The 119,714-nt window shown below is 42.0% G+C and overlaps 4 protein-coding genes and 1 pseudogene across 6 annotated transcripts; 2 read left to right on the top strand and 3 right to left on the bottom strand.

Annotated features, from left to right (window-relative positions):
* Window positions 1–18,697: 18,697 nt before the first annotated feature.
* LOC115142824 (serine incorporator 1-like) lies at window positions 18,698–44,662 on the top strand. The gene is made up of 10 exons (XM_029682591.2): window positions 18,698–19,133; window positions 23,685–23,846; window positions 24,371–24,549; window positions 28,095–28,174; window positions 28,972–29,109; window positions 29,587–29,756; window positions 38,646–38,736; window positions 39,110–39,311; window positions 39,695–39,940; window positions 41,586–44,662. The coding sequence occupies exons 1-10, from the start codon at window positions 19,095–19,097 to the stop codon at window positions 41,722–41,724; spliced, it is 1,446 nt and encodes a 481-aa protein (XP_029538451.1). The 5' UTR covers window positions 18,698–19,094; the 3' UTR covers window positions 41,725–44,662.
* A 4,261-nt stretch (window positions 44,663–48,923) lies between these two features.
* LOC115143741 (EKC/KEOPS complex subunit TP53RK-like) lies at window positions 48,924–51,561 on the bottom strand (annotated as a pseudogene).
* LOC115142823 (solute carrier family 2, facilitated glucose transporter member 10) lies at window positions 50,751–60,783 on the top strand. 3 transcript variants are annotated; one of them, XM_029682589.2, is made up of 7 exons: window positions 50,751–50,868; window positions 51,892–51,974; window positions 52,832–54,088; window positions 54,260–54,382; window positions 55,728–55,863; window positions 55,974–56,073; window positions 56,379–60,783. In XM_029682589.2, exons 2-6 carry the CDS (start codon window positions 51,971–51,973, stop codon window positions 56,071–56,073), a joined length of 1,620 nt encoding a protein of 539 aa, XP_029538449.1. In that variant the 5' UTR covers window positions 50,751–50,868; window positions 51,892–51,970; the 3' UTR covers window positions 56,379–60,783. The 3 variants fall into 3 exon arrangements, with proteins under 3 accessions (XP_029538449.1, XP_029538447.1, XP_029538448.1); XM_029682587.2 differs by having other exon boundaries at window positions 56,337–60,783; XM_029682588.2 differs by having other exon boundaries at window positions 50,754–50,857; window positions 55,974–60,783.
* LOC115142822 (casein kinase II subunit alpha-like) lies at window positions 59,842–73,657 on the bottom strand. Its single transcript, XM_029682586.2, has 13 exons — window positions 73,520–73,657; window positions 70,860–71,134; window positions 70,557–70,668; window positions 70,316–70,417; window positions 70,173–70,223; window positions 69,262–69,321; window positions 68,855–68,938; window positions 68,481–68,591; window positions 68,172–68,273; window positions 67,799–67,899; window positions 66,027–66,175; window positions 64,674–64,763; window positions 59,842–62,877 (listed from the first exon to the last, which is right to left on the bottom strand). Exons 1-13 carry the CDS (start codon window positions 73,652–73,654, stop codon window positions 62,759–62,761), a joined length of 1,491 nt encoding a protein of 496 aa, XP_029538446.1. The 5' UTR covers window positions 73,655–73,657; the 3' UTR covers window positions 59,842–62,758.
* Window positions 73,658–89,864: 16,207 nt separating this feature from the next.
* Window positions 89,865–93,670, bottom strand: LOC115142821 (transcription factor 15-like). Its single transcript, XM_029682584.2, has 2 exons — window positions 92,682–93,670; window positions 89,865–90,228 (listed from the first exon to the last, which is right to left on the bottom strand). The coding sequence occupies exons 1-2, from the start codon at window positions 93,177–93,179 to the stop codon at window positions 90,163–90,165; spliced, it is 564 nt and encodes a 187-aa protein (XP_029538444.1). The 5' UTR covers window positions 93,180–93,670; the 3' UTR covers window positions 89,865–90,162.
* Window positions 93,671–119,714: the final 26,044 nt, after the last annotated feature.

The following is a 119,714-nucleotide window of genomic DNA, read 5'->3' as shown; positions in this document are numbered from 1 at the left end:
CCTCTGCCTGTTCCTCACCGTCTCTGGTCTCACATATCCCTGGGGTCTCCCCCCGCCATCCTGACAGTAGTGGACCAGTTTTGGACTCCCAGTGGACATGGTATCCGACCAGGGTCCTCAGTTCTCGACCTGGTTCTGGAAGGCTTTCTGCACACTCATTGGGTTGTCGGGCAGCCTGTACTCCATGTTACAGCCCAGTCCAACGGCCAGTTGGAGCGAGCCAACCAAGACCTGGAGACGACTCTTTGCTGCCTTGTCTCCGCCAACCCCACCACCTGGAGCCAGCAACTAGTGTGGGTTGAATATGCAGGCAAAACACCCTTCCTTGCTCTTCCATGGGTCTCTCACCCTTTGAGTCTTCCCTGAGTTATCAGCCCCTGCTCTTCCCGGAGCAAGAGGAAGAGGTCAGATGTTTGTCTGCCGCTGTCGTCATACCTGGAAGAGAGCCCGGTCGGCTCTTAAGACCACCTCCGGGTATCGACGACAAGCGGACCGCCACCGGACCCCGGCTCCCTGGTATTGTCTTGGGCAGAGGGTATGGCTGTCCACCCAAGATCTGCCCCTCCGGGTGGAGTCCAGCAAACTTCCCCCCCGGTTCATCAGCCCTTTCCCCGTCTCTTGGATCATTAGCCTCTCTGCTCTTTGTCTTCTTTTGCTCCACACCCTCCATATACTTTTCATGTGTCTAGGCTCAAACCCATGTCTCATAGACATTTGTCTCCTGACCCCGAGACTCCCTGCCGTTCTGTACCTTATGCACTCTGATCTAGATTACTGACCTCTGCCTGTCGTTTTGCCTGCCCCCTGTTCTAGTAATACTTTGTTACTTCGACACTGTCTGCATCTGGGTCTCCTGAAACATGATACATAACATGATGCTTCCACCACAATACTTGCCGAAATATGGTACTGCATAAATCCCCTTGTGACCGGGGGAATGGAAGCTTGTTGTGTGCAACAGGGAGTAGCAATAGAATGCAAGCTTCACAAAAAATATATAATTTGTAAAAATGGTCTATCCTGTCTATTTATGGGTTACATGGTTGATGTATTATGCTCGACACACTCCGTTTTCCACTACAAAACACCAGAACCAGCTCACCTACTTTTACTAAATTATTTGACCATCTTTCTTTGGAAAAAATATTAGAAAATAAATTGTTTCACCATTTAAACGAGAGTTCAGTTAACGTAACAGTATTGACTTTAAGATGAGGGACAGGGGTAAATTAATCTCTAATCACATGAAATAAATAACAATCTTCAGAAATGACTTTGTCAACAAAATAACTAGGGCTTTACAATAATAGTGAATATTGGAGAAGTGTAGGGAATAAATGGGTTAAATCTTCCTAGAAGTGACACGGGGTTGGAGGGACATATCAAAATTCTGAATTTTGGCACTTTAGCAAGCTTTTATTCACAATAACAATCTGATTTATTGAATTATCCATGTGGTCTATATTAAAGGGCAATTCACTTAATATAACAGGTGTTTAAAATGTAATATTGGTGCACAATTTCTACATTAAATACAAAAGGCACAAAAAGGCACTCATTTTGTGGAAAGGCCCATATGTTGCCTTAAGAGTTATGCAAGGTTAATAGAATCATTAAAAAAAATATTCACAACTAAAATCGCTGCTGAAGGTGATTCCACCAAGTATTAACTCTGGGGTGTGAAGACATACGCAATCAATACATCCTCGTTTCATTAATTTGGAATATTCTAGAAAATTACAGACAAGCAGACAAGCAAAATACAGACAAGCACACCATATGAGGTAGATAGCTTTATAAATGTCTACAGTATATATCTGTGCAAAAACAGATCTATTTCACTGTAACTGTTTTGCTTTTTAATGCTAAATATATATATTTTTTAATGAATAATGACAGAACATTGATACAATACAACATATTTTTAATTTGAAAAATGTTAAATAAATAAAGTCATGTTTTGTAACAATTATTGTTGGCCTTTGTGTTTCACCGATTGCACGATCTCACTAGCAGCAAGTAGATGGTTGTCTTTGTTCAATAGAGCCATTGGACTTGTCTCATTGATGTTCCTTTCTGCCATGGCATTGTAGAATACCTAGGTAGACTCATTTTCCCTTTGCTTTGTAAAGACTACAGCCAGACGGGAGCCCCACTTCCTTGTCCAATTGTGTTCCCACCCTTGAAGGCAGGCTTTCCAAAATTGGGGGCGGTAGCAGTACTAGTTTCTACAGGTTCACGGGAGCTATGTTACAATGCACTGTTTATCTGAGATAGCTAGCTAAATAATTACAATGGCTACTTCTGAAGATTCCTCTTTCGAAGAACAGCTGGACGACAAAACAGTTTTTTATGTTCTTTTACATACTAACATAGGAATATACACCCTTATTAATTTGAGCCGGAATACACTGAAGAGGAGTTGAGACGGCGAGAACAAGAAATGCGATACCAGCAAATAACGAAGGGGAGCTACGGTCAGACTCCGACGGGTGGTGTCTATGCAGGGTGCTGTCCAGCCATGCCAACAGAAGAGGAATGTCTGTGATGCAACAAACCTGAGCTTCCTGACAGGCCATCCCCAGGTAGTGAGGGTAGGCAACAACACATCTGCCATGCTGACCCTCAACACGGGGGCCCCTCAGGGGTGCATGCTTAGTCCCCTCCTGTACTCACTGTATACCCACGCCTGCGTGGCCACGCACGATTCCAACACCATCATTACATTTGACAACAATACGACGGTGGTAAGCCTGATCACCGATGACAATGAGATATAGGGAGGAGGTCAGAGACCTGGTAGTGTGGTGCCAGGACAAAAACCTCTCCCTCAACGTCAGCAAGACAAAGGAGTTTATCGTGGACTACATCGACAGGGTTGTACTGGAGTTCCTCAGTGTCCACATCACTAAGAGCCTATCGTGGTCCAAACAAAACCAACCTAGTTGTGAAGAGGGCACAACAACGCCTCTTCCCCCTCAGGAGGATGAAAAGATTCAGCATGGGCCCTGAGATTCTCAAAAGTTCTACAGCTGCACCATTGAGAGCATCTTGACTGGCTGCATCACTGCTTAGTATGGCAACTGCTTGGCATTCGACGATAAGGCGCTACAGAGGGTAGTGCGTACAGCCCAGAGGGTAGTGCATATATCCAGGACCTCTATACCAGGTGGTGTCAGAAGAAGGCCCAAAAAATTGTCAAAGACTCCAGCTACCCAAGTCATAGACTGTTCTCTCTGCTACCGCACGGGAAGTGGTACTGGAGCGCCAAGTCTGGGACCAAAAAGGCTCCTTAACAGCTTCTACCCCCAAGCCTTCTACCCCCGGTACTTCTTAACAGTTAATCAAATGGCTATCCAGATTATTTGCACTGACCCCTTTTTTTGTACTGACTCTCTTGCACTGGCTCTATGCACACTCACTGGACTCTACCCACACACTCACAAATACTACACTGACACTCCAATACGCACACACAATACATACGCTCACACAAAACACACACACATGCATATTGACGCCACAAACACACATAGACATGTGACAGGTTAAAGGAAATATTCATAGCCTGTTATACATTAAAAAGTATTAGTAAGTTCATAGTATGTGAGGATCATAAAACATCTAAGGTTAAAAAGATGCATTCAGTATTAGTTGATAGAGATTGATAACATTCATATAATTGTGTTAAAGTTCAAATCCGTCAAGTGTACAAAGGGTACGAATTGTGAGAGTAATGTGTAAACATTATATTGATTACTTTATTTTGTGGTGCCTAAAAGTGTTAATCTGTGATCTATGAAATGCTCTTAATCTATGAGCCGGAGATCGATTGCTCTGGTCTCCACCCATATTCCTGGGGAAATCGCGGTCTTTTCTCATTGAACTAAAAGTTGAATTGAGAAAACCACACCGTATCACTCTCGTGATTATTTCTCCCCTGTTTTCAGGTACTTTATTGATGATAAAAAAGAGTAATTTAAATGTTATAACTCGCTAACATGTCAAGAGTGTTTAAGGTGTGTCTTAGTAACATCTTGAGGAAGTTAGAGTTAAGTTTGAAGAGAGTAATATGAGCCCTGCTCGGTTGTAGCGAAGAATAGCATCGTACTGAGAGTAGCTGCCATTTTATGTCGATTGTGAATGAACATGTGCGTTGTTAATACGGTATTTGTTTATTATTAGCCCTGTTTATTATTTATCCTGATTTCCTAGTCTCTTTTACTCCTACCTGCATGTACATATTACCCCGGTTACCTCAACTACCTCGGACCCCTGCACATTGACTCGGTACTGGTACTGCTTGTATATCGCCTCGTTATTGTTGTTTTATTGTGTTACTATTTCCTTTTTTATTTAGCAAATTTGTCTTACTTTTGAACTCTGCATTGTTGGGAAAGGATTTCACTGTAAAGTCTAAAAACTGTTGCATTCGGCGCATGTGACAAATACAATTTGATTTGATTTCAATATAGCTAAGCTCTCTTTTCACACAAGGCAGTGTTGTTCAGTAGGCCTGCAGTATAATTTTGTGATCGATTTGGCCATAATGGGGCTTGCTAGTAGCCTACCACTACACACCAAGCTAGCCAAGTTGAGCTAGCTAGCGTTGTTTGCTAGAGGGTGGTAGTGCTGCCGGAGCGCTAGGGAGCAACGCTCCCTCACCTTTTACAATTTGAGAATAAACGGAGCTGGTAAAACTATTTCGTTTTTCTGATAAATTCAAAATAAATTATATTTAATTTCCACTGAAATTCCACGAAAAACGATAGAATGATAAACCATGTTCTCTATGTGTGTGCACTGTGAAGGCCAATCGAAGGCTTGACCACTTTTTGCCAATCAAAAAAAATCCAACTTCACTGTGTGTCTGCCTTGATGTTCCTAAAACTCCACGGACCCCCTCGTGTGCAGTGGAACCTAGAACGATATGTGACCACTTGGCTTAGGGCCACACCGTTCTGTCGAAGACACCCAAACCAGAGTGGTCACCGCAAAGCTCAAGGAGCCTGACCCTCTCTGGAAGTTGCTATAGTCCTGCTTGGGACATTTAGCCCATATTGTCTATTGGTTGAGCCTGTTCTTGATGTCAGGGGGCGGGAAATTGGAATCGTGAATTGGACCAAGTTGAAGGTAATAATGCATATAGGTTATAGTTTATTGAGATGCGTGAATACACCACACCAAAAGCTTGATTTTATGACTGTTTAAATGAAAAAATCCTGCAATTCTATGTAGTAATGATTTATGTTCACGACTTTGTTGATTTGATAGCACGTTTAATCGATGCAAATGCATTCTATGAATTAGTAGCTTACCTCTCTTTTTTATTTGATTATGTAATAGGGTATATTGTAACCATGTGTTCAAGCCAATCAAATCAACGTGTATTTATGATACATGGTAGTGTAAGCTTCAAAATGCAATGATATGCCTACTCTCCTAAGCTCTCCTCCCAAACAGTGCAATGATATTAAGCTATATGTATCTGTATTTACATTAATCAAATCAAATCAAATTTATTTATATAGCCCTTCATACATCAGCTGATATCTCAAAGTGCTGTACAGAAACCCAGCCTAAAACCCCAAACAGCAAGCAATGCAGGTGTTGAAGCACGTTGGCTAGGAAAAACTCCCAAGAAAGGCCAAAACCTAGGAAGAAACCTAGAGAGGAACCAGGCTATGAGGGGTGGCCAGTCCTCTTCTGGCTTTGCCGGGTGGAGATTATAACAGAACATGACCAAGATGTTCAAATGTTCATAAATGACCAGCATGGTCAAATAGTAGGTCTGGGACACGTAGCACGTCCGGTGAACAGGTCAGGATTCCATTGCCGCAGGCAGAACAGTTGAAACTGGAGCAGCAGCACGGCCAAGTGGACTGGGGACAGCAAGGAGTCATCATACCAGGTAGTCCTGAGGTATGGTCCTAGGGTTCAGGTCCTCCGAGAGAGAGAAAGAAAGAGAGAAAGAGAGAATTAGAGAGAGAGCATACTTAAATTCACACAGGACACCGGATAAGACAGGAGAAGTACTCCAGATATAACAAACTGATCCTAGCCCCCCGATACATAAACTACTGCAGCATAAATACTGGAGGCTGAGACAGGAGGGGTCAAGAGACACTGTGGCCCTATCCGATGATACCCCCGGACAGGGCCAAACAGGAAGGATATAACCCCACCCACTTTGCCAAAGCACAGCCCCCACACCACTAGAGGGATATCTTCAACCACCAACTTACTATCCTGAGACAAGGCCGAGTATAGCCCACAAAGATCTCCGCCACGGCACAACCCAAGGGGGGGTGCCAACCCAGACAGGAAGATCACATCAGTGACTCAACATCAGGTGACCTACCCCTCCTAGGGATGGTAAGAAAGAGCACCAGTAAGCCAGTGACTCAACCCCTGTAATAGGGTTAGAGGCAGAGAATCCCAGTGGAAAGAGGGGAACTGGCCAGGCAGAGACAGCAAGGGTGGTTCGTTGCTCCAGATCCTTTCCGTTCACCTTCACACTCCTGGGCCAGACTACACTCAATCATATGACCCACTGAAGAGATGAGTCTTCAGTAAAGACTTAAAGGTTGAGACCGAGTTTACGTCTCTCACATGGGTAGGCAGACCATTTCATAAAAATGGAGCTCTATAGGAGAAAGCCCTGCCTCCAGCTGTTTGCTTAGAAATTCTAGGGATAATTAGGAGGCCTGCGTCTTGTGACCGTAGCGTACGTGTAGGTATGTACGGCAGGACCAAATCAGAGAGACAGGTAGGAGCAAGCCCATGTAATGCTTTGTAGGTTAGCAGTAAAACCTTGAAATCAGCCCTTGCCTTGACAGGAAGCCATTGTATGGAGGCTAGCACTGGAGTAATATGATCAAATTTTTTGGTCTAGTCAGGATTCTAGCAGCCGTATTTAGCACTAACTGAAGTTTATTTAGTGCTTTATCCGGGTAGCCAGAAAGTAGAGCATTGCAGTAGTCTAACCTAGAAGTAACAAAAGCATGGATTAATTAATTAATCATTTTTGGACAGAAAGTTTCTGATTTTTGCAATGTTACGTAGATGGAGAAAAGCTGTCCTTGAAACAGTCTTGATATGTTCGTCAAAAGAGAGATCAGGGTCCAGAGTAACGCCGAGGTCCTTCACAGTTTTATTTGAGAAGACTGTACAACCATTAAGATTAATTGTCAGATTCAACAGAAGATCTCTTTGTTTCTTGGGACCTAGAACATCTCTGTATTGTCCGAGTTTAAAAGTAGAAAGTTTGCAGCCATCCACTTCCTTATGTCTGAAACACAGGCTTCTAGCGAGGGCAATTTTGGGGCTTCACCATGTTTCATTGAAATGTACAGCTGTGTGTCATCCGCATAGCAGTGAAAGTTAACATTATGTTTTTGAATGACATCCCCAAGAGGTAAAATATATAGTGAAAACAATAGTGGTCCTTAAACGGAACCTTGAGGAACACCGAAATTTACAGTTGATTTGTCAGAGGACAAACCATTCACAGAGACAAACTTTCTGACAGATAAGATCTAAACGAGGCCAGAACTTGTCCGTGTAGACCAATTTGGGTTTCCAATCTCTCCAAAAGAATGTGGTACTAAGCAGCACTAAGGTTTAGGAGCACGAGGACAGATGCAGAGCCTCGGTCTGATGCCATTAAATAGGTAATTTACCACCTTCAAAAGTGCAGTCTCGGTGCTATGATGGGGTCTAAAACCAGACTGAAGCATTTCGTAAACATTGTTTGTCTTCAGGAAGGCAGTGAGTTGCTGGCAACAGCCTTTTCTAAAAATGAGAGGAATGGAAGATTCGATATAGGCTGATCATTTTTTATATTTTCTGGGTCAAGGTTTGGCTTTTTCAAGAGAGGCTTTATTACTGCCACTTTTAGTGAGTTTGGTACACATCCGGTGGATAGAGAGCCGTTTATTATGTTCAACATAGGAGGGCCAAGCACAGGAAGCAGCTCTTTCAGTAGTTTAGTTGGAATAGGGTCCAGTATGCAGCTTGAAGGTTTAGAGGCCATGATTATTTTCATCATTGTGTCAAGAGATATAGTATTAAAACACTTGAGTTTCTCTCTTGATCCTAGGTTCTGGTAGAGTTGTGCAGACTCAGGACAACTGAGCTTTGAAGGAATACGCAGATTTAAAGAGGAGTCCGTAATTTGCTTTCTAATAATCATGATCTTTTCCTCAAAGAAGTTCATGAATTTATTACTGCTGAAGTGAAAGCCATCCTCACTTGGGGAATGCTGCTTTTTAGTTAGCTTTGCGACAGTATCAAAAATACATTTCGGATTGTTCTTATTTTCCTCAATTAAGTTGGAAAAATAGGATGATCGAGCAGCAGTAAGGGCTCTTCGATACTGCACGGTACTGTCTTTCCAGTTTGGTGTGGAGCCATTTCCGTTCCATTTTTCTGGAAGCTTGCTTCAGAGCTCAGGTATTTTCTGTATTCCAGGGAGCTAGATTCTTATGAGAAATGTTTTTAGGGGTGCAACTGCATCTAGGGTATTGCGCAAGGTTAAAGTATCCCTCTCACCCCCCCTCCCCCTGAAAAGATTTAGATGCACTACTGTTCCACTGGAGGTCATAAGGTGAATGCACCAATTTGTAAGTCGCTCTGGATAAGAGCGTCTGCTAAATGACTTAAATGTAAATGTAAAGGTTAAATTGAGTTCCTCAGTTAGGTGGTTAACTGATTTTTGTCCTCTGACGTCCTTGGGTAAGCAGAGGGAGTCTGGAAGGGCATCAAGGAATCTTTGAGTTGTCTGTGAAATTATAGCACGACTTTTGATGCTCCTTGGTTGGTGTCTGAACAGATTATTTGTTGTAATTGCAAACGTAATAAAATGGTGGTCCGATAGTCCAGGATTATGAGGAAAAACATTTAGATCCACAACATTTATTCCATGGGGCAAAACTAGGTCCAGAGTATGACTATGACAGTGAGTAGGTCCAGAGACATGTTGGACAAAACCCACTGAGTCGATGATGGCTCCGAAAGCCTTTTGGAGTGGGTCTGTGGACTTTTCCATGTGAATATTAAAGTCACCAAAAATGTGAATATTATCTGCTTTGACTACAAGGTCCGATAGGAATTCAGGGAACTCAATGAGGAACGCTGTATATGGCCCAGGTGTCACGTTCTGACCTTTATTTCCTGTGTTTTGTCTTCATTTAGTATGGTCAGGGCGTGAGTTAGGGTGGGCAGTCAATGTGTGTTTTTCTATGTTGGGGTTTTGAGTTCAGCCTGGTATGGTTCTCAATCAGAGGCAGGTGTCGTTAGTTGTCTCTGATTGAGAATCATACTTAGGTAGCCTGGGTTTCACTTTTGAGTTGTGGGTGTTTGTTTCCGTGTTAGTGTTTGTTGCCACACGGTACTGTTTTGGTTTTTGTTCATGTTCACGTTTATTGTTTTGTATTTCATAGTGTTCAGTTAATGTCTTAAAATAAACGTTATGGACACTTACCATGCTGCGCATTGGTCTTCCGATCCTTCTCGCTACTCCTCCTCAGAAGAGGAGGAAGAATGCCGTTACAGAAACACCCACCAACCAAAGACCAAGCAGCGTGGTAACAGGCAGCAGCAGCAGGAGAGGCAGCGATACCTGGAGAGATGGACTTGGGAGGAGATTCTGGACGGCAAAGGACCCTGGAGCAGAGAGGTGCCGGTATGAGGAGGCAGCACGGCAGCGTGGCTGGAAGCCCGAGAGGCAGCCCCAAAAATGTATTGGGGGGGGCAAACGGGGAGTGTGGCGAGTTCAGGTAGGAGACCTGCGCCAACTTTCCGTGTTTACCGGAGAGCGAGAGGGACCGGGCAGGCATGCGGTGGAGCACACGGTGTCCCCGGTGCGTGTGCATAGCCCGGGCGGTACATTCCAGCTCCTCGTATCGGCCGGGCTAGAGTGGGTATCGAGCCAGGTGCCATGAAGCATCTGGTCTTCAGTGCGCATGCACGGTCCGGTCTATCCGGTGCCACCTCCATGCACCAGCCCTCTGGTGGCAGCCCCCCGCACCAGGCTGTCTCTCCGTCTTCTCCCTACAGGTGCTCCCGCCTGTCCAGCGCTGCCAGAGCCTTCCTCCTGCCCAGAGCTGTGAGAGTCTCCCGTCTGTCCTAAGCCGCCAGAGTCTCCCGTCTGTCCTGAGCCGCCATAGTCTCCCGTCTGTCCTGAGCCGCCAGAGTCTCCCGTCTGTCCTGAGCCGTCAGCCAGCCAGGAGCTGCCAGAGCCGTCAGCCAGCCAGGAGCTGCCAGAGCCGTCAGCCAGCCAGGAGCTTCCAGAGCCGTCAGCCAGCCAGGAGCTGCCAGAGCCGTCAGCCAGACAGGAGCTGCCAGAGCCGTCCTTCACTCCGGAGCTATCGGAGTCTCCCGCCTGTCCGGCGCTGCCGGAGTCTCCCGTCCATTCGGGACCCATTTCTAGGGTCCCCAGTCCGAGGTCGGCGGCGAGGGTCGGCGTGTTTAAGAGGCCACGGAGGCGGACAATGAGGTGGAGAAAAACTGTGGTGAAGTGGGGTCCACGTCCCGCGCCAGAGCCTCCACCGCGGACAGGCGCTCACCCAGGGTACTGTCACGTTCTGACCTTTATTTCCTTTGTTTTGTCTTTATTTAGTATGGTCAGGGCGTGAGCTGGGGTGGGCAGTCTATGTGTGTTTTTCTATGTTGGGGTTTTGAGTTCAGCCTAGTATGGTTCTCAAGCAGAGGCAGGTGTTGTTAGTTGGTCCTCCGATCCTTCTCGCTACTCCTCCTCAGAAGAGGAGGAAGAATGCCGTTACACCAGGAGGCCTGTAAACAGTAGCTATTAAAAGTGATTGAGTAGGCTGCATAGATTTCATGACTAGAAGCTCAAAAGACGAAAACGTAATTTTTTTGGTAAACTTAAATTTACTATCGTAAATGTTAGCAACACCTCCGACCTTTGCGGGATGCACGGGGGATATGGTCACTAGTGTAACAAGGAGGTGAGACCTCATTTAACACAGTAAATTTATCAGGCTTAAGTCATGTTTCAGTCAGGCCAATCACATCAAGATTATGATCAGTGATTAGTTCATTGACTATAATTGCCTTTGAAGTAAGGGATCTAACATTAAGTAGCCCTATTTTGAGATGTGAGGTATCACGAACTCTTTCAACAATGACAGGAATAGAGGAGGTCTTTATCCTAGTGAGATTGCTAAGGCGAACACCGCCATGTTTAGTTTTGCCCAACCCAGGTCGAGGCACAGACATGGTCTCAATGGGGATAGCTGAGCTGACTACACCGACTGTGCTAGTGGCAGACTCCACTAAGCTGGCAGGCTGGCTAACAGCCTGCTGCCTAGCCTGCACCCTATTTCATTGTGGAGCTAGAGGAGTTAGTGCCCTATCTATGTTGATAGATAAGATGAGAGCACCCCTCCAGCTAGGATGGAGTCCGTCACTCCTCAGCAGGCCAGGCTTGGTCCTGTTTGTGGGTGAGTCCCAGAAAGAGGGCCAATTATCTACAAATTCTATCTTTTGGGAGGGGCAGAAAACAGTTTTCAACCAGCGATTGAGTTGTGAGACTGCTGTAGAGCTCATCACTCCCCCTAACTGGGAGGGGAGCTAATGTCAGAGCTAATGGTGGGAAGCTTCGGCGTCTCAGACCCCGTAACGGGAGGAGTAGACACAAGAGAAGGCTTTGGACTCCGACTCACTGCTTAATGGGAAAAACCGGTTCCTACATCATTTCCCTCCAGAAACCATGAGAAAGTTGTCCGGCTGCGGGGACCGTGCGAGGGGATTTATACTAACGTTACTATCTGTACTTACTGGTGGCACAGACGCTGTTTCATTCTTTCCTACACTGAAATTACCCTTGCCTAACGATTGCGTCTGAAGTTGGGCTTGCAACACAGCTATCTTCGCCGTAAGGCGATCGTTCTCCTGTATATGAGTACAGTGACTGCAATTAGAAGGCATCATGTTAATGTTACTACTTAGCTTTGGCTGATGGAGGTCTTGACGAACCACGTCCAGATAAAGCGTCTGGAGCGAAAAAGTTGAATGGAAAAAACAGAAATATAAACGGTAATTAAAAAGTAAAAACCGTAAAGTTGTCAGGTAGCAAAGTAAGGTTGGCAACAAAACGCACAGAAACACGTAAACAAGTCTGCAATTTGTGACCGGAAATGGCGTCAGCAATGCAACAATCAAAAATGCTTAGGCCAGCCTGCAAATTGGTATACCACGTAGTTGTATACTATTGTTTGTTTCTGAACTGGCCAAATGGCAGAACTATCATTCAGCTGTCCTTCAGCACCACAAGTTGGTTCATGTTCTTTAACATTATTGCGTGATCCTGGCGCTGTCATTTCAGTACCACGAAGGGCTCCCATCGTTTAAAATAACACTCATCAAGATCTGTTGCCTACGCCTAATAGTCCTCCTCATCACTTATTATTGTTATTGCCAGTGGAAGAGTATCACTTCTCACAATGGTGGTTGTTTGGCAAAGTTAGATCAAAGCTGAGTCAATGCTTGATTCAATGCTTGCAAGATCACATAATCATTCATTAGTATTTTACGTAAGAGAACCAAATATAATAGTATAGGATAGTAGGGCCTATAACGTTACTGTTACACCAAAAAACACCTCCTAATTTCTAACGAGATTTTAGGATGGTTAGCAGTTAGCCGAAGCTGAATAGTCTCAATTTTCTTCTCATGCGCCAAAACTCAGCACAGCATATGGTCTTTCATTAAAACAAAATACAAGAAGACTAAAAGTTTGTTAACACCATCTGCTCTAATTCGCTCACAAAGCAGTAATTCAAGATCTAAATGCATATTCCCATGAAACTGATTGAGATCAATCAAATGATTGGCATGCCGATGCAGTTTCACCAGTAAAACGTGAAGAATTATCGTTCAGGATTGACAACTATATATACAGAAGTATGTGGACACCCTTTCAAATTAGCTTCCCCGGTCAACTGTAAGTGCTGTTATTGTGAAGTGGAAACGTCTAGGAGCAACAGCAGCTCAGCCGCCGCAAGCTCACTGAACAGGACCGCCTAGTGCTGAAGCGTGTATCCTCGGTTGCAACATTCACTACAGAGTTCCAAACTGCCTCTGGAAGCAACATCATCACAATAACTGTTTGTCGGGAGCTTCATGGAATGTGTTTCCATGGCCGAGCAGCCGCACACTAGCGTGAGATCACCATGCGCAATGTCAAGCGTCGGCTGTAGTGGTGTAAAGCTCACCGCCATTGGACTCTGGAGCTCTAGAAACGCGTTCTCTGGAGTGATGAATCCCGCTTCACCATCTGGCAGCCCGATGGATACCAGAAGAACGCTACCTGCCCCAATGCTTAGTGCCAACTTTAAAGGTTGGTGGAGGAGGAATAATGGCCTGGAGCTGTTTTTCATGGTTCGTGCTATGCCCCTTAGTTTCAGTGAAGAGAAATCTTAACGCTACAGCATACAATTACATTCTAGATGATTCTGTGCTTCCAACTTTGTGGCAACAGTTTGGGGAAGGCCCTTTCCTGATTCAGCATGACAATGCCCCCGTCCATACAGAAATAGTTGGTCGAGATTGGTGTGGAAGAAGTTGACTGGCCTGAAGATTGGAGGCTGTTATAGCAGCAAAGGGGGGGCCATATTAATGCCCATGATTTTGGAAAGAGATGTTTGGCGAGCAGGTGTCCACATTTTTGTTATGTTGGGATCACCAGTTTTATCTTGTGATCTCGACAAAACAACTTTTGTTATATAGTGATCATGAGATAAATCAGTCGTGATCTCAACATAATGAGGAAACCATTTTTTAAATTAATATATGTCCTCTATGGACTTTTAATGCATTTTCTGAAATAAATTATCTAAGGTACATTTTTGTAAATGTATCAATCATTGCCTTTGAATTATATATACAGTAACAGTCAAAAGTTTGGACACATATGCTCATTCAAGGGTTTTCTTTATTTTTTTTACTATTTTCTACATTGTAGAATAATTGTAGAATAATAGAGAAGACATCAAAACTATTAAATAACAACCAAAAAAGTGTTAAACAAATCAAAATATATTTGAGATTCTTCAAAGTAGCCACTCTTTGCCTTGATGACAGCTTTACATGCTCTTGGCATTCTCTCAACCAGGTTCATGAGGTAGTCACCTGGAATGCATTTCAATTAACAGGTGTGCTTTGTTAAAAGTTATTTGTGGAATTTCTTTCCTTCTTCATGCATTTGAGCCAATCAGTTGCGTTGTGATAAAATAGGGGTGGTATACAGAAGATAGCACTATTTGGTAAATGACTGTCACATATACTCCCTCTCCGGCCCCTAGGACATCAAGCTGCTGATTATCCCGCACACCTGTCACCATCGTCAAGAGCACCAGTGCCTCATGACACTCACCTGGACTCCATCATATCCTTGGTTATCTTCCCTATATCTGTCACTCCACTTGGACTCTATGTCTACTCCACTATGTTCTATGTCGGTGTGTTGTTTGTGTTTCATGTTTATTGTTTTGTTTTGTTTATTCATTAAAACACTCACTCCCTGTACTTGCTTCCCGACTCTCAGCGCACTCGTTACAAAGACGAAGTCCACACATTTGCAAGAACAGCTCAAATAAGCAAAGACAGTCCATCATTACTTTAAAAGACATGAAGGTTAGTCAATCCAGAAAATGTCAAGAACTTTGAAAGTTTCTACAAGTGCTGTCGCAAAAACCATCAAGCACTATGATGAAACTGGCTCTCGTGGGGACCGCCACAGGAAAGGAAGACCTAGAGTTACCTCTGCTGCAGAGGATAAGTTCATTAGAGTTATCTGCACCTCAGAAATTGCATCACAAATAAATGCTTCACGGAGTTCAAGTAACAGACACATCTCAACATCAACTGTTCAGCGGAGATTGCATGAATCAGGCACACTTAACCAGCATGGCTACCACCGCATTCTGCAGTTTCATGACCTTGTGCTACACTTGTTCTTAGAGCTTACTTTCTTACAACAACAAAATAAATTACAAAAAATGTATGGATGTAATATGTGGCACAAATTATAATCAAATTAACTCCCGCTGTTCGTTAGTGGAGAATCCTGAATTATCAAATAAAAACATCATAACCTTGAAGATGAGTTTATTTATCAAATCTTTTCCATTTTAGAACTGGTCAATAACACTATGTTATATCCCCTCTAGATTGCACAATTGTAACACTTTTAATCAAGTTTCTCCTGATGTTCCTTTGGAATTTATTAAAATTATTTTATATAGGCATATTCAATTTCTAAAACAAAACATAAACAAATCATATTCAAAACAGTTAAAAAAAGAACTACAACCAAAACTCGCCTACAATGACAAGACAGCCTACGGGGAGGAAGTCAGGGCCCTGGGAGAGTGGTGCAGGAAAATAACCTCTCACTCAACGTCAACAAAACAAAGGAACTGATTGTGGACTTCAGGAAACAGCAGAGGGAGCACGCCCCTATCCACATCAACGGGACCGCAGTGGAGAAGGTGGGAAGCTTCAAGCTCCTTGGCTTACACATCACTGACAATCTGAAATGGTCCACCCACACAGACAGTTTGGTGAAGATGGTGAAACAGCGTCTCTTCAACCTCAGGAGGCTGAAGAAATTTGTCTTGGCCCCTAAAACTTTTACAGATGTTAAGCTCCTCGTTTGGAGAATGACCGGACCAAGGTGCAGCGTGGTAGGCGTACATTACCTTTATTAATATTCCACCAAAAACCAATAAACAACACAACGAACGTAAAACTTAGTAGTGCTAAACCTGCAACAAACAAATACAAAAAACGAACGCGCACAGTTCTGTAAGGCTAAGAAACTATACAGAAAACAAGATCCCACAAAACCCAAAAGGAAAATGACAACTTATATGTGATCCCCAATCAGAGACAACGATAGACAGCTGCCTCTGATTGGGAAACACACACATGGCCAAAAACAAAGAAATAGAAAACATACTTTCCCACCCGAGTCACACCCTGATCTAACCAAACATAGAAAATAATAAGGAACTCTAAGGTCAGGGCGTGACAACAGATGCACAATTGAGAGCATCCTGTCGGGCTGTATCACCGCCTAGTACTGCAACTGCACCGCCTGCAACCGCAGGGTTCTCCAGAGGGTGGTGCGGTCTGTCCAACGCATCACCGGGGACAAACTACCTGCCCTCCAGGACACCTACAGCATCCAATGTCACAGGAAGGCCAAAAAGATCATCAAGGACATCAACTACCCGAGCCAAACATGTTCACCCCGCTATCATCCAGAAGGCGAGGTCAGTACAGGTGCATCAAAGCTGAGACCGAGAGACTGAAAAACAGCTTCTATCTTAAGGCCATCAGACTGTTAAATAGCCATCACTAGGCGGACTCCACCTGGTTATGCAACCCTGCACTTTAGAGGCTGCTGCCCTATTATACCTAAACTTGGAATCACTGGCTACTTTAATAATGGAACACTAGTCACTTTAATAATGTTTAAATAATGTTTCCATACTGCTTTAATCATCTCATATGTATATACTGTATTTTAGTCAATTCCACACCGACATTGCTCAATCTAATATTTATATATTTCTTAATTTCTTATACTTTTAGATTTGTGTGTATTGTTGTGAATCGTTTTTAGATACTACTGCACTGTTGGAGCTAGGAACACAAGGATTTCGCTACACCCACAATAACATCTGCTGACAATGTGTATGTGACAAATACAATTTGATCTGATTTGGTAAGGACTCACTCCATGGTGCTGAAAAGAAAGCTCTGCTGTTGGGACAGCTTTATGTAAGCCCTAGCAGTTTGTGGGCACCATTTGTCACAATATTAGTGCTATTAATGTATTGTTTAGAGTTGTGTAGTGGCTTTGCTGGCATGCATCTAAAAAAAAATTAGGGGAGTTTGCCCCATCAAGATGTACATGCTAAAATTGCCACTGGACCAATGTAATGGTTGCCGACATTACTTTTCTTTTAGTAAAGGTGGCCGTTTTGGTAGGATGAGAAATAGGATGAGAAGTATCTGTTTTGTTAATGACTCTTCTCTCTTTAGGTTTTCAAGGATTGTGGTGCTCGACTGGTCAAAGGTGTTGTGAATGTGGTCACACTAGGGAGCTGTTGACCAGGAGACTGAGCTGTCTGGCCCTATTACAGAGGCATCGCTGTTGATTCTGCAAAGGGGTAGAACCAGAACCAAAACCAAGCCATGAGGTTGAATGAACTGTAGAGCTCCGAGACAGGATTGTGTCGAGGCACAGATCTGGGGAAGGCTACCAAAACATTTCTGCAGCATTGAAGGTCCCCAAGAACACAGGGGCCTCATTCATTCTTAAATGGAAGAAGTTTGGTAACACTAGACTAGTCAGGATTGAGGGAAAGATGAATGGAGCAAAGTACAGAGAGATCATTGATGAAAACCTGATCCAGAGTGCTCAGGACCTCAGACTGGGATGAAGGTTCACCTTCCAACAGGACAATGACCCTAAGCACACAGCAAAGACAATGGCAGGAGTGGCTTCGGGACAAGTCTATGAATGTTCTTGAATGGCCCAGCCAGAGCCCGGACTTGAAGCCGATCAAACATCTCTGGAGAGACCTGGAAATAGCTGTGCAGCGACGCTCCCCGTCGAACCTGACATAGTTTGAGAGGATCTTCAGAGAAGAATAGGAGAAACTCCCCAAATACAGGTGTGCCCAGCTTGTAGCGTCATACCCAAGAAGTCTCGTGGCTGTAATCGCTGCGAAATGTGCTACAACAAAGTACTGAGTAAAGGGTCTGAATAGTTAATATGCAAATTGGGTTATTTCTATTTTTATTTATACATTTGCAAAAATTTCTAAAAAACTGTTTTTGCTTTGTCATTATGGGGAATTTGATGTAGATTGATGAGGGGGGAAAACGATTTAATCAATTTTAGAATAAGGCTGTAACGTAACAAAATGTGTAAAAAGTCAAGGGGTCTGAATAGTTTCCGAATGCACTGTAGCTTTTTATGAACTTAACATCATAACAGTGTCATAATATTGGCATAAAATTACTTAAGTGGGTAAGTAGTATTGTTTGGTCAACTTATGTAATTACTCCTGTTATAAGGATTACAAAATGACACAGCCTTGTCACATAAGATGTCATGACAGGTTTTGACATTTGTTATGTCATGTTTATGACCATGTTATGACGTACAGTTCAAATGAACTGTTACCAATGTATGGTTCGGGTTCATGAAGGCTAACATGTCATCCTAAAGTTGACAACATATGTTTTTTTTAATGTTGTTTTCTCATGGGATGTTGAATGGAAGCTTTATTAGGTCTACAATATATTTAATCAAGATCGTGTAAATTACATCTGACAATTAGCCTCCACAGAGGAAATCATTCATATTTACATTTTATTAATGACAGATTTGTGTTTGTGTAGGTTACTAAATAAAATGTCAACTGTAGCTTAAACTGTATGTTGAGGTTGGAATTCAAACGTTTGATTTTACACCAATATCAGACAGCATTACGAGATGATTCCGATTGCAACAAGGTTCTCTCTAAAGTAAAATGACATTCGAATTCACAGCCACCGCAACATCGACGTTGCATCGACTGTACTGATGTTAACGTAATGACATCATCCTGTGTTACGCATAGTAAAAAATAATTCACCGCAAAGAAAGCACGCACCTTGCTATGTGGTATCCTTTAGAGGTCCATACTCTGACGTCCCCACACTGAAGTTGACATCTATAACGGTTAAAGTAAAGGTTAAGGTTTGGGTTAGGTAAGGGTTGTTGTTCAGGTTAGGGTTAGGATAATGGTTAAGGTTAGGATTTAGGGTGTGGACGTCCCAAGTATCCCTGTTTGCAGTAACCAAGAAAGCATAGACGATTGCGCGAGTTGAAGAAGTAGGGCTCGCCTGTACGACACGACAACAAAATCGTTTAATTCAAATATTTACAATTTTCAAAAGTTGGTACTCTAATTGTATCTACATTTACAATTCAACCTGGAGGGACAGAAACGTAACGGGTGCCGTTACTGGAAGAAAAACGCTATAGATTTAGCCGAAACTGGAATATTATGGGAGCTGTTTTGGCGGCCTTTTCTGTCGCAAGCTGGGTACGTTTCTTCTCATATGATATCACGAACATATTTGTGCACAAGAACCAGGTTGACATATGTGACAAACATAAAGAATGGCATAGTATCAATCTTCGACTGAACTCATACAAGGTTGTCAGGATGATGTGACGTAAGCAACAGGTCAGAATCATGAGGAGGCGCAAGCGCCTGCCACTCATCTTGAAACGAATTACCTGAACTAGCGGACTCGAATGGTGGTAGCCTATGTGATTGACTAGGAGTTGGTTATGTATCTGCTTGTGTGAAAAACAAGGTTTTGATTTGCCTCTGCTTTTGCTCTGGCTTGCTCTGGTCTCCACAAATGTCAGGTCTCAATATGTGTTCACAGTTATAGACTAGAATATACATTTTCATAGGGAAAAGGGAAACAAACTATTTTCCTCTCCCAAGTAGCCCACAATACACACATATTATGGGGCTACTGTAAGTCCTAAAGGGTTAATCATACTACTACTGGTCATCTGCTCTACTCATGATTAATTGGATTAACAGTGCTTGCTGCCTTGTCCTAGTCCAAAAACAAAGACCATGGCATGCTTAAACTGTTGCCATAATATGTATGTGGAGCAATCTACATGTAATAACGTACATATAATAGTCTACATGGAATAACATACATACAATAGTCTATATGTAATAATGTACATAATTGTCTACATGTAATAACGGACATATAATAGTCTACATGGAATAACTTCCCTATAATAGTCTACGTGGAATAACGTACATATAATAGTCTACATGGAATAACGAACATATAATAGTCTACATGTAATAACAGACATATAATAGTCTACATGGAATAACGTACATATAATAGTCTACATGTAATAGTCTACATGGAATAACAAACATATAATAGTCTACATGTAATAACAAACATATAATAGTCTACATGGAATAACTTACATATAATAGTCTACATGGAATAAAATACATATAATAGTCTACATGGAATAACGTACATATAATAGTCTACATGGAATAACGTACATATAATAGTCTACATGGAATAACGTACATATAATAGTATACATGGAATAGCGTACATATAATAGTCTACATGTAATAACGGACATATAATAGTCTACATGGAATAACGTACATATAATAGTCTACATGTAATAACAAACATATAGTCTACATGGAATAACAGACATATAATAGTCTATGTAATAATGTACATATAATAGTCTACATGGAATAACAGACATATAATAGTCTACATGTAATAACGTACATGTAATAGTCTACATGTAATAACATACATAATAGTCTACATGGAATAACGTACATAAAATAGTCTACATGTAATAACAAACATATAATAGTCTACATGTAATAACAAACATATAATAGTCTACATGGAATAATTTCCATATAATAGTCTACATGGAATAGCGTACATATAATAGTCTACATGTAATAAGGGACATATAATAGCCTACATGGAATAACGTACATATAATAGTCTACATGTAATAACAAACATATAGTCTACATGGAATAACAGACATATACTAGTCTATGTAATAACGTACATATAATAGTCTACATGGAATAACAGACATATAATAGTCTACATGTAATAACGTACATATAATAGTCTACATGTAATAACATACATAATAGTCTACATGGAATAACATCCATATAATAGTCTACATGTAATAACAAACATATAGTCTACATGGAATAACAGACATATACTAGTCTATGTAATAACGTACATATAATAGTCTACATGGAATAACATACATACAATAGTCTATATGTAATAATGTACATAATTGTCTACATGTAATAACGGACATATAATAGTCTACATGGAATAACTTCCCTATAATAGTCTACGTGGAATAACGTACATATAATAGTCTACATGGAATAACGAACATATAATAGTCTACATGTAATAACAGACATATAATAGTCTACATGGAATAACGTACATATAATAGTCTACATGTAATAGTCTACATGGAATAACAAACATATAATAGTCTACATGTAATAACAAACATATAATAGTCTACATGGAATAACTTACATATAATAGTCTACATGGAATAAAATACATATAATAGTCTACATGGAATAACGTACATATAATAGTCTACATGGAATAACGTACATATAATAGTCTACATGGAATAACGTACATATAATAGTATACATGGAATAGCGTACATATAATAGTCTACATGTAATAACGGACATATAATAGTCTACATGGAATAACGTACATATAATAGTCTACATGTAATAACAAACATATAGTCTACATGGAATAACAGACATATAATAGTCTATGTAATAATGTACATATAATAGTCTACATGGAATAACAGACATATAATAGTCTACATGTAATAACGTACATGTAATAGTCTACATGTAATAACATACATAATAGTCTACATGGAATAACGTACATAAAATAGTCTACATGTAATAACAAACATATAATAGTCTACATGTAATAACAAACATATAATAGTCTACATGGAATAATTTCCATATAATAGTCTACATGGAATAGCGTACATATAATAGTCTACATGTAATAAGGGACATATAATAGCCTACATGGAATAACGTACATATAATAGTCTACATGTAATAACAAACATATAGTCTACATGGAATAACAGACATATACTAGTCTATGTAATAACGTACATATAATAGTCTACATGGAATAACAGACATATAATAGTCTACATGTAATAACGTACATATAATAGTCTACATGTAATAACATACAGAATAGTCTACATGGAATAACATCCATATAATAGTCTACATGGAATAACAGACATATAATAGTCTACATGTAATAAAGAACATATAATAGTCTACATGTAATAACGTACATATAATAGTCTACATGGAATAACGTACATATAATAGTCTACATGGAATAACATACATATAATAGTCTACATGGAATAAAGTACATATAATAGTCTATATGGAATAACGTACATATAATAGTCTACATGGAATAACGTACATATAATAGTCTACATGTAATACATGTATCTCTGTCAATCTCATACAGTGTTATCGTCATATTATAGCCTAGACTAGAGACGTCATATTATAGCCTAGACTAGAGACTAGAGCAAAATATGTTATGATGTAACAACAAGAGGACAAAGGGGCATTTGTCCTGCATTGGGCGCAGCTCAGAGATAAGTTATACAGTCGTACTTTATCTCAGACCCAACTAATAAGTGTCGGCCAAGCAACCAAATACACATCCACCACACAACGTTGCCATGAATAGTTTCAAAAACATTAGTAGGCCAGGACGTTCAGTAGCTACTCTAGTACATGCCGCTAGACATATGAATTTAGGCTTTGCTGGGGAGTAGTACTGGGATTGAGACAAACGCATACAACAACAAGCCTAATCCAATGCCTTCCGACCTCCATTTTAACTGTCTAGCTATTAGACAGTCCAGTTGTGATTCCTGGTTCTTCTCCACATTGACCCAGCTAAAGCAGGTCAAGATTATGTTAACCACAGGAAGGCCTCATCAAATCCAATCAAATTTATTTATATAGCCCTTCTTACATCAGCTGATATCTCAAAGTGCTGTACAGAAACCCAGCCTAAAACCCAAACAGCAAGCAATGCAGGTGTAGAAGCACGGTGGCTAGGAAAAACTCCCTAGAAAGGCCAAAACCTAGGAAGAAACCTAGAGAGGAACCAGGCTATGAGGGGTGGCCAGTCCTCTTCTGGCTGTGCCGGGTGGAGATTATAACAGAACATGGCCAAGATGTTCAAATGTTCATAAATGACCAGCATGGTCAAATAATAATAATCACAGTAGTTGTCGAGGGGGCAGCAAGTCAGCACCTCAGGAGTAAATGTCAGTTGGCTTTTCATAGCCGATCATTGAGAGTATCTCTACTGCTCCTGCTGTCTCTAGAGAGTTGAAAACAGCAGGTCTGGGACAGGTAGCACATCCGGTGAACAGGTAAGGGTTCTCATCAGTCATGTGTAAAAGATTTGTCTTGCCGGCTTGCCCATATTCTGGCTACCCATGGCTAAGCTGACCTTGTGTCTGTCTGCCTGGGGTATTACGTTGTTTACAAGCTAGTAGGCTACTTAGGGCTGACTGAGTCAGGTGTCTTAAAGGTACAATGCCGTGATGCCTTTGTAATGGTTACTGTAACACTGTTGTATCACTGTTGTGGTGGATTAGACATGTTTTTTGTTTCTCTGTCTTGGTTGAATAAGTACACTTGATTTTACCCCCACGGTCAAAAAGACAGTTGTTGACTTGTTTTTATTGCGTTTGGATTAGGTTCAGGCCTACCACCACATTGCTGCAGTATGTAGTGTTTCAAGTGCCAAGACGAAGGTTAATCAGTCCATTCAGTGTCTGCACTGACTCTGGCTTGTCCCTAGCTGACCTACAATGTTAGGGGAACGTTTCGCAATGATTTCCCCCCTGTATCTACAACCGCACAGGAATGTTTGACAATGGTTTTCCCTCCTCTATTTCCCTCTAGGTGCCGTGTCTGTGTAGCAGTGCGACATGCTTGTTGTGCAGATGTTGTCCCCAGAGCAAGAACTCCACGGTAACGCGAGTCATCTACGCCTTCATCCTGTTGCTAGGGACCATTATAGCCTGTATCATGCTGTCACCAGGAGTGGACGAGCAGCTAAAAAAGGTAGGAGACGGGCCAATCAATTGAATTCATACACACACTTCCTGAGTGAGACATGAAGTGTGTGTGTGTGTGGAGGTGTTATGGAGACGATGAATCATGCTGTGTCAGTAGATGTTTGTGTATATGGTGAATGATCATTTGTTACTTTAATAATGCTTGAAAACATGGGGAGGCTATTGGTGAAAAGAGTCAAGTCACACATACCTAAAACGGTGGGGGCCTACACACAGAGTTGCAACTTCCAATGCAACCTTACTGTATGTTAAGGTTGCATTAACATTGCAACTCTGTCTAAATTGAAACATTGACATATATTCATTCCAAATGGGAATGTTGAATGACTATGGTTGGTTACTTATAAATTGTGACAGTTTTGTGGTACAGTACTGATAGTAGCCAACTTGTTGATTTACAGTACCAAAGCAAAAATGTAATGTTGCAGACTCGCACAGCCAGACTATGGAAATGGACAGTAGATAAGACTTACCTGAATGGTTTGTGCCTATGTCCGTCTGTGCCTGTAGATTCCTGGGTTCTGTGAAGACGGAGCAGGCATCAATGGAAACATCAACTGTACGATCTTAGTGGGCTATAAAGCCGTGTACCGGGTGTGCTTCGGAATGAGCATGTGTTTCCTGGCGTTCGCTCTGATCATGATCAACGTGAAGAACAGTCGTGACCCGCGCTCCGCCATCCACAACGGGTAACCACCTCATAACGCAACGCACCCATCAGAAAAATAAAAAGGGCCCACATGCTACTTATTACTACATGTAATTAAACTTAAATGCCAACTTTGACTTTAAAGTCAGTATTTCGTTGAATACCTTTTATTAGTAACCTTTTACACATGTGGGAATTGGTCTATATGGGTAGGGCTGAATTGACATGTTTCTTACAGAAGAAATATGGAAAGCCTATGCATAACCATGGTAGCAGTGGAAAGGGAACAGTTTGAGATTATGGTAAAATGATTAGACCAAAGGTGAGGACACAACAGTTCACCTGACACAAGACTGAATCCAAACATTACACTGTTGATTTTATGTTAAGTTGACATTTACTGTACTTTTCACCAGTAACATGTTAAGAATATTCCTGTAAAATGTGTGGTAGGTGCAACATAAGACAAAAAACATGACAAGAGTTAGAGTGAGAGGACTAACCCGGTGTCTCCAAGTAGCCACACACCTCTCCAAAGTGTGCACAGTTCCTAAGTCATTTCATGGCACTTTTATGACTCAAAGAAGAATCTTCAACTATGCGTTTTTGTTGTTGTTTTGCTTTCTCCTCCTCCTGCCGTTGAGGAACCAGAGCAAGCGCACTTGTAGTTGTTTTGTTTGTAACACAACCGTGCGTCTCCGCTCTCACACAATTACTGATGTTGTTTATACAATCCAAAAAAACGGTCCATTATGAATCGCAATCTGGTTCAGATGGGCATCATTCGAAAGCGTGGTCTATTGCCAACGTGAGTAGCTAAGTTATAAAATATCCGAAATTACACCTTTAGGCTTTCACAGTGTAATTAATGGAAACAGATCTTCATTTTGGTGCCCATAGAAAGGTGTGTGTGCCAAGACAACAAAAAAAAAATCACAATAGGCTCATTCTGTTCAGAACAACCAATGGTATAACACCATGTCATCTTGTAACTGTACATCGAGCAAAGTGATCATAAATGTTGACACTACAGTATATGACATGAGTTTCATGATACAGTGGGGCAAAAAAGTATTTAGTCAGCCACCAATTGTGCAAGTTCTCCCACTTAAAAAGATGAGAGAGGCCTGTAATTTTCATCATAGGTACACTTCAACTATGACAGACAAAATTAGAGAAAACAATTCCAGAAAATCACATTGTAGGGTTTTTAATGAATTTATTTGCAAATTATGGTGGAAAATAAGTATTTGGTCAATAACAAAAGTTTATCTCAATACTGGTGTTCTTTGGATGCAACTCAGCATTCTTTGTCCTCCAAACACAGCGAGTTGAGTTTTTACCAAAAAGTTATATTTTGGTTTGATCTGACCATATGACATTCTCCCAATCTTCTTCTGGATCATCCAAATGCTCTCTAGCAAACTTCAGACGGGTCTGGACATGTACTGGCTTAAGCAGGGGGACACGTCTGGCACTGCAGGATTTGAGTCCCTGGCGGCGTAGTGTGTTACAGATGGTAGGCTTTGTTACTTTGGTCCCAGCTCTCTGCAGGTCATTCACTAGGTCCCCCCGTGTGGTTCTGGGATTTTTGCTCACCGTTCTTGTTATCATTTTGACCCCACGGGGTGAGATCTTGCGTGGAGCCGCAGATCGAGGGAGATTATCAGTGGTCTTGTATGTCTTCCATTTCCTAATAATTGCTCCCACAGTTGATTTCTTCAAACCAAGCTGCTTACCTATTGCAGATTCAGTCTTGCCAGCCTGGTGCAGGTCTACAATTTTGTTTCTGGTGTCCTTTTGACAGCTCTTTGGTCTTGGCCATAGTGGAGTTTGGAGTGTGACTGTTTGAGGTTGTGGACAGGTGTCTTTTATACTGATAACAAGTTCAAACAGGTGCCATTAATACAGGTAACAAGTGGAGGACAGAGGAGCCTCTTAAAGAAGAAGTTACAGGTCTGTGAGAGCCAGAAATGTTGCTTGTTTGTAGGTGACCAAATACTTATTTTCCACCATAATTTGCAAAAATCCTACAATGTGATTTTCTGGATTTTTTCCCCTCATTTTGTCTGTCATAGTTTAAGTGTACCTATGACGAAAATTACAGGCCTCTCTCATCTTTTTAAGTGGGAGAACTTGCACAATTGGTGGCTGACTAAATACTTTTTTGCCCCACTGTATGTAAATGTGAAGTGCACATTTGGACTCACGGCTGTTTGGCTTGCTTTTATGACATCAAAGCGGTATTTATTATAATCCTCAACGTCTCATCTTTCAAAATACATTGTCCTCCTTAATTTACAGAATTTCCCAGCATTTACAGACAATAAAGTATGTGCAAGTTTGCCAAACTAGCAGGAGGGATGGGGGCAACTTCTTGTCGCGTGAGATGCTCAAGTTCAAAACGTCTGTCAGTCAAAACCCACACAGCGCTGTGAAGCGCAGAGCCAGGGCTCTTACGTCATGTATAGCATGTTACTGTACAGCCACTGTATTCCAATTAAGGTGTTTATGGGGCGGCTAGGTAGCCTAGTGGTTAGAGCATTGGCCTAGTAACTGAGAGGTTGCAAGATCAAATCCCCGAGCTGACAAGGTAAAAATCTGTCGTTCTGCCCCTGAACAAGGCAGTAAACCCACTGTTCCTAGACAGTCATTGAAAATAAGAATTTGTTCTTAACTGACTTGCCTAGTTAAATAAACGTTAAAACTTCTTAGGGGTCAAATCCTTTTAGCGGGAAGGAATTTCCTAATCCAACTTTAGGTATCCTAAAACGTAAATAATCGATAAAATTTAAGACGGAATATACTGTGTTCAATAGCGGATAAAATCAACGTGGAGCGCGTGCCACCAAACTAAAGTACACTTGTCTTGACACTCAGTCTGAACAGCCGTACTTCTTCATTTCTCAAAGGAAAAACATCAACCAATTTCTAAAGACTGTTGACATCTCGTGGAAGCCAAAATAACTGCAACCACAGGTGCCTCATAAATCTAGTTTCCCATAGAAAACCAATAGAAAACACAGTCACCTCAACAACAACAAGATTTGTCCTCTGGGTTTCGCCAGCCAAATAAGTTCTGTTATACTCACATACATTATTTTAACAGTTTTAGACACTTTAGAGTGTTTTCTATCCAAATCTACCAATGTGTATCCTAGCTTCTGGGCCTGAGTAGCAGGCAGTTTACTTTGGGCACGCTTTTCATCCGGACGTCAAAATAACGCCCCCTATCCCAAAGAAGTTTAAAATAGTGCCCAAATCTGCCATTTTCAACCCATATACAGGTACGATTGTAATGTGCTACCTCAAAAAAGCATGTACACTGCTTGTAACTTAACAATTCTCATAATGGGGGACTGGTAAGACACTGACAACTTTCACTCATATGATTATCACACTGCCGCAACCAAGGGCAATATTAGTGAAATAATCTCATACACAACGGGTCACTCGGCTAACGTGCTTCAGGCCACCGTGCCGAGGAACCCGAGGAGAATAACTGAACTAGAGTTTTCCGTAGCAGCTAGACATAAGCCTATTCACGTATATTTACTAGTTGATAAATTACCTCTCCCCCCACAGGTTTTGGTTCTTTAAGGTGGCTGGCATGGTTGCCGTGACAGTCGGTGCCTTTTACATTCCTGAAGGGCCTTTTACTCGCAGTAAGAATGACACAATTTAAATCCTTTCTGTCATAGATTATTTTGTGATAGTTGATATTTGTATATTATTATGATTTATCAATGCAGCCTTTAACCATGCATACCATGCACAATCAGTATACATGAGTGATATACAATTAGTCTTTGATATTAAAATGTAGTGTAATATTAACACTATTAATTATTGATATACACAATGATAATCATGTAATAGTAATATTTTTTGAAACTGCTTGTTGATACGTGTAATATAATGATGAGGGCCTCCCGATTGGTATCACTACAGACCCGGGTTCTTTCCCAGGCTTTGTCACAACCGGCCGTGACCGGGAGTCCCATAGGGCGGCGAACAATTGGCCCAGCGTTGTCCGGGTTAGGGGAGGGTTTGGCCGTGGGGGTTTTACTTGACTCATGGCGCTCTAGCGACTCCTTCTGGCGGGCCAGGCGCCTGCAGGCTGACTTCGGTCATCAGTTGAGCGGTGTTTCCCCCGAAACATTGGAGCGGCTGGATTCCGGTGGGTGTTAAGAAGCGTGGATTGGTGGGTCATGTTTCGGAGGACGCATGACTCGACCTTCGCCTCTCCTGAGCCCGTTGGGGAGCTGCAGCAATGAGACAAGATCGCATTTGGATTGCAATTGGATATCGCTAAATTGGGGAGAAAAGGTGGTAAAAAAAGTATAATTAATTTCTTTATTTTTAAGTGTCATGTGATGATGGTCTCTGTGTGTGTGTGTGTGTGTGTGTGTGTGTGTGTGTGTGTGTGTGTGTGTGTGTGTGTGTGTGTGTGTGTGTGTAGCGTGGTTTGTGGTGGGTACCTGTGGGGCGTTCTGCTTCATCCTGATCCAGCTGGTTCTGCTGGTGGACTTTGCCCACTCCTGGAATGAATCCTGGGTGGACAACATGGAGAGAGGGAACTCCAGGGGCTGGTACGCAGGTGAGTCTTCCTGGCAAATCAAATCCACTTTTAAATCCACTTACGATCGCAACACACTTAGTAAACAGTAAAGCAATAAAATGAAAGCGGGGGTGAAAAGAACATAAACACACACACACTCAAACAGTCAGACTGATTAGCCAAATGAATGATGTTTTGGTGATTAGGAATGCTGATGGGAGGTTTAGTTTGATGTTTTAGCAAGTATTCACCTTTTTTTTAAGTAAGTGATATCAATTCACCACAATTGGTAACTACCTGGTACCAAATAGCACATAACAGTAATTATTTGAATGATTCCAAAAGAGTAATTACTGTATTAAGTAAATACCAGCTAAATAAATGGTAACCGTAACATACAGTAAGTGCAGATGTCAATAGTGCTCACACTCTGTATAATGCTCTTAGACAGAATATGTTCTGCTTCATAATAACAACGCAACTTGAATCTGATTCGGTCTATCCTCTCGTCTCTAGCCTTGCTCGCTGTAACTGGACTCAACTACGTCATGGCCTTTATCGTTATCATCCTGATGTACATGTTCTACACTCGGTCAGAGGGCTGTCTACTCAACAAGTTCTTCATCAGCTTCAACTTGCTCCTCTGTGCCGTAGCCTCTGTTGTGTCTATCATGCCCAGAGTACAGGTGAGCCCTCATTCAACAGATAGGACTCTTAGAGTGTAAAATAGGGACCTTGTAGCAGTCGCAAGGACAAAAAAAATCAGCACGAGGTAGAGGTGGAAATTAATGTTGTATTTATTTAGACAGCGCTGGTGATGACGGTGATCAATTCACAAGTATATATATTTACAAATATCTGACTTCAAAATGTCAGTATTGAAAAAGAAAAAAGCCTCCTATCAGACATAACCTGTCCTAAGCATAAAGAAACAGGTGGGGTCTACTACACTCAGTTGCATCCTACCCAAACGAATTGTCAAACAGAACTGACCAGAACATACCCAAGCGGGCACTTTACAGTGCCTTCAGAAAGTATTCACGCCCCTTGACTTTTCCCACATTTTGTTGTGTTACAGCCTGAATTTAAAATGTATTAAATGTAGATTATTTTGTCACTGGCCTATACACAATACATCATAATGTAATTTGTACAAAAATGGAAAGCTGAAATAACTTGAGTCAAGTATTCAACCCATTGTTGTGGAAAGCCTAAATAAGTTCAAGAGTAAACATGTGCTTAATAAGTTGCATGGACTCACTCTTTGTGCAATAATAGTGTTATATACCCTGATGAAGACAGCTTGTCTGTCGAAACGTTGGTTATTCAATTATTGCATCTGAGCTCCTAGAGTGTGCAGCTCTCCTTTAATTTTTCAATAATAGTGTTTACCATGATTTTTGAATGACTACCTCATCCCTGTAACCCACACAAATAATTATATGTAAGGTCCCTCAGTCGAGCAGTGAATTTCAAATACAGATTCAACCACAAAGACCAGGGAGGTTTTCCAATGCCTCGCAAAGAAGGGTACCTATTGGAAGAAAATAAGTGAATATTGAGTGGGATATCCCTTTAAGCATGGGGAAGATATTAATTACACTTTGGATGGTGTATAAATACACCTAGTCACTACAAAGGCACATATCAGGCATGAAGGTAAGACCCAGATGCAGACCACTTCGAATAACCAATAGTTTAATATTCCAACAGGGGGAGGCAATAGACAGGTCAAGGCAGGCAGGGGTCAGTGAACCAGAGGTGGGGCAATGGTACCGGACGGCAGGCAGGCTCAGGGTAAGACAGAGGTCGGTAATCGAGAGGGGGGCAAAGGTGCAGGTCGGCAGGCAGGCAGGGTCAGGGGCAAGCAGAGGGGTCAGGCAGGCGGGCTCGGAGTCAGGACATACAAGGGTCAAAAACCAGGAGGGTGAGAAAAGAGAGACTGGAAAAAACAGGAGCTGAGACACAAAACACTGGTTGACTTGAACAAACTAGACGAACTGGCAACAGACAAACAGAGAATGGGAGAAAAAGGGCTGAAAGGTGTGCTGTATACAAAGGGTACGAGCTGCACCCTGGACGTAGGCTGAAACCAACCCACCACCGCTTTCACCTTCTCGGGATCCATCGTTAACACTCCCAGCAGAGATGATGTAGCCCAGAAAGGGAATGGTGGAGCGATGGAGCTCGCACTTTTCCGCCTTAACAAACAACTGGTTCTCCAGAAGGCGCGGGAGAAGACGATGTCATCAATGTAGACGAAGGCGAACTGGTTCAGCATGTCGCGGAGAACGTCATTCATCAGAGCCTGGAACACGGCAGGGGCGTTGGTGAGGCCAAAGGGCATGACCAGATATTCGTAGTGGCCGCTGGCTGTGTTAAAGGCGGTCTTCCACTCATCCCACTCTCGTATCCACACCACGTGGTAGCCGTTACGTAGATCCAGCTTGGAGAACTCATTGGCCCCCTGGAGCAGCTCGAAGGCAGAGGAAAAGAGTGGTAGGGGATAACGGTTCTTTACAGTGATGTCACTGAGCCCCGGTAGTCAATGCACGGACGCAGGGTTCTTCTTCGTGGAGATGAAGGACAAGACAGCGGGAGAGGAAGAGGGATGGATAATTCCAGTAGCTAGGGAGTGCCCAATGTAGTCCTCCATAGCCTTGGAGGCGAGTACAGATGCCCCTGGGGCGGCGTGGTGATATGGAGAAGGTCAATCCCGAAGTCATAGGGGCGGCGCGGCGGAAGGGAAATGGCCCGGGACTTGCTGAACACCTCCCGGAGATCCTGGTACTCCGCGGGAATGGCGGAGAGATCTGGAACCACCTCAGAGGGCCCAGGAAGACATCCCGGGGCTGGTTGCGCCGACTTCAATTGAACTATTTAACCTTTATTTAACCAGGTAGGCCAGTTGAGAACATTTTCTCATTTACAACTTCGACCTGGCCAAGATAAAGAAAAGCAGTGCAACACAAACAACAACACAGAGATACACATAAACAAAAGTACAGTCAATAAAACAATAGAAAAAATCTTTATACAGTGTGTGCAAATGAGGTAAAATCAGGGAGGTAAGGAAATAAATAAGCTGTAGTGGCGAAGTAATTACAATTTAGCAATTAATCACTGGAGTGATAGATGTGCAGAAGATTAATGTGCAAGTAGAGATACTGGGGTGCAAAGGAGCAAAACAAATAAATAACAATATGGGGATGAGGTAGTTGGATGGGCTATTTACAGATGAGCTATGTACAAGTGCAATATCTGTGAGCTGCTCTGACAGCTGATGCTTCAGTGATTTTTGCAATTCGTTCCAGTCATTGGCAGCAGAGAACTGGAAGGAAAGGCAACCAAAGGAGGAATTGGCTTTGGGTGTGACCAGTGAAATATATCTGCTGGAGCGTGTGCTATGGGTGGGTGCTGTTATGGTGACCAGTGAGCTTAGATAAGGCGGGGCTTTACCTAGCAAAGACTTATAGATGACCTGGAGCCAGTGGGTTTGGCGACGAATATGAAGTGAGGGCCAGCCAATGAGAGCATACAGGTCATTGTCACGGCTCTCATCGTAATGAGGATCGGACAAAAACGCATATGGTAAGTAGGGTAGCCTAGTGGTTAGAGCGTTGGTTAGAGCATTGGACTAGTAACCGGAAGGTTGCAAGTTCAAATACCCGAGCTGACAAGGTACAAATCTGTCGTTCTGCCCCTGAACAGGCAGTTAACCCACTGTTCCTAGGCCGTCATTGAAAATAAGAATTTGTTCTTAACTGACTTGCCTAGTTCAATAAAGGATCAAATAAAAAATAAAATAAAAATGAACCAAAACACTTGAACAAAATAACAAAGTGAAAAAACCTAAACAGTTCTGTAAGGTGCATAAACTATACAGAAAACAACTACCCACAAAACACATGAGTGAAAAAGGCTGCCTAAGTATGATTCCCAATCAGAGAACACGATTGACAGCTGTCTCTGATTGGGAATCCTACTTAGGCAGCCTTTTTTCCTTTTGTATTTGTGGGTTGTCTTCGTTTGATGCAGGTATAGCCTCACAGAGCTTCATGTTCGTTATTGTTAATTATTGTCGGCGACATTTAAAGAAATAAAGAAAATGTACACTCACAACGCTGCACCTTGGTCCGGTCATTTTCAAGACAGCGATCGTGACAGTCGCAGTGGTGGGTAGTATATGGGGCTTTGGTGACAAAACGGATGTCACTGTGATAGACTGCATCCAGTTTGCTGAGTAGAGTGTTGGAGGCTATTTTGTAAATGACATCACCGAAGTCAAGGATCGGTAGGATAGTCACTTTTACGAGGGTATGTTTGGCAGCATGAGTGAAGGATGCTTTGTTTTGCGAAATAGGAAGCCGATTGTAGATTTAATTTTGGATTGGAGATGCTTAATGTGAGTCTGGAAGGAGAGTTTACAGTCTAACCAGACACTTAGGTATTTGTAGTTGTCCACATATTGTAAGTCAGAACCGTCTAGAGTAGTGATGCTGGACAGGCGGGTAGGTGCGGGCAGCGATAGGTTGAAGAGCATGTATTTAGTTTCACTTTCAATTAAGAGCAGATGGAGGCCACGGAAGGAGAGTTGTATGGCATTGAAGCTCGTCTGGAGGTTAGTTAACACAGTGTCCAAAGAAGGCCAGAAGTATACAGAATGGTGTTGTCTGCGTAGAGGTGGATCAGAGGATCACCAGCAGCAAAAGCGACATCATTGATGTATACAGAGAAAAGAGTTGGCCCGAGATTTTAACCCTGTGGCACCCCCATAGAGAATGCCAGAGGTCCGTACAACAGGCCCTCCGATTTGACACACTGAACTCTGTCTGAGAAGTAGTTGGTGAGCCAGGAGAGGCAGTCATTTGAGAAAACAAGGCTGTTGAGTCTGACGATAAGAATGTGGTTATTGACAGAGTCGAAAGCCTTGGCCAGGTCAATGAATACGGCTGCACAGTATTGTCTTTTATCGTTGGCGGTTATGATATCGTTTAGGACCTTGAGCGTGGCTGAGGTGCACCCATGACCAGCTCGGAAACCAGATTGCATCGCGGAGAAGGTAATGTGGGATTCGAAATGGTCGGTGATCTGTTTGTTCACTTGGCTTTTGAAGACCTTAGAAAGGCAGGATAGGATATATATAGGTCTGTAACAGCTTGGGTCTAGAGTGTCTCCCCCTTTGAAGAGGGGGATGACCGTGGCAGCTTTCCAGTCTTTGAGGATCTTAGATGATACAAAAGAGAGGTTGAACAGGCTAGTAATAGGGGTTGTAACAATTGCGGCAGATAATTTTAGAAAGAGAGGATCCAGATTGTCTAGCCCCGCTGATTTGTAGGGGTCCAGATTTTGCAACTCTTTCAGAACATCAGCTACCTGGATTTGGGTGAACGAGAAATGTGGGAGGCTTGGGCAATTGCTGTGGGGGTGCAGGGCTGTTGACCAGGGTAGGGGTAGCCAGGTGGAAAGCATGGCCAGCCGTAGAAAAATGCTTATTGAAATTCTCAATTATCGTGGATTTATCGGTGGTGACAGTGTTTCCTAGCCTCAGTGCAGTGGGCAGCTGGGAGGAGGGGCTCTTATTCTCAACAGACTTTACAGTGTCCCAGAACTTGTCGGAATTTGTGCTACAGGATGCAAATTTCTGTTTGAAAAAGCTAGCCTTTGCTTTCCTAACTGCCTGTGTATATTGGGTCCTAACTTCCCTGAAAAGTTGCATATCTGGGGGGCTATTTGATGCTAATGGAGTACACCACAGGATGTTTTTGTGCTTGTCAAGGGCAGTCAGGTCTGGAGTGAACCAAGGGCTATATCTGTTCCTGGTTCTAAATTTTTTGAATGGGTCATGCTTATTTAAGATGGTGAGGAAAGCACTTTTAAAGAATAACCAGGCATCCTCTACTGACGGAATGAGGTCCATATCCTTCCAGGATACCCGGGCCAGGTCGATTAGAAAGGCCTGCTCGCTGAAGTGTTTTAGGGAGCGTTTGACAGTGATGAGGGGTGGACGTTTGACCGCAGACCCATTACGGACGCAGGCAATGAGGCAGTGATCGCTGAGATCCTGGTTGAAGACAGCAGAGGTGTATTTAGAGGGCAGGTTGGTCAGGAGGATATCTATGAGGGTGCCCGTGTTTACGGGGCGTGGCAGAACGGACTCCAGCCCATTATGTCACCCATAGACCAGTTGAGTGGGTTGTGTCGCTGTAGCCAGTAGAATCCCAAAACTGTGGGGATTTGGGGGGACTTGATGAGCAGGAACTGAATGGCCTCACTGTGATTCCCTGACACACGTAGGTTGATGGGAGTGGTGTTATGTGTGACCCGACCTATAGAGCGCCTGTCCAACGCTCTAACATCCACGGGAATGGAGAGGGGCTGAGTGGGGATGTTCAGCTCGGAAGCCAGAGTGGCGTCCAAAAAGCTCTCATCGTCCCCGGAGTCAATGAGGACCCGGTGAGATTTGGACTGGTTTCCCCACAGCAGAATGACATGAAAAGGGGTACGAGTAAGGGAAGCAGAAAAGTTCCCCACATGGCCCACCAGAGTACTCGCTCCTACCTGTGAGCCTGGTCTTTTACCTGGCACGAAGACACAAAATTACCAAAAGTCCCGTAATACAGACAGCTCCTTGTGCTGATCCGGTGTTGCCGTTCCGCTGGTGACCAGCCCTGTCTAGTTGCAAGGGCTCAGGATACAGTGCCTCAGCCCTCCTCGGTGACTCTCGAGGAAGGTCGGGAAATCTTGGGTCCTCTCGGCCACGGGACCGTCGGAGACTTCCGGGATGACTCGGAGGTGTGGTGGAATCCCTGGACGTACGAGTGAAATCAAATTTCCTCTCCATCCGTTGTTCCCGCAATTGGCCATCAATGCGGATGGTCAAAGCGATGAGGGAGTCAAAATCTGTGGGTAACAACCGAGCCGCAAGCTCGTCCTTAACCTCCTCCAAGACAACGTGGAGGAACATGTCGAACAATACTTCCGAGTTCCACGCACTCTCTGCTGCCAACGTATGGAAATCCACCGCATAGTCGGCCACAGTGCGGGCATCCTGCTGGAGCTGGATTAGCTTCCGGGCAGCTTATTTCCCGGAGAACGGGGCATCAACGACCTTCCTCACCTCTTCTACGAACCCCTCCAGGCTCGAGCATATGACCGGCTGCTGTTCCCATACGGCGGTAGCCCAGTTGAGAGCCCTTACAGACAACCGCGTTATGAGGTAGGCTAATTTGGAGCGATCCGAGGGGAAGGAGGAGGGCTGAATCTCGAAAATGAGGGCACACTGAGCTAGAAACGCCCGACAAGTGCTCATCTCTCCATTAAAGCATTCTGGAGGAGGTAATTGGAGCTCCTGGGAAGGTGGAGTGGCCGGTGGGGCGGCGCTGCTAACCGCCAAGTTGCTGAGAGGCGGTGGGGTTACCACTGTGGCAGGCTGCCCCCCAGACTACCCACCGAATTGCTCTAACAGCATTTCCAACGCCTGGGCATGGGGCTCAGCCAACGTTTGGACCCCCTCCATCAGCCCACGAAGCAATACCTCGTACCTACCAATGGAGGCTCTTTGGGAGGAGATGGCATTGCACAGCTGGTCCGGGTGTGCTGGGTCAGTCATGGCCAGTTCGTACTATCAGGTATGAAGGTAAGACCCAGATGCAGACCACGTTGAATCAACAATAGATTAATATTCCAACAGAAGTAGGCAATAGACAGGTCAAGGCAGGCAGGGGTCAGTAAACCAGAGACATATACAATACAACACATTGTTGAGTGCTGCTCTCTATATTTTCAAGCATAGTGGTGGCTGCATTATGTTATGGGTAGGCTTGCAATCGTTAAGGACTGGGGAATTTTTCAGGATAAAAAAGAAACGTAGTAGAGTTAAGCACAGGCAAAATCCTAGAGGAAAAGCTGGTTCAGTCGGCTTTCCACATTTCCACAAAGAATTCACCTTTCTGCAGTAAAATAACCTAAAACACGAGGCCAAATCTACACAGGAGTTGCTTACCAAGAAGACAATGAATGTTCCTGAGTGGCCAAGTTACAGTTTTGACTTAAATCTGTTTGAAAATCTATGGCAAGACTTGAAAATGGTTGCCTAGCAATGATCAACAACCAATTTGACAGAGTTTGAAGAATGTTGAAAATAATAATGGGCACATATTGTACAATCCAGGTGTGCATAGCTCTTAGAGACTTACCCCAAAAGAGTCAAAGCTGGAATCGCTCCCAATGGTGATTCTAACATGTATTGACTCAGGGCTGTTAATACTTATGTAAATGAGATATTTCTGTATTTCTATTTCAATACATTTGCCAAAAATTCTAAAAACATGTTTTCACTGTGTCATTATGGGATATTGTGTGTAGATGGGTGTGAAAAATAATAAATGTAATCCATTTAGAATTCAGTCTGTAACACAACAAAGTGTGGAAGGAGTCAAGGGTTATGAATACTTTCTAAAGGCACTGTAAATACCATAAGCCACATCTATCCTGGCACGCAGGCCAGGTACATCTATGCGCGCTTAAGCGCATGTGCTCACACAAGATAAGACAATACAGGGAAACCAGACGTGTTCCAAACAAAGATAATTAAGAAATTGCCAGAAAACTGGTAAATAGAATGAAATAAACCTAAGCTTCTCCATCAAAAGTGTTGCACAGTTATTGAGCGCTCCAAACAACGTGTCCACTACGAGAATGAGAATGGTAAATGAATAATATTATATTCAATGAATTAGCAGAAGTCACCATAACCAAACATTCTAGATTACTGGGGAAATGCGGGGATTAACAGTAACTTCAATACTGAGTATATATTTAACGGGGAATTGATAAACATTGACTAACAAAGGGTACACCATTGACACAAAGAATGCTCACTGATTTGGTGGGTGCTGATATTTGTCCTATTTCACACATGTACAAGGGTGTATTAATACACGTGTGAATTGGATATCCCAACTCTCCCTATTATCAACGGCAACCCTGGAGCAATCAGGCCTAAGTGCCTTGCTCAAGGGCACATCAACAGATGTTTGACCTTGCCAGCTTAGAGATTTGAACTTGCAATCTTTTAGGTTACTGGCCCAATGCTCAAACCACTTTGCTACCCTGCCACCCATTTGCAAGAGTCAGTGTGCATCTAGTGGAGAGACGTGCCTAAACTAAGTTTCAACTCATATTCAGTTGATTCTGAGTTGTGACCAACTTTGTGATGCAAGGCGCAGCCACAGCCTAATTTAAATGATCAAAAATGTCACAGTGGGCCTAGTACAGCTTAAAGTACATACTAAAATGTCATGTGGTCAAGAACAAATCCAGGCCCTAATTATAACACACGTCTGCCAGTAGCGGCTGATGATTTAAAAACTTGTGGCGGTTAACAGATTAAAAGTATTTAAAAAAATATTTATTACAAGGAGGATTTTTAAATATGTTTTTATTGTTGTTTTAAAACGGAGGTCCATCCTCCCTTTTCTACGTGGAGAAACCCCCACTGAGGCCTAGTCAGACAGTATTTCCATGTTTGGTATCCCTTTGTAAATCACAGTTACTTTGTTTTGTTTTTTTAGGAATCCCAGCCCCGATCTGGTCTACTGCAGTCCTCCATCATGACCATGTACACCATGTATCTGACCTGGTCTGCCATGACCAACGAGCCTGGTCAGAGCCACTGTTATACAAGCTGCTGACCTAACAGCACTGCCTCCCTGACTTGTTCATCTATGTTCATTATTCATTAATACCCAAAAAATTAACAGTTCATTGTTCATATATCTAACCATTTAAATGCAATCATATTCATAATTATTGGGAACGATCAAATAGCTTCTCAGTCAGACTGACATCCTTTGAAACATTTGCCCATGAATTGCAAACACATCGCCATTCTCCACGCTAAATGCAAATGTATTTGTTCAGCTCAAGTTAAACTCAAAAGTCACCACCCCCTCTTAAAAAAGTCATTATTAATATTAAAATATAAACAAAAGAAATAATAAGAAAAAAAATATATATTTTTAAATTCCCCTCTTAGACCGGACATGCAACCCCAGCCTGCTGAGCATCTTCCAGCAGACACTGGTGCCCACGCTGGCCCCTCTGGAGATTAAGAACCAGACGGCCGTGGTGATCATCGGCACCGAGGAGCCCATCCTGTCCTCTCCCTATCTGCAGTGGTGGGACGCCCAGAGCATCGTGGGATTGGCCATCTTCGTTCTATGCATCCTCTACTCCAGGTATGATTGGTCAGCAAGGCAGACCTTGGTACAGCTATAGCACATAGTGGTTTGGGAAATATAAGTAATGTCAATTTGTTGTTGCTACACAGTATCAGTGGATTGGTGACTGGTGACCCCCCCCCCCCCCGCTCCCCGTTCATGGAATTAGAATATCAGTTTGCAGTTTGAGCATTCTGAAGGGCTTTATATCAATCCAATCCATGATTGTGACTTTTTAATCTAATACCTTTGGTTATACTTCATTATAACTTTATTGAATAATTATACATGCTTATACATATTGACAAATGCTTATAAATGCTTTCGAAGTTATTGTAAATGTTAGAATTTCTCATGAATTGTAATTCTTATAATGATTGTAAATGCTCACGTCCTTGTAGCATCCGCTCATCCAACACCAGCCAGGTGAACAAGTTGACCATGTCCTCCAACGACACGGTGACCCTGGAGGAGAGTAACGCGGGCACACCGGACGAGGAGGTGGGAGGGACGGGTACGGGGAGGAATGGACCCGGGCGTGTGGAGGACAACGAGAGGGACATGGTCCAGTACAGCTATTCCTTCTTCCACTTCATGCTCTTCCTGGCTTCGCTCTACATCATGATGACTCTCACCAACTGGTATAGGTCAGTAAGGCCAAACTACACAGATTACCAACGTCGTGAAGTGCTACGTCTGAAAACGTTACTAGCTGTCAAGTCCTTGCTTCCTTCGCCCTTGTTTCCTTAATTCCCCCTTGAGGATTTGTTCTTGACAGACCTTGGAGAGGATCCAAGGTCCCTCCCTCACACATCCTTCTCCAATGAGCTTTAAAAGTAATTGAGGAAATAAGGACGGAGGAAGCAAGTATTTGACAGCTAGTAACATTTTCAGACACAGCCATGGTGTCAAGTTTGGTTATGCAGATTTGGATTGAAGTGAAGTTGACTTCCAAATCAAATAAAATAAAATGTTATTGGTCACATACAGGTGTTTAGCAGATGTTATTGCGGGCGTAGCGAAATGCTTGTGCTTCTAGTTCCGACAGTGCAACAATATCTAACAAGCAATATCGAACAATTTCACAACATATACCAAATACACACAAATCTAAGTAAAGGAATGTAATTAAGAATATATAAATATATGGATGAGCAATGTCAGAATGGCACAGACTAAGATACAGTAGAATAGTATAGAATAGGGTATATACACTACCGTTCAAAAGTTTAGGGTCACTTACAAATCTCCTTGTTTTTGAAAGAAAAGCACATTTTCTGTCCTTTCAAAAAACATCAAATTAATCAGAAATACAGTGTAGACATTGTTAATGTTGTAAATTACTATTGTAGCTGGAAATGGTTAATTTCTTATGGGATATCTGCATTGGCGTTCAGAGGCCCATTATCAGCAACCATCACTCCTGTGTTCCAATGGCACGTTGTGTTAGCTAATCCGAGTTTATCATTTTAAAAGGCTAATTGATCATTAAAAAACCCTTTAGCAATTATGTTAGCACAGCTGAAAACGGTTATCCTGCGTAAAGAGGCAATAAAACTGGCCTTAAACTAGTTGAGTATCTGGAGCATCAGCATTTGTGGGTTCGATTACAGGCTCAAAACGGCCAGAAACAAAGACCTTTCTTCTGAAACTCGTCAGTCTATTCTTGTTCTGAGAAATGAGGGCTATTCCATGCGAGAAATTGCCAAGAAACTGATCACGTACAACGCTGTGTACTACCACCTTCACAGAACAAAGCAAACTGTCTCTAACCAGAATAGAAAGAGGGGTTGGAGGCCCCGGTGCACATCTGAGCAAGAGGACAAGTACATTAGAGTGTCTAGTTTGAGAAACAGACGCCTCACAAGTCCTCAACTGGCAGCTTCATTAAATAATACCCGCAAAACACCCATCTCAACGTCAACAGTGAAGAGGCGACTCCGGGATGCTGGCCTTCTAGGCAGAGTTCCTCTGTCAAGTGTTTGTGTTCTTTTGCCCATCTTAATCTTTTCTTTTTATTGGCCATTCTGAGATATGGGTTTTTCTTTGCAACTCTGCCTAGAAGGCCAGCATCCCGGAGTCGCCTCTTCACATCTTTTATAGTTCAACATTTATATTTAAACTCTCTCACGCAACACAAGGCAGCTCAAGCTCTCTGACATGAAAGTGACCGCAAAGCAACACAGCAATGCTGCAACGCAATACTTCAACCATAGATATTTCTCTTAAAGATCCACACCATTACATTTGTTCAGATATTAATATAGAAATCTGACTTTTTTTCCTATATAGTCCTGATGCAGAATACAATGCCATGACCAGCAAGTGGCCGGCGGTTTGGGTGAAGATCAGCTCCAGTTGGGTGTGTCTCACCCTCTATGTCTGGACCCTGGTCGCCCCCATGATACTCATCAACCGGGACTTTAGCTGAAAAGGTTTCCGCTAACGCAGTATTCTTCTTTCACTTTCCTTATCTTGATTCCTGATTTTGCTTCGTTTTTTTAACGTTTTACATAAACATTGACCTTATTGCCTACTGTACATTTCACGTGATTTTCAGTCAAAATGGACTGTGTTGTTTTGTGTATTAGATGTTGATGGTTTTTCATAAAAATATCTCTTTAGTTAGCGTTTTAGATCTATTACAGTAGATAGATTCACACATGAACCTGGTGTTAAATCTCCAGCCTTGTGGTACATTTGACATTTTATGCAATTTGGGACCAAACGCAGGGATAGTTGACCTTCATGTCAAAGGAACATCATTCATTTAAAAAAAATGTCCTTTATCTCATGGCAAGAAAAGTATGTTAACCCTTTGGAATTACCTGGATTTCAGCATAAATTGGTCATCAAATTTGATCTGATCTTTATCTAAGTCACAACAATAGACAAACATAGTGTGCTTAAACTAATAACACACAAATTATTCTATTTTTTGTCTATATTGAATACATCATTTAAACATTCACAGTATAGGTTGGGAAAAGTATGTGAACCCCTAGGCTAATGACTTCTCCAAAAGCTAATTGGAGGTAGCTAACCTGGAGTCCAATCAATGAGACGATATTGAAGATGTTGGTTAGAGCTGCCTTGACCTATAAAAAACCCTCACAAAATGTGAGTTTACTATTCACAAGAAGCATTGCCTGATGGGAACCATGCCCCTAACAAGAGAGAATTCAGAAGACATAAGATTAAGAATTGTTGACTTGCATAAAGCTGGTTCATCAATCCACAGTAAGACAAATTGTCTATAAATGGAGAAAATTTAGCACTGTTGTTACTCTCCCTAGGAGTGGCTGTCCTGCAAAGATGACTGCAAGAGCACAGTGCAGAATGCTCAATGAGGTTAAGAAGAATCCTAGAGTGTCAGCTAAAGACTTACAGAAATCTCTGGAACATGCTAACATCTCTGTTGACGAGTCTACGACACGTAAAACACTAAACAAGAATGGTGTTCATGGGAGGACACCACGGAAGAAGCCACTGCTGTCCAAAAAAACATTGCTGCACATCTGAAGTTTGCAAAAGTGCACCTGGATGTTCCACAGCGCTACTGGCAAAATATTCTGTGGACAGATGATACTACAGTTGTTTGGGCCTGGACAACTTGCTATCATCAACGGCCAAATGAATTCCCAAGTTTATCAATACATTTTGCAGGAGAATGTTAGGCTATCTGTCCTCCAATTGAAGCTCAACAGAAGTTGGGTGATGAAACAGGACAATGACTCAAAACACATACGTAAATCAACAACAGAATGGCTTCAACAGAAGAAAATATGCCTTCTGGAGTGGCCCAGTCAGAGTCCTGACCTCAACCCGATTGAGATGCTGTGGCATGACCTCAAGAAAGCAATTCACACCAGACATCCCAAGAATATTGCTGAACTGAAACAGTTTTGTAAAGAGGTGGTCCAAAATTCTTCCTGACTGTTGTGCAAGTCTGATCCACAACTACAGAAAACATTTGGTTGAGGTTATTGCTGCCAAAGAAGGGTCAACCAGTTATTAAATCCAAGGGTTCACATACTTTTTCCATCCTGCACTGTGAATGTTTATACAGTGTCTTCAATAAAGACATGATAATGTAGAATTGTTTGTGTGTTATTAGTTTAAGCAGACTGTGTTTGTCTATTGTGACCTGGATGAAGATCAGATCAAATTTATGACCAATTTATGCAGAAATCCAGGTATTTCCAAAGGGTTCACATATTTTTTCTTGCCACTGTATGTCTATGGATGTTATATTCCTGCATTATGGGAAATGTTGGGTTAACAATAGACTTAAACTTCGAATCTGACCAGTCCTGACCCTCTCCAAGTACCATAAGTGGTGTAAGGAGAATGAAAAAAATATTGTTCAACCAATGTTATATTTGGCCCACAAATATTTAGCATTTATAATCACATCTATTGACTATGTCACAATTATTGCTTGATATCTGAGTTCAATTCTTATTTTCAAAAGCATTGATTCCCTTTTCTGTTATATTTATCTTTGTGTTTGAAGAAGCTGCTTAGTATGACCTTTGGTGACATGATTTTCGGTAACTGTTTTGTTTGCATTTATACCCTCAAAGTTTTCAGTCTTACAGATGCTTATTTAATTGTAGCCAACACTGTTCAGTCGTAATTGAATTTGCATGGGTTTATCCTTACATTATTTGATATTGTAGTAAGCTGCTATGCCTTCCAATGCCTTACATATCTGTAAATGTTTGTGTATTTTGAATTGAAATCATCACAAAATAAGAGAGCTTAGCAATCAGTGTTTGAAAAATGCGTTTTTGGAAAGCGATCCACAATCGACTTAAATGATTTATGCTTCTGCCAAATATTTGTGTTATCTTATCATGTTCGTGTCTTGGAGATTGAATGTAATTGACTGAATCAATAATGCTTACTGAAGGAATTTAAGCATATTTTGAAATGCATGTACAGTATCTACAACAAAAACCCAGCGTAATTTGTTTTTAAATATAGGCCTCTACAAGCCATCTAGGTATGTTTTTGCAATTTATGCTTTGCATTCAGTTCCAAATGGACATACATTATGTCATATTCACATACCGGATATTTAGTAAATATGACATAATTAGAATGATATCCTCAAGCTCAGTTATGACCGCAAATACAAAGAAAAAAGAAATGTTGATGCACTTGATCGGAGCACGATGGTTTATAGATTAACACTGCCATTGTGATATTGATGAAAATGTATCATAAGTATTTAATTTCATTCTGAGACCAAAACCTTCTGTAAGCTGTAGTTGTGATGAGAGTCTGCTTATGGAACCTGCTTCAGGTCCCATTGAACCACAAAAGTCTTGTACAATAAATAAAAATAAAGTTTATTACAAATGTTTGGTGCAACTGTGAGTTATATTTGAGGCGGCATGCAGCCTAGTGATTAGAGCGTTGGGCCAGTAACCGAAAGGTTGTTGGATCGAACCCCCGAGCTGACAAGGTAAAACAATCTGTTGTTCTTCCCTGAGCAAGGCAGTTAACCCACTGTTCCCCAGTTGGCCGTCATTGCAAATAAGAATTTGTTCTTAACTGACTTGCCTAGTTAAATCAAGGTTAAATTAAAAATATATACTACATATACTATATAATATATACTACATAATATGTCTGTGTCACGCCCTGATCTGTTTCACCTGTCCTTGTGATTGTCTCCACCTCCTCCATGTGTCGCTGATTTTCCCCAGTGTATTTATTCCTGTGTTTCCTGTCTCTGTGCCAGTTCATCTTGTATGTTTTTCCAAGTCAACCAGCGTTTTTCTGTTCTCCTGCTTTTTTCTATTCTCCCTTTTCTAGTCCTCCCGGTTTTGACCCTTGCCTGTTTCTGGACTCTGTACCCGCCTGCCTTGACCACGAGCCTGTCTGCTACTCTGTACCTCCTGGACTATGATCTGGTTTTGACCTTTTTCCTGTCCACGACCATTCTCTTGCCTACTTTTGGATTAATAAACATTGTAAGACTCCAACCATCTGCCTCCTGTGTCTGCATCTGGGTCTCGCCTTGTGCCATAATAGACTGTCTAGCAACAAGAGAATTACGAGTAACTAACGCTGACTGTAATTCTCTATCAACAAAGCAGGACATCTTCTCAATGATCAGGGCCCGTATTCATTAAGTGCTAATCTAGGATCAGTTTAGCCTTTTAGATCATCTGATCATAGATCAGCACTCAGACTCACATCAACATTTCCCATCTTTTGAGGATGAATAGAGCGAATGAAATAAACAAAAACAAGGTTAAAGACATCAAACTACTGAACGTACAAAAATAACTCTACATAATGCTACAAACTTGAGCGGTAATATCCTTCTATACATCCTTTGACTATGCCTTAGCACTCTGGTTGTACAACTGATGTACAACCCATCCTCACAATGGTCGTGATACATCTGGTGTTTTTGCAGACATCACACAACTATTGTATCACAACCATTGTGTCAAATGCTTTGTACAACCTGAGTGTGTCAGTTGTACAACCTGAGTGTCAGTTGTACAACTTGGAGTATACACTAGGCCTATGGGCTGTGACCACACTCTCTGAGGGTGTCATGGGGACAAAAAAAACAAAAACATTTCCTATTCACACATTGGTATAATACACACTTGTACATGCGTGAAATAGGACAAATATAAGCACCCACAAAAGTATTATTATTATGTGCCTATGATATCTGACAGTGTGAACACTCTCTGTGGTGGGACTCAGTTTGAGGAAGCTCCACATAGAGTACAGGCCGTTGACGTTCAGGCTGGGCGGTGAGTTGAAGACCTGGTCAGCAGGGACCCTCGGTCCGTCCTTAGACCAGCTGACCGACACTTGTTCAGGACACAGAGGTTGAGCGTGCACTCCTCATCCTGCAGAGGGCGTAGTGGCTCACACTTGATAAATATCACATTCGTAGGGGTGCCTGTTGAAAAACACACATGGGTCCTTATTGATTAGGCACAAAATGGAAGAGAATTTACAGAAACAGGGATGGAGTAGCTGGACTTTTTGTTTTGTAAGCCCTAGTGAACATAACATGATGAGGCACATTACGTTTGCACTAAAAAGTTATAAGAAGACACTTGAATATATATCTTGAATATCAGCTCCATCAGATATATTCTGTCTTTGTTGATGCATTCTCCTGACCAACATTATGAAAACCAAACATGTAGAATTCAATTCAATTTCCAGGATGAAGACTTCCCCACTAACTTGTATTTTATCTACACTCAATCTTTATGACAATTACTACGATATAGCCAAGCTCTGATTGGCAGAATACATTTGTGAGATAATTGTAAACAGGTAACTAAAACAGGAGTCTCAAACTGTGTGCCAGAATGTGGGCCCAGGGCCGAACGGGTTTGTGACCCAGAGCTAAAATGGCCACCATGTCTCTGATGAGTTAGTTACCTTGTGTGTTGATATGATCAACAACGTATTTTGTATACTGGCCCAGAGAAACTGGAGTGATACACGCAGCACGTGTAGACCGCCCTCTTGTCCTCCTGAGCCATGGTCATCTCGATTTTACTCCACACGCTATACACCTGCTCCCAATTGTTTCTCGACCACTCGAGATGGACTTTGTCCGGATAGAACTTCTCAACCCGACAGCATAGCACCAGCAAACCTCTCCACCTTTGGGATCTGAGGAATGCTGGACATTTTTAAGAAAATGGGAAAGTGAAGAGTGAAAAGAGTGTGTTAATTCTAAGTCTAAGTATTCAGACCCTTTGACTTTTTCCACATTTTGTTACGTTACAGCCTTGTTCTAAAATGTATTAAATATTTATTTTTCTTCCTAAATCTACACACAATACCTCATAATGACAAAGTGAAAACAGGTTTTTAGACATTTTTGCAACTGAAGAACAAAAATAACTGATTTACATAAGTATTCAGACTCAAAATTGAGCTCAGGTCCATCCTGTTTCCAATAATCATCCTTGAGATGTTTCTACAACTTGATTGGAGTCCACCTGCGGTAAATTCAATTGATTGGACATAATGTGGAAATGCACACACCTGTATATATAAGGCCCCACAGTTAAAAGGCACGTACATTGCAGCCCACTTGGAGTTTGCCAAAAGGCACCTAAAGGACGCTCAGACCATGAGAAACAAGATTCTCTGATCTGATGAAACCAAGATTGACCTCTTTGGCCTGAATACCAAGCGTCACAACTGGAGGAAACCTGGCACCATCCCTACGGTGAAGCATGTTGGTGGCAGCATCATCATACTGTGGGGATGTTTTTCAGCTGCAGTGACTGGGAGACTAGTCAGTGATCGAGGGAAAGATGAACGGAGCAAAGTACAGAGAGATCCTTGCTGAGGAAGTAAGACTGGGGCAAAGGTTCACCTTCCAACAGGACAACCACCCTAAGCACACAACCAAGACAACACATGAGTGGCTTCGGGACAAATCTCAGCCAGAGCCCAGACTTGAACCCATTCAAACATCTCTGGAGAGACCTGAAAAAGCTGTGCATCGACGCTGCAACCTGACAGAGCTTGAGAGGATCTGTAGAGAAGAATGGGAGAAACTCCCCAAATACATGCCAAGCTTGTAGCATCATACCCAAGAAGACTCGAGTCTGTAATCGCTGCCAGAGGTGATTCAACAAAGTACTCAGTAAAGGGTCTGAATACTTATGTAAATGTGTTATTTATTTTACATTTGTAATACATTTGCTAACATTTCTAAAAACCTGCTTAGAATAAGGCTGTAATGTAATGAAATGTGGAAAAAGTCAATGGGTCTGAATACTTTCCGAATGCACTGTCAATGGCTTCTCCACTCCCTGCAGCTGTAGCCTGGAATTGATTCAACTGCTCAAACTGTAGGTGCCGTCTGGATTGAACACAGCCATTCCGGTGCACACGTATTGTGTGAGGGTCCTGCGGGCAATATATCACCATAAAAAAACATGCATAGCATAAACAGCTATTCTAGGATGTATTCGCATACATTTAGTAATACAACAATAATAAAAACTGAACTTGTTTCATAGCCAAGACAAGTACTGTTGTTTGCTTGTAGGGCTGACTTTGACATTTGTCCCAATAACGTTACTTCTAAGAAAGCCCTAGTGATATTGCCATGACAATCAAAATACTGAGCGTTTTGCCTCATACCTTTACAATCCAAAAGGATGAGCATAATTGTGATTGCATTGTTAATATCCCAGCAGCTATTCATTGGGATTCACGTTTGGTTGGGATGTTTACCGTGACAGGACTGGAGAGCAATTCTGAAAGTAAACATTTACACGCCTATCTCAGTCATGTGATTTCCCAGCTCCAATTGAAACAGGAACGCTCATAAAAGATCCCAAGTAAGGCCTTCCTTACATAACAAGGGATATGATTGTGGGCCATCAGAAAGGCACAGAACCTCATTCTAGATTCTCATTACATTGAATTAACCAGTGAAAGAAGTGGTCCTCTGTAGCTCAGTTGGTAGAGCATAGTGCTTGCAACGCCAGAATAGTGGGTTTGATTCCGGGAACCACCCATCCTTAGAATGCATGCCTGTGAGTCACTTTGGATGAAAGCGTCTGCTAAATAGTGTATATTATTATGTCAAGAAAAAACTCAAACAAATAAAGCCAAGGGTCTTTTATTTCAATAACAAATATTTGTAGTAACATAACATTGTCGGACTGACAGCTTCTCCACGGTCTATGCCTATATGCTACCATCTAAATATCAAATAGAACACTTAACAAATCAGTGCCAAACGGGCCATGTCCTTGTAAATGCATTGGTACAAACGATCTCATAGGTTCCCTTTAACAGACCATCGACCTCTTTCTCCCACTCACCCGAACTTTATCAAGCTTATTGACAACGGCGTGGGGCTTATTGGACGAAGCTCCGTAGGCCTTCAGCAGCTTCTCGAACAGAACCTCTGTGTTGGGGTGGGTGCTCAGGAAAGCTTTCTCCAGCCTTCAGCAGCATGTTGGACGTGGTCAAGTCTCCATGGACGGCGTCCTCGTCACGCATGTTGGCCAGAATCCGATCCATCTTCTTAGCGAGCTGTTCCAGACGGTCCTCTGGGATTTTCTGGGTGGAGGAGAGCTGCGTGGAGGAGATGTGGTCTCTGACGGTGATGTAGCCCACAATGTCTTCAAGAAAGATGCAGTGGGAGGTGTAGTCTACAAAGTAGACGACTGGTGCAGATATGCCTGGAGAGAGAGAGAGGAGAGGAACCGAGAGAAAGAGGAATATTAGACACTAATAAAGATCAATGGTAGGCAGGCATATATATTACAAACTTGGTCGTTTGAGCCATGAATGTTGATTGGCTGAAAGCCGCGGTATAGCAGACCGGTATACCACGGGTATGACAAAACATTTATTATTTTTACGTTGGTAACCAGGTTATAATGCAATAAGGCACATCGGACTTTGGTGTATATGGCCAATATACCATGGTTAAGGGCTGTATCCAGGTACAGTCCTTAGCCGTGGTATATTGGCCAAATACCACAACCTGTTGGGCCATATTGTTTAAATATATTATTTGATATGTATGACCTCATATAAATAAGATAAAATTACTTACCGTATAGACCTTCCAATCATCAACATCCTGTAAATTGGAAGTATTTCACAGTTGTCCAGCTCACAAAGACACCACAGCAACATCTCTGCAGTGCGGTGCAGCTCTGCAACTTCAATTTATTTCATGATTTGAAACCATGTAGATCCCCAGCAGTCACTCAACAGCTTTTCAACAGCGAAGTATTGAGAGCACCTCTTGCATGGTTCTGCGATGTGTGCGTTTTTCATCCAGCACCGGGTACCTATATACAATTTAGGAAACCTTTACTTTACAATGGTCGGCCTGCCCAAAAACGTCCCCGATATACACGAGCTTCTGCACCCTGTTTCATCAGTTCTATTTTCTTGAGAAACTGCAGGAGGACCACACTGTTCGCCTCAACAGCCATGTTTACAAATCACTGTTTTTTTTCTGCTTGCAGACAAGTGGCACAATTGCATGTATTTAAAAGTTCTGCCACCCTTAGTTTCGGTGTAAAACTGACAGGGATATTTCAACAGTCGAAATGTAAAAAGACTGGAGATAAAGCCAGGTCACAGATGCTATCACTATCACATCTGTAGGAATAATTCACGAAGGCAAATGATAGCCTACTGCGATGTTTTTTAATGTTTTCATAAAATAACTATCACACATTACGTTTTTCCATACGTGTTGTCGTTCATATGGGCTTAATCGATGTATGAGTTGAAATTAATGCTAGGCCTATGGTATGGGCCTACAATTTTCCAATGATAGTTTCACTAAGTGAAGCATGGGAAAAGTTTCATTAGGAGTTCGATTCTTTTGAATATTTTAAATGTTGTCGAGATGTCGGCCCCTGGTGTCAAAAGTTTGAAATGGAGTCTCTTGCAATTTCAGACTTGCAATTTGAGACGCTTTTCTCTGCCACGTAGCTTCAACTTCCTGATGTAAAGTCATACATTGTGTTGCTCCGAAGTTAACCAAATGCATCTTCACCAGAAACATTGTAAGAACATGGTAAGCAAATTTACTACAAAAAACAAAGCATCTTAGTCATTGCCTTACGTAAATGAGTGCACTCGAGCGCGTTCTCTGGAGTTTAACGGGATACTTGCCTTTGAGTCTATCCGCATGATGGGAAATCTGACATTTTGTTTTACCTCGTCGTTTCTTCTTTGATTTTAACTTTCAGACAATTTTGGTAAGGGTAGTTAGTGTATGTAGTCTACTGTCTAGGCTATATCTGTGCTTTAGCCTATTAATATGCGAACATTCAATAACGGTATTCCATGATAGCAATGATGCCTACCGTCCAAAGATGTACAATCAAGCAATAATTTATTTTACACTTCTGATATGATAAATATAAAACATACTGGTGTTTTACTAATAAGAGCATCAACAATGGCAACAGGTAAAATCGTGGTGAATATCGTATGTATTTTGTACCTTCAATGTATTTCTTATTTTCCATATAGCCATTAGTATGAACCATATAGGCCTGTTTGTTTTGAGCAAGCAATAAAACTGTGGTGTTTGGATGGTGACAGAATAGAATGGAATATAATATTATTATACTGTAAATTGAATAGAATAGATGGGATATAATAGATTAAAAGGCCTTGTAATCAATGTATTACCGTTATTCTAATTGAAACAACGCTGCTGCAGTATTTTTGAAAGGACTTGTTAAATTCATCAATGCATTGTCATCTCCTCTCTGCAGCCTATTTGCAAGGAATATTACATTTGCTACCAGTGCATAAGATGCTTTTTCCAAACAGAGAAAAGGAGCAATGATCTGATTAACGGCCAGAGTGCATTTTGTTGAGCCAATCTCAAGTGGTCTTGTCTAATGAAATCAGCGGCATAAACAGGGGAGTTGTCATGACTACAGAGCTGTGCCGCCTCTCGCACTCGCTGTTTTGTTCATGCGCCGCAGGGCATCTCCTTTTGGGCGCGCGAGGTCATAAGCGTTTATTTCTCTATTTATAAACATCATTTTTTATGTTTCATGGATTATTTTTGCCTCTGTTTTAGAGTCGAGAAATGCCAACATGGACTGAGCCTTGCTTGAACTGAAATGTGTTTTTAGTTGAAGGAATAGCAACTCAATATTATGGGTAAGTTATTTGGATTATTTCAACCTAATTATTTTTCAACATCAAGACAAGCTGTTATGAAATGACACAAAATAACTTATGAGACCACTAATTGTCAAATCCAGGTGAAATATTTGCACATTGCCACTATGTTCTACTGTCCAGCTCCTGTTATTTCATTGGATGTGCATAAAACCCAATTATGTACATATACAGTACATATATATATATATATCATTGGTAAAACCCTTTCATGAAGTAAAACCATGTGGCATAGAAAACACATAAAACATATTTTTTTGCCTGAATATACAACCACTAACAACTAAAATAATGTAGACGTACAGTAGGCCTAACAGTACATGTATGGAATACTTATCCAGTGCAATACTTATGCATATGCAGAACTGTAAAAAAATATATAAAAAAAATAAAACGTTAGCATCATTGAAGACACCGCTTTGTAGAGTTTACAACCATTATCCTGGAGTTTTGCTAGATTAATCCGAAATAGATATTGCATATAAAACACGTATACCTGGACATGAAGAACATAATCAATTATTAATGTCCTTTCTCCAAACATGAGCATACATTTGATTAGTTAATGTTTCTTCTATGGGACACAGAATATGTATGATAAGCACATTTTTTAGCCGCTTTACTAAATGTCCTCTATATAGGCACACATACAGTAATATGAAAATAGACACAAATGATTACATTGTGTTGCACCTTAATATTTTTTTACCTTCTGTGGAAACCATTATCAATTGTATCACATCATCCAAAGATCATTCAAATGTTAACGAAATGAATCCTATACTCACATAATGAATTGTATACTTATATACTCCAAACCTTTTCTTCTTCCCTAGGTTGCTCAACCCTGGCCCTCTCCAGTGTGGTGTCCACGCTTGGTGGCCTGGTCTTTGGCTACGAGCTGGGGATTATCTCCGGGGCTCTCCTCCAGCTCCAGGCCGAGTTCCGACTCACTTGTGTCCAGCAGGAGGCTGTGGTCAGTGCCCTTCTGATCGGGGCCTTGCTGGCCTCCCTGTTTGGTGGGTGGCTGATCGACCGCTACGGCCGGAGGAACTCCATCCTCCACAGCAACGTCCTCATCCTGGCCGGGAGTTTGATTCTGGTCAGCAACTCTTACTTGGCACTGGTGGTGGGCAGAATCACAGTGGGCTTTGCCATGTGCATCTCCTCCATGTCCTGCTGTATCTTTGTATCGGAGATGGTCACCCCCAAGCACAGAGGTTTTTTGGTGACTCTGTACGAAGTTGGTATCACTGTGGGCATCCTGGGAGCTTACGCCATAAACTATATCCTGTCCGATGCCAGGCAGGGATGGAAGTATATGTTTGGGTTAGCCATCGTGCCTACTTTGGCTCAGTTTGTCTCCATTTGGTTTCTCCCGTCCAATGCCGGAACACCTGCAGCAGTCCAAAGAGGTCTTATTCACTCCATTGAGAATCACAAAGTGGAGAATTCGGCACATGTTTCCAACACACTCGATAACCCACAGTACAGCTTTCTGCACCTCTTTCAACAGAAGGACAACATGAGGACCAGGACTACCATTGCGCTAGGCTTGGTGATCTTTCAACAGTTCACAGGTCAGCCCAATGTGCTCTTCTACTCCTCAACCATCTTTCAATCAGTGGGCTTCAAGAGCAATGCCTCAGCAGTGCTGGCGTCCTTGGGTTTGGGGGTAGTCAAGGTGATCGCCACCTTGGTCTCCATGGTGTTTGCCGATAGGGTTGGCAGGAGGCCTCTGCTCATTGGTGGATGTATAGTAATGTCCGTGTGTTTGATGACCATAGGACTTTTGAGCGGGCGTTCAGTGGTCCACACCAACACACCCTGTAATGCTGGGGATTATGTCAATAACAGCACACCCCTATCGCAGCTAACGGTGGAAAATCAATCAAGCTTTGACATTTCTGTCAGTCAACGCCTTGGACGTCACGATAGGACCGAAGTAAGGCATATCACTTACGATGCTGAGAGATCCTTAGGTACTTTGATGCCAGTGGCTTCTCCAGCTGTCCACAATGGAGTGGTGAACTGGATCATTTTATTCTGTATGATGGCAGTCGTCAGTGCATACTCAGTTGGATTTGGACCAAGTAAGTACTTTCTCCTAGGATTATTCATAATTATCGTGTTTTCTGGCAAATTATCTAAATGTGGGGCCACAAGATTATTGTTAAGCTTTGCTAGAAATTGCTTTTGACAATCATATGGCGTTGTCTTGTGAATGACTAGAGGTTAATGTTTGTGAATTTTCCGTTGCATAGTGACCTGGCTCATTTTGAGTGAAATATTTCCTGCTGCGGTCAGAGGGAGAGCGTTTGCCTTCACAAACTGCTTCAACTGGGCTGCCAACTTAATTGTCACATTCTCCTTCTTGAATGTCATCAGTAAGTGTCTACTTCTATGAATTCACATTCAAACAAGTCCGGTTTACTACCATGCATTCGGAAAGTATTCAGACCCCTTGACTTTTTCCACATTTTGTTACGTTAGAGCCATATTCTAAAAATTAAATATTTTTCCCCTCATCAGTCTACACATAATACCCCATAATGACAAAGCGAAAACAGGTTTTTAGAATTGTTGCACATTTATTAAAAATAAAAAAATGAAATACCTTATTTTACATTTTCAGACCCTTTGCTATGAGACTCGAAATTGAGCTCAGGTGCATCCTGTTTCCATTGATCATCCTTGAGATGTTTCTACAACTTGATTGGTGTCAAACTGTGGTAAATTCAATTGATTGGACATGATTTGGAAAGGCACACACCTGTCTATATAAGGTCCCACAGTTGACAGTGCATGTCAGAGCAAAAACCAAGCCATGAGATTCTCTGGTCTGATGAAACCAAGATTGATCTCTTTGGCCTGAAAGCCAAGCATCACGTCTGGAGGAAACCTGGCACCATCCCTACGGTGAAGCATGGTGGTTGCAGCATCATGCTGTGGGGATGTTTTTCAGCTGCAGGGACTGGGAGAACAGTCAGAATTGAGGGAAAGATTAACGGAGCAAAGTACAGCGAGACACTTGATGAAAACCTGCTCCAGAGCGCTCAAGGCCTCAAACTGGGGTGACTTTTCACCTTCCAACAGGACAACGACCCTAAGTACACAGCCAAGACAACGCAGGAGTGGCTTCGGGTCTCTGAATGTCTCCGAATGTCCTTAAGTGGCCCAGCCGGAGCCTTGATTTGAACCCAATCGAACATCTCTGGAGAGACCTGAAAATAGCTGTGCAGCAACGTTCTCCATCCAACCTGACAGCGCTTGAGAGGATCTGGAGAGAATAATGGGAGAAACTCCGCAAATACAGGTGTACCAAGCTTGTAGCGTCATACCCAAGAAGACTCGAGGCTGTAATCGCTGCAAAGGGTGCTTCAACAAAGTACTGAGTAAAGGGTCTGAATACTCATGTATTTTCTAAAAACCTATTTTTGCTTTTTCATTATGGGGTATTGTGTGTAGATCGATGAGAAATAAAACACAATTTAATCCATTTTAGAATAAGGCTGTAACGTAACAAAATGTGGAAAAGTCAAGGGGTCTAAATACTTTCTGAATATACTGTATATAGTGCCAGTCAAAAGTTTGGTCACATCTACTCATTCAAGGGTTAAATCTTCAAAGATTGAACTATATTCCTTGTATGGCGCTCAACCTAGAATGCATTGCAGTATTTAGTTAAAAAGTATCTACCTGGCAATGAAGTTGATTATGTTTCGTCACCAGATGTGATTGGTTTGTCTGGGACATTCCTTTCTTATGGTCTGATTGGAGTGGGAGCGGTGGTGTTCTTTTACTTCATGTTACCAGAGACCAAAGGGAAATCACTGGAGCAAATAGACAGGGAGCTCTGTTTGAAAAGGTATAACTCAAACTTCAGTCTATCATTATGCAGTAAAAATAGAAATGCTATTTTCAACATGATCTGAAATGCAGTTAGATCTAGGAACTTATCGGTTATTTCTTTTGTAGGGTACACAACAGTGAAGAATGCTGTAACATCCTTAGCAGGAGAATCACTTCCCCCGGGTATCAAAGAGTGCACATTGTTAGCTCAGCAACCCAATGTTGAGTAAGTCTACCCAAGTGTTACATTCTAAGTATATATACTGAAACAACGGACTGATGCTAATGGCGGTATTGAAAAGTTTAGCATAGTGATCCGTCCAGCTACCATAACAGAGCTTACGACATGACTGAACAATGTTTTTATTGCACTGGTATTTCAAACTTATTTTTCAAATGCTTGTGAACAATTCTGTCACTTGTTTTCACAAATGAAAATGAAACACAATGTTTTTGCAAGTGACTCTGCTCTTTCTACTACTTTTCAAGTCTGCAAGAAAAATAACAGCAGTTTTCCATTTCCATCAAGAGTCAACCTATACGGAGGTCATCATCTGGCATCACCATCATCAGTTTAGGAGTCTGAGATCGCTGATCCACTGAGGGAGTCTTGCTCTAACCAATGACAATGTTGTCCTATCCTTCACTTTGTTCTATGTATAACCAAGTATGCCTAGCCTACAATGTTTATTTTTGTAAAATGTTTAACCATTTAGAGAACCATAATGGAAATACGTTTTCAAACTTTTGTGTCATCCTCAAAGATTTTAAATGCATTATCCACGTGTGGTTGTATTGTGTTTGAAATCAAATAAATCTATAACCTCGACTCCATAGCCGCATGGGGCTCCTTAACTGGGCCATTACGTCGCAATTGGTGATCTAATCTAATTAGTCATTCAAAGTCGTTAGTCTTTCAAGTTCACTAGAATTCATCAAATGGCACTCTGCCAGATAATGAAGCTCTAAAACAGTAGTCTAACTAAACCTAGCATTACAATGAAAATGTATCACAATTGTCACAATTCATTTCAAACATAGCAAAATGTATATACAGTGCATTCGGAAAGTATTCAGACCCCTTAACTTTTCCACATGTTACGTTGCAGCCTTATTCTTCAACATGCTCCTCAATCTAAACATAATAACCCACAATGACAAAGGGAAAACAGGTTTTTAGAAATTGTTGCATATTTAATCAAAATCAAACACATCTTATTTACAGTTGAAGTCGGAAATTTACATACACCTTAGCCAAATAAATTTAAACTCAGTTTTTCACAATTCCTGACATTTATTCCAAGTAAAAATGCCCTGGTCAGTTAAGATCACCATTTTATTTTAAAAATCTGAAATGTCAGAATAACAGTAGAGAGAAGGATTTATTTCAGCTTGTATTTCTTTCATCACATTCCCAGTGGGTAAGAAGTTCACATACACTCAATTAGTATTTGGTAGCATTGCCTTTAAATTGTTTAACTTGGGTCAAACATTTCGGGTAGCATTCCACAAGCTTCCCACAATAAGTTGGGTGAATATTGGCCCATTCCTCCTGCCAGAACTAGTGTAACTGAGTCAGGTTTGTAGGCCTCCTTGCTCCCACACGCTTTTTCAGTTCTGCATACAAATTTTCTATAGGATTGAGGTCAGGGCTTTGTGATGGCCACTCCAATACCTTGACTTTAACTGTTTATATAGATACTTTTGTACCCGTTTCCTCCAGCATCTTCACAAGGTTCCTTTGCTGTTGTTCTGGGATTGATTTGCACTTTTCGCACTAAAGTACGTTCATCTCTAGGAGACAGAACGCGTCTCCTTCCTGAGCGTTACGACGGCTGCGTTGTCCCATGGTGTTTATACTTGCGCACTATTGTTTGTACAGATGAATGTGGTACCTTCAGGCATTTGGAAATTGCTCCCAAGGATGAACCGGAATTTTTTTTATGAGGTCTTGGCTGATTTCTTTTGATTTTCCCATGATGTCAAGCATAGAGGCACTGAGTATGAAGGTAGGCCTTGAAATACATCCACAGGTACACCTCCAATTGACTCAAATGATGCCTATCAGAAGCTTATAAAACCATGACATAATTTTCTGGAATTTCCCAAACTATTTAAAAGGCACAGTCAACTTAGTGAATGTAAACTTCTGACCCACTGGAATTGTGATAGTGAATTATAAGTGAAATAATCTGTAAACAATTGTTGGAAAAATGTAGTGTGTCATGCACAAAGTAGATGTCCTAACCGACTTGCCAAAACTATAGTTTGTTAACAAGAAATGTGGAGTGGTTGAAAATGAGTTTTAATGACTCCAAACTAAATGTATGTAAACTTCCGACTTCAACTGTACATAAGTATTCAGACCCTTTGCCTATGAGATTCAAAATTGAGCTCAGGTGCATCCTGTTTCCATTGATCATCCTTGAGATGTTTCTACAACTTGATTGGAGTCCACCTGTGGTAAATTCAATTGATTGGATATGATTTGGAAAGGCGCACACACCGGTCTATATAAGCTTCCACAGTTGACAGTGCATGTCAGATCAAAAACCAAGCCATGAGGTCGAAGGAATTTCCGCCGAGCTCAGACAGGATTGTGTCGAGGCACAGATCTGGGCATGTATACCAACAAACTTCTGCAGCTTTGAAGGTTCCCAAGAACACAGCGGCCTCAATCATTCTTTAATGGAAGACATTTGGAACCACCAAGGCTCTTCCTAGAGCTGGCCACCCAGCGAAACTGAGAAAGCGGTGGAGAAGGGCCTTGGTCAGAGAGGTGACCAAGAACCCAATGGTCACTCTGACAGAGCTCTAGAGTCTCTGTGTGGAGATGGGAGAACCTACCAGAAGGACAAGCTTCTCTGCAGCACCCCACCAATCAGGCCTTTATGGTAGAGTGACCAGATGGAAGCCACTCCTCCGTAAAAGGCACATGACAGCCCACTTGGAGTTTGACAAAAGGCATTTAAAGGACTCAGACCATGAGAAACAAGATTCTCTGGTCTGATGAAACCAAGATCTAAATCTTCGGCCTGAATGCCAAGCGTCACATCTGGAGGAAACCTGGCACCATACCTATGGTGAAGCATGGTGGTGGCAGCATCATCATGCTGTGGGGATGTTTTTCCACCGGCAGGGACTGGGAGACTTGTCAAGATTGAGGGAAAGATGAACGGAGCAAAGTACAGAGAGATCCTTGATGAAAACCTGCTCTAGAGCGCTCAAGACCTGACTGGGGCGAAGGTTCACCTTCCAACAGGACAACACTAAAGCACACAGCCAAGACAACACAGGAGTGGCTTCTGTACAAGTCTCTGAATGTCCTTGAGTGGCCCAGCCAGAGCCCAGACTTTAAATGTATGTAGTTCTGTCCTTGAGCTGTTCTCGTCTATATGGTTCTGTATTATGTCATCCTGTATTGTTTCATGTTTTATTGTGGACCCCAGGAAGAGTGGCTGCTGCTTTTGCAACAGTTAATGGGGATCCTAATAAAACACAAAAATACTCAAACATCTCTGGAGACCTGAAAACAGCGGTACAGCGATGCTCCCCATCCAACCTGACAGCGCTTGAGAGGATCTGGAGAGAAGAATGGGAGAAACTCCGCAAATACAGGTGTGCCAAGCTTGTAGCGTCATACCCAAGAAGACCCGAGGCTGTAATCGCTGCCAAAGGTGCTTTAACAAAGTACTGAGTAAAAGGACGGATTACTTATGGAAATGTGAGATTTAAAAAAAAAAGTATTATAAATGTGTAATTTTCTAAAAACCTGTTTATGCTTTGTCATTATGGAGTATTGTGTGTAGATTGATAAGAAAAACTATTTAATACAATTTAGAATAAGGTTGTAACAAAATGTGGGAAAGGGCAAGGAGTCTGAATACTTTCCAAATGCACTGTAAGTGACCTCAAAAGAATACTATAAGGAAAGTAATGTTAATAAAACCTTACAATCAGGAGACACTGAAAAAAAAACATATATACAGTCAGATTTACTTGATAAATAAAACACGTGTTTATTTACACAAATATTTTCAAAGGACATACAAATATATACAGTGAAGTAAGGACTCAAATTTGTCGATGTATGCATGTATTTTTCATATATTGAGATTTCAAATGAAGAAAAAAAAGGATGCATATGTACAGCAGGGTCTATCCTTACACAAGATGAACATTTATGGCACTAAAACGCAGAGAAAATGTAATACATCTTCCAGTATCTACAGTGGCAAGAAAGTATGTGAACCCTTTGGAATTACCTGGATTTCTGCATAGATTGGTATTCAAATTTGAGCTGATCTTCATCTGAGTCACAACAATAGACAAACAGTGTGCTTAAACTAATAACACAAATTATTGTATTTTTCTTGTCTATATTGAATACATAATTTAAAGAATCACAGTGTAGGTTGGAATGTGAACCAATAAGCCAAGGAGTCAGCTAACCTGGAGTCCACTCAATGAGACGAGATTGGAGATGTTGGTTAGAGCTGCCTTGCCCTGTAAAAAAACTCACTCAAATTTGAGTTTGCTACTCACAAGAAGCATTGACTGATGTGAACCATGCCCTGAACAAGAGAGATCTCAGAAGACCTAAGATTAAGAATTGTTGACTTGCATAAAGCTGGAAAGGGTTACAAAAGTATCTCTAAAAGCCTTGATGTTAATCACTCCACAGTAAGACAAATTGTCTATAAAATGGAGGAAGTTCAGCACTGTTGCTACTCTCCATAGGAGTGGCCATCCTGCAAAGATGACTGCAAGAGCACAGCGCAGAATGCTCAATGAGGTTAAGAAGAATGCTACAATGTCAGCTAAAGACTTACAGAAATCTCTGGAACATGCTAACATCTCTGTTGAAGAGTCTACGATACGTAAAACACTAAACAAGAATGGTGTTCATGGGAGGACACCACGGAAGAAGCCCCTGCGGTCGGAAAAAAAATATTGCTGCACTTCTGAAGTTTGCAAAAGTGCACCTGGATTTTCTACAGCGCTATTAGAAAAATATTTTGTAGACAGAAGAAACTACAGTTGAGTTGTTTGGAAGGAACACACAACACTGTGTGGAGAAAAAAGGCACAGCCCACCAACATCAAAACCTCATCCCAACTGTAAAGTATGGTGGGGGGAGCATCATGGTTTGCGGCTGCTTTGCTGCCTCAGCACGCTGTCCAGGCCCTATCATCGACGGAAAAATGAATTCCCAAGTTTTTCAAGACATTTTGCAGGAGAATGTTAGGCTATCTGTCCGCCAATTGAAGCTCAACAGAAGTTGGGTGGATGCAACAGGACAACAACCCAAAACACAGAAGTAAATCAACAACAGAATGGCTTCAACAGAAGAAAATACACCTTCTGGAGTGGCCCAGTCAGAGTCCTGACCTCAACCCGATTGAGATGCTGTGGCATGACCTCAAGAGAGCGGTTCACACCAGACATCAAGAATATTGCTGAACTGAAACAGTTTTGTAAAGAGGTGGTCCAAAATTCCTCCTGACCGTTGTGCAAGTCTGATGCACAACTACAGAAAACATTTGGTTGAGGTTATTGCTGCCAAAGGAGGATCAACCAGTTATTAAATCCAAGGGTTCACATACTTTTCCCACCCTGCACTGTGAATGTTCACACGGTGTGCTCAATAAAGACATGAAAACGTACAATTGTTTGTGTGTTATTAGTTTAAGCAGACTGTGTGTATTGTTGTGACCAAGATGAAGATCAGATTTTATCACCAATTTATGCAGAAATCCGGGTATTTCCAAAGGGTTCACATACGTATTCTTGCCACCGTAAGTGTTAGCCAAACAGGTGATCAATCCAAGAAACGTATCCCCGAAACAAACTAAATACAAAAAGAAAACCACTCTCCTCAGGTACCAACAGCAGATAAATACAAACACATTTCAAGCAAACTTAACCAGGACTCTGGTGCCTTCATATTCAGTTGTGATCTTATATCTAACACCATCCATATTTTCTCCACATATAACTAACTCTCCCCGAGAAAACAAATAGGTTTAGTCGGTCTCCTCTTTCTCAAGCGATTGAGTGAACATAGTTTTTCAAGGAACTGCAAAGCAGCACGTTTGAGAGAAACTTTTCAAAATAACAGAACGGATAGTTTTGCCTGGCTTTCGAAGGGATCGAATGACAATACTGCCATCAAACCATTGCCACAGTAAATGAAACCCATCCAGCACACCACAGCATTTCAGTAAAAAAGAAAAAAAGGAAAACTGTCAGTGAATTCTTACATCAAAAACTAGGTATCCAGTACAGTAGAAAGGCAAGACATACTATTCAGGCTGAAGTGTCATTAGGATACGTTGAGTGAGGCAGCTTCAGTGTTTCAACTCACCACTGGAGCACAGAACAGCACCAAACACTTCCAAATACTATCGGGAAGTCTTTCATAAGGGTGGTATAGAGTAGTAGACTGGACTAAATATGGGAATTGCTTAAGGTGTGCTCGTCCGCGCTCGTTTGACAAGGTTGCATTAGTAAACTGCAGACTGTTCCTTTTGGTCTAAATGCTAATGTCTCTTTCCTGTTGCCTTCCGATGAAGTACTTGTCAGTAATGTACAAAAACAAAACGTGTTCGGGGGGAGAAACCCCCATCAACCTTGGATTCGTGACTCATTCTCAGATTGTGGACATAGACACACACACAGCCATCAAGATGAAATAAATACCTGCATGTGTCGATTACACAGAACATTCATTTCATGTCTGGTTAACACAAGTTCATTCAAGGAGAAACAAATAAACATTGTTCAGGCGAGATAGCCTTCAGAGGTTGGCATTCCTAGATCTCATGGCAGTCGGACTGACTGAGTAAGTACAGATGTTGGTGCGTGCCTGCATGAGTGGCACCCATAGGTTTGCTCTCCTGGGGGTGCCATCACTGGGGGGCACTAACGGAGGCGGGCACAGGGGTGCTCAGGGTGTTGGTGGCAGCAGAGAGGACGGGCGAGCCGGTGAGGGTGCCCAGGGCAGTAGCAGCTGGCAAGGCAGATATACCTTGAGAGGGAAAGGGGGGATTTAGCTTAACCACCGTACGTACACCTCAGAGATAACCACGGGGTTACTTAGAAAACACTCTCCCAAGGGATTCCTGATGATGCAGTGAGCTACAGTATAAACCAGACCTGCCAACCTGGTCCAACTTTAGACGTGTGTGGCAAATTGGAGATTTGTGTGCTTAGACAAACATTATGGATCACACACTGGTTCAGTTCAGTCCTCTAAAAAGGTATGTACAAAACATAAAAGATTCATACTGATAAGTACAGAACATAAAATAAATATATGTTTTGTGTAATTAGCACAGATTGTATGTTTATTCTACTACATGCAGTGTAGAATGGAGATAATTATCTATAACGTTGTTCTTCGCACATGCCCCCAAGTTTAGTCTCTATAGTAGAGGAACGCTTGTCACCTCTCAAACAGGGCAAGCTCACAAGTATGGGCTTTTTAGACACGGTTCCTATAATCAACACTAAAAGATAAATCATTTTGAAAAGATAAAAACAAATGATCGTGTCCACACAGACCGCAAATTGGCTACACAAAGCTTAAGTAGGCTACCGCAAAGGGAATCTGCCCGCTGTTTGCTAGAAGAGCCCGGTGTTTCAGCCTGCTAGAAGAGCCCGGTGTTTCAGCCTACGCCAAGGTCCCGATTGTGTTTCTTTGCAGCGCATACATGATTTCAGATTTTCAAACTTGATCAAATCTAGTGCAAAGGCATTTTAGAAGCATTGCTTCTATAGCTAATACCAAACGCTCATTCATTCTTCACTGAGCAGTCTTCTAAACTCCCAACTCCCATTTAATGCCAAGAAGTTAGATTTATTCTTTTATTATACTTTTGTAATGCTTTTTGTGACGTGGATCATAATTACAGTTGCTGTCTGTCAGGTTGCATGATCCTCGTAATGTTACGTGGAAAATACAACTAATGGGATGCAGAATTAAAAATGTATATCACACTCGAACAAATGCGACCAGTTATTTTTCGCATATGCACTTAATTTCTTTCACTAGTAAATGCGAGTGAACTGCTGGCACTTTAGAGCCCACTGAATGTCCATCTTGTGTTCGCAAACGTTAGCTTGAAACAATGTGTTTACCTTTCCACACCACACAGAGTCGAGAACGGGATTTGTCCATTAGTTTACGTACAGCTGACAGTCGGCGAACTCAGCATCGCAACAAACAGGAGGACGTCCAATAATAGCTACGTACAAAAATGATGTATTCATCTCCATGTCCGTGTGTTGCAGCTCAAGAGTCGGGATGTTAGATTCACTCAGTGGATTTAGTTTTTATTATTGAAATGTAAAAAAATATATATATATTTTTTAAATCAGGCTGTATTTATTTCTGTGTACTTTTAACTCGGATCTCGTACTTGCGTACATGGACAGAGAATTGCGTAGTTGGTACGCAAAATGCGAGCATGTTGGCAGGTCTGTATAACCAATGAGTTACATAAGAAAGATGACAAGGGATGCACTGGCATATGGTGAGTTTAGCTCTTATGAAATGTATTGGATTGAATTACAGTATGTCAATTATGACAATGTGGTAACCCTTGATAAGAAGATTGTCCAATTTGTGTGGACCAATATAGCCGCTTAATTCAATCTTAACACAGACCAAGTCGGCTGCTTGATTTGGTTTAATTTCCAAACTTGGCCTCCCGCAGACAAAACATCCTCCTTAACACTGAGTGATGGGAGTCTCGGGGAGTTCAGATGAGGATGCATGGGTGGGAGGGTTAGGATGATTAGGGTGTGTGTGTTTGCACTCACCAGTGACCGTGTTGGCTGTGCTTACAGTTGTATTTCCGCCGGCAGGGTTAGCCGACCCCGGCATGCGACCCTGGTCTTTGACAACATTATCTTTGTGGAAAAAAGAACTCATATTAAAAACACTGAACAACCTCTAGTCTCGAGTCCCTAGTCACTGCAAGTAGATGGTCATAAGGAACTGCAGATAACCAGTGAACTGGGTCGTGTTCATTACACACAAAATGAAGGAAAGCAGAGTAAACCGAGGCGGCGCTACCTGAACGTTTCCAACATGACACGCTTGTTTTTGTTTGCCGTTGTAAAACGTTTTGCTAGTGTGCCCGAATGAACAAGACCCCGATTAGAACAAACAAAATAATCTTCTTATAGCATGACATACAGCCTACGAATGACAAACTTCCTGCTCCTTCATTACATGAAAATAACATACCTTTTAGCTGCGAGTTGCATTCAACAGAGACATTTGGTTGAGATGCAAAGTAACCCCAGTCATAACAAGCCTTTGATTTGTGTCAAAATACATTTGTGGGGCAGAAAAACAGCAGTTAATATTCAGGTAACTGACTAAATCAAGGAAACACCAACAAAGTGTCTTAGAGTGTGGGGCCACCACGAGCCAGAACAGCTTCAATGCTCCTTGGCGTAGATTCTACAAGTGTCTGGAACTCTATTGGTGGGATGTGACACCACTCCTCCACAGAGAAATTCAATCATTTGGTGTTTTGTTGATGGAAAAAGCTTTCTCGGGCGCCGCTCCAGAATCTCCCATAACTGTTCAATTGGGTTGAGATCTGATGACCGACAGCATATGGTTTACATCGTTTTCATGTTCATCAAACCATTCAGTGACCACTCGTGCCCTGTGGAAGGGGGCATGGCCATGGTAGCCAAAATAATGGCCTGGCCAGCATTTTCACACATGACCCAAAGCATGATAGGATGTTAATTGCTTAATTAACTCAGGAACCACACCCACTTTCAATATACTTTGTAACCCTCATTTACTTAAGTGTTTCCGTTATTTTGTCAGTTACCTGTAGGTCCATTGTCAATTTTACATCATTTACGATTGCGTTTTAGGCATTCAATTGTGCCCTGGAGTTTTCTAAACCAAAATAAAACATTTCCACCCTATTCGGAAAACTAAATCCACCAAAAAACCAAAAAACAAACATCTGCAGTATTTTGCACACCCCTGTGATAAACCCACAGGTCCCTTCCAATCGCATCAATATGGGACCATGGTCTAATTAACCATACCCCTAACCTTACATTTTCTTTTCACGATATAGACAATTTTGACTTTGCAGTTCGGCTAAATGTACTGGCAACTGGATCCCTCCTCGCACTTACAGTAGTAAGGGTGAGCCATGGCCTCGTGGGCGGTCAGCCGGGCCTGATGGTCATAGCGCAGCAGCTTGTCCAGGAAGTCCAGGGCCTCGGGGCTGACCAGGTGCTGGTTCTCACTGTGGACGAAGCGCTCCCACCGCTTACGAGAGTGTCTGGAAGGGGAGAGCAGGTTAGCAGCAGTGCAAAAAAACCACACAAAAAAAACCTATGCACAGCAGGGTCTAGATTCAGGTGTTTTTTAAGGCAGGAACAACTAATATCCCTTTCAAACTAAGACGAAACCCTTTAGCGAGGGGGGTGGGCTTTTTCCAGCAATAAAGCATGTACTTTTATTTTTCTCGCCAACTGACCTAGTCATGATTGCTGCAATGTGTTTAAAAGCCTCACCAACCCCTGGGTATAAAAGTCCCCTTTCATCTTACCGTCTTTGGCATTAAATCATGTTCTATTGTTGTTGTCCAACATCAAACTTGTTCTTGCCATTATGAAAAATGTTAAACACAAAAATGGCAGTAATGCTGATCATTTCAGCACTGTTTTGACTGGGACAGCGTCAATGTCAGGTGTTTGTTTTCGCTGAATCTGTTTGGATATTTGGTTACAATTAGGCTGGAGATATGTTAGCTAGGTTGAGGTGAGTGCTGCTCGTGATCATTTTTAGTCTAGTTGGCTGTATTAGCACTAATCAGAACATGTTGCTAGCAAGTTATGTAGCTTAACACGTTTATTATTTTGCTATTCACTCACACAGTAGCCTACTCCCAACCAAAAGCTCGTGACTTGCCTGATAATCAAGCAATGTGATTTTGATTACACATAATATTTTTGTAAATTTGGATAATTGGTCCCTGGCTGGGCAAATAAATACATGGAGGTGGTAGCTCATCTAGTCATCCATCACTGATCAGAAACATTTAGCATGCAACAATGAAGCCTAAAATCAAGTGTAGGCCGATTGTGTCGCTCGATCGAGTACAGGCAACTCCAAAAGCCTGCAGAGGTTGTGAAATATGAACACGAGACTCGCATGCTTTTCAAAATATAGATTGCTTTTATTTTTTTTAATCACTCCCTAACAACGCAGAGTGAGGATAGGAAAAAATGAAACCTGGATCAAAAGTGACTTTCAAATTACACAGAGGTTTATTCAGGACCGATTTGGATTTTAGTTACATGATCAGAAAGAGCAGATTAAGGTTTCTCAAGCACATACAAATTCTCAAAAAGGTGTCGGCTTGGGTTCCCTTTAAAAATATCACTTTTTTTTTTTATATGACCACAGTTCAACACGATCCCGTATTTTATTGTTATATTCCATTCTATTCTTACTATAAAATATATGACTGTTGACGTATCAGGGCAGGGGAATGTGAGTGTGTATTGTCTGCTTTAATCAACAAAATAAACTGGTGATTTAAGTTGCATGGTGCTGCCATGTAGCCTATAGGCTGCACAGACCAGTAACAATTCAAATCCAAATATACTATTATTTTAAAAACATTTTATTCGTCTTAACTAATTTCTTTGTGATGGTGTATATTCATTGGACTTATTAAAATAGACGCCCCACCCACATCTGCACACTCGTCACCGGCATGCGCACAACGGGTATAAAAAGGTGTATTCAGGCGAGATTATGGAAAAAAATTAAATAAAAATGGGCCTGCTTGCATTTATTTTTTACAGGCAACATACCGTAAACCCTATGAGAAAGGAGTATAAGTTTACAAACCCAGTGTAAAAAAAAAAAACACTAGTGAAGACAGCCAACGTACCTCCCCAGAATGTCATTGAACCGAGGCTCCAGCTCAATGTTGTACTTGTCGATGTAGTCATACAGGTCTTCCGTTCCCAACACCTTGGCTATTCTTACCAACTACAAAGTCAGAAACAACACCAGGTAATTCATCTCACCTGGGGCGTGTGACGTGAAACGCTCTGAACGTTGCAGATAGAAATGGAATGAATAGAGCCGACAGGATTCCCTATTGTCCCCAATAGAATCATATCTGTTCTACACAGTCTATTTCTATCTGTTTGTTCTGTAACCTTACACCCTCTTGAACAGGCCCACGGCTATGTTCTTCACTGGTAACGAGTGTGACCTTTGAGACATGGTGGACAAAGTATCGGAGAGTGTGTGTTTACCTGGTCGTAGTTGTCGTGGCCGTGGAAGAAAGGCTCCTTCCTGAAGATCATGCTGGCCAACATGCAGCCCAAGCTCCACATGTCCAGACTGTAGTCATACATCTGGACGAAGACAGTGGGGGGGAAAAAAGAGAAAAAAAGTGAAGATATTTTGTTTTCACACTGCCCTGTAACTATGGTGGATGAGTAACCAGCACAGCTCAGTATTGTGAAAAGGTTATCTATATGCATATATATGGGATGTACACAACAGCAAATAATACAGACTGAGCTGGTCACACAATTCATAACAGTAGCAGGAAAACATACCTGATAGTCGACCAGAAGCTCGGGTCCTTTGAAGTAGCGAGAAGCCACTCGGACGTTGTACTCCTGTCCCGGGTGGTAGAACTCAGCCAGACCCCAGTCAATAAGGCGCAACTGGAAGAATACACAAAACAGAGGCAAGTCAATACTGAGAGAAATACAACAGGGTTGTGCTCATTAGGGCACCAAAACAGAGTGAAACTGGGAGAGACTACTTGGACTTTGGGGTATTGTATTGAGGATTGTCGTGGTACAATATCAAATTTCTATTTAAACTAACCTACATATTGTAGTCACATTCAATGGATGACAAAGGTCTTGACTAGGGCGAATCAGGCAGTTATTGTGTCTCCGCCGCATTGGTTGTAAACACTCACCTTTCGGTGTTCGTGATCAATCATCACGTTGTGGGGTTTCACATCCCTGTGCATGATTCCCATGCTGTGGCAGTAGTCCAGGGCCTGTGCACAGAGCCAAGAGCCAAGAGCCAAAATGGCCGCTGGTTAGCAATGATGAGGCTGGGGATTTACTCAACACAGTAATGCAATAAAGGCAGAAATTACAAAACAGATGTTGTCTACCCGTCTTGGTGCACAAACATGTTGATGGGAAAGAGCTGGTATGTAACCATTGGACAAAGACAAACAAGGGGCCTATACTCTAAGCATCTGAATGTTCTTGTTTTTGAGAGGGGGAAATGCTGACTCATGTCTGGCAAAGCCTCTGGGCTTCTTACACAAATGAATGGGATAGTTCACCCAAATGACAACATTACGAGACTAACCTTGAGGATTTCGAACATGTAGAACCGGATGTCATAGTCTGTCAGGGTCTGGTATAATTGCTGCAAGTAAAAACAGATGCAGTGAATCAATACAGTGATTTAACTACACCCTGAACATTACATGCAGATAGATAATGGACCTAGACCTGGGCCAGTAACCGAAAGGTTGGTAGATCGAATCCCCGAGCTGACAAGGTAAAAATCTGTTGTTTTGCCCCTGAACAAGGCAGTTAGCCTAGGAACAGTGGGTTGTCATTGGAAATAAGAATTTGTTCTAAACTGGCTTGCCTAGTCAAATAAAAAATAAAAATAACAAGCGTATAGGTCTTTGCAACCTGAACACATTATCCAATACAAAGAATTCACATATTGAAATCAAAAGCTATCAACTTGGGCATCTGACTGGTAACATCTAAATCTATTATTAATGAATTCAACACCAAAGTTGCTCATAGTGTACCAGCAACTGAGAATAGAACCAGAAGACAAGAAACATCCTGGCACTGCACCTTTTTGTGCCTCAACACACACACACACACACACACGAGACTGGGGAAACAGCATGTATGCCAAGAACGAAGGTTTCACAGGGCTTTTTCTCAGAATAGAGATGATGTACACAGTTAAGAATCAGGGTGGTATTCATTAAGTACCAAACGGAAGAAAACAGACTAAACCGGAGAGGGACTACCTGGGGTGTAATCATTAGTCCAAACAGTTGAAAATTAGAGTTTACTGGATAAATTCAGGTAGTTCCCTCCCCGTTTAGTTTTCTTCCATTTGGATCCTAGTGAATACACCCCAGAACTTGTCCAATAAGAATTTTCCGCTGCAAAACATTTTGCTGCGATGTGCATAAGATAAAGACTGTAAGACTGTATAAGTGTAAAAAAACAGATGCTCTGGCTTACCTTGAAGTCAGTGTTGTTGACATGTTCAAAGACCAAGGCGGGTGTCCGAGACTGAAAGAAGAGAAAGGGTTGTTGCATCAAAGTCATGGCATGCTCTAAAAGAACAACAGCGTTTTCACATCTTTCCCGCCATTCCTACTCACCACTGGGTCTTTGACGATGTCTTTGAGGGAGATGATGTTAGGGCCCCCGCGGAGGTTCTCCAGGATCTTAATTTCACGCTTGATTTTCTTCTTCTTGACGGGCTATGAACACAAATAAAGACCAATTGTATTGATCGTCTGGGTGATTTTAATTCAATATGAATCCAATGAGAGTCTGCATCGAATGGCAATCTATGAATCTATGATCTGAATGATGTTGATTTCTCATCGTGGCCCTTACCTTGAGTATTTTCACCACAACCTTCTCGTTGTTGGTGATGTTGATTGCTTCAAACACTTCACTGTACTTCCCGCGTCCAAGCTTCCGCACCAACTGGAAGTCATCTTGATTTCTGCGGGAATAATTGTTTTGTCAATTACACCATTCAAGGGAATTAAAATTAAACTGCAAATGACAGAAAGGGAGCAGACCTTGATCTGGCCTTGAGATTTAACATGGAATGAAGAGAAATAGTAATTTCAGACTTCTCATAATAGTTTAGCAAGCACCAATGTCGCTGTGACTTGAGAGACTGGTATGTACCCCCATTCCACCACATGGGACTCGTAGTCCCAGTACTCCCTGGGCCGGTGTGTGTTGACATCTGTGTACACACGGGCCCGACTCTGCACGGGTCCTGGCATGTCCAACAGCTTGGCAGAGGAGGGGGAGGGGCCACTTACTGCAGAGAAGGACAAGGAGGGAAGGGGGAGAGGAGGGAAGGTGGGGTGGGGCCTCTTCGTGACAGGGCAGGGGGTAAGGGGGGTGGGGGGCTTTGGCTGTAAGCAAGGGAAGCCACCAGGGGAACCTCTGGACAGCTGAGACAACAGGGGGAGAGAAAATAAACAATGACAGTTATATTCGTGGACCTCTATAGCTCAGTTGGTAGCGCATGGCTCTTGCAACACCAGGATAGTGGGTTTGATTCCTGGGACCACCCATGCGTAAAAATGTATGCAAGCATGAATGTAAGTCTCTTTGGATAAAAGCATCTGCTAAATGGCATATATTATTATTATTTATCTTATTTGAGACCATCACCAAGGCCAGATCAAATAAGCATAATTTACATGTGCGAAAAAGAAAAGAAAAAACTTCCCGAAGAACTGATGGCCAGTGCAGACAATCACAAAGTTTCGACAGGTGTGTGTAAAATCTATTTGATGCACAGTTACATTTACAACACTGCATTTGTTGACCATAAGTCTAAAAAAAAGTGAAGAAGAAGCTAGAAGGCTATGGATTGTTGCATACAAAATTCCAGGCCTGACTACCAGTAGGTTGTTTTTAAAGTGGGTCACTGCACCACCACCAACGTATTGACACAATGTTAAATTACTAAGGCTGGCGGGGATAAGCTATATGACTACTGACTTAGTGGCGCAACGGTCTAAGGCACTGCATCTCAGTGCTAGAGGCCTCACTACAGACCCTGGTTCGATTCCAGGCTGTATCACAACTGGCTGTGAATGGAAGTCCTATAGGGCGGCGCACAATTGGCCCAGCGTCCCGGTTAGGGTTTGGCTGGGGTAGGCCGTCATTGTAAATAAGAACTTGTTCTTAACTGACTTGCCTAGTTAAATTAATTAATGCTAAATCCATTCCAGGGTTTTATCTACAGATACCTTTCAGTTACTAGTCCAACACTCTAACCACTAGGCTACCTGCCACCCTGCAGGATAATGGACCTATATATTTTTTAATAAGAGCATCTTTGAGAACAAACAATCAACAAAGGAAATGCTGCACAGGAAGAATGAAAAAGTCCAAGAATGATGCATTCAGGAATATTTTTGTCATGGCATGAATTTGTTATAATGTTTGATCAATTCAGATTGCATAAGTCATAGCAAAATGTGTAGAATTGCAGGAAATTTGCTTTAAAACTGAAAAATGTTGTCACTGCGGGCCAACACGAGACCTCAAATGTTTGGTCGCCCGACCGCACCAATGGCCATGCCCAGCACCGATGCCCCATTTTTGTCCAGAAAAAAACTCTGCATCTCTTACATCCATGATCATGAATATGTTTGATGGAAATTCCTCATTAACGCTGCAACTTCTTTTTTTAAGACAAATAATATAGCATTTGGCTTTTTATTCTATTTTTAACTGAAAAAAAAATCCTTTTGTTGAGCAAAAAGTTCAGAATACTCATACAGGCATGTATTGCTAAATTAAGATTTCCATCCATATTTCTTGCCAATAGACCAATTTCATCTGCAATATTGTCAGTCAAGCCTTCACTTATCTTTGCCAGCAATGGACAAACGGTCATAACTGTGGTGCCTGTCATAGATTGTGGTTCCTGTCATAGATATCCTCACTTGAGCCAATTTAACAAAGCAGTCAATGCATTTGTGGTTCAACGGTTTTACCCAGAGGCTCCTTTTACCTAGCTTTGATATATGTGCCTGGTACATGAGCCTACACCTAGCTCTTACACCTCAGATTACACTAGGTTTTAAGAACTGAAGTACCATCTTCTGGGATAGGCAAATCAACTGTTGCTCAATAAGTGATGGGGAGATAACCAGTTACCATTATGTGAGCAACAGTTGCCTTTAGAATTCAGGGACGGTGTGATATTAATAGAGTGTATTCATTTCGCGGATTACGTTGCAAAACGTTAAACGAAAACCTGAGTTTCTATTGGACAAATTCTGTTTGGTTCAGAGTAAACATGCCACATGCGAGTTTCACATCCACTACATATCATAATATGATGAAGTTACACTAGCTAGTTTTAATTGAAAAAAAATGTGGCTATTATTAGTCCCCTTCTGTAATGGATGCAATCTCTTGGGGAAAAGTGGTGTTGCTGCCCTCTGGCTAAAATAGTTAACTAATGCCATGTTTGATAAGAAACGCGTCTCGTTGTATTGAGGAATAACAAAAGTGCGTTAGCCCAGTGCCCCAGATTTCAAGTAGAGGTACGAAAGTTCGCTAACGTTAATTGGCAAAAGTTTGCGAAATCAACGTGTCAGCTGTAAATTGTTATCCAATTGGATAGATACCGGTAGTCTCCCTACCCCACCATCAACCTCTCGCCCCAACTTACATGCGTAACGTTAGTAGGTAGCTAACTAGTCACCGGGTCCCACTGCTGGCTTGGCTAGCTAAATCGGTTAGCATGTCTAACTGACTGCTTATTTCATAAAATAATTTAAACCAGAGGACAAACTTCCATTGTATATAGCTACCTCTTTGATCAAATATGGGATCCAAGTGAAGGCAGGTTCGCTTTCTTTCCTCTCGCCGGTGTACTTCTGTATGATTTCTGCTGTCTCAGAGACAATATGGCGGACTACCGCGAAGGGTGTAATTGCAGACAGCATTTCTGGGCGTTTTCTGATAGGGGCGTTTCTTGATATCAAGTTCTACCCATTAATGGGTATAAGGCCATTTTTTAGGCTTAAAAAAAAATCTATGAATAAATCTGGACAAGGCTAGCCAGTGTGAGAGAGGGCTTGACAATGCGCTTGGGATGGAAATGGAGAAAACGTTGGAGAAGCAACAGCTGTGCTGGAATGCAAACTATATATGGCCCTAAGTTCTAAAGCCATGGAGGTGGAGGATGAGGGTAGAGGACCTGAATGGTCTGCAGTGGAACTATTGTGGCACGTCTCGTAAAGAAAGCATAAAGAGGGCCAAGGTATGAAGCAAGAGTAATAATGTGTTTGGGTGGAAAATGGTGATGGTGTTTGATGAGGAATGGAAAGTGGTGATGGTGTTTGATGAGACCACAGGGTGTAAATGAGGCCCTATCTGACTAACCAATGGCTTAGAGAATGATAGGTGAAGTCAAACTAGCCCGGTTGATTGGAAAATATAGATTGCTCATATGTTATGGTAGTCAGACTCCGCAAGGGAAGATTATGCAAATTGAAGAGCTTAATGGGAAGAAGATTAAAAGCATGTCTCTGGTGCTAGGTTTAGGGAGTCATCACTGGGGCCTAAATATCTAGATGATATTAAAGAAAATGTGATAGGAGGAAGAGTGATTGAAGCCTAAAGTTCGATCAGTAGGAAAGAGGGGCAAAGAAGTGGAAGCGTGTCGGTGCTGCTGAGGTTTGAGAAGGTTTTGTCTGGAAAAGTACAGATAGGATTCCTTAGTTTCGATGTCAGAGAATTTGTCCCATTCCCACTGCAGTGTTTTGAATGCCAAATAATGGAATATGTAGTTGTTCAGTGTAAAGGAAATAATAAATGTGCCAAGTGTGGAGTGGAACATGACTATGGTGAATGTGGGAGAAATGGGAAGGGGGGGGGGCATAGTGCAGCATTTGGTGGATACCAGGTGCAGAGAGAGGCTCAACGATATACCCTGAACAAAACAATAAATGCAACATGTGAAGTGTTGGTCCCATGTTTCATGAGCTGAAATATAAATTCCTGGAAATTCCTGGAACCAGTGGCGATCTGTCATTCAGGGCAGGTGGGGCAGAACCCCACCTGTTTTGACTCCCACCTGTTAAGCTTTAAAATAATGAAAAAATAATTAAAGGGTTGATAATGTTCTCTAGTTGCACCGTGATTGGCTCAGTGTTCTGCCACTCATGGGTACACTACGTCACCACAAAATCTACTGGGAAAGCTCGAAAATTCAAGCCTCTAGAGTTACATGAGAAGTGTCCATCCAATAATGATCAAGGTCATTGGCCACTGATAAAATAACGTCAAATCATGTTATATCTACAGTAGCTTTGATTGGACTGTACATGTCAACATCATACTTTCAAAATCTTAGCTAGCAAGCTAACAGTCATCATCATCATGAATCAACTTGACTATCTACTGGCAAATCCATTTAAAAAAAAACAAATTATATGGCTCATCGGCCATTGGACATAAACATTACACAACAAGTTGGAAATCGCGAATTCAACAATGCGTGGTTTGGAAGGAATTAGTGGCTAACTGCAAGCATTGCAAAGCAATCACTAGCCTGCTATTCGGTGGAGTGTGTGTGGTCCAAGTCAGGGTTGAAGGGTCTCTTTTCCAAGCTTGGCCATGCTGTCAATCCAGCATGATTTCTGCCGCATTCAAAACAACTGGAAACTCGGAACTGGGAAATCTCAGACTTCAGTGAGTTCAAGACAACTGGAAACTCTGGGGGAAAAAAACAAGCTCCGACTGGGAAAATAAGTTTTGAACGGTCATCAAGCTCGGTGTTCCAAGTCGGGAACTCGGGCCTCTTTCTAGAGCTCCGACCTGTAGATCACTGACGTCATGATTCAGCCTTGTTTCTTTCCAAGTTCCCATTCGTCTTGAAAGCACCATAAATCCAGAGAATGCCAGACTTTGACCAAATTTGCCCACGAAGGACTGCTGCACCACCTTCCTGTTCAAGTGAGTCCAAAAATGTATTGTATGCTGATGCATAAAGGATGTAATATGCCAGGGAGATGTGTATACTGTAGCTAAGAAAGTAATAGTAAGTGTATGTTGTATAGTAAGCTGTTAGTAGCCCATGTGCATGACCCTAATAATTTGGTCCCTTTTCCTCTCATAACTTAGCCTACTGTTCTGACTTGGTGGTGCACATGTAGCCTGTAGCCTGTTTTAGAGAAATATCATCATTGAATATTTTAAGAGCTTATATGCCCCTTTTATTTATCCTACGGTTCAGACTTAGTGTACAGGGAGAATACTTTATGAATGGCCCATGTTCTGAATTCTGTCGCTGTACAGTTTAAAAGTGCTGAACAAATAATCAGTGGTGTAAAGTACTTAAGTAAAAAATACTTTAAAGTACTACTTAAGTAGTTTTTTTGGTTATCTTTACTTTACTTTATTTATATTTTTGACTACTTTTACTTTTACTTCACTACATTCCTAAAGAAATGCTTAGCAGGACAGGAAAATAGTCAAATTCACACACTTATCAAGAGAACACGTGGTCATCCCTACTGCCTCTGTTGGCGGACTCACTAAACACAAATGCATCTTTTGTAAATAATCTGAGTGTTGGAGTGTCCCCCTGGCTATCCATAAATTGGTGCCATCTGCTTTGCTTAAAATAAGGAATTAAGGGATTTATACTTTTACTTTTGATACTTAAGTATATTTTAGCAATTACATTTACCTTTTGATACTTAAGTATATTTAAAACCAAATACTTTGACTTTTACTGAAGTAGTATTTTACTGGCTGACTTTTACTTGACTTTCTATTAAGGTATCTATACTTTTACTCAAGTATGACAATTGGGTACACTTTTCCACCACTGCAAATAATTATTTGACTACGCCCGTCCTAGCTCGCTCATTAATGTCTTCATCTAAATTGCCTCTATCATGACATAAGGCGAGACCCAGATGCAGATGGTTTGAGTCTTACAATGTTTATTAATCCAAAAGGAGTAGTCAAGAGAATGGTCGTGGACAGGCAAAAGGTCAAAACCAGATCAGAGTCCAGGAAGTACAGAATGGCAGACAGGCGGGTACAGAGTCCAGAAATAGGCAAGGGTCATAACCAGGAGGACTAGAAAAAAGAGAATAACAAAAAGCAGGAGAACGGGAAAACCGCCGGTTGACTTGGAAAAACATACAAGACGAACTGGCAGAGAGAGGCCAGAAACACAGGGATAAATACACTGGGGAAAATCAGCAACACCTGGAGGGGGTAGAGACAATCACAAGGACAGGTGAAACAGATCAGGGTATGATAGCCTCTCTTAAGCCATAGTTTGTACATCTCAATTGTCAGTAGAAACCACATTTGTTTTAGCAAGTCAGCCATATCAGCAGTTTTTTTAAAGGTGGTAAATGAGGCTGAATGAACTGTTTCACTGCCAGACAAGGCTCTGCTGATAGCCAGGTGTAGCAGTGGTAAGGTGTTGGGACAGCTTTATATAGGCAGATTGTAGGCAGCATTTGTCACTGTTATAGTGCAATTGATCTATTGTTTAGCGTTGTGATATGTAGTGGCTTTGCAGGCATGCATCCCCAAAAATGTTTTTGGTTTGCCCCACTAAGATTTACAATGCTGAAATCGTCACTGTTCCATACACACAAAAAGCTGATTGCTCTCAAATGTTGTGCACAAATTTGTTTACATCCTTGTTCGTGACCATTTCTCCTTTGCCAAGATAATCCATCCTCCTGACATGTGTGGCATATCAAGAAGATGATTAAACAGCATAATCATTACACAGGTGCACTTTGTGCTGGGGACAATAGAAGGCCACTTTAAAATGTGCAGTTTTGTCATAACACATTGCTACAGATGTCTCAAGTTTTGAGGGAGCGTGCAATTGCTTGTCCACCAGAGCTGTTGCCAGAGAATTGAATGTTCTACCATAAACTGCTTCCAATGTCATTTTAGAGAAGTTTCCAGTATGTCCAACCGGCCTCACAACCGCAGACCACCACTCAGCCCACGTGAGGTGTAATTTCTGTCTGTAATAAAGCACTTTTGTGGGGCAAAACTTATTCTGATTGGCTGGGCCTGGCTGCCAGTGGGTGGGCCTATGCCCTCCAAGTCCCACCCATGGTTGCACCCCTGCCCAGTCATGTGAAATTCATAGATTAGGGCCTAATGAATTTATTTCAATTAACTGATTTCCTTCTATGAACTGTAACTCAGTAAAATCTTTGAAATTGTTGCATGTTGCGTTTCATTTTGTTCAGTATAGAATCAGTCATGATGTATCATATGCAGAGGTTGTAAGATAGATTGGTGGAACTACAGTGCGGACTGATGGAGCTTCCATGGCTTTTCCTGTACTAAGTGGACCTGGTGCTTCTGCTGATTCTGGCATGGTTTCGAGACTTGTTCGGGAATCTGGCGATCATGAATGTGCTATGTCAAAGGACCCTGATAGTCAATAAAGTTAACTTCATAGCTTTCATTGGTAAGGTTATCAACACTACTCGGGTTGTGGTAGGCAGAAATGCCAGGTTGAAGGTGATAGTGGATATGGCAAAACAGTTATTGGGGTTAACAGATGTTACTGTCAATGGTTGTTGACATGCTGAATAATCCTACGGGTGGATTGTTTCAGCATGAACAAGATCAAGTTTAATGGATTGGGGGGCTTGGGAGTTTTTTTGGGGGGGTGGGGGTAGAAGTTATTAGGGATTTATTTTATTTCTTTTCTTTTCTTAGTACTATAGAATTAGGCAGACATTGATCTCACACTCCAGCATAATAGGTGGCAGCATGCACCTTCAAAGTGATATAATAGAAGACAAAAAAGACAGAAGAAAGGTGCAGTCATTAGATTTTGACAATGTCAGTAAGTTCTTCCACATAAGCAACTTCTATGTCTTTGCTACTTGAAAAATGTGTTCAATTAGACACATCATTATTTATTTAAAGGCGACATAATCTGATAGCTAGATACTGATCGGAGCTCCGGTATCAATCGTTGATAAACAAACAATCCAATTTTACTCTGCGTGGCGGCGGTTTGGCACGGCTGCGCGGTGACTAGGTCAGAGATGGTAGGAGATAGTGATGGAGAAGAGTGAAGCAAGTATGGAGCATAGTGGTACAAATAAAAGGGGGAGTAAGAAAGCGGGAGAGAAAGGGAGTAGGGGTTTCAAATCTAATTTTATTAGTCACATGCGCCGAATACAACAGGTGAGCCGCACACTAGGAGCTCAGATGCAATAATTTAATAACCTAATATCCAATGTTTCGACTGCTTGTCTGGTTATTAGGTTATTACTCCGCTAGCCAGCAACCTCTCCTAAATATGTGTGTGTTTCTTCCGCCTCTAGAGTAGACCTTACAATGGAATGCTTACTTTAAAAAATGTGTATAACAATAAGAAATAAAAGTAACAAGTCATTAAGAGCAGCAGTAAAATAACAATATTGAGACTATATACAGGGTCTACCGGTACAGAGTCAATGTGCGGGGGCACCGGTTAGTTGAGGTAATATGTACATGTAGGTAGAGTTATTAAAGTGACTATGCATAGATGATAACAATAGAGTAGCAGCGGTGTGTAATTTGATTAGATGTTCAGGAGTCTTATGGCTTGGAGGTAAAAGCTGTTTAGAAGCCTCTTGTACGTAGACTTGGCACTCCGGTATCGCTTGCCGTGCGGTAGTAGAGAGAACAGTCTATGACTAGGGTGGCTGGATTCTTTGACCATTTTTAGGGCCTTCCTCTGACACAGCCTGGTATAGAGGTCCTGGATGGCAGGAAGCTTGGCCCCAGTAATTTACTGGGCCGTTCGCACTACCCTCTGTAGTGCCTTGCGGTCGGAGGCCGAGCAATTACCATACCAGGCAGTGATGCAACCAGTCAGGATGCTCTCGATGGTGCAGCTGTAGAACTTTTTGAGGATCTGAGGACTCGTGCCAAATCTTTTCAGTCTCCTGAGGGGGAATAGGTTTTGTCGTGCCCTCATCACGACTGTCTTGGTGTGCTTGGACCATGTTAGTGTGTTGGTGATGTGGACACCAAGGAACTTGAAGCTCTCAACCTGCTCCACTGCAGCCACATCGATGAGAATGGAGGCGTGCTCGGTCCTCTTTTTCCTGTTGTCCACAATCATCTCTTTTGTCTTGATCACATTGAGGGAGAGGTTGTTGTCCTTGAACCACACGGTCAGGTTTCTGACCTCCCTACACATTGACCTTTCATCTGATATACAACACAAGAGTCAATCTCTCCCTACTAGTATCTGGATGAAAAGGAACCACACACACGCCACTCCACTTTGTCCTGCCTACATCGCTATTTGTGTATAACGTATTTTGCTACACATTTCACATGGACTGAATTCAACAGTAAGGCCTAGTTTTTTCTTAGATTCCTCACACAGGGCTCCAATATGTCATGATGTAAAAGCCTTGGTTTCATGCATGTTAACATTAGAAGCCTCCTCCCTAAGTTTGTTTTATTCACTGCTTTAGCACACTCTGCCAACCCGGATGTCCTAGCCGTGTCTGAATCCTGGCTTAGGAAGACCACAAAAAAACTTAAATTTCCATCCCTAACTATAACATTTTCGACAAGATCGAACTGCCAAAGGGGGTGGTGTTGCAATCTACTGCAGAGATAACCTGCAGAGTTCTGTCTTACTATCCAGGTCTGTACCCAAACAATTCGAGCTTCTATTTTTTTAAATCCACCTTTTCAGAAACAAGTCTCCCACCGTTTCCGCCTGCTATCGACCACCCTCTGTCCCCAGCTGTGCCCTGGACACCATATGTGAATTGATTGCCCCCCATCTATCTTCAGAGCTCGTGCCGCTAGGTGACTTAAACTGGGACATGCTTTACACCCCAGCCATCCTACAATCTAAGCTTGATGCCCTCAATCTCACACAAATGACCAATGAACCCACCAGGTACAACCCCAAATCCGTAAACACGGGAACCCTCATAGATATCATCCTGACCAACTTGCCCTCCAAATACACCTCTGATGTTTTCAACCAAGATCTCAGCGATCACTGCCTCATTGCCTGCATCCGTAATGGGTCTGCGGTCAAACGACTACCTCTATTCACTGTCAAACGCTCCCTAAAACACTTCAGCGAGAAGGCCTTTCTAATCGACCTGGCCCGGGTATCCTGGAAGGATATTGACCTCATCCCGTCAGTAGAGGATACCTGGGTATTCTTTAAAAGTGCCTTCATCACCATTTTAAATAAGCATGCCCCATTAAAAAAATTTAGAACTAAGAACAGATATATCCCTTGGTTCTCTCCAGACCTGCTGCCCTTAACCAGCACAAAAACATCCTGTGGCGTTCTGCATTAGCATCGAATAGCCCCCGTCATCTGCAACTTTTCAGTGAAGTTAGGAACCAATATACACAGGCAGTTAGGAAAGCAAAGGCTAGCTTTTTCAAGCAGAAATTTGCATCCTGTAGCACAAACTCTAAAACGTTCTGGGACACTGTAAAGTCCATTGAGAATAAGAGCCCCTCCTCCCAGCTGCCCACTGCACTGAGGCTAGGAAACACTGTCACCACCTATAAATCCACGATAATTGAGAGTTTCAATAAGCATTTTTCTATGGCTGGCCATGCTTTCCACCTGGCTACCCCTACCCCGATTAACAGCCCTACACTCCCCACAACAACTCGCCCAAGCCTCTCCATTTCTCCTTCACCCAAATCCAGATAGCTGATGTTCTGAAAGAGCTGCAAAATCTGGACCCCTAAAAATCAGCTGGGCTAGACAATCTGGACCCTCTCTTTCTAAAATGATCTGCTGAAATTGTTGCAACCTTATCACTAGCCTGTTCAACCTAATGATCTGCTGAAATTGTTGCAACCCTTATCACTAGCCTGTTCAACCTCTCTTTCGTATCGTCTGAGATTCCCAAAGATTGGAAAGCTGCCGATGTCATCCCCCTCTTCAAAGGGGGAGACACTCTAGACCCAAACTGCTACAGACCCACAGTATATCTATCCTACCCTGCCTTTCCAAGGACTCTCTTCTCTGTATACATCAATGATGTCACTCTTGCTGCTGGTGATTCTCTGATCCACCTCTACGCAGACGACACCATTCTGTATACAAAAATGACTTAAATATAAATATAAATGTATACCTCTGGCCCTTCTTTGGACACTGTGTTAACTAACCTCCAGATGAACTTCAACGTCATACAACTCTCCTTCCGTGGCCTCCAACTGCTCTTAAATGCAAGTAAAACTAAATGCATGCTCTTCAACAGATTGCTGCCCACACCTGCCTGCCCTTCCAGCATCACTACTCTGGACGGTTCTGACTTAGAATATGTGGACAATCCAAAATTAAATCATGAATCGGCTTCTTATTTTGCAACAAAGCATCCTTCACACATGCTGCCAAACATACCCTCGTAAAACTGAACATCCTACCGATCCTCGACTTGGGCGATGTCATTTACAAAAATAGCTTCCAACACTCTACTCAACAAATTGGATGCAGTCGATCACAGTGCCATCCGTTTTGTCACCAAAGTCTCATATACTACCCACCACTGCAACCTGTACGCTCTAGCTGGCTGGCCCTCGCTACATAATCATCGCCAAACCCACTGGCTCCAGGTCATCTACAAGTCTCTGCTAGGTAAAGCCCCGCCTTATCTAAGCTCACCAAAGCAGCACCCACCCATAGCACGCACTCCAGCAGGTATATCTCACTGATCACCCCCAAAGCCAATTCTTCCTTTTGCCGCCTTTCCTTCCAGTTCTCTGCTGCCAAGTACGTCTCTCTGTTTTTAAGATGTATAACTGTTTGTATGTATTACATTCCTCTGACCCAGATTCTATTGTTGCACTTTGATTAGATAAACTTAAGAGACACCATACTGCAGGTAATAACGTTATCATCGGAAAAAGGAACAACATTGATAGACTATTTGTCTCTCATGCTCTCTTCCCCTACTTCTCTTTCATAGACTCCCTCTCTCTGTGGGGAGAGGATAATACTGATACAGGCACAAACTGAAGCGTCTGTGTCAACTGAAAGACTGAAAGATTGAAATACAGTTTGACTGAAGCAATAAAGTTGGCTGAGACTGTGGGTGTCCTGAAAAGTGTATTATGTATTATTTATTATTATGAATGTGTTTGCTGTTTGTTTCTGATGACACTGGAGGTCTGTGTGCATGAGTACTAATAATGGGTTGGCAGGGTAGCCTAGTGGTTAGAGCGTTGGACTAGTAACCGAAAGGTTGCAAGTTCAAACCCCCGAGCTGACAAGGTACTAATCTGTCGTTCTGCCCCTGAACAGGCATTTAACCCACTGTTCCTAGGCCGTCATTGAAAATAAGAATGTGTTTTTAACTGACTTGCCTAGTTAAATAAAGGTAAAAAAATAAAAAATAATAATGTATTGTGCCAGGTAGGTGAGTGTATTTTCCTGCTACCTGTCCCCCCACGAATCTCATTACTAACTACCCATAACTAGTGCTTATAACTAGTGTTTTATATACAGTAGAAATGTGTGGTGCTGTGGAGGGTAAACGTAGTTCACGCACCTTTTTATTTAGCAATTTTGTTTAAAAAATGCATTGAAATTATAGGGAGAGTTACTTTATTCACAAAGTCCTACAGGGTGACGCCAATAAATTAAAGGAAAAAAGGTGTTGTCTTGGACAGGTAACATTATAATAATACACAAGTAAGATAATTGCTTTTTGTCTAGGTTTCGTGAAAATACTGTGAATCTTACCAAAAATGTAATAGACACTTGGTTATCGTCATTAAACAAGGAAATATGATTATTGATTTAAAGACAGAAGTAAGACAGAAGTATCTAAATAACAAATAAAATGTTCTTGTCTATTTTGGCATAATCAAACCTTTCTATATATATATATATATATATATATATATATATATATAACATTAATTGTAATGTCATACCAGAGGCCAAATGCAAGGTACTAATGCATTAAATGGTTCATTTAAATAGGATATGAACAAAAAAATGTAAAGTGGCCACATAACATTTTGAGTTGTTTAGACAGTTTATTGTAACTATGTTTTGACAATCATTTTGGAGGAAGTTATTTTTTCACTTTTGTTTTGGCCACATGGCAACTACCCAGATACAGTTGAAGTCGGAAGTTTACATACACTTAGGTTGGAGTCATTAAAACTCGGTTTTAACCACTACTTTGTGCATGACACAAGTTATTTTTCCAACAACTGTTTACAGACAGATTATTTCACTTATAATTCACTGTATCACAATTCCAGTGGGTCAGAAGTTTACATACACTAAGTTGACTCTGGCTTTAATAAACAGCTTGGAAAATTCCAGAAAATTATGTCATGGCTTTAGAAGCTTCTGATAGGCTAATTGACATCAGTTGAGTCAATTGGAGGTGTACCTGTGGATGTATTTCAAGGCCTACCTTCATATTCAGTGCATCTTTGCTTGACATCATGGGAACATCAAAATAAATCAGCCAAGACATCAGAAAAAAAATTGAAGACCTCCACAAGTCTCGCAAATGGGCCTCCCAAATGGACAATGACCCCAAGCATACTTCCAAAGTTGTGGCAAAATGGCTTAAGGACAACAAAGTCAAGGTATTGGAGTGGCTATCACAAAGCCCTGACCTCAATCCTATAGAACATTTGTATGCAGAACTGAAAAAGTGTGTGCGAGCAAGGAGGCCTACAAACCTGACTCAGTTACACCAGCTCTGTCAGGAGCCAAAATTGGGCCAAAATTCACCCAACTTATTGTGGGAAGCTTGTGGAAGGCTACCCAAAACATTTGACCCAAGTTAAACAGTTCAAAGGCAATGCTACCAAATACTAATTGAGTGTATGTAAACTTCTGACCCACTGGGAATGTGATGAAAGAAATAAAAGCTGAAATAAATCACTCTCTACTATTATTCTGGCATTTCACATTCTTAAAATAAAGTGCTGATCTTAACGGACCTAAAACAGGCAACTTTTACTAGGATTAAATGTCAGGAATTGTGAAAAACTGAGTTTAAATGTATTTGGCTAAGGTGTATGTAAACTTCCGACTTCAACTGTATTTTAAGAGGCATCTGGACATCTAACAGACAACAGTCAAATGTTAATGAATTTAAAGAGAAATGAATAAAAGCATAAAACAAATACACCCCACTCCATATCTATTTTTCAACCCAAGGGGGCGATATGTAACTTGCATCTGTGAAAGTTCTCACTGTGAGTTACAGAAAGGCTATTTTACGCCTACTGAACCTGTGTTCGCACACAGTTGTAAATGCGGGTTGTGTTGCTGTCTACTTTCAGTCTTGCTTGCCACTTCCCACTTCAAAAGGGTTAGGCTAGACTGGATCCATATGAAATGTCACCCAGGCCTTGCAGATGTTTCAGATATGCATCTAGGGGTTTGACTGGATACGGTAAAATGACCATTTTTACAAACAACAAACAGAAAGTATCCCAGATTATGTTTTTATTTTTTATTTTAGGGAGGAGCTCCTCTCTTTCCAATGTAGGTAGCCTAACGTTTACATGTCGGTCCCAGAGGTTATGGGTCAGTGTGCTTCTGTTAGTGAGGCTATTCATTGCGCTCTGTGGGTCCTTGATTGAGGATATCCTCCTAACAATTGCTCCTGGTTTTCGAAATGAAATATGGACCACCTTTTAAGTTTCAGACATCTAGTCGTCTACACTCAGTTCGCCAGAAAGGTTTCCAATCTACTGTAAAAACAGAAATAAAATGCACACACTCACAAACATTGGAGAAAGGTGTGAAAGTGTCAGCCGTCTTGAGTGAAAACAAAATAGACTTAGACCGCAACTTACATATTGAGAACTCATTCCTTTAAGTCATTTAGATCATCTCATGTCGAGGTTAGGACATCCAGAAAATAGTTGGTCATTGAGGGTATGGCAAGTAGTTTAATACATTTCTAGAGTGGGTGATTTACATACTGTAAGATTTTGCCTCAACAAGCACAGAGTTACACATTTGTGGTGATGAAACCATTAGATAGGTACAAGTAATGTTTACAAGAGAGAGAGAGCGAGAGAATGCTAAACAAGACAAGCATTCCATGCCCTGAGTTATTCATTTAACTTACAGAGGACTCATAGGATTGTGTTTATGGTAGATAGACGTCAAGGCCGTATCCATAAAGCTCCTAAAAGTGCTGATCTAGGATATATATATATATTATATATCATAATGAATAAGATGACATGGACAGAGAGGACCTGATCCTAGATCTGCAGTGCTACTCTGAGAGTGTTTTGTGCATACAGTTTCTGATATTATACAAGCTTGACCCCCAGTGACCCCATGCTCCTGCTCAAAACAATAATGAACTATTACGCCCTGATGGATGGTTACTAAGGATGGAAGCCTCTTTCCTCCTGAAGGGCTGCTTGCGCACTCATATTGTTTTATTATTTTGATGGGAGAAATCGGGCTCGGAATTAGCCGCCTTTTCACCTCAGCATTAAGGACCCCGCCCAGCGGCAGGAGCGGGAGCCAGGGAAACACAGCAATCAAGGCCCGGCCCTGGCCCCAGCAGACTGACATTGTCTCTAGGCTAATGTCTCAGGGCATTCCTTCACTTCCTCCCTTTGCGTACTGTAGGGAAACAATAGCCCCCAGTGTGTCCACCGGGTGGAGAGTGTGTCAACAGTATCGCTCCTACAGTACACGCACACCCACGCTGGCGCACACACACACCCACCCATGCAGGCACGCGCACACACACGCACACACACACACACACACACACACACTGTTTCCCTCCCTCTGTCTGGCTCTGGTTAGGCCTGCTTGGCTGGATTCAGTTGCTCCCCACACTCCCATCCCTCTTCCACGGAAAAAAAGGATCATGACATCATAAAAAATCAGAAGCATTGTATCCAAGGCCCTGTCTCATGAAAGGGCTGCAGTGCGTGTCTGAAGGCGATTAGCTCTTCTGACATGCAGGTTGGACAGGAAGCTTTAGGTTGAACGGGGGGATTGTGGATTGTGTGAGATAAGGCACAAAAAGGGTTTGTTTTGGTCGAAGCATGGTGGAGGGAACTGTATCACAATATTAACCCTATTTGTCCCATGGTTCCCTCAGCAAATGTCTAGCATGTGGCTGGACAGGAATTGAGTAAGTGCTGCATGGGGACTCCTTTGACAAGACAATTTACTTTAAAGTGTATATCTTCCTTTTATTCCGTCTCAACTCAATGGCAGTCAAATGTTCTGTTCTCAACAACATACATACAGGCTGTTGCTGTAAATGTCAACTTAATAATAAAGGTAAGTAACAACAGCATCCTCCATACCAGGCGGTGTTACAGTAGCCTGCAGGTTGTTGTACTGTAACAGTGTAACACATTTTGTCTCATAACCTTACCAGCTGTTAGGGACTTTGTGAAACAGTACATTCCTCTGGACTATAATACATGATGGAATGCCAGGCTTTCCCACCCATTAATTAAAATTAGAAGCTGGACATCTGGACCCCAGCTCTGCAGGCTGATGTCAGGACTGGCACTGACCCAGGACCTGCTGGCCCCACAGGGAGGGCCTTTGCCGGGTCGGCTGTTCCTGCTTTTCCTTCCTGTTCCTCCGTGACATCTTCCTGCCTCGGGGGCCTCTGGGAGCCATTTGAATGGGCCCTGGTGGGCCCCAAGACCCAGAGTTACAGAATAAGCTCAGTCAAACAGCAGTTTCTAATTAGTCCCGTTTTGACAGTGTTTTGAAATGTTTAATATTCTTTAAAGCATTTGCTTTAGTCTGCCTGGAGTGCCAGGTGGACGGGGTTTGCATCTTTGCGACTATTCTATTGATTCAATTGCGCCAGGCAAGCTCAATCAAGCCCAGTTAAAGTGTGTCAAATGATTTTGAATAGTTTTTGAACCCAGGTCTGTTGGACAGCAGGTGGAGAAGGGACTGGGGGTGCTTTTTATGCAAGTGCACAATTAATTGTACATTATTGATGGGTTGTGGCTGTAACTACAACAATGCCACTTTGTAACACTTGCAGTAACGTAGTAATTGTGGAGACATGACAACATTCCAAATCTGGTAATGGGAGCTGTGATATTGTAGCCTGATTGCCAGTCTGTTTAGCTAACATTCCACTCCACGGCACATAACATGGAGTACAAGGAGTGGAATGTTAGCTTAACAGACAGACAACCAGGCTACTGATATTCTTTTATTGGCCTTATATTATCAGAGTTGAGGTAACCAACCACTCAAACAATGTCACAGCATGTGTGTTATGAGGAAAATACATCATATAAGTCTATTTGAAATGACAAGTTGGCTTTATGACAGAGGACTTAAAGAAATGACTAAATCTCATCTTACACAGGTTTAGAGGTGCTTTACAAAACAATAACTCACCTCTTATAAACTATCTTTCTCTCTCTCACTGACACACTCAGACATACAAAGGCATGCAACACACACACACACACACACACGCACCCACACACACATACACACAGCTCTCTGACCCCTCCATACCTCTCCAGCTCCGGAGAGTTGTGATTTACGCCATTAACATATCAGCAGCTGTGTTTTGCTCAACACAGGCTGCTAGGTGATATTAGGTGTGACTAATTAATAGCACATGTGCATTAAAACCAGCAAGATTTACTCAAACACACCAGTGTTAAAGCCCTGCAGCTCAATGCTTCCTGGGATCCTCTGCAGCTGTTGAAATGCAGCTTCAATAAGCCAAAACCATTGAATGGTTTATACTCTAAGTGCACTTTACTGCAGACTTGCGAATTGCTAGACATGGATCTGAAACTCAAACACTGTTATTTGTTCAATTGGTAACACTTTACTTTCAGCCAACAGAGACAATGCATTATGTGATAATCATTGTAAACCTTGTCTTGAAAATGCATGACTGACCCCTTTATAATGTATTTTAATCATCTCATAATGAGTTTGAGTCAGTGGAAATGTTGATATATATAGTAGTGCTGAGCAATTAAACCAACATTTTTAGTTTTTTAAACAAATTATTGACCGACGTTGGATCAATTTAAACTTGTGCGGCGCAGACACAGAGACAGACACAGAGACAGACACAGAGACAGACACAGAGACAGACACAGAGACAGACACAGAGACAGAAGAGAGATCGAGAGGGAAGCAGTTGCTTCATGAGCCTGAAAATGCATGATCTAAGCGATTGATAGTTATTCAGCAGTCATAAAAGTATGCCTTATGTACTTTGAAGAACTACTAAAATCGTATTTTGTCAGATTGCAGAGGCAGCTGCTCTATAGAGATAAGATGATGACTGAAATAATCAAGGCATCAAATAAAACAATTATTTTATGAAATTCATCTGAATAAATTATGGTCAATTAAGTGATACGCAGTAATGGGCAGACTTGTATTAATTGTGTTATTCTGTGTTACAGCATTCAACCCATATAATGCATAGTGCATTTAATGTAACACTTATATTAGAAACTGAAATCGAAAACCATGATAAATTTTTTTATAATCAATCTGAAACTGAACCAACCTCAAAAATAACTCATAGATAGAGACATGACATTTTTAAGCCTTATTATAAGACATTAATAGAGGCTCCTATATGTGTTTACAGAAACAGGTTATAAAGCATTAACTAAAGTGCAGGATTTAACTAAAGTGTTACCAATTGTTCAACTCACTACCTTTGGCTTTTACCATCTTTTCCTGATATTGGGCATGGGTCCAGCAATGTGCCATACGTTTTGATAGTTTCCATGAGTAATCATTAGTCTTGACAAAAGATCTACCGACACTATTCATGTTGCCTTTCCTGTTTTCCCTTGAACTTTTTAGAGCAAATTCAGAGCGTGATGTTTCAGAGTGATTCATGTTTTTCCTCACACACTGACATGTCCTATCCTTATTAGGCTCAAAAGGCCTTTGGTTGGCCAATCTCAGACATTTTGGAAAGGCCCGATCTCGCTCACTTCCTTAGCAAAGATTCCTTAGCATTGCTGAAGAATAAGGTAAACTGTATCGGAAATTCCCAGACATACTTTATCTTTAAAAAAATCTGTTTGTTGGTAGACATTTTGTAAGTTATATCAAAATAACACCACAATATTGTTGGTATTGAGGGGCTGAAATAAAGACTAGGGACAACTATGTAAAAATAGAATTTTAAAGCAAAATTTATAAAATGATGTTGAAAAGGCAACCAAATAAAGTGTCATTTATGACAATGTTCCTCCAAAATCACATTTTCCATAACCAGCATTGCGGCAGAGAGGAGTAGCCTTTTCTCACACAAACAAATTCCTGAAACGCGTCTTTTTGACAGTCTTTTCCCAAAGTTGGAGGGCATTCTGGCCTATGTGTCGGTATATGTACAGTGGGTGTGTTAGCTAGAGTTTTTTCCCTGAGGTGCTGACTTGAATTCAACAATCCTTGAAGTCTGAGAGCCGTCTATTTTCGGCTCATTCGTAGTGCACTGGCTCCACGCATTTTCAGACAACCCCGACCATCTTTCCCCTGCAAAAACAAATATCATGTTAGGCCAAAAAGTTGCAATTACATTAGAATTGATTTTTGTCCTGAAAATTCTGTGGTTGGAAACATCTGCGACCAAAACATGAATACTACATGCATATTTGTCTTTGGCTTAAGAAGAGCCTATAACAAATTATTTGATGAAACATTGAATTTGGCCTTACTGCTATTAGCCCATAGAAATGCATTAAATAACATGGAAAAACAGATATTCAAAAAACAATTCTAAAGGAAGTTTGTTTTGAAGTGTTTGGACTTTATCTGAGCATTACAGAATAAGAAAGATGAGGAAACCCCCCCCCCAAAAAAAAATGTTTAACACATATTTAACCACTTTTTTTTTTTTTTACAAAAAATGACTTCCATGACATAGACTGACCAGGTGAATCCAGGTGAAAGCTATGATCCCTTATTGATGTCACTTGATAAATCCACTTCAATCAGGGTAGATAAAGGGGAGGAGACAGGTTAAAGAAGGATTTTTAAGCACTGAGACTGTGTATGTGTAATTGATATCAACAACCCCTCGGCCCCTCCTCAGTTTTTCATTTAAAGGATATCTTAGCAAACTGAAAATGAAATGAATAAATACATGACGTCCCAAATGGGATAATTTGCCATTCGGTTGTTTTCTCTCAAGAAGATGTTTGACAGATTGAAGCTGAACTGATGGATACCTATTATGAAGAATCTTAATGTGACCTGGCAAGAAAGTATTTTGTTGTCGTCCTAGTAATGTTTTTATGCCATATTATCATTGAGACATTAACTATGTTTGACATTTATTTCTTTGGATATACTGGAATAACTAGACTACAAACCTAATACTAATTTTAAGTGGCCAATCAAAACAAGTCTAGGGTTAATTAAACATGATACTATTAGTAGAGGATATTGAATGCAACAAAAGTAGACTATAATTAAGCAATAATTCCTGAGGGGGTGTGGTATATTGCCAATATACCATGGCTAAGAGCTGTTCTTAGGCACGACGCAACAAGGAGTGCTAGGAAACAGCCCTTAGCCGTGGTATATTGGCCATATATCACAAACCTCTAAGGTGCCTTATTGCTATTATAAACTGGTTACCAATGTAATTATAACAGTAAAAAAATACATGTTTTGTCATACCCATGGTATACGGTCCGATATACCACGGCTTTCAGCCAATCAAAATTCGGGACTCAAACCACCCAGTTTATAATAACATATATATATTTTTTAAAGGAGATCCCTTTGACCATGTTGAAGTAATGAATTACACTTTGGATGGTGTATCATTACACCTAGTCACTACAAAGATATAGCTGTCCTTCCTAACTCAGTTGCCGGTGAGGATGGAAACCCCTCTGGGATTTTACCATGAGGCCAATGGTGACTTTAAAACAGTTACAGAGTTTAATGGCTGTGATAGGAGAAAACTGAGGATACAACAACATTGTAATTACTCCACAATACTAACATAAATGTCAGAGTCAAAAGAAGGAGGCCTGTACAGAATAAAATATTCAAAAACATGCACCCTGTTTGCAATAAGGTCACTAAAGTAAAACTGCAAAAAATGTGGCAAAGAAATCAACTTTATGTCCTGAATACAAAGTACTATGTCCGGGGCAAATTTCAACACAACACATCACTGAGTACCACTCTTCATATTTTCAAGCATGTTGGTGGCTGTATCATGTTATGTATGCTTGTCATCGGCAAGGACTTGGTAGTTTTTTAGGATAAAAAGAAATGGAATAGAGCTAAGCACAGGCAAAATCCTAGAGGAAAACTTGGTTCAGTCTGCTTTCCAATAGACACTGGAAGACAAATTAATATTTTAGCAGGACAATAACCTAAAACACATTCACTGGAGTTGCTTACCAAGACGAAATTGAATGTTCCTGAGTGGCCTAGTTACAGTTTTTTACTTAAATTGGCATGAAAAATCTATGGCAAGACTTGAAAATGGCTGTCTAGCAATGATCGACAACCAACTTGACAGATCATGAATCATTTAAAAAAGAATAATGTGCAAATATTGTACAATCCAGGTGTGCAAAGCACTAAGATACTTACCCAGAAGACAGCTATAATCGCTGCCAAATGTGATTCTAACATTGACTCAGGGGTGTGAATACTTATATAAATGAGATATTTTTGTATTTCATTTTCAATAAGATTGTAAACATTTCGAAAAACATGTTTTCACTTTGTCATTATGGGGTATTGTATGTAGATGGGTGAGAATAGTTTGTTTGTGTAATCCATTTTGAATTCAGGCTGTAATACAACAAACTGGAATACGTCAAGGGGTGTGAAGACTTTCTGAAGGCACTGTACACTACTAGGCTGTCAAGGGTGCCATGCTGCTTGTCTAGTCTACTATGTAAAATAGTATAAATATATTTGGAATTCATACTTGACATAGCACTATCATGCACGCTTACCCCTTTTCGCTGGTTGCTCAAGCAAAAGGTACAGATAGTTCTGGGTTGCTTCCTCTCTCCATGTCCTTGCGCGCGGTACACTGCACTCAGGCACGGCTGCCCATCCTCACGCCCGTCACCAAGCACCAGAACGTTGGCCAAGTGTGAGATGTAGCTGGACGCCAACCGGAGCGTTTCAATTTTGGAGAGCTTTCTGTCCACCGGCTCCGTAGGTATGAGTGTCCGGAGCGCGGTGAATGCGGTGTTGACGCTCTGGGTCCGGTCTCGCTCCCTGGCGTTGGCTGTGTTGCGCTGTTTGACCACAACAACCCCACCGACTCCCACCATGCGGGAAAGCTGCCGACAAGACTTATCTGAAGAGGCACAGCATTCATAGCTCTGGTCAGAGCTGCCGTCGCTCTCGCTGCGGTTCTCCTCGTCGTCCGAGATCATGTTGAGATCAGGAGGGTAGGAGGAGAAGGGGTGAGTTGCCACCGGCCGAAGCATTGTAAAAGCCATTATAAACTAAAGTATAACCCAATTACAATGAATTTAGTATTCCTTAGATAATAAGCCTACAGTTTAATATGTGCTCATGGACAGCCGTTGAGGTCAGAACTTGCATAGGAATACCCCCTCGAATAGGAAAAAAGTGTTTTGACATATCCTCATAGTATGGTGTTTCCGGATGGTTAACAGTGAGTGCTTGAGTAAGCTCTTATAGCCAGCCCACTGTAGCTCAGCAGAAGGGGATGGGTTGTTTGGGACATGCAAACCAATCTGTACAAAAGGACCAATTAGGCTACAGTCCAACAGGAACCATAGCCCTCCAAAATTATATTATAGACTATAAACAACTTGTATTATTTTAATAGGTCAGTATCATTTTAATAAATTGAAGCATTATTTGCATGATATGGTGAAGCCAAGTACCTTAACTCCTCCATGGAGTTGAGCGCAGACTAGAGTTTTCTAAATGAACCTCAGACTCCTTGGAGTCGATATGCTTTGACTCTTCAAACATGTAAGTTCTTAAACCCTTACCGTGTACATATGTTTGTCCTCTGTTGTTGCGTGCCTGTCTTTGTTTGCTGAAATCCATACTTTTTAATAAAACAACCACCATCTGTTTCCTTGTTGAGATTCAATTGGCACATGCACCTTCTTGCTGAGCTGCCATCTTGATCAGCAGCAATGAGGAAATGTCTGTATTTGGTTCACGTTTTATTAAAAAGGTTTAAGAATGAACATGTTTTAAGTTTTGCCGCCTAGTGACTCAAAGGAGTCAGAGGTTCATTAAAAAAAACTCTAGTCTGTGATCAACTCTGTGGAGGAGTTGAAGAACTTGGCTAGATAATAATTTATTTAATCCCCATTTGTCTTTGTATTTATTGGGGATCCCCTGGCAGCAGCTACTCTTCCTGGGATCCAAACACATTAAGGCACTTACATTACACATAAAACAAAAGATAAAACAGTACATCATATAACATTGTTACACCACCATATATCTGCAACACAAAATGTATGATACCACCATACAACAATATTACAATGTGCGTGTGCTAGTGCCTGTGTGCTAGTGCATGTGTGCGTATGCGTGTGTCTGCACCTGTGTCTCTTCACAGTCCCCGCTGTTCCTTAAGGTGTCTTTTGATCTGTTTTTACTGCTTGAATCGGTTACCTGATGTGGAATAGAGTTCCAAGTAGTTGTGGCTCTATGTAGTACTATGCGCCTCTCATAGTCTGTTCTTTATTTGGGGATTGTGAAGAGATCTCTGGTGGTATGACTTGTGGGGTATGCATGAGTGTCCGAGCTGTGTGCTGGTAGGTTAAACAGACAGCTCAGTGCATTCAGCTTGTCAACACTTCTTGCAAAAACACGTAATGATGAAGTCAATCTCTCCTCCACTTTGAGCCATGAGAGACTGACATGCATATCATTAATGTTAACTATCCGTGTACATTTAAGGGCCAGCCGTGCTGCCCTAATTCTGAGCCAATTGTAATCTTTGTGGCACGTGACCACACGACTGAACAGTATTCCAGGTGCGACCAAACTAGGGCCTGTAGGACCTGCTTTGTTGATAGTATTGTTAAGAAGGCAGAGTAGCACTTTATTATGGGCAGACTTCTCCCCATCTTAGCTACTATCAACATGTTTTGACCATGACAGTTTACAGTCCAGGGTTACTCCAAGCAGTTTAGTCACCTCAACTTGCTCAATTTCCACATAGTTCATTACAAGATTTAGTTGAGGTTAAGGTTTAGTGAATGATTTGTCCCAAATACAATGCTTTTAGTTTTCAAAATATTTAAGGCTTACTTATTCCTTGCCACCCATTCTGAAACTAACTGCAGCTCTTTGTTAAGTGTTGCAGTCATTTCAGTCGCTGTAGTAGCTGACATGTAAAGTGTTGAGTCATCCGCATACATAGACACACTGGCTTAACTCATTAGTAAAGATTGAAAAAATATTGAAAAAAACAAGGGGCCTAGACAGTTGCCCTGGGAAAATCCTGATTCTACCTGGATTATGTTGGAGAGGCTTCCATTAAACAGTGTTTGATACTGGAGGCTGCTATTGCCAATTTATTATGTACTACAATTACAACATATCTTTACCAGCATTGTACTTATTTAAATAGGCCTATTGCCATTTTTGTATATACAAAAGATTATATTAGTGTGATTATGCATAGGAATGTGAAGCGTGAAACTCTCACCACATACTATAAAGTGAGATTAAAAACGTAATGATGTTCTGTTGTTTGTGCAGCACATGAAAAGCTGCTGCAATGCAAAACAACTAAAACCACAGCTCTGACGGCCTATTAGAGTTCCTTTTCATGTAATCCAATTAAAGTACACCTACAAAGAAACATTTTATAGGTGTTGTCTATGCTCCTCTTAGAGATAATAACACTTTACTTAAACCATCAAAGTATGATGCTTTATAACTTGTTGAAAGATTTCTAACCTTAATAATATCTTATAACAAGGCTTATGATATGTTACGTCTTTCTATGTTTGGTATTTTCAACTGTTACAGTCTAAAGCCCCTATGACAGATCCTGTCCTCAGAGGCCAATCTAACAGTGGCGCAACGGTGAGGCCTGGTTAGTTTGTCTAATGGGTTAAGTGAGCTGGGTAAATAAACAGGCAGCAGATGCTGGAGGGGATCAAGCCCTCCACTTTCTCTAAATACGTCCCAAATGGCACCCTATTCCCTATATAGTGCACTATTTGTGATGGGCCTTGGTCATTTGGGATGCAATCACTGACTGTGGAAAAGCAAATGGCTTCCAGATTTGCTGGTGTGTGACATCAAAGGACCTCTTTGGCCTGTTTTTACAATCACAACCTCTGACACATCAAGCCACCAGCAGGCCCTGCTGGCTCTGGTCCTAACTCAGCTGCACCAACAATGGCGACCTGCAGAAGACCCGGTCCCCGCTTGTAAACCGTGACACAGCAGGATTATTTTTACTGCTCCTCAGCCGCGACCAACTCGACCCCTTGCTCACTTTCCCCAACCTCACAGTTTGGAACCGTAAATACTTTGGCCCCCCGCACCAAGGAATGCCTTTAAAAACCTGTTGAGGCGATTAACTAAGTGATATTGAGTTTACAGTCACGGTGTGTCGCACTCTATGGCAAGACCCATCATTCACCCGAGTTTCGTCAGAATCAGGGGAATGGTGTCTGACATATCGAGTGTGACTAACGTACGTACAGTTGATGACTATAGCCCCCCCTTGGACCAATCAGTGTAATTTTGTAATCTCAAATCACTCAAGTTTCATAACAAATGTGCCAGTGGTGTCTGAGATATCACGTGGGTTAGCTAGACTCATGTCCCTGAGCATGTGTGCCAAATTTCATCACTCTGAGTCAAACAGATCAAGAGATATAAACATGTGCCCGTTATAGTGCCACCATGTGGTCAACATGAATGTTCTTGCATATGTTAAGTCTTCAGTGTTTGCAACATGTGTATGAAATTTCATTACAATATGAATACCCTTGACTGATTTCTATGCATTTGTGTGCCAGACCACGCCCATGTGAATGTTTATTGGTCAATAATGGCCATGTTGTTTTAGGTACTAGTCTGGAAAGTATTGCGTTGCGCGACCTTAGTCCATAGATGCCACATATCAAGTTTCGTGCAGATCGGTAGCGTTTTTAAAATGCTTTTCACAAAATTCGAAATGTTGAAAAGTCCATCATGTTGGACCTTATGTGACCTGAGACAAATGTGTTACTTGTGATGAGAGGAACCTATGTACCAAATCTTATGACTTTTGATCAAACGGGGTTAAGTGCGTGACCTCTCAAAATGTACATTTTCAATCGCTTGCCACTATCTGGCCAATCAGTTTAGTAAATGCTGAATCTCTATGGCAGGACACATCATTCACCCAAGTTTCACCAAATCATCCCAGTGCTGTCTGAGATATCACGTTTTTTAATATTTTTTTACCTTTATTTAACTAGGCAAGTCAGTTAAGAACAAATTCTTATTTTCAATGACGGCCTAGGAACAGTGGGTTAAGTGCCTGTTCAGAGGCAGAACGACAGATTAGTACCTTGTCAGCACGGGGGCTTGAACTTGCAACCTTCCGGTTACAAGTCCAACACTCTAACCACTAGGCTACCCTGCCTCCCCAACGAACTAACGTACTAACGGACAGAGACAGATCCACAGTCCCCTCCCCGATTTCATCGTGGGGGACAATGAAAAATGAGAGACATGTTTTAAGTAATGTCTGCTGCATAAGCAGGCAGCTGAACAGTGTATCACAACAGGCCTGATAAACTTCCCTTTTAGGACAATTCACCATCGCCTCCCCCGCACCTCCAATCCATTTTCTCTCTTGCACAACTCCTGCACTGTTTTGAGTGATGACACGGTGACCACATTGCGAGTCAGCCCCAATATTGTGTTAATGCCAGCAGTGCGGCCATGATGGCCTGCTGGGTTAGATACTCTCTGTGGTGAGACGTGTTGACTCATGGACGCAGCTGCACAGGGGAGTGCAGAGGCCCAGACTCAGACCCAGAGCAGTTTTAGCCTGGTCCCGGATCTGTTTGTGCTATCTTGTCAACTCCTATGGTTATGAAACCAAAGGAGTTGTCAAGACAGCACAAACCATTCTGGAACTAGGCTAGAGTAGCTACTCCACAGAGCACCCAGCCAGCTGCAGATCTCCTGGAATATTGGGGCATAAAATGTATTTTAATATTGACAATACATTCAACATGGGGTTTTTGTGTGGAAAAAATGTATGCATATGTTAGGATATGAGAGGTCGGGAATAACATTTCAGGTGCCCGTATTGCTGATTTAAAGTGACTGCCTTAAGAAGTGGGTAATGCTACAAACATCCCTTCGATTTTGGGGAGGAAAAGCATGGTTAAGGCATTTCATCCTGAAACACATCCGTTGTCATTATTGTTATATAACTTGTTAATTATAAGAACGAAACATATTTTATTCTACTTCAATTTCCCTTTTCCTTTTGTACAGTATATCCAGTTTGTTTCTCAATTCATGCAAGTTGGTAGGACTGTGAAGTAGAAACAGAAGCCTATACTTTTTTTTACCCTCAAATGTGACCTAAAGATGAGCCTAGGCCTCAGATCTAACTCTCCCTCCTCTCTTTTTCCTTCCCTCCTCTCTTTTTCCTTCCTTCCTTCCTTCCTTCCTTCCTTCCTTTCTTCCTTCCTTCCTTCTTCCTTCCTTCCTTCCTTCCTTCCTTCCCTCCCTCCCTCCCTCCCTCCCTCCCTCCCAAAGATACTGGTCGGCTTACACAGCTTTCTACATGTTGAGTTATCAGGTGGGACTGCTAGTTAAATTCAGCATTAAATACTATACTTCAGTAGCCTGACTATACTCCAATGTATTTTCACTTTATTTGAGGATTACTTTAAAAAAGTTTTTTTGAGTCTGTAGAGCCACAAATAACCCATATGTCAGCATAAATGACCAGGTTAAAGGACATATTCATAGCCTGTTATACATTGAAAAGTATTAGTAAGTTCATAGTATGTGAGGATCTTAAAACATCTAAGGTTAAAATATGCATTCAGTATTAGTTGATAGAGATTGATAACATTCATATAATTGTGTTAAAGTTCAAATCTGTCAAAGGGTACGAATTGTGAGAGTAATGTGTAAACGTTATATTGATTACTTTATTTTGTGGTGCCTAAAAGTGTTAATGTGATCTACGAAATGCTTTTAATCTATGAGCCGGAGATCGATTGCTCTGGTCTCCACCCATATTCCTGGGGAAATTCGCGGTCTTTTTCTCATTGAACTAAATGTTGACTTGAGAATACAACACCGTATCACTCTCGTGATTATTTCTCCCCTGTTTTCAGGTATTTTATTGATGATAAAAATAGTAATTTAAATGTTATAACTAGCGAACATGTCAAGAGTGTTTAAGGTGTGTTTTAGTAACGTCTTGAGGAAGTTAGAGTTAAGTTTGAAGAGAGTAATATTAGCCCTGCTCGGTTGAAGTGAAGGATAGCATCGTACTGAGAGTAGCTGCCATTTTATGTCGATTGTGAATGAACGTGCGTGTTGTTAATAAGATATTTTGCTGTGTTATTTGTATAATGAGTTTTCTGTTATGTAATGTGTTACTTTTGTGAAATGATTGAACTAAATGTTGACTTGAGAATACAACACCGTATCACTCTCGTGATTATTTCTCCCCTGTTTTCAGGGGCGTAACATTTTTGGAGGCTCCGCTGAGATTGCTGCTCAGATGTCCAGTTTCCACACCCTGGTCGCTGAATTCCGAGCCAGCTAAATCTCCACATAACAACTCAGGCAGGCTGCAGTGAGGAAAGTGTTGCTGTTCGAGGGAAGTTGGAAGTTAGTGGTTAAGTACGTGTCAACTGAGGCCATTGATCGACCATCAGAGACAGTAAGGACCATCTAATTCAGAGTCAACTCCTGCACAGTAAAAGTTCCTCCTGTTCTGTCAACATGACAAGCGCCTTGGAAGAACTACAGGAAGAGGTAGTAGGAGAATTACACACCCTGACTAAAGACAAATTACTAGAGATATGTGATTTCCTTGAAATATCAGGCGAACAGAGAAGAGATGTTAAAGACAAATCCCGCATAGCATTAATGACTCGCATTATGATGTTCCTTGAAAGAGAGGAAGTCACAGAGTTAGAAGATGGCGGCATGTCGGAATTGTTGCTACTTAGAGACGAAATGACAGAGATGATCAGTGGCAGAGATAACAAAACAGGGCAAGGTGACCATGATATTGAACCAGCCGGAACACATCACAGAATAGAGGAAATGAGAACTGTAACCCCACAACAAGGGGTGGGAACTGAGCAGATTACTGCAGCCAAAGTCAGTGATTCTCTGCGTCAGCCCCAACACCATGCCAATTTTCAGGGGAGCGTGCCGCTCTCACCCAATGCACAGCCCAGCTCATACTGGCGCAAAGAGTTTAAAATTTCTGGTCAGATAGGTGAACCGGGCCAAAAAGAAAAACTGATTTTTTCCAGCCTTGCCCATCAGATTGAAAATGGACTTAACAGAGGATATCCTGAGGTAGAAATAGTAGACGCAGTAGTCAGGGCTATTTCTCCAGGCTCACAGCTACGCAGCTACTTGGAAGGTAAACCCCAGCTTACTCTTCCCACACTTAGATGTATCCTGCGTTCCCACTTCCAAGAGAAGAGTGCAACAGAGCTTTACAAACAGCTAGCTTCAGAAGCACAGCATAGCAAGGAGACCCCTCAAAGCTTCCTGATGCGCGTTTTAGATTTGAGGCAAAAAGTATTGTTTGCATCCCAGGAGTCAGAATCAGGGCTTAAGTATGACCCTGCTCTAGTCCAGAGCATGTGTTTACACACAGTCCTTACGGGTCTCCAGAGTGACAGTATCAGGATAGACATGCAGCCTCTCCTGCTAGAGAGCGAAACATCAGATGAGGTTTTGCTAGAGAAGCTTAACATTGCTTGTGCTAATGAGAGAGAAAGACGAAACAAAAAGCGTTTTAATGCCCCACAGCCTGCTACAACTGTAAGTGTAGTCCAGTTAGAGGATATGCCATCTGCAAAGTGTTCTGTGAAGGAAGCCAAAGCTACGATACCCGCAGAACTGTTAACAGAGTTAGCTGAACTTAAGACAGGTGTAGCTTCTCTAAAAGGTCTCAGTGCAGAGATTGCTCAGATTAAGGAGACATTACAGCAGCCTATGTTTCAGTCACAGCCTTGTGCCTATGCCCCACCCCCAGTTAGGAGGCCAGATAGGGACCCCCAGCCACCTGTTTCCCAGCAGCAGTATTACAGCAACTACAGTCGGTCCCAAGCACTTGACCCTGCACAGCATCAATATGCACCTAACCGGTATACCAACCACTCTGCTCAAGCTCCAAGGAGGTGTTTTGTCTGCCAGCAGGCCAGAACAGATGCACGCTGCACACACTGCTTCCGATGTGGGAGTGGAGAACATTTTCAAGCTGGATGTAAAATCCGGGAGCCAGACCATCAAGGGAGGCCCCTTTAAACGGAAACGGGTTACCGCTGAGGGACGAGTGTTAACCGTAGCTACCAAAAAGTCCCAGAAATGTGCAAATTGTGCCAGAGAAGAGTCATTTGAGAACCTGAAACAATGTTCATCATGTAAAGAGACACTGTACTGTTCCAAAGTATGTCAAAACCAACATTGGACTAAACATAAGGAAAAATGCACTCACCTGAAAAGTGACTCTACCAGTGAAAGGTTTTCCTGCACAGAGGAAAATGCCCACTCCTTACCATCCCTAGCTCAAGGTTGCCACCCCGTAAGGTCACCTCGCTAGTCGGCAGACAGTGCCTTATTGAGTGTCACCTGAATCGCCACCACCTCCAAGCTTTATGGGACACAGGCTCTCAGGTATCGGTCATTGATGAACGATGGAAAGAGGAATCTCTCCCAAACGCAAGGCTGAGAGATGTTTCAGAAATCTTGGACTCACCTGATGATCTAAGGTTGACTGCAGCAAATGGGACTGAAATGCCGTACCTGGGATGGATTGAAACAACTTTTCGTCTAGCCTCTGAAACTGACCAAACAAAGGAACTGATCATCCCAGTGCTGGTAATGAAAGGCTGTCACCTATCTCATCCCATCATAGGTTTCAATGTTATCGAGCACATCTTGACAATGACCGAAAAGACTAAACTATACAGTACAGTAAAAACAGCTTTCCCAAGCCTCAAAAGAAACAAGGTGAGGGCTTTTATACAGGCTGTTAGCGCAGAACAGACAGATGAATACGCAGTGAAAACCAAGAAAGAGAAGGTTGCTGTACCAAAACACAGTAGCATTCAGATTGAGTGCCGTGTAGTTTCCCAGCCTTTCAAAGATGACATGACAATGCTTTTCCAGCCAGACCTGAACCCGCAGTGGCCAGATGACCTTGAGTTCTTTGACACACTAGTCAGAGTCAGTAAAGGTGTTTTTCCAGTTATCCTGCTTGATGTCTCTAACCCCACTGACCACGACATTGCCCTGCTAGGACGCACAATAATCGGTACAGTACAAACCATTATGACTGTGTTACCTGCCCAAGTCTTTGAAAAAACTGTCACCTCAGCCACAGTGAATCACACCAGCGTTCGAACCCCATGTACTGCTACTGAACAGTGGGATCCACCAGTAGATTTAACTCACCTAACCGAAGAACAGAGAGAGGTTGTTAGGCAAATGCTTAGAGAAGAGTGTCACTCCTTCTCCAGATCAGACAATGACATTGGCTGCATTGAACGATTGAAAATGACTATTTCTCTAAAGGACTCTGAACCAGTAAAGCGCACATACATGTCAGTGCCCAGGCCACTGTATCAGGAGATGAAGGGTTACATTTATGACCTCATAGTCCAGGGCTGGGTTAGGAAGTCAAACTCTTCATATTCTTCACCTGTCGTGTGCGTTCGTAAGAAGGACGGGACCCTCCGGTTGTGTATAGATTACAGAGACCTGAACAGAAAGACACATCCCGACCGCCAGCCCATCCCTCGGGTCCAAGACATCATGGACAGTTTAGGTGGTAATTCCTGGTTCTCCCTCTTAGATCAGGGGAAAGCGTATCACCAGGGGTTCATCTCTGAAGAAAGCAGACCACTGACAGCATTTGTGACACCGTGGGGACTCTATGAGTGGATACATATGCCATTCGGCCTCATGAACGCTCCTGCAGCTTTTCAGCGGTGTATGGAGGAGTGTTTGGAAGGGCTCCGGGATAACATCTGCATTCCTTATCTGGACGACACGCTAGTTTTCAGTAAAACATTCAACAGCCATGTGAATGATGTGCGAAAAGTTTTGCAGCGTCTCAGAGAGTATGGCATTAAACTCAAACCAAGTAAGTGTGATCTCTTTAAACCCCAGGTCCGTTATTTGGGCAGAATAGTGTCTGCAGAGGGTAGTCGAGTTGACCCAGCCGATTTTGAAGCAGTAAGAGCATTGAAAGAAATCAGACCAGAGACTGTGGGCCAGCTCAGAAAAATGCTTGGTTTACTCACGTACTACAGACAGTACATCAAAGACTTTTCTAGGAGTGCCAGCTGCCTGTATGACCTCCTGAAAGCAGATTCAGAGAAATTACCTGACCACCCACGGAAAACAAAAACAAAGAAAGTAAGTCATGTGGTGCCCTCAAACAAGCCAATCCTGTGGACTGACCAGCATCAACAGGCACTTGAACAGCTGATTGAGTGTTTGCTTCACCCACCAGTTTTAGGTTTCCCTGATTTCACTCAGCCATTTGTTGTACACACTGATGCGTCACACCAAGGCTTGGGAGCAGTTCTTTATCAAAAGCAAGAGGGGAAGCTTAGGGTCATTGCTTATGGCTCTCGAACCTTAACAGCAGCTGAGAAGAACTATCACTACCACTCGAGCAAGCTAGAATTTCTAGCTCTAAAATGGGCAATCACTGATAAGTTCCATGACTATTTGTACTATGCTCCCACCTTCACTGTATACAGCGATAACAACCCGCTCTGCTACATTCTGTCTACTGCAAAACTGAACGCAACCACTTCCAGGTGGGTTGCAGACTTGGCTGATTTCCACTTTACAATAAAGTACAGGCCAGGCAGAGAGAACGGTGATGCAGATGCTTTGTCAAGGATGCCACTGGATGTAGAGTCACTGATGAGAGAATGTTCTGAGGAGCTTACACCAGACACCATCGCCGCCACGATACAAGCAGTTGAGGTACAGAAAGAGGCTGTTGTACCTTGGTCATTTTCAGCTGCATCTATGTCAGTATCAGCTGAAGGTGAGACAACCACTGCAACAACCAGCTCGATCCCAAAAGATGGGATTAGAGAAGCACAAGAATCTGATCCAGTCATCCGTCCTGTGCTCAATTTCAAACTGTCGGGTTCCAAACCGCCAGTTAAAGAGCAAAAGAAATTCAGTCCAAAGACAAAATGCCTATTCAGAGAATGGGACAAATTGACAATAGACAGTGATGGCATTTTGTACAGAATCACTACAGCCCGCAAGCAGTTAGTTCTACCAGAGCAGTACAAAGGTAAAGTGATGGAAGAGTTGCACAATAACATGGGACACCAAGGTACTGACCGCACTGTATCACTAGTACGTGACCGCTTCTTCTGGCCATATATGCAATCTGACATCGAGCACTATGTGACTAAAACTTGTAGCTGTGTCAAGCAGAAAAGGCCAGCCCATGCAACAAGAGCTCCTCTGACAAACATTGTGACAACACAGCCATTTGAACTGGTATGTATAGACTTCCTTCATCTCGACAGATGCAAAGGAGGATATGAGTACATCCTCGTGATTGTTGATCATTTTACACGTTTCACTCAAGCCTACGCCACCACATCAAAGTCAGGTAAAACTGCTGCAAATCTCATCTTCAATGATTTTGCCCTGAAGTTTGGGTTCCCGTCCCGCATCCACCATGACCAAGGGGAGAATTTGAAAATCAGTTGTTCCATCAGTTAAAGAAACTCAGTGGCATGGCGGGGTCCAGGACAACACCCTATCACCCGATGGGAAACGGTCAAGCGGAACGCATGAACAGAACATTGTTGCAAATGTTAAAGACACTAACTGAGACACAAAAGTCAAATTGGAAGGAGTCTCTGAACAAACTGGTTTATGCCTATAACTGCACCCGTTGCGAAGTGACTGGCTATTCACCATTTTATCTTCTGTTTGGGAGATCACCCAGGCTTCCAGTTGATATGCTCTTTGGATTGTGCACAGAGGCAGGTTCCAGTAACCAGCGAGAATACGTGGAGAACTGGAAACGAAGGATGGAAGAAGCATACGCCATTGCAAATGAAAATGCTCAGAAAGCCGCTGAAAGAAGTAAGAAGTACTATGACACTAAAGTTAGGAGTTCAGTGCTACAGCCTGGCGAGCGAGTTCTGATTAAAAACCTGACACCAAGAGGAGGACCAGGAAAACTCCGTAACTATTGGGAAGATACAATTCACACAGTGGTGAGACAAATGGGTTCAGACCTGCCGATTTATGAATTGAGACCAGAAAAGGGTAGGGGACGCTCCAGGGTCCTGCACAGAAATCTGCTCATGTCCTGTGACCACTTACCTTTTGAGACACAACCAGAAATGACCAAAGTGGACAAAAGTCACAAAACGAGGAGACACCAGCCTGCATCACAGACTCTAGATTCTGATGAAGACAGTGGGGATGAATATGACCTTCATCATGAGCCGCTACAGGTTCCCACATCTCCTACAGTACCTGAGGAGAGGAATGCTGAACCAGCGAGAGAGTGGGAACACAGGCCCCCAACAGTGAAACGGACAGTTGCAGTGCCAGTCCCTGATACGCTACCAGCACAGCCTCTTGTTGAAAAGCGGCTGGAGGAGACAACAACAGTTAAAGACCTGCCTGCTGAGGAGAGTAACTTGCCTGCTGAAAATTTGCCTGATGATCGTCCACCAAGTGCCTTTCCTTCATATACTGATGCTTCTGAACCTGAGGAACCAGCCTACCAGCTGCCACAAAGAGAGACACCCTCCAAGACGTATCACCTATGATCAGCTTGGTATCCCTTCCTGCTACAGTATACAGCCACAGTTGTTCCCTGTCTACTCTGCACCAGGACTGGTTCCATGGCTGCCATCACTACAGCAATGTTACTTTCAGCCACCTTACATGTATGGGCTTCAGCAAACATGAGGCTACAGAGTTGACATGTTTGACCATGGACTACTGTCAGATTTCACAGACTGTCAAAAGAGACAATTTACAGACTATGCATATAGATCATTAAAATTGATGGACTGTTGATCAATAGTATGAGAAAATACTGCTTATGTTATATAGCTGGTCAACAGATATGGACTGTGAATATAACTTGTTAGTTATATTTGAACTGTGACCCGTGACTTCTGCTCAAGTACTACCTTACAGAAGAGGATTTTCTAGGTCCAGTGCATACGAACTGTTGAAGAAGACAATGTTGGTAATGTTGGGACAACATTTATTTTGTCGGGGAGAGTGTGACAGGTTAAAGGACATATTCATAGCCTGTTATACATTGAAAAGTATGAGTAAGTTCATAGTATGTGAGGATCTTAAAACATCTAAGGTTAAAATATGCATTCAGTATTAGTTGATAGAGATTGATAACATTCATATAATTGTGTTAAAGTTCAAATCTGTCAAAGGGTACGAATTGTGAGAGTAATGTGTAAACGTTATATTGATTACTTTATTTTGTGGTGCCTAAAAGTGTTAATCTGTGGTTAATCTGTGATCTACGAAATGCTTTTAATCTATGAGCCGGAGATCGATTGCTCTGGTCTCCACCCATATTCCTGGGGAAATTCGCGGTCTTTTTCTCATTGAACTAAATGTTGACTTGAGAATACAACACCGTATCACTCTCGTGATTATTTCTCCCCTGTTTTCAGGTATTTTATTGATGATAAAAATAGTAATTTAAATGTTATAACTAGCGAACATGTCAAGAGTGTTTAAGGTGTGTTTTAGTAACGTCTTGAGGAAGTTAGAGTTAAGTTTGAAGAGAGTAATATTAGCCCTGCTCGGTTGAAGTGAAGGATAGCATCGTACTGAGAGTAGCTGCCGTTTTATGTCGATTGTGAATGAACGTGCGTGTTGTTAATAAGATATTTTGCTGTGTTATTTGTATAATGAGTTTTCTGTTATGTAATGTGTTACTTTTGTGAAATAATTGAACTAAATGTTGACTTGAGAATACAACACCGTATCACTCTCGTGATTATTTCTCCCCTGTTTTCAGGGGCGTAACACGTGCACCTAGCACCTACTACCATATACCATTCAAAGGCACTTAAATATTTTATCCAATCTAATGTATCAATTGTCTCAAAATCCTTCCTTAACCAGTCTCCTCCCCATCATCTACACTGATTGAAGTGGATTTAACAGGTGACATCAATCACCTCGATTCATCTGGTCAGTCTATGTCATGGAAAGAGCAGGTGTTCCTCATGTTTTGTACACTTCCTATATAATAATAACAATGTACTGTATTTTGTTACATTGTTAGTTTAAATCAAATGTAAAGCAATGTTTCAAATGCTTCGTAAACAACAGGTGTAGAATAACAGTGAAATGCTTTACGTACGGGTCCTTTTTCAACAATGCAGAGTTAAAGATAAAACAGAAAAAATAAATAAATAGTGACACGAGGAATAAATACACAATGAATAACAATGATGAGTAAAAATAACATGGCTATATACAGGGAGTACCAATACAGAGTCGATGTGCATGGGTACGAGATAATTGAGGTAGCTAAGTACATATAGGGAAGGTGACTAGGCAACAGGATAGATATTAGACTGTAGCTGCAGCAGGTAGACATTTGATTATCTATTTAGCAGCTGCAGCCTTGTTTAGCTGTCTTATGGCTTGTGGGTAGAAGCTGTTCAGGGTCCTATTGGTAACAGACTTAGTGCACTGGTACCACTTGCTGTGCGGTAGCAGAGAGAACAGTCTATGGCTTGGGTAGCCGGAGTCTTAGAAAGATAGAAAGACATAACATATCATAAGCCTTGTTATATATTTTTTGGGGAACTTGGGATGGCATGGAGGTCCTGGATGACAGGGAGCTTGTCCCCAGTGATGTACTGGGCCATACTCACCACCCTCTGTAGCACCTTGTGGTTGGGTGCCTTGCAGTTGCCATACCAAGAGGTGATGCACAGAGTCAAGATGCTCTCAATGGTACAGCTGTAGAACTTTTGGAGGATCTGAGGGCCCATGCCAAGTCTTTTCAGCCTCTTGAAGGGGAAGAGGCGCTGTCGTTCCCTCTTAATAATTGTGTGGGTGTGTGTGGACCATGTTAATTCCTTAGTGATGGGGACACTGAAGAACTTGAAGATCTCGACCCGCTCCACTACAGCCCCATCTCATGCATGGCTAAGGGATGCTTGCCTCGAAGCATGGTTGGTGTATGGTCACTATGGGGACGACGTTGTCGATGCACTTATTAATGAAGCCGGTGACTGATGTGGTAAACTCCTCAATGTTATCGGATGAATCCCGGGACATATCTTTTTAAAATATTTTTTTACAAGATGGCGTAGCAGTGCAGACGTGGTTTGTTGTCCTCTTGTTAACTTTTTGTATTTTTAGTCTTTTTTTGTATATATATTCCAATTTATTTTTCAATCGCTTTTTCCATTTTTTAAATTAAATATACCTTCTGGTAACCTGCCTCACTAAATGTGACACGGATCTGCTATTTACTTTAGACTTTATAGCCAAAACTTTAAAGAGAACCTAGCCAGCTAATTAGCTACTAGCTATTTAGTCATTGTTAGCCACTGCTAGCGGTGTCACGCCCTGACCTTAGAGAGACATTTTATTTCTCTATTTGGTTAGGTCAGGGTGTGATGTGGGGTGGGCATTCTATGTTCTTTGTTTTGTATTTCTTTGTTTTGGCCGGGTATGGTTCTCAATCAGGGACAGCTGTCTATCGTTGTCTCTGATTGGGAACCATACTTAGGCAGACCTTTTTCCCACCTGTCTTTGTGGGTAATTAACTTTGTTTGAGGCATCATAGCCCTGTAAGCTTCACGGTCGTTGTTCGTTTTGTTGGCGTCATTCCAAAATAACAAGGAAAATGTACGCTCACCACGCTGCACTTTGGTCTACTTCCAACGACACCCGTGACAAGCGGCCTTTACCCTCTGCTCAGGCACCAGCCGTTTTTTTATCCTGGATAATACCTGCCAGCCTCAGACTGTTTTCTCCACTACAACGCCGGATTCCTACCGTAAACCCTGGACCATTGATCATCACAGCTAGCTAGCTGCCACTGAGTGACCCAGCCCCGAAGCTAGCCCTGAGCCAGACGCATCTCCTGGCTAGCCATCTGGCCTGGTCCCTACTACCACGACTGGTCCGCAGACGTAATTCCATCAGCTGTGCCTTCAACCGGCCGTTGCCGGATGTCAGAGCAGACACTTCTACTTACCCCGGCCTGCTAACTTTAAATGCCGTGTCTCCCACGTGCTAACGTAGCAACGACTACCCCGCGGAGTCCCTGTTCCATCTATTGCTGTACACTGAAACCTATGATCACTTGGACTGTTCATTTATCACGGTACTCCACTTTGTTTACCTTTTGTTTATCTGTCGGCCCTAGGCCCGAACTCAGGCCCTGTGTGTAGTTAACCAACCCTCTCTACCCATTCATCGCAATTTTACCTGTTGCTGTTGTTGTCTTAGCTGATTAGCTGTTGTTGTCTTACCCAATGTTGACTTAGCTAGCTCTCCCAATCAACACCTGTGATTGCTTTATGCCTCGCTTTATGTCTCTTTCAAATTTCAATATACCTTGTATACTGTTGTTTAGGATAGTTATCATTGTTTTAGTTTACTGCTGAGCCCCTAGTCCCACTGTACATGCCTCAGATACCTCCTTTATCCCACCGCCCACACATGCGGTGACCTCACCCAGTATAACCAGCGTGCCCAGAGATGCAACCTCCCTTATCATCACTCAGTGCCTGGTCTTACCTCCACTGTACTCGCACCCACCATATCCCTGTCTGCACAATATACCCTGAATCTATTCTACCACGCCCAGAAATCTGCTCCTTTTATTCTCTGTCCCCAACGCACTAGACGACCAGTTTTGCTAGCCTTTAGCCGTACCCTCATCCTACTCCTTCTCTGTTCCTCGGTTGATGTGGAGGCTAACCCAGGCCCTGCATGTCCCCAGGCCCTCTCATTAGTTGACTTCTGTGATCGAAAAGCCTTGGTTTCATGCATATTAACATCAGAAGCCTCCTTCCTAAGTTTGTTTTACTAACTGCTTTAGCACACTCCACCAACCCTGATGTCCTTGCTTTGTCTGAATCCTGGCTTAGGAAGGCCACCAAAAATTCAGAGATTTCCATACCCAACTACAACATTTTCCGTCAAGATAGAACTGCAAAAGGGGGAGGAGTTGCAATCTACTGCAGAGATAGCTTGCAAAGTTATGTCATACTTTCCAGGTCTATGCCCAAACAGTTTGAGCTTCTAATTTAAAAAAAATCTAGAAATAAGTCTCTCACTGTTATGGACCCCCCTCAGCCCCCAGCTGTGCCCTGGACACCATATGTGAATTGATTGCCCCCCATCTATCTTCTGAGTTTGTTCTGTTAGGTGACCTAAACTGGGATATGCTTAACACCCCATCAGTCCTACATTCTAAGCTAGCTAGATGCCCTCAATCTCACACTAATTATCAAGGCACCCTCATAGATATTATCCTGACCAACTTGCCCTCCAAATACACCTCTGCTGTTTTCAATCAGGATCTCAGCGATCACTGCCTCATTGCCTGCATCCGCTATGGGTACACTGTCAAAAGCTCCCTAAAACACTTCTGCGAGCAGGCCTTTCTAATCGACCTGGCCCGGGTATCCTGGAAGGATATTGACCTGATCACGTCAGTCGAGGGTGCCTGGTTGTTCTTTAAAAGTAATTTCCTCACCATCTTAAATAAGCATGCCCCTTTCAAAAAATGTAGAACTAAGAACAGATATAGCCCTTGGTTCACTCCAGACCTGACTGCCCTTGACCAGCACAAAAATATCCTGTGGCGAACTGCAATAGCATCGAATAGTCCCCACGATATGCAACTGTTCAGGGAAGTCAGGAACCAATATACACAGTCAGTCAGGAAAGCAAAGGCTAGCTTTTTCAAACAGAAATTTCCAAAAGGTTTTGGAACACTATAAAGTCCATGGAGAACAAGAGCACCTCCTCCCAGCTGCCCACTGCACTGAGGCTAGGTAACACGGTCACCACCGATAATTCCATGATAATTGAACATTTCAATAAGCATTTCTCTACGGCTGGCCATGCTTTCCTCCTGGCTACCCCAACCCCGGCCAACAGCTCCGAACCCCCCACAGCTACTTGCCCGAGCCTCCCCAACTTCTCCTTCACCCAAATACAGATCACAGATGTTCTGAATGAGCTGCAAAACCTGGACCCATACAAATCAGCTGAGCTAGACAATCTGGACCCTCTCTTTCTAAAATTATCCGCCGCCATTGTTGCAACCCCTATTACCAGTCTGTTCAACCTCTCTCTTGTATCATCTGAGATCCCTTAAGATTGGAAAGCTGCCGAATTTATCCCCCTCTTCAAAGGGGGTGACACTCTAGACCCAAACTGTTGTAGACCTATATCCATCCTGCCCTGCCTTTCTAAAGTCTTTGAAAGCCAAGTTAATAAACAGATCACTGACCATTTCGAATCCCACCATACCTTCTCCGCTGTGCAATCCAGTTTCCGCGCTGGTCGTGGGTGCAACTCCGCCACGCTCAAGGTACTAAACGATATCATAACCGCCATAAATAAAAGACAGTACTGTGCAGCCATCTTCATCAACCTGGCCAAGGCTTTTGACTCTGTCAATCACCATATTCTTATCGGCAGACTCAATAGCCTTGGTTTCTCAAATGGCTGCCTCGCCTGGTTCACCAACTACTTCGCAGACAGAGTTCAGTGTTTCAAAACGGAGGGCCTGTTGTCCGGACCTCTGGCAGTCTCTATGGGGGTACCGCAAGGTTCAATTATCGGGCCGACTCTTTTCTCTGTATATATCAACGATGACGCTCTTGCTGCTGGTGATTCCCTGATCCACCTCTACGCAGACGACACCATTCTGTATACATCTGGCCCTTCTTTGGACACTGTGTTAACTAACCTCCAGACGAGCTTCAATGCCATACAACACTCCTTCCGTGGCCTCCAACTGCTCTTAAACGCTAGTAAAACCAAATGCATGCTTTTCAACCGTTCGCTGCCTGCACCCGCCCGCCCGACTAGCATCACTACTCTGGACGGTTCTGACCTAGAATACGTGTACAACTACAAATACCTAGGAGTCTGGCTAGACTGTAAACTCTCATTCCAGTCTCATATCAAACATCTCCAATCCAAAATCAAATCTAGAATCGGCTTTCTATTTTGCAACAAAGCCTCCTTCACTCACGCCGCCAAACTTACCCTAGTAAAACTGACTGTCCTACCGATCCTCGACTTCGGCGATGTCATCTACAAAAAGCTTCCAATACTCTACTCAGCAAACTGGATGCAGTATATCACAGTGCCATCCGTTTTGTTACCAAAGCGCCTTATACCACCCACCACTGCGACCTGTATGCTCTAGTCGGCTGGCCCTAGCTACATATTCGTCGCCAGACCCACTGGCTCCAGGTCATCTATCAGTCTATGCTAGGTAAAGCTCCGCCTTATCTCAGCTCACTGGTCACGATAATAAAACCCACCCGTAGCATGCGCTCCAGCAGGTATATCTCACTGGTCATCCCCAAAGCCAACACCCTCTTTGGCCACATTTCCTCCCAGTTCTCTGCTGCCATTGACTGGAACAAATTGCAAAAATTGCTGAAGCTGGAGGCTTAAATTTCCCTCACTAACTTTAAACATCAGCTATTGGAGCAGCTAACTGATCGTCTCAGCTGTATATAGTCCATCTGTAAATAGCCCACCCAATCTACCTACCTCATCCTCATATTGTTTTTATTTACTTTGCTGCTCTTTTGCACACCAGTATCACTACTTACACACCATCATCTGCTCATCATCATCTGCTCATCTATCACTCCACTGTTAATCTGCTAAATTGTAATTATTTTGCTACTATGGCCTATTTATTGCCTTACCTCCTCATGCCATTTGCACACACTGTATATAGACATACTTTCCCCCCTATTGTGTTATTGACTGTACGCTTGTTTATTCCATGTGTAACTCTGTGTTGTTGTTTCTGTCGCACTGCTTTGCTTTATCTTGGCCAGGTCGCAGTTGTAAATGAGAACTTGTTCTCAACTAGCTTACCTGGTTAAATAAAGGTGAAAAAAAAATGAAAAAAATTCCAATCTGTGCTTGCGAAACAGTCCTGTAGCTTAGCATCCGCTTCAACTGACTTTTTCCATATTGAGCACGCCATTGGTACTTCCTGTTTGAGTTTTTGCTTGTAAGCTAGTGCTGAGTGATTATTTCTTATATTTATTTGTTTTTTAAACAACTGACAACTGATCAACTGACCAATGTCGTTTCATTTATTTGAATTCCATTTCGTTCAGTTTTTTTTTCTGTGGGCTCAATGTTCATAATTGCACAGTTTCTCTACAGATAAATCAGATCCAGCCTGAACTGTGCGATGTAGTAGGGAGTTGTGGTTTCCAACTGGCCAATAGTCTACATAATGTAGCACATAAAATTGCAATGACCTTAATCCATCTACTTGTCCGGTCTGTGTTTATTTTATGCCTGCTCCAGAAGAGACAGAAGATAGCACAATCATGAGGTGATATACTGTAGAGCAGCTGTTGCTTTGCGAGGTATTTCTACCTGAAAATATATGATATAAGTGATTGATAGTTGGTATTCAGCAGTCATAAAGGTATGCCTTATTTACTTTGAAGAAATACAAAATAGTGATTTTGTCAGACAGCATAGGCAGCAGCTCTATAGAGATGAGATGATGACTTGGAATTAAATAATAAAGTCATCAAATAAAACAAATGTAATTTACACAACAACTGAAATATTTTATTAAAGTAAAATAATTTGAACAAATTATGGTTAATAAGTGATAAGCAGTAATGGGCAGTCACTACCATCATGGGAGTTTATTAATTGTTTTATTATGTGTTGTTACAGCATTCAACCCACATACTGCATAGTGCATTTAATGTTAATTTTTTAAATCAACCCCCCCCAAAAAAATAACGGATTATTTTTTAATAACCGATGTGTAACTCTCAAAACCAACCTCAAAAAACACTAATCACTTAGCACTATTGTAAGCAGGAAGCAGGAGGATAGAGTTATGGTCTGATTTGCCAAAGGCAGGGCGATGGAGGGCTTTGTATGTTTGTATGTTTCTGTGTGTGGAATAAAGGTGATCTAGAGTTTGTCACCTCTAGTTGCACATGTGACATGCTTGTAAAAATTACAGGACACGAGAAACGCCACCTCTGAATGTGCATTTTCTTGTTTGCTTATGGCCTTATACAGTTAGTTGAATACGTTCTTAGTGCCAGCATCAGTTTGTGGTGGTAAATAGACAGCTGCGAAAGATACAGATGAAAACTCTCTTGGTAGATTGTATGGTTTGCAGCTTATCATGAGGTATTCTAACTCAGGCGTGCAAAACCGAGAGACTTCCTGAACATTAGAGATTTTGCATCAGCTGTTGTTAACAAAGAGACACACCCTCCTCCCTTCATCTTATCCGAGTCCGCCATCCGGTCTTGACGATGCATAGAAAAACCAACAAGATATATCCAGTTCCTCGTTCAGCCACGACTCTGAGAAATGAAGGATATCAGCTCCCATTTATAGGATTGTTTCGAATGGAGCTCATCCAGTTTGTTCTTAAGTGAATGCACGTTTGTCCAATAGAACAGAGGGCATTGTCGGTCTATTTGCTTGCTGACTTAGTCTCGTCATGGTGCCGGGTCGCCTGCCTCTCTTTCGTCACCACTTCCTGGTCCAGAGTAAGCTGAACGTACAGAGATGACGACTCGTTGAAGTAGAAATTGTTGTCCAAATCGAAGTTCTAAATGGCAAACGTTATCTATACTCTTTTATAGGTGACAGTTTCTGAGGTTACACTTTCATGGCCACATAATGACATGGGGACATTTTGGTGGTATTTTTGCTGGGACTGACGGATATCCAAACAGAGGAGCCTTGTCTCTTTCAGACAGTTAGAATGTCAACCTCTTGATCACAACAGGAAGTCTTCTCACACGCGACAATTCTTTGGAGAAGCCAACTAACAGGCCTTAATGGTCGCCCGGCTGTTCCTGCGGTTCCTCTGAGCAGCAATATACAGCTTCCTCTCGGGTCGCTTGGGACCTTGGGACCCTTGTCTCAACTCTACCGTGTTCACGGGCCAGCGAGTTTATCAGGCCAGAGAATCTACAAGAACCTCCTCTTTTATGATCCTATGATTTGATAAGATTTGATAAAGGTAGGCTATAAAAGGCCCTTCCGCTTTATCCCTCTGATGACCCTACATGCTCTTGATTTGGGGGCGGTTGAATCCTACGTCGTGATTGGCTGAGGAAAGACCTGGAGTGGGGATACCACGGATTTACTTTTTTGTTCACTGTGTTCATGTTTTTTTATGTATAGTGTGTGGGGTTCGGCTGTTTTTAATGGCTACATCCTTTTCACGGACTGTGGTTCAGACAAGCGTGTGTGTGTGTATGTGTTTGTGTGTGTGTACGGACCGCATTGTGTCTCAAAATAGTCAGCTGGAGTGCACTGAGAGTCTGAAACAGATAGCTGGACTTTCCCATGGGGGGGCCAGTGGCTGGGGGCCGAGAAGGGAGGTCTCAGGGCCCCGTCTGGGACAGAGTGGGGGAAAGGGGCCTGGTTCTCACGACACCTGACCCAGTCCACATCCTGTCCTCAGCCCCACAGCGTGGTGTGGTCAGGGAGCCGAACTGGGCCGGTGGAGAGCCTCTGACCCAAAGGAGATCTGGGTGGCTCTCTGGCTGGACCTAAGGGCTGGACCTAAAGACAGCATGCACAAGCATAGAGGGGGGAAACACATTGATCTCACACCCTATTCAAGAGCAGCATTGGGGGTTTTCCCTTTCATGTTTGTGTTCTGATTTCTCAGCATAGACACATCTACTTCGAGCACTGCTCCTTATAATGTACTGTATCCTTTTGTATTATACTAAGTACCGAATGGTTGTACAAACCTTGTGTTTAGTTGATGGATCCTGTTTCATAAAAGTTGTAGCCCCCTCTACTGGCCAGGGGAAGAGTACTGTTAGAGTAAATCATTTTGATGGTTGTCTGCTATTAGTGTCTCACCAGGATGAAATTGGATACAGTGGCAAGAAAAAGTATGCGAACACTTTTGAATTACCTGGATTTCTGCATAAATTGGTCATAACATTTAATCTGATCTTCATCTAACTCACAACAATACACAAACACAGTGTGCTTACACTAATAACACACAAATTATTGTATTTTGCTAAATTGAATAGATAATTTAAACATTCAGTGTAGGTTGGAAAAAGTATGTGAACCCCTAGGCTAATGACTTCTCCAAAAGCTAATTAGAGTCAGGAGTCAGCTAACCTGGAGTCCAATCAATGAGACGAGATTGGAGATGTTGGTTAGAGCGGCCCTGCCCTAATTGGAGTTTGCTATTCACAAGAAGCATTGCCTGATGTGAACCATGCCTCGAACAAAAGAGATCTCAGAAGACCTAAGATTAAGAATTGTTCACTTGCAGGTTACAAGGTTACAAAAGTATCTCTAAAAGCCTTGATGTTCATCAGTCCACGGTAAGACAATTTGTCTATTAATGGAGAAAGTTCAGCACTGTTGCTATTCTCCTTACTAGTGGTCATCCTATAAAGATGACTGCAAGAGCACAGCGTAGAATGCTCAATGTTAAGAAGAATGTCAGCTAAAGAGTTAAGAGAAATCTCTGGAACATGCTAACATCTCTTTTGACGAGGCTACGATACATAAAACACTAAACAAGAATGGTGTTCATGGGAGGACACCATGTCTTTAGTTTACAAAAGAGCACCTGGATGTTCCACAGCGCTACTTTCAAAATATTCTGTGGACAGATGAAACTAAAGTTGAGTTGTTTGGAAGGAACACACAACACTATGTGTGGAGAACAAAAGGCACAGCACACCAACATCAAAACCTCATCCCAACTGTAAAGTACGGTGGAGGGAGCATCATGGTTTGGGGCTGCTTTTTTATTTTATCCTTTATTTAACTAGACAAGTCAGTTAAGAACAAATTCGTATTTACAATGACGGCCTACCCCGGGCCAATTGTGCGCCGCCTATGTATGGGACTCTCAATCACGATCAGATGTGATGCAGCCTGGATTTGAATTAGGGACTGCAGTGACCCCTTTTGCACTGAGATGCAGTGCCTTAGACTGCTGTGCCACTCAAGAGCTAACATTTGCTGCCTCAGGGCCTGGACAGCTTGCTATCATCGACGGAAAAATGAATTCCCAAGTTTATCAAGACATTTTGCAGAGGAATGTAAGGCTATCTGTCCGCCAATTGAAGCTCAACAGAAGTTGGGTGATGCAACACGACAACAACCCAAAACACAGAAGTAAATCAACAACAGAATGGCTTCAACAGAAGAAAATATGCCTTCTGGAGTGGCACAGTCAGAGTCCTGACTTCAACCTGATTGAGATGCTGTGGCATGACCTCGAGAGCGGTTCACACCAGACATCCTAAGAATATTGCTGAACTGAAACAGTTTTGTATAAAAAAATGGTCCAAGATTCCTCCTGACCGTTGTGCAGGTCTGATCCGCAACTACAGAAAACATTTGGTTGAGGTTATTGCTGCCAAAGGAGGGTCAACCATTTATTAAATCCAAGGTTCACATACCTTTCCCACCCTGCATTGTGAATGTTTATATGGTGTGTTCAATAAAGACATAAAACTTATAATTGTTTGTGTATTATTAGTTTAAGCAGAAAGTTTGTCCATTGTCGTGACTTAGATGATCAGATCAAATTTGATGACCAATTTATGGATCCGTCTCTGTCCGTTCGTATATCTAAGACACCAATGGCCCAATTTTGAAAAAACTTAGATGTATGATGCATCTTACCATAGAGATACATATTTATAAAATTACATTGATTGGCCCAAGAGGGGCCCTATAGTAATCAACTGAAATTCGAAACTTTGAACAAACATGTCTCCTGTCCCCTTTGAGCTTGAATTGTTGTTACTAATTGGACTGGGAGACGACATGTTTACTGTTGCCTTATTTGTTAGTTTATTTAACACAAAGTTGTTAGGTAAAGCAACTATGATTCAAGTAAGATATATTCTGAATTTATTCATACTTTTTGTTTCCTTGATGGTTTATGTGTCGAATAATGTTACCTCGAGTGTAGTGGAGGCTCCTCAGAGGAGGGAGGTGTGAACCATCCTCCTAAGTGAATTTTCATAAAAATAATGAAACAATAGAAAAAAGTATCCTTTTTAGATAAAACTATACCAAATATATTAATGTCACCAAATAATGGATTAAAACTGTAAAAATGTTTTGCAATGCAGGTCCACAGTAGCCTCAACAGCACTCTGTAGGGTAGTGTCCTCCTCTGTCTACATTGACTTCAATACAAAACCTAGGAGGCTCATGGTTCTCACCCCCTTCCATAGACTTACACAGAAATTATGGCAACTTCTGGAGGATGTCCTCCAACCGATCAGAGCTCTTGCAGCATGAACTGACATGTTGTCCACCCAATGAAAGGATCAGAGAATGAATCTAGTACTAAAGCATAAGCTACAGCTACCTACGGTAGCACTGCAGTGCATAAAATGTGATGAGTAGTTGACTCAAAGAGTGAGAAAGATAATAGTTCAACAGTTTTGAACAAAATCATTCCTTTAAAATGAAGAAGTAAGAGAAAAGTTGAGTTAGCTATATTTCTATATATATATAGAGGGATATATATATCTATATATATATATATAAACTTTCATTTAGCTAGCAAATGCAGCTAGCTAGTTTAGCCTACTGAAACACCCGGCTCAAACAGAGAGGGATGCTATGTTAGCTAGCTGGATATGCAACACTGGAACTCTTCCAAGTCCAGGTAAACTTTTTGTTTGATTAATTTATTGCCACAGGTGTCCCCCCAGGTTTAACTGCTAAATTGCTTTCTGACTGTACACTGTACTGCATGATTATAGCAGGTTTACTAACCTCTAGTAGCTATGTTGACTATGGCGTTAGCTAATGTGGTGACAACGATGTAGGCTATGTGTAGCAGTTAGCGGTTATGATTTGAATGTTTGGCTTGGAAAGGTTTTTTTCTTCTGATCACAGACAGCTGATGTGCTGGTCAGAGGAAGAGAGTTTGGACACATACACATTCAAGTTTTTTATTATTTTTTATTATTTTCTACATTGTACAATAGTACTGAAGACATTTAAAACTATGAAATAACACATATGGATTTTTTTTATTTTTTTTTACCTTTATTTTACTAGGCAAGTCAGTTAAAGAACAAATTCATATTTTCAATGACGGCCTAGGAACAGTGGGTTAACTGCCTGTTCAAGGGCAGAACGACAGATTTTGTACCTTGTCAGCTCGGGGATTTGAACTTGCAACCTTTCGGTTACTAGTCGTAACCGACTAGTCGTAGAATCATGTCGTAACCAAAAGTGTTAAACAAATCATAATAGATTTTAGATTATTGATGACAACTTTGCATACTCTTCGCGTTCACTCAACAAGCTTCTCCTGGAATGCTTTTCCAACGGTCTTAAAGGAGTTCCCACATATTCCCGCCGCTTGTTGGCTGCTTTTCCTTCACTCTGTAATCCAACTCATCCCAAACTATTTCAATTGGATTGAGGCCAGGTCATCTGATGCAGCACTCCATCACTCCCCTTCTTGGTCTAATAGCCCTTACACAGTCTGGAGGTGTGGGGTCATT

The sequence above is a fragment of the Oncorhynchus nerka genome, linkage group LG15 (genome assembly GCF_034236695.1).
Source record: "Oncorhynchus nerka isolate Pitt River linkage group LG15, Oner_Uvic_2.0, whole genome shotgun sequence".
Taxonomy (NCBI): domain Eukaryota; kingdom Metazoa; phylum Chordata; class Actinopteri; order Salmoniformes; family Salmonidae; genus Oncorhynchus; species Oncorhynchus nerka.
The sequence above is the reverse complement of the archived record's forward strand: the minus strand, read 5'-3'. Positions and strand labels throughout refer to the sequence as shown.

Coding starts and splice junctions, on each gene's coding strand:
- LOC115142824 (XM_029682591.2), top strand. CDS start 19,095: ATGGGAGCTGTTTTGGCGGCCTTTTCTGTCGCAAGCTGG. Junction 28,175..28,971: donor TGAAGGGCCTTTTACTCGCA/GTAAGAATGACA, acceptor GTGTGTGTGTAG/CGTGGTTTGTGGTGGGTACC. Junction 29,110..29,586: donor CTCCAGGGGCTGGTACGCAG/GTGAGTCTTCCT, acceptor TCTCGTCTCTAG/CCTTGCTCGCTGTAACTGGA.
- LOC115142823 (XM_029682589.2), top strand. Junction 54,383..55,727: donor CTCCTTCTTGAATGTCATCA/GTAAGTGTCTAC, acceptor TTTCGTCACCAG/ATGTGATTGGTTTGTCTGGG. Junction 55,864..55,973: donor AGGGAGCTCTGTTTGAAAAG/GTATAACTCAAA, acceptor TTTCTTTTGTAG/GGTACACAACAGTGAAGAAT.
- LOC115142822 (XM_029682586.2), bottom strand. CDS start 73,654: ATGCTGTCTGCAATTACACCCTTCGCGGTAGTCCGCCATATTGTCTCT. Junction 70,669..70,859: donor TCCCATGTGGTGGAATGGGG/GTACATACCAGT, acceptor TTATTCCCGCAG/AAATCAAGATGACTTCCAGT. Junction 68,592..68,854: donor TTGATCACGAACACCGAAAG/GTGAGTGTTTAC, acceptor GTATTCTTCCAG/TTGCGCCTTATTGACTGGGG.
- LOC115142821 (XM_029682584.2), bottom strand. CDS start 93,179: ATGGCTTTTACAATGCTTCGGCCGGTGGCAACTCACCCCTTCTCCTCC. Junction 90,229..92,681: donor TGAGCAACCAGCGAAAAGGG/GTAAGCGTGCAT, acceptor TTGTTTTTGCAG/GGGAAAGATGGTCGGGGTTG.